The sequence below is a fragment of the Astatotilapia calliptera genome, chromosome 8 (assembly GCF_900246225.1).
Source record: "Astatotilapia calliptera chromosome 8, fAstCal1.2, whole genome shotgun sequence".
NCBI lineage: Eukaryota > Metazoa > Chordata > Actinopteri > Cichliformes > Cichlidae > Astatotilapia > Astatotilapia calliptera.
This window is the reverse complement of record NC_039309.1, coordinates 1,136,843-1,248,576: the sequence shown is the minus strand read 5'-3', so window position 1 is coordinate 1,248,576 and position 111,734 is coordinate 1,136,843. Positions and strand designations below refer to the sequence as shown.

Here is a 111,734-nt window from a genome sequence, read left to right as displayed (position 1 = left end):
CCAACTGCCATGGTCCTCAAATCATTGGCCTGAGCAATGCGGTCAAGGAGCTTAATCATCCGCTCCATCTCAGCGTTGAATCCAAAAGCTGAAGAGTCTGCAGGGTCCATGTTCTGGTCGTGATCTTCTGTCAGGTTAAGGCTGTGTGCAGGTAGGAGTGGAAGTAGATGGACCCAAAGTGCAGACACTCGGAGGCGGAAAATGGCTCAAAACTCAGCTTTTATTGCTGGATGGCAAAAAGTAACAGAAATCCAAAATCCAAAATCCAAAAATCCAAATAAACTTACATGACCAGGCAAACAGAACACACAGCATAAATGAGAGCAGATCACGACACAGACACAAAGAAACACGGGGCTTAAATACACAGAGAGAGCAATCAGGGAATGGGTAACAGGAGGGAAACACAGCTGGGGCAAATCAGGCCTAACGAGACAAAGGAAGCAAAACCAGACACATTAACATCAGACATGGACTTTCAAAGTAAAACAGGAAACATAACACAGACTCACAGGCAGGCACTATAACAAAGGGAACAAAGACGTGGGACCAGGGCAGACACAGACACTGACTGGATGTGGGGATACAGCAGACAGGGGAGACAGCAACTATGGAACACAGACAGAAAACCAGAACACTAAAACTCTAACCAAACCCCACCAAGAGAACCTAAACTAAGAATGATCCTAAAACCCATAAAGCAAAGCTAGAAAATAATGAAATAACAAAATCAAAGAACCAAAAACACAAAACACTGGGTCAACGACCCAGGGACCCTAACAAATACATACATTTGTGGTGTCATTAAAGTAACAGACAGAAAAAAAGAAGAAATACTTTTCTATTTTTGCATTTAGTTTGAATAGAAAAAAAAGTTGAATCTCATCTTTAACCCGTGTGTTTGGGTTTAGGAGCCATAGCCTCAGGTATCATGGAAGCGGCTGCTCTGGGTTGACCTTTCACCTTAGGGATGCTCTATGATGCCCGGAGAGACAAACTGATCCCAGGCAAATGTCCAAACTTACCAAACAACTCTTTGTTTTTCTGACAGATTCAGATTATATTCAGATTTCATAGAAACCTTAACTTCCCACATAATTATTCTTTTATATATTGTTTGTACAGCTATTATTATGAGTTATTATTAGTTATTGCTGACAGTAACCCAAACTAAAATCTTGAAAGAATAAACAGGAAATGTCTTGCTTTCATTCCTTCACTGTCACTAAGCCACTTTTAGCTTGGTATATTTCTCCTTTAACAAGGCGAGCAGTTAACCAGGATTAAACCAAAGATTAATTAGTGAAACGATTCAAAACTAATGTAAAAATAAATGTTTTCATACATGATAAACTGCAACGAGAGGAGCAACACAAAACTATTCATAAAGGGGAACAAACAGCCTCTACATGTACTTTTACAACAATTTATAAAAAATTAATTTAATAATAATAACAATAATAACTATAATATCACACCAGTACAAACAGGTCAAAGCAGCCCCACTCCATTTTGACCCAGAGTTACATGAATGTACGGACTCCCACTGTCAAGCTCTCTAAGTTTGTGCAGCTTCCCCGCTTGAAAGGGATTGATGCATCTACCACAGGTGTTTAACTGGGTTTCACTCAATGACCAGGCAGATCTTTTGTTTTCCTTTTCTTTAATCTTCTTTTCGGCCACAGTCAGCCATAGGTGAAAAACCTTTAAATACAAACCAAAAAACCAAAATACAAATTATGTTTGTTATCACACATCTGCAAATATTGTAAACAATCCCAAACACATTTTCTTTTTTAAACACATCAATGCAGTGCGCAAGCTTTGTAGTACAATATTTACTTGAGTATTTTTAAATGCTCAAATTATGTAATTCACTAGCAATTGTACATACACCTTGAGAAATACTGCTTTCTATTAAAGTGCTAAATTAAATAATCAATCTGCATTAGAACTTGAGCAATAACAATAGTATTTATAATCAGCTTCTCTTAACCATATGCAAGCATTAACAGTCTTCCATATGCAGACCAACAATAAACAATGGTGCCGCTCGTAAACAGGCAACCAACTCACGGCACAGTGCTAATGCTACGTAAGCTAGCGGCAGCCGCGATTCTTTAGCAACTCGCTTCAAAGTCTTTTACCATAGTCAGCAACCATTCCCTTACCGGCTGCCTCCCTGGCTTTGTAGATACTTCAGTTCCACACAATATTCATGTTGGCAACAACTTATTGAAAGAATTATGCTGGGCTTTTCCCGAAAGTGGCAACTTCCTGTTGCTCCCCAGTTCGCCTTCTTTTTCCTTCCCGACAGAAACCCAGACACAAGATTAGTTCCGCCCTCCAGTCTGTCACGTTTACTTTTTTTCCTCAGGGCTCTCCACCTCCTACTCGGTTTGACTTGACACCTCCCACTCGATCTTCCCTTGGAACACAGGAGATCGCCAAGTTCACAAGCAAACCGCAGTTTAACTCATCCCATTTAAGCATGACACTGACGACTTGGTCCCATTTTGCTCCTCCACAGGTAACAGAACAACTAGACGTCTGACGTCTCTATGAAGGATGGTAGCTTGAGCCACTGGAGTCGCTCCTCTTGAACTAGAGCTTAAGTCCTCCGCCCTCAAGGACTTAGCCACAGAACCACTGTAACTTGGGCATACCCGGACATTGACGTCCCTCACGATACCCTTTTTGTCTGGATTAGTGCTGACAACTATGCCCATTTTGAAGTGCCCTCTCAGCGCATTCTGATCACTTAACCAGACGACATCTCCAACAGTGACATTTCTGTGTGCAGTGTGCCACTTGCTCCTTACAAACAAATTAGGGCCAGCAAGTTGGCTCCAGGACCTCCAAAACTTACTCACTTCTGCCTGGATTGCTTGAAGTCTCTTATAGGGGTAAACGGAAAAGTCAAACATCTTGAAGTCCCCACTTTGAGATGCTCGACCAAGCAAAAGACTGTTGGGTGTGACGTAATGAATGCAACCTTCCCGACTCTGTACTCTGGCATCAATCGGGCGCTCATTTGCAAGGTTAGCTGCCACATGAAGAGCTGTCTGGAACTCACTGTAACTTAGCCCAGACTCCCTTCTAAGACTCTGGAGTGCTCTCTTCACAATGCGCACAGCAGCCTCAGCAGCTCCATTTCTATGTGGGGAATCAGCCGGATTTACTTTCCACATCCACTCTGTTCCATTCTTTGCTGCAGTCTCCTCCAAGACAAACTTATTCTGACTTTCCAAGAATCCGGTAAGTTCCTTCAAGACAGACTTTGCTCCTACGAAATTAGTACCTGGGTCTGACCAGATCTTTCTTGGATGTCCTCTAATTGCTGTAAATCTCTGGTAAGCCATTAAGAAGCCTTCAGTCGACAAGGAATTTACTAACTCCGTGTGAATCGCTCTGCTGGCCATACAACAGAATACAACCCCCCAAACCTTTATCATGACTCTTTTCTTGATGTCATCCTTCACTTGGTAGGGTCCAAAGAGATCCACTGTTGTGAACTCAAAAGGTAAAGCAGGTTGAGTTCTTTCCGGAGGTAAGTCGTCCATTATTTGCCGGCAACTCTGTGCTTTTGCTTTCCGGCAAACCACACAACCATCCACAACTTTTTGAGCAATCCTTCTCCCTCTTATGACCCACGCTTTCTTCCTCATTCTGAGCAGGGTCCCAGCAACTCCCTCATGACTCTCATTGTGGGCCTCCCGAGCCAACAGTGTAGAGATCCAAGCATCATAAGCCAAGATGGGAACACTAACCTGGTCTTTCTTAAAAGCTTGCACTCGGCCGCCACAAACAAAGAGCCCAGAGCTTGGGTCTTTGTATACAACCAGTCTATCTGTAGTAGTGCTTGGGAAGACAGCGCCGTCTTGTGCTGCAAGGAAGATGTCTCTTAGGGCATCTTCACGTTCCTTCACCGAAATTACTCCTACCAACGGGACTGCCTCCCACTTTGGGTCATTAGCAGCTGGATGTCCCCCAAGAAACTTTCTAGCTGCTCTCCAAGTCCAAGCAACTGATCTAACTAATCGAGTTAGGTCCCTAAACCGCTTGACATCTACAAGGTTCTTGATGACTGACCCCGCAGGTGGCCTTCGCTGCTCTCCCTGGGCCTCAGCAGCCCGACTTCGCTTTTCTTCTTGCCCTTTTATCTCGGCCCTTGTCAAGGCAGCGACAAACGCCTTTCTTTGCAGCTTATTGACGTTTTCTTTGGCAGTGGCGGCTAACTCTTTAGCTGACCTGACTGGCCACTCGCACACCGGCAAACTCAAGAACTTTGGACCATTTTGCCATTCTGAGTCTTCATCTAGATCCCTGGGACTAGCTCCTCTTGTAACTACATCCGCAATGTTCTGAGGGCCAGGAACCCACCACCAATCTTGAATCCTTGTGCTGCTCTGTATTTCTCCAATCCTATTGCAAAAAAGGTCTGGTACCCATAGCTCTCCCGCTGTATTGCCCCAATGACGGTTTGGCTATCGACAAAGTGATACCACCTCTCAACCTGAATCCGGCTTTGCGCCTCAAAGTATTTCTTTAGGCGTGAGCCAAACACTGCCCCACACAGCTCTGCTTTGACAACATCCCCTTTGTGGTCCAATGGTGTTAACTTAGCTTTGGACTCCACCAACCTGATGATTGGGCCCTGATCTGAATTCCACCTTAAGTACAACACTGCCCCATAGGCTTGCTCACTTCCATCGGAGAAAGTAATTGCCCAGGGTTCTTCGGTGAAGCACGGGGGAGTTAGCGCCCTTGCAAATGTGACTTTGCTGAGCTGGGCATACTCCTCAAAAAGCCTAATGGCGTCCTCCCTCAGGGCATCTGAGAGCGCCATATCCCAAGTGTCCTTGACCAAGCAGCTTTCTACTTTTGTCTCTTGGAATGCCCTGCGAACTAAGATTGCTCCTTTTTGCTTTGCAGGAGTGACCAAACCGACTGGGTCATACAACCCTGACACTTGGCTGAGAAGCTCTCTTCGCGTCAGTGGGTTTGGCGTGTGGGTCTTAATCTGCTCCTGGGCAAGGTCTTGGCCAACTCGCATCTTTTTCTTCCTCTTGGAGAAGTTGATTGCTACCATGACATGAAGCTTGTCTTCTTCCACTATGTAACCCAGACCAAGAGCTTTGTTTTCTTCGTCACGCATTTGGTTTGGTAGGACAATGGTTTTCATTCTTGTTTTCTCACCCTCGTCATTGCGCTTCCTCCTCCCACTTTGACCAGACAAGACCCAAGGTTTCAGCTCAAATCCTCCAGCCTTTAGGATCTGCTCAATGTTCTCCGTAATGACTTTTAGTTGGTTCATGTCATTGTGAGAGGTAAGGATGTCGTCGACATAGCTGTCTTGCTGGAGTACACGACGTTCCTCCTTGAGGTGGGAAAAGGTAGAAAGGCTGGCAGTTTCACGCATTGCCAGCTGTGCAATGCATCCTGCCGGTTTATCTCCAATGTTCACCCTTGTGATGGCATATTCCTCTAGCTCGTCATCCTCAGAGTCCCGCCAGAGGAACCTATGCAGATGCATCTCTTTGTCTTCTAACCAAACTGAATTGTACATCTTTTTTATGTCACCAAGGGCTCCGTACACTCCGCCCCTGAATCTGAGGAGAACTGCTCGAATCTGGTTGAGGACATCTGGACCCTTTATTAGCAGGTCGTTCAAGCTCACACCTCTAAACCTCTGGCTGCTATTCCACACAAGCCTCACTGGAGTTGTAACAGAGTGGGGATTCGGAGCAATGAGGTGGCTCACGTACCACACTGGCCCATCCCAGTTACTGATCATGTCCTTGGACAACTTGACTGCAGCTCCACGCTCCACCATGTCATGCACCTGAGCGGCATAAGCAGCTTTCCATTCAGGCTCCTTGGCCAATTGTTTCTCTGTCCGGAGGAATGTGCTCTCAACTCCTTTTTTGTTATCTGGTAAGGATACTGGATCTTCAGCCCAAGGGTATCTGGTATGCCAGTGTGGCTCGTCGCTGTGGCCATCACCCGTGACATAGGTGAGTCCTTCTCTTATTATTTCAAGCTCTCTCTCCTCGGCCAGTGTCATTTCTTTCCCACCTGGCTGGCAATTTCCGCAACGACAACCCCCACACTTTGGCTCACATGCAGCACCAATACTATCCCACTTCCACCACTCTAAGAATCCTCGACTGGTGGTTGAGGTACTTGACCTCTGAAGCTTAGCAGGAACATGCTTCCTTGTTGAAGACTGGTCCGAGGCCTCGCCAATGAGCTCCTCATACTTGACAGCTGCTGCTCTCATTGACCTGGCAAAGTGTGTCTTGGACATGTGGGCAGAGACAGTAAGCTCCTCGAAGAGCTCAGGGTGAGTTCCCCCAACTGTCTTTCCAAGTGGCCCATCCCATAACACAAGGTCACCGATGACTCTGCTCCTCTGAGGCGCTAGCCGACCTTCTTTATGACTTATAAGCAGATGAATGTCTTTCGGTCTTACAAGATCGTTGAGTGGTATATCCGGAAAGAACCTTTGTAGCTGACTCGGTGTGACATGTTTGTGGACTTCTGCTATGCTGTCGAGTCCATAGCAGACCAGTTGGTGTGACCTAAGGGTGCCTCTAGGCGTTCTGACTCGGATCTTTAAAAGATACCGCCTTGTTCTCACGTGCGTTTTCATTGCCCCTACTCCATGAACAACCAGAGTGATTTCTTCACTTCTTAGGTTAAGACTGCTTGCAGCCCTGTGGGTTATATAGTTGGTGTCAGAAGCCAGGTCAATTAATGTCCCAATCTTTTGCCCAGCATTAGCTGTGACCTCAAGGAGCATCATGATTACTGGCAGCTCTCGAAGCCCACCTTCAAATAGGAGGCTTGGCTGCTCCTTGGTGGTGCTGCATGTCCTAGATGCAGTGTTTGAAAACGCATCCCTGCATTCTCTTGCCAGTTCAGGTGACAGTTTTCTGAGGAACTCCTCCTGATCCTCTGTACATTTCCTGCTGACCTTTCCTCCCTCTGGATCAGATCTATTTTGCTTCCCTGCTGCACTTCCCTTCCTCACCTCAGCATTAGGGCATAGGTAGTAATGGTGCTCCGCAGCGTGTGCTTCTTTGCAGCCTGGGTTTTTGCACAGATAAGTGGGTTTGCAGTATGACCCTTTGTCATGAACGTCGAGACAACTCCAGCATGCGCCTAGTTTCTTAATTGCGGCCTTCTTTTCTGCAAGCTTTAATGTCTTAAATTGCCTGCAGAAGTAGAGTTTCTTTTTATGCTTTCCATCACCGCAGACCACACACCCTTCATCACTACCTGATTTGGTGAATTTGGTTCTGGAATGTTTCAGCTCCACTCTTTCTCGCCTACTTGGCTCTTCCTCTCTCAGATGATCAAGCTGTTCATATATGGTTTCTTGCTCTTTGAGGAATTCCAGAAGACTATCAAATCGTTTTTCTGGGGTGACCGTGTTTCTACTGTCAGCAACATAAATAAGCCACTCCTTTTTGAGTGTTTCCGGAAGTTTACTTTCGATTGACTTTGTCACCAGTGGGTTTTTTTATGGCCCCCGTGTCACCAAGGTCAACCAGGTCTTGAAGTGCCTTCTCCACAGCTTGAATTAATTCCACTATTTTTCTTGGCTGGTGGCTCTTGACAGCTGGCATTCTCTGTAACTCCTCCACTATTTCAATAGCAATTGATGTTTGATTGCCGAACCGATTCTCCAAAACACGAAAGATGTCGTCTGCAGTGTTGTAAGTGGTGAGTCGAAGTTCTCTCGTTATTTTCTCATCCACACTATCAAGTAGCTGAAACTTTTTGATCTCTTTCGAACCAGATGGCTCCGCCTGCCCCTGAAGAACCTCCCATTCCTTCTTCCATCTGTGGAAGTCTCGTTTATTTCCAAGAAACTTAGGAAGTGCTGTTGGTTTCAGCTTGATGATTGGCATGGGGCAGCTGGAGGTAACTGGCAATGATGACAGGTGATCAGCATCCTCCTTTATTCTCATCTCCAGAAAGTCAGCTTTTCTGGAAACCAGCCTGGGGACGCAGAGTTCCAGCTTCTGTATATTGCTTTGAAGATCTCTCCGAATACCTGATGGGATCCAATGCTTCCACTTGCTATACCTCTCCTTTGCCACTCCCACCAGTTCTTTCAGGTGGCCAAGAACGAAATCATACCCTTCATAATTACCGTCAGGCGTAATGGCAGCAACATGTTCACACTCAGCCTCTGCTGCCTGTAGTGCTGTGGACAATTCTGCACTTCCAAAGTTGGCCCAGAGAGCCTCTCTGACTAGGGTTTTTATTTCCTTCGGTTTTAACTCACATTCACTTGCAGTCTTTGCTAAGTCGGCTCTCTGCTGTTCTGTCAGCACAGCTGCTTCACTTGTGTCAGGCTTTGCCTCTAGCTCTGTAATGAAACCGGCCTCTAGATCATCATTGGCCTCCATGACTTTCTCTGCTTCCATCGTCAGTCTATTGAAACTGTCTTTGAGTTCTTCTTCAGTCATATCCTCATGCGTCCTCGTAATGCTATTAACCAGACGAGAGAATGATCTCTTGGCTGTTGCCCTCACTCCTTTGAGTTGTTCAACTGACTTTCCAGCAGCTTGGTCTGCCATTTTTGTGTGCTCAGGCTTGAACTGGGGTTTATTTACTAATGGGAATGGCACATGCAACTTGAGGGATTCTCCGAATTTCCTCTTTGCACTAATTATTCCCTTATCCCAGGACTCCAGGTCATTTTTCCCAGATTTGATTTCCCGGTTTTTCACTGTGAAGCTCTCTAAGTTTGTGCAGCTTCCCCGCTTGAAAGGGATTGATGCATCTACCACAGGTGTTTAACTGGGTTTCACTCAATGACCAGGCAGATCTTTTGTTTTCCTTTTCTTTAATCTTCTTTTCGGCCACAGTCAGCCATAGGTGAAAAACCTTTAAATACAAACCAAAAAAACCAAAATACAAATTATGTTTGTTATCACACATCTGCAAATATTGTAAACAATCCCAAACACATTTTCTTTTTTAAACACATCAATGCAGTGCGCAAGCTTTGTAGTACAATATTTACTTGAGTATTTTTAAATGCTCAAATTATGTAATTCACTAGCAATTGTACATACACCTTGAGAAATACTGCTTTCTATTAAAGTGCTAAATTAAATAATCAATCTGCATTAGAACTTGAGCAATAACAATAGTATTTATAACCAGCTTCTCTTAACCATATGCAAGCATTAACAGTCTTCCATATGCAGACCAACAATAAACAATGGTGCCGCTCGTAAACAGGCAACCAACTCACGGCACAGTGCTAATGCTACGTAAGCTAGCGGCAGCCGCGATTCTTTAGCAACTCGCTTCAAAGTCTTTTACCATAGTCAGCAACCATTCCCTTACCGGCTGCCTCCCTGGCTTTGTAGATACTTCAGTTCCACACAATATTCATGTTGGCAACAACTTATTGAAAGAATTATGCTGGGCTTTTCCCGAAAGTGGCAACTTCCTGTTGCTCCCCAGTTCGCCTTCTTTTTCCTTCCCGACAGAAACCCAGACACAAGATTAGTTCCGCCCTCCAGTCTGTCACGTTTACTTTTTTTCCTCAGGGCTCTCCACCTCCTACTCGGTTTGACTTGACACCCACTTTGAAACTGGACCTTGACAAATCAGAAGATCCAGAAAACTCTTGTGGTTGTTGTTAGGTTTTGTATTGTTGGTTGTCATTTATGCTTAGAAATATTTAACCATATATGCTTAGAGGTGTATAATCAATTGTGTAGTGATAGGATGTGTGATCTTTAACAGGCTGCAAAGGCTTGGTGTGTATTCCACACTGGAATGCACACCTACATCCTGGGAGCATGAGAAGAGGTCGTACCTTGTTTTATTGTTTTATGGCAGGATAAACTTGGCTGTGTTTGTTTTAGGCTAGGTGCCTTTTGTTTAGATGAACGGTTGGATTTTCCAGACCAGCAAGTTTAGGGAAGTCATTTATGGGGTCACACTCTGACCCCCCCCCCCCCCCCCACACACACACACACACACACACACACACACACACACGGTACTCTTTGTTTGTATGTAGACGTCCGTCGTATGTTAATGACCCTATGCATATTCATGTAACCACAATAAAAGGAGTGCTATGGGGAACCTGGCTGGGAGTCTGACGGAGGTCAAGTGGTGGAACGACACTTGGCTCCAGGCAGGTCTCCCTCATGCATGAGTAACACGAAGAACTTTGCCTACTTGGTGTTCAATGCTTTTGCTGTGTAATTATATTGTCTTCAACGTTCCAGCGAATAGGTTCAAGCTACAAACCTATCAGTTGTAGTTTGTAATGTGTGTTCTGGTTCAGCCATCCGGGCACAATAGTAAGAAAACTCTGGTATTCTAAGGAGCTTGGAAAGAAAAGCGTCTGGACTTCTTTAAGTTGCTTGAAGATGTTTCACCTCTCATCCGAGAAGCTTCTTCAGTTCAAGAATGGGTGTAGGTCACAATCAGCCAAGGTCTCAGGGGAGCTTCAGATGAGCTCATGTGATCATCATAGCAAAAAGGAAAGTTGAAGCCTAATTTTAAAATCAGAGATCATGTCTGTGTCACGGACTGGCTGTGCGCAGCAGTAGGATAGGAACCAAAAGCAGACTCACCGGCAGGACATACACTCAAAAAACACAGCTTTGCTGCTGACCCAAGTAAAAGACAAAAAGTAAAAGACAAAAAGACCGCCTGACCCAAGGTGTGAAACTGGGTGTGGGTCCCAATCAGCCAGGGTTTCGGGTGAGTTCATTGTGAAACCTGGCCCCACCTTATCATGCGAATTCCTGAGATCAGATGGCCCAGGATGTGAGTGGGCGTTAAGGCGTCTGGGAGGGATCTCAAAACTGGGTTATAGATGGCAGAGAGTTGGTGTCGTAAACCCCGCCTCTGTTCAAATCTGATCTCAGGAATTCACATGATAAGGTGGGGCCAGGTTTCACAATGAACTCACCCGAAACTCTGGCTGATTGGGACCCACACCCAGTTTCACACCTTGGCTCAGGCGATTAGAGGATCATCAGGGGGTCCTTTTGTCCCTCTGTGGGGGGATACTCCCACTAGGTTTATATCTGGGACTCTCCACCATTTGACCTTAGAGCTGAAGAAGCTTCTCGGATGAGAGGCGAAACGTTTTCAAGCAACTCAAAGAAGTCCAGACGCTTTTCTTTGCAAGCTCCTTAGACTACGATGACTACGATGACCTGGATGACTGAGAACCTTCACAGACAATGTAGAAGGTAGTCATACACAGTGAGGATGGCACACTATTCATACAATACAATTTTATTTATATAGCACATTTAAACACCAGAGGTATGCCCAAGTGCTTCACAGAACCAAATAAGAGCAATAACAATTCATGAGATAATCAACCTCTGTGTGAGTAGCGTCTCAGTAGCTGCACTGTGTTGGCGCATGACTATGAAGGAAACAGCAGTAAAGGATTTATATCCTTAAACTTAGCTACATCACTTTGAGAAGAAATCCCGTATGAAATTAATTTCCCACTGTTTTGTAACCAGTGTTGTAAATAGAAATGTTCTTAAGAAATAATCAGACAAAAGTAGGTTTTCTGGGAATTCTGTTAAATGTTCAGTTTATGCCATATGAAAGAAAAACATCCAGAGTGTGATTAAAATCATCGGTGGGCTCTTTTACATTTTGAGAGAAGCCAATGGCATCTAATAATAGATTAAATGCAGTGTTGAGATTGTTATTTTCAGCAACTAAATGGATGTTAAAATCAACCACTACAATGAAATGAGCACCAAATCAGATAAAAAGTCTGAGAAACTCTGCACAGCAAAATCTCCAGTGTTAAATTAACACTGGAGAGTGTCTATATGGGTCCACACCTCTGAGTGTTAAATACAACACTGTTGAGTGTTAAATTAACACTTTTGACAGTGTTATATGTTTAAAAGTAACCTAGTCAGTTTTGAAGATTAACAATGGCTAACACTGAGCAGTGCTGATTTTGTAACACTGTAAAATAACTCAAAATGTTAGAAATATTACAGTGTTAGAAAATCAGCACTGCTCAGTGTTAGCCGTTGTTAATCTTCAAAACTATGTTACTTTTAAACATATAACACTGTCAAAAGTGTTAATTTAACACTCAACAGTGTTGTATTTAACACTCAGAGGTGTGGACCCATATAGACACTCTCCAGTGTTAATTTAACACTGGAGATTTTGCTGTGTGAGACGTAGAGAATGTACCTACTCTGAGACGTTTTTTTCAAATTTTTATTTGTCACGTACACAGTCATACACAGTACGATATGTAGTGAAATGCTTGGACAACTGCTCGTGACCTAAAGAAAACAAAAAAGGAAAAGGCTATGAATAAGAAAGGAAATAAATATGAAAAATTAAAAAGGGTAAATTTAACTAGGAAGGAATAAAATATAAATTAAGGTTAAAAATGAAATAACTGTACATAGGTGTATGACACATTACAAGAACTAAAACAATTGTTTGAGCTTTAATTGTATACCTCAGACTGTTAAATGAATTAAAACTCCTCCTCCTCGGCATGCGCTTTGAGGATTTGCACAGTTAGTATGACCCAGGGGTGTTAATTCATTTAGACTAAGGTATTCATCCTGCTGTAACTTAGAAGAGATCTGCAATGGACAGACAGAGGTGTCAGTGGTACTATCGTGAATTGCGAATTGTGATTCAGCCTCATTCTCTCCTTCAGATGCCCGTGATCTCACCCTGGATCCAAACACAGCAAAGAACCAACTCATATTGTCTGAAGGAAACAAGAAGGCAACACGAGGAGAGATGCAGTCGTATCCCGACCTTCCTGAGAGGTTCCTCGGGTTTTGTGCAGAGAGGCTCTAACTGGGCGTTGTTACTGGGAGGTAGAGTGGAGTACCAGCTCTGGCATGGTTGATGTAGGTGTTAGCTACAAGTGCCTTGAGAGGAAAGGAAGTGGTGCAACATGCATGCTTGGATGTTATGATTTGTCCTGGAGTCTTCACTGTTTACACCTTCCTTTAAGACTGCCTCTGACTTTCTGTGCAAAACATAATATGATGACCATTGAATACCCTGGTCCTACTGGTTGCCCAAAACTGGGAGTGTTTCTTGATTGGCCTGCAGGTACTCTTTCCTACTATAAAGTCTCATCTCACAAACTGAGTCACACCTTCAGAACCAAATTCTCTGAGCCTGTTTATCCAGGCTTCATCTTTGAGGCCTGATAAACGATTACTTGTCCCTGTGTCTGTGAAGCTGGTGATACATGACTCAACTTAAGTTCATTTGATGTCCAAGTATGTGAGTTAGAGAGAGTTAAAGGGAATTTCTGTCATTTTCAGTTTACACAGTGTGTAATACCTTTTATCCCTCTTTTCAACATTCATACTTTCATTGATCCTGCAATTTAATTCTGTTCACAATCTCAGCTGTTTCCTTGTGATGATTTGATAAGATTGAAGTTTTTCCTCATTTTCTGATGTTTTGTTTTGCTGCATTTGATCAGCTGATTGATTAGAAAACACTTTAAAAATATATTTTTTTACATTCACTCCCGCACTCACACCTATGGGCAATTTGGATTAATCAATTAACCTATCCGTGATTTGTACAGCCCAGTGCGTGCTCCTAACCCAGGGGAAACAAATTCTGTTGGGGAGACCTACCTCGGCACTAGGGCTGGGTCTCCTCACTGATTTATAAAATAGACTGGATTCCGATTCGATTCAGTTTTGCCTCAGACAGTCTGAAATATTATGATTATGATCATTTATCAGTACTGACACTTGTGAGACTTTATCAGAGGTGCGAGCAACAGAGGCCTTTGTGTCAAAGTAACTGAGGATAAAACACAGAAAAACATGAAGGAGATTTTCCTGGCCTGGCTTTTTAAAACAGATAACGTTAAAAATATTCTGCAGTAGTTCAAAAACTGAAGAAAACCATGAATCAACATCTGAACATTATGCTGCTGAAGTGAAGCAAGCTTACAGTTACAGAGGCTTTATTAGAGACACAGCTAAGAGTTTTGTAACTTGGCATCATTTTAAAAAGTTTACATTTCTTTGGTATTGAACAGCGGAAAAGAGGCTTTATTGTCAGAAGTCATTTTTGAGAAAATTTATTTATTTTGAATTTTGGTTCAGTGGTGGTGACTTCCTGTTTTATTTTGACAGTCCCTCATCGTGTGTGTAATGTTTAGTTTTGTTTCCCCTGTCTCGTCAGTTAGATTCTGCCAAGGTGTGTTTCCAGGTGAGTAAGTAAAGTTTACTTATTAAGCGCCTTTCATAGACAGGCAATCACAAAGCGCTGTACACAAAGGTTAAAATAAACTTAATACACAGTTAAGTAACAAAACAGACAATATCCATTTCTTTCATTTCTGAATGATGGCTTGAACAGTGCTCCGTGGGATGTTCAAGGCTTGGGAAATTGTAGCCTAAGCCTGCTTTAAATGTCTCAATAACTTTATCCCTGACCTGTCTGGTGAGTTCTTTGGACTTCATGGTGTTGTTGCTCCCAATATTCTCTTAGACAACCTCTGAGGCCGTCACAGAGCAGCCGTATTTGTACTGACATTAGATTACACACAGGTGCACTCTGTTTAGTCATTAGCACTCATCAGGCAACGTCTATGGACAACTGACTGCACTCAGACCAGAGGGGGCTGAATAATTACGCACACCCCACTTTGCAGTTATTTATTTGTAAGAAATCTTTCGAATCATGAATGATTTTCGTTCCACTTTTCACATGTGCACCACTTTGTGTTGGTCTTTCACGTGGAATTCCAATAAAGCTGATTCATGTATGTGGCTGTAATGTGACAAAATGTGGGAAAGTTCAAGGGGGCCCAATACTTTTGCATCCACTGTACCTGCCAAAAACTTCAACCTGTTGAGTACGATTTTATGGTCAATGGTGTCGAAGGCTGCGCTGAGACAAAATGATCACAGAACAATTTCCTGCATCAGAAGACGTTAATAGATTATTATAGACCCTTAAGAGAGCCGTCTCAGTGGAGTCCTGCTTTTTAAAGCCATATTGAAAAGGGTCAAAAATCTGTAATCTGCACAGTAAGGACCTGAACTGATTTTCAACAAGTTTTTGACACCCCCTTTATAATTGCTTATAAATGGCAATTTTGAAATAGGCCGATTATTACCAGCAGAGCTAGTTTTTTCAATAGAGGAGTTACCTCAGCATGTTTAAAATAAGATGGACCACAGCCTTGTATCAGTGAACTGTTGATGATGGATAGCAATGTGGGGCCAATACTGGTCAGAGTCCCAGACAGGACAGAGGGAGGTAATATATCTAAGGAGCATGATGAGGATTTCATTTGACCTGTTACTGTAGTTAAGTCATTGAGTGTGATTGGAGAAAAAGAAATAAATGACCCAAGAAACACGGGGACATCTTCATAAGGGGAAGCACTTGAGGAGATTTTGGATCACACATTCATCACCATATTTACAAACAGCATATTGAAATGTTGGAGAAACAATGCTGTTGATAGTTTCAATTAGTGTCGTGGTTCTGAGTCGGATAATTCATTGTTTATGCTTTGATTATTAATATATCTTGTTTTGGTTAAATTCCTGTTGTATCTTGTGGAGTTGTTTAGTTCTTTAGCACTGCTTTTATGCCTCCCCTGTCAGCTGTGTCCCCTTGTCTAGTCTCGTCTTTGTGAATTGTGGTGCTTCCTGTTGTACTTTGAAGGTCCGTGTCTTATGTCACCGTATTCTGTTTTGCTTCCTCCCTGTCTCTTTAATGAGGTTCAGCTGTGTCCCCCTCCTGTGTGCCATTCCCTTGTTTCCCTCTGTGTGTTTATAGAGTGTGCTTCTCTCTGTCCCTTTTCGGCCATCTGCTTGTCATCCCCTGTGTTACCTCTACGTTTCTCCTGCCTACTTTCCCGTGTCACCTCTGCTCGCCGCCTTCAGGTTATTTTTTTTATTCCTAGTTTTACCCAGTTTAGGTTCTGTTAGCTCCATGTCAGTCGTTCTTGGTTTTGTTTGTATTTCACCACCTACTGTAAATAAAGATCTCACTTGTAAGTTAGTCGCCTCACTTGGGTCCTTTGTCTCACCACTACACGTCTGCCGTCGCAGCCATGAAAACAATATGATTGTTATGAGGATTTATAAGATTATTGAAGTAAGAGGATCTTGCCTGTTTCACTGAGTTATTGTATAAGTGAAGAAGTTCTCTGAAGTGTTCATGATGGACACCCAGACCAGTGGACTTCCACAGACACTCTGCTTTCTGACAGGAACGTCGAAGTCCACGAGTTTAATTATTTAACAAGGGTGTGCGGGAGCTAATCAGAATCAGAATCAGAATCAGAATACTTTATTCATCCCGAGGGAAATTAGGGTTACAGCAGGCAGCACGCTAATGGCGCATGTGCACTTACAAAGGAACCTTCTGACCAACTTTACACAAACATCACATTGGGCAGACATGTCAGAAAGGTAGGCTGATAGGAAAAAACAACGAAAATACACTACATGAGGTAAGAGGAGGAGAAAAAAAACTCCACTCAGACTGAGCTCCTAGTGGGAGAACAGTTTGATAACAGAAAAAACACCTCAGCACAAAAAGCACATGACTATCAATACACCATAGAAACACAAGACAAGCAACAGGGGCGGGTAAAGGTGAGAGAGAGCCGATGTAGACAGCGCATCCGGTCCTGCAGCATCTGTGCTGGTCCAGTTGACTGCTATCATCCCCGGTAGGGCACAAGCATCGAAGGCGTTGGAAAGGGAGGGGGGATGAGTGAGTGCTTGTCAGTGTAAGTGTGTGTGTGTGCGTGTCCATAGTTTAGCTGAGACAGTGTCCTTCGGCCTATCAGGCTAAGTAAACAGTCCTCCAGCCAATCCAGGTGTCCTTGCATGGGATGGGAAGAATAGCCGTAACACAGTCATTATCAGGGAGTGATTGTTCGGCCTGCAGCTGGCGCCGTGATGGGGATCCGCAATGTTTATGTTGGTTTTGTTCATTTCCATGCGAGCAGCCCAGGAGAATTTTTCAGGCTGCTCTTTAACACACTGGCCTCTCGATCTCCCGTTGGAGAGCCGCGAGCCTCCCCATGATGGTATCAAACTTCTGTTCCATGGTGTTATCGTTCTTTTGATTCTGAGACCTCACAGCTGCAGTGAGCCGTTCCGCGATGTTTTCCAACTGTCGCTCAAGGGTCTCATTTTGAGCAGGCCTCTCTCTGATGTTTCCCCTCATACGCTCAATGGTGTTGTTTTGAGCCTTCACAGCAGCTGCAAGCGTCTCCAAGGTGTTGACCATATTACGTTCATTGTGAGAGGTTGCGCCTCGTTTCCATTTCGGCAGCCTTGGGGGGGTTTGAACAGCCGGTTCCACTCTCTTATTTCTCCGATAAGCCAGGGCTAAGCCAACTCCAATCAGCAAGAACCCTGTTATCATGGTTCCGAATAGATAGATATCTTCAGCGTCCTCGATTGACAGTCCCGCCAGGCACATGATCCTCCAGTTCTGCCACCCGTCCATCGTGTATCCGGCAGGGAAAGTCCCTCCAGGGCACTCCAGATTTCTCGTTGAGAAAAGGGTGTCAATAGCATTCAGAGACCAGTTGATCAAATCCATAATTCTCTTTTAGGTTTTAGAGAACGACAGTGGGAGGCTATTCCAGGGAAAGTAATGCACACAAGACAAGACAAGGACATAGAGGCTAAGCAGGGAAGATAAGGGTGAGGAGGAGAGGAGAAAAGTGTGACCGCCTTCGCTGAGAGCTAAAGAAAGACAGAGCTAAAGAAAGACAGAGCAATGCCTAGTTTTGAAAGGAGCAACCTGATTGAGAATGGCAAGACAATGTTCATTAAAAGAGTTAATAAGGAGGTCAACATCGTCAGAAGAAGTTTTAAAATTAAACAGGAAAGAAAACTTAGAAATATTAAGTGGGAAGAGACCCTGAGTTGATGGACACATGTAAAGAGAATGGCCTATGGTCGCTAAAAACAACGTAATTTAAGGTCAAAAGTGAAGAACAAGTCCAGAGTATGCCCAGCAGTGTGAGTAGTACCGTGTAAGACCCAACCTATCAAAGAATAGCCAGAAAATTCAGATTTTCTTGGAACCAAGCTGTTCATTAACCCTTATAACAAAATCCAATTGTTTTTTTTTTTTTTGCTATATCATGTTGTGTATGATATATTTTTATTATATATTTTTTATATCGCATTTGATACATTGGAAATTTTTGGCAACATTTTGTTAATTTTAGACAAAAAAAAGACTTTTGTCCATAACATTTTGAAATTATGGCAAGTATTGATCATGTTGATGAGATAGAGGTCTCAGAAACTCATGTATCAAATGTGATACAAAGGGCATTATAAGGTTAACAGAGTCCATGATGCTCAGGAACTCAACTCAAAAACACAACATGTAAAGTAAACAAACACACGAACAAAGGCAGAGGTACAGTCAAACACAAGCGCCATCTTGCCTGCAATTTATGCCAAGATTCCTAACAGAGGATTTTGCCAAAGAACCAAGAGGTCCAAGTGTCTCCTTAATCCCAGACATGCATTTTTCTGATGCAATGATCATTATTTCAGTTTTGTCTTGATTTAATTGAAGGAAACTGCCTCCCAACCACCATTTAACACTGTCTAGTCACTTTAACAAACTGTGGAGTTTAGACATTTCATTTAAATGAAATGACGTGTACAACTGAATATTATGTGACATAAAAGAGTCACATTATTCAATCTTTGAGTCACAGGCTGTCCTCCCTCTTCACCACAGCCATTTCAATGAAAAAATTCACTAGCATGCGTCCTTCTGCATTTCTCTCCTTAACACCAGACCTACCCAACACCACCTCATCAGCTCTGTTCCTTCAAGTATATGTCCATTGAAGTCTGTGTCAGTCACCACTCTCTCCCGTCTGAGGACTGTCTCTACCACTTCATCCAAGTTACTTCATAATTCCTCCCAGTTTCTTTTGGCACCTTGTTCACAAACAGCACTGGAGGCAGTCGTTGATAATCCAGGCCCCAACCACGCTAGTATGGAGATCTCATTTGTGCTGATCTGCATGTTTACACTGGACGCCCTTTCTGACCCAATCCCAATCCTCATTTATCGAGGCTTGGGACTAGGACTACACTAGGACTACACTATCTTGTGGCTGGGTTAAATAAGTAATCAGGTGTGATCAATTAATATTTTAACATGTGAAGAGAATGGAATATACTTACTTTTGTAATCTAGTAATGCGACTGTGATTACATTAAACACGTTACTATCCAGTTCTGTGCTCATTACATTCGAATTCAGTTTGTTTTTACTTTCAGCTTAGCCCCTTTTCCACTAGCACTTACTCCGACTGACTCGTCATAGCACGATGATATACCTGCCGTGGCTTTTAATCAGACTCGGGGACCATGACTTTGTTTTTTCTAGTGATTTCCCACGATTTTGATTTCCATGAACGAGGCACTCTCATGACTCATCATTGACGCCACTGACCAGCCAATCTCGGAACATTTGGAGCGATCACTTGGATTGCTGGTACCAGGTACTATGACCTAATGGAAAACCTTGTAACCGTCGCAAGATGATTCGAGTAGGTACTAATGGACTTGTATGTCACTGAGTCACACCAGTGGGAATGAGAATGGCCTGCAAAACAAACCTCTGTAAGACTGCAGTTTTAATTCATTGTCATCAGTGTTTATGACCTTCATTTCTTGGTGTAATAACAGTCAGATTGAACGTTTGTACTTGAAAATAATCTTGTAGCTCTGAACAAATTTTTTTGGTGTATGATGACAAGGTGTCTTAACCACAATATAGTTTCATGTTAGATTGAAATTATACAAACTGCTTTCATATTTGGTTAAACTGCCCTACGTGGAATTGCCAGAAGAAACTCCAGAAATTCAAGGAAACACAATCCAGGGAATTTTACAAACATGAATCCTTTCCTTATTTGCCACAAATGAATGAGCTCCATCAGTCAAGCACAACACTGCATTTATTATTTAAGTATAGTTGTTGAGAAAAGTTATGTAAAGCACGTTTTAAAATGATAACTTTCACAGTTTCTGTTTTGTCTGTTCAGCCAGTGCCTTATAAAACAACATTAATTAATGTGGTTTAGGACTGAAGAAGCTTCTTGGATGAGAGGTGAAACGTCTTCAAGAAACTCAACGAAGTCCAGTCGCTTTCTTGCAAAGCTCCTTAGACAACATTGGTTAATATACAAAAATTAGACATCAGTTAAAACATTAACTGAAACATTTAAAGGTTATCTTTGATATTTAGAGTTCATATTTAATGTGGCTATAAAAACGGCTTACAGGGAGTGCAGAATTATTAGGCAAGTTGTATTTTTGAGGAATAATTTTATTATTGAACAACAACCATGTTCTCAATGAACCCAAAAAACTCATTAATATCAAAGCTGAATGTTTTTGGAAGTAGTTTTTAGTTTGTTTTTAGTTTTAGCTATTTTAGGGGGATATCTGTGTGTGCAGGTGACTATTACTGTGCATAATTATTAGGCAACTTAACAAAAAACAAATATATACCCATTTTAATTATTTATTTTTACCAGTGAAACCAATATAACATCTCCACATTCACAAATATACATTTCTGACATTCAAAAACAAAACAAAAACAAATCAGCGACCAATATAGCCACCTTTCTTTGCAAGGACACTCAAAAGCCTGCCATCCATGGATTCTGTCAGTGTTTTGATCTGTTCACCATCAACATTGCGTGCAGCAGCAACCACAGCCTCCCAGACACTGTTCAGAGAGGTGTACTGTTTTCCCTCCTTGTAAATCTCACATTTGATGATGGACCACAGGTTCTCAATGGGGTTCAGATCAGGTGAACAAGGAGGCCATGTCATTCGTTTTTCTTCTTTTATACCCTTTCTTGCAGCCACGCTGTGGAGTACTTGGACGCGTGTGATGGAGCATTGTCCTGCATGGAAATCATGTTTTTCTTGAAGGATGCAGACTTCTTCCTGTACCACTGCTTGAAGAAGGTGTCTTCCAGAAACTGGCAGTAGGACTGGGAGTTGAGCTTGACTCCATCCTCAACCCGAAAAGGCCCCACAAGCTCATCTTTGATGATACCAGCCCAAACCAGTACTCCACCTCCACCTTGCTGGCGTCTGAGTCGGACTGGAGCTCTCGGCCCTTTATCCAATCCAGCCACGGGCCCATCCATCTGGCCCATCAAGACTCACTCTCATTTCATCAGTCCATAAAACCTTAGAAAAACCAGTCTTGAGATATTTCTTGGCCCAGTCTTGACGTTTAAGCTTGTGTGTCTTGTTCAGTGGTGGTCGTCTTTCAGCCTTTCTTACCTTGGCCATGTCTCTCTGAGTATTGCACACCTTGTGCTTTTGGGCACTCCAGTGATGTTGCAGCTCTGAAATATGGCCAAACTGGTGGCAAGTGGCATCTTGGCAGCTGCACGCTTGACTTTTCTCAGTTCGTGGGCAGTTATTTTGCGCCTTGGTTTTTCCACACGCTTCTTGCGACCCTGTTGACTATTTTGAATGAAACGCTCGATTGTTCGATGATCACGCTTCAGAAGCTTTGCAATTTTGAGACTGCTGCATCCCTCTGCAAGATATCTCACTATTTTTGACTTTTCTGAGCCTGTCAAGTCCTTCTTTTGACCCATTTTGCCAAAGGAAAGGACGTTGCCTAATAATTATGCACTCCCTGATATAGGGTGTTGATGTCATTAGACCACACCCCTTCTCATTACAGAGATGCACATCACCTAATATGCTTAATTGGTAGTAGGCTTTCGAGCCTATACAGCTTGGAGTAAGACAACATGCATGAAGAGGATGATGTGGACAAAATACTCATTTGCCTAATAATTCTGCACTCCCTGTATAAAAATGGTAGAGGGGATCGCAAATTCAAAAAACTCTATTCTGAAGTCTATTCTGAAGTACACGTTTGGACAGAACCAACTGCTGACATGACTGAGTTTTTCACAACATGAACCACGATTTTTAGGTTCCCAGTTCCTTTCAGGTTTTAAATCATACGTATTGCACGTCTTGCATCTTTTTGCCCAAGTTTATAGATCCGTGTTACATGTTGAGTAGGGTTAGGGTTACTCTGTTGTCTTACTTCCTCTTTTAGTTGGTAAAATGACCAACTGTCAGCTGACTGCAGCAAAATAAAATAAAAACGCATACCATGATGTTAGAGGAATGAGAGCAACACGAAACTGTGGTGACTTTGAGTAAAACAGTGAAATGAACAGAGCTAATCACAGAATTCAGTTTGTTTATACATGGTGTGCTGTAGTTACGAATTCAATCTAATGTTGTTTACACTGAGGACTCAAGCACAGGACACAATGGAAAAGAATGGTGAGATTACACAACTAGATACTTCAACCACTCTTAACCTAAGATTAGCTGTTCATAACACTTCCTACGTTGGAATAGACGTCAGCACGAACTATCGCATGTACGCCATTACCTGCCAGAAACCGGAAGTAACGCCATTTTCACGGAAAATGTATTTTTTTCAGGCCTTATAAGCCTATACTGGCGTTTTTAAAAGTCATGTTTGACTTTAGGCTTTTCTGTACAGATTCTGAGATGCTTAGAACTCAAATTGCACTGCTGGAAATAGTTTATTTTGATCCACATGCTGTTTTTGTTTTTTGTTTTTTTTGCAAATTTGCGTTATGATATTTATTTTTGTTTTTCCTGAAGTATATAAAAATTGGTGTGTCTCAAAAATAAAACTATGCAGATACTCAAAATAAATTTCCTGTGGTGGGAAACTATTTTGTATATACAGTTTTAAGGGGTTAAACCTCTTAAATTTCTCTAACTAGAAGTATATGTATAAAAAACTACAACAATTTTCTTTTCTTTTTTTTTTGCAGTTTATTGCACTTTTTTTGCAATTTATATAGTTACTATGGACTTAATGCATACGTATTATTAAAATTTGGGCTATAACAGTTGTATTGATGGATAGCAACTTGAAATGTTCCCAAAAATGGTACTAAAGTATGTAAAAGTAGAAAGATAAGTCAGGATTCAGCCACCACTGATTCCTTGAAATCGGGAATCAGTAACTGAAAGAGGATTCAAATGTTTAAAGGCCAGTAGTCTGTTTGTCTGTTATCTGAGGATGGTAGCTATACAACAGACTCACTTCAGCTCCTAAAGCATATCAGAAAGCTTTCCATATGTGGTTTGCTGTATGACAAGCTTGGCTGTTCCTAGAGACTAGACTGGTGTTGAGGAATCAAAGCACTTTCTCATGTCTCATTCATCGAATCAAACATACATTTATACAGCACTTTAAGCCATGCTAAGCGCTTTCCAACATCCAGACTTCAATGGATGCATTAAGGGAAACTCGGGGCACAGTTTGGCATGCAGTATAGAGGAGCCAAGGATCAATTGACCAGCCTTAACCTCCTAGGACCTGGCATCCACATATGTGGACATCACATTTTGGGTTATTTAGACCAAAATACTCAATTTTGCTTTACAAGGGCCTGATATCCACTTACGAGGATGTTATACTGCTACTGTTCTATCTAAATTTAAACAAATATCCTCATATGTGGAGCTCATTTTTCTTAGAAACAAAAATTAGGTAAAAAAAAAAATCTGGTAATTCTTTGTTTTTACATTCTTCAGGTCCTAATCAGCTCAAATATCAAGGAGATATAAAAATTGCATGCAGTGGAAGAGTTCGGGTCTTAGGAGGTTAAGATTGAGTGACTACTCACTCTACTACTCTTCCATTTAAAGCACAAACAGGAATAACATTGGTGGAAAAACGTGCACTTGCATCAACCATACTTTAAACTTTTTTCCTACTTTTTTGTCTTTTACTTAGTATTGTAGAGTGTTAGTTTGCTTAAATAGTTTTCTCTCAAAGATCCGAGTTGAGAGAGTTTTTGTTCTCCTTATATACCGTATTTTTTGGACCATAAGGAGCACCGGATTACAAGGCGTATTATGCCAAACAAAACAGTCAGATAAGTCAAACTTTACTCAACTCATTCTTCTTGCTTCCTCCACTTCTGTACCATTGATTCATTAATGTTGAAAGCGTCTTGTAGCTGCTCTATTCCCATGTTGTTGCAGTATATTAATGACTAAGTTTGGTCCGTTTACAGCATCCTGCCATGCGATTGCATTTGTCTCTAACCATCAGGAACCCTCACGTTAACTTTTATCGAGTGGAAAAAAGTTAGCGTTCATCCTCCAGCTTCACTGTGTTTATGCTATGCTATGCTAACATAACCCAACTACAGTAACCCTACAAACGTCACTGCTGTTTAGTTTTCTGTCTTCATTTATGTTGGAAGTGATTGCAGAGCTGTACGTTTTAATTTTTTCAGAAACCTCTCAGTCAGAACATGCTATATTATATATGTATATATATATATATATATATATATATATATATATATATATGTATATATATATATATGGTATATTATCTTTAGGTAGAAACTAGCGAGCTAACTTCCTGCTAACTTGTAACTCCCTTAAATGTAATAAATTGTGTTTTCATGGATGCCTGGATGTTACTTAATTAACTTAATTGTTACACCTGGTAAAGCAGCATTGCTGATCACTTTTTTAGTGTGACAAGTCCACCTGAAAAATCATCTGAAATTGTGGGCTGGCCAAAAAACTGCTCAAACTCTTTGACAAAACAAGCATGGGTTACGGCTTAATTTTTTGCCAGAACTGCCAGCCCAATTTAAAGTAAATTTTCTCAGCAAACTCACTACTTTAACAAAGCTAGAGTACTCTGAAGCGTAGTATTAAGAGAGCTGACCAAAAATTAAACCATACTACATAATAATTTCTGTCTTTCATCAATTGGATCCCATTCCTATAAGACTGTTAAAAACGTTGTACCATTAAGTAATGCTTCAGTTTTAAATTGGAACAATTAATCTGTTAACAGGATATGTGCAACAACCTTTCACAGTGGCTGGCAAACAGGGAAATGAATCATGTCTGTGTTTTCCTGAATTTCAGTTTCTACCACGTTGGCAGCTTACTCAAAAGTGGAAGCCAGTTTGCACCATTTCAATTCAACATGAAACTTTAATGTGGTTTAGACCTCCAGTCACCACAGTCCAAAATGACTTGTTCAAGGCTACAAAGTTTTTCAAGTACAAGTGTTTCAGCTACAGTTGTGATTACACAAAGAAATGAATGGCTCATGCACTGCAGTAATGAGCTAAGGCTTTAGAGCAGGCCATTATTATTCCCATTGGGGAGGCTCGGTAACAGAAGATGTGATTTAGGGGAAGGTTATTTGTTGTTGGGGAGATGAGTCAGCCATTCCCAACTTTTACATTGTACAGGGTTACTCAGAACCCTTTTTTGTACGTAAACAAAACCAGTAAGTGAAAGAAAAAGTAACAAGCGAGAGGTTCAAATGGGACCCAAACCAGGATCTCCATCTCAGGATCTCTGTCAGACATGGGTGAGACACAGAATCCAAGCAGAGGAAAAGGTGAGTCTAAAACGTAATAATTTAAATTATATTAAAAATTTACTTTACAATATAAAGTGCTTTTTGATATTTGTGACTGAGTCCTAAATAAATAAAAACTGTAGCTGAAACTGAATTTAAATGTAGGCCTGGTTGATTGTAATATATTTAATGTAACCAAGACATGCATAATTGGATTACAAAAAAGTGAATATATTCCACTCTCATTACATTTAAATATTACTTACATTGTCTCTTTAACATATGACAGATGACAAATATTAAAATATTATTTATGATATATATACACGACACTGATGTTTTATGTGATAAATTGCCCTGTAAGTGCCAATTGTGGAAGATGAAATTCTCCCAAGGTGCCGAAAGTAAAGACATTTAAAAAATATTATGTTAAAAGTTTCAGTACTGATTTATCATTTTTTACTCAAGTAATGGTAAAAGACATACAGACTCTGAAATGTACTCAAAGTTAAAATAAGTTTTTTCAGGGACATTTCCACCAGCTATTTTTTTAAAGCTAACTAAACCTCATGTTTTATTTATAATAAAATAATAATACAATGAAATATAAACATCATTTTTAAAAACTGAATGAACTGACAAAACTTAAACATCCTTTTTGTAAAACACAAGCAGAGAAAAAAAACACTTCTTCTTTTTTAAAGAAAAAAGGTCATTGCGTTGTAGGCCACTGACTGCCTCCAAACCTAATTATCTTTGGCTGTCATGGTTCATTTCCATGTCTGATACCCTTTATGTAACCTAACACTGACCATGAGCCCCACAGCTGCTCTGCACCAGTCCAGTACTCCATACGTACTGGTGCAACATGCCATAAGCTCCCTTTCTATACAACATTTGAAGAACATGCAAGTTAATATAGTTCAATCTCTGATGTATCACAATATGAAAAAAATAACTTCACGTCTTGTACAGATCCAGTGTCTGACAAACTCTAAAAAGAATGAGGACCTAATATTTAAGCTTTAAATTTGGGGTTTATCAAATGTCACTGAGCAGTCCTTAACTTTAAAATATAACATTTCTCTGTTCTGTCTTTCTTATCTTTCTCTTTGTGAAGTTCTCTCCCATTCTTTTTTCTCCCTGTGAAACACACTAGCTGTTCGTTTAGCTAGCAGACACACAGTGCAGCAATCTGAACACAAATTGTTTTGTTTTGAACAGATTGTTTGCTGATATTTGTTGAGAAATGTTTTGAAATGTTTGTTGAATTTAAAATTATCTGTAACTTTGAAATAAGTTACTTCCTTTATGCTTGCTTCTCTTCTGTAGCACTAGCTTTATGCTGAAATATTGTACAAGTTATGGGCATCTGCTCAAAAATTACAGTTTTTGCCCATTTAATCCCTGATTATTGCACTATAAATGCTGTATAAATTGTTTTTTTGTTTTTTGTTGTTATGTTTTGTTTTTTGCTTCTTAAATCTCATTGTGTGTTATAAACCCTGGAAATGGATAGACAATCAGGATTTTGTTTTATGTGTTACTTTTCCTGCCATTTAGGTTTAAATTGATTTGATGTCTAGAATTTGAATATGAATATGAATATGTTGAGTGACTAACAATTTCCCTCAAATGCATTAAACCAAAAGTAATGAGCCTGTTGTGAAAATTCAGAATGGAGATATGTATCAGCCACCCGGACAGCTGCAGCAACAATCGGTTTGCATAACCAAAGAATTTCTGCACAAACTGTCAGAAACCATCTCAGGGAAGCTCATCTGCATGCTCGTCGTCCTCATCAGGGTCGTCATCGTAACCGACTTGAGTGGGCAAACACTCACATCGATTTGGCACGTTGGAGAGGCATTCTGTTCACAGATGAGTCCCGGTTTTCACTGTTTAGGGCAGATAGCAGACAGCGTGTGTGGCGTCGTGTGCGTGAGTGGTTTGCTGATGTCAGCGTTGTGGATCGAGTGGCCCATGGTGGCGGTGGGATTCTGGCATGAGCAGGCGTATGCTATGGACAACGAACACAGGTGTATTTTCTTGATGGCATTTTACCGTACCGTGACAAGATCCTGAGGCCCATTGTTAAGCCATTCATGCACGACCATCACCTCATGTTGCAGCATGATAACGCACGGCTCCATATTGCAAGGATCTGTAGGCAATTCCTGGAAGCTGAAAACATCCCAGTTCTTGCATGGCCAGCATACTCACCAGACATATCACCCAATGAGCATGTTTGGGATGCTCTGGATGGGTGTTCCAGTTCCTGCCAATATTCAGCAACTTCACACAACTATTGAAGAGGAGTGGACCAACATTCCACAGGCCACGGTCAACAACCTGATCAACTCTATGCGACGGAGATTTGTTGCCCTGCGTGAGGCAAACTGACTGCTTTTCTGTCCCTCTTTGTTGTTGCATGCTGGAAAGTGGTTCTGACACTCACTAGTCCTCAACCTCCTTTCTATCACTTAGCGTACATTCTCAGCTTACTCCTCGCCCTTTCACTCCTTGCATTCAGTGCAATCCTCATCCATGTAGTGGAGGTGGCTGATGTTAGGTTCATTCTTTAGTCAGTATTAGTTGCCAGTCTTGTTGATGATCTGGCTTAAATGATTCACACCTATGCAAAACAGCAGTGAGGACAGAGCGTCTCCTGGATAATTTCCACTTGTGATGGCAGCTTGCAGAATTGGCTTGAAGTTGTCCTCTAGTGTTGTTCACCACATCCCCACTGAGTTCCTGATGAAGGCTCTTAGGGTCCCATTGAGCTTGTACAGTCTGAGGCATTCCAGGATCCATGTGTGAGGCATTGATCATAGGCTTTCTTGTAGTCAGTCCAGATGGTGAACAGGTTAGTCAGCCTGGTCTTACAATCTCAAGTGTCCAACTGTTCATGTTTGATTCCCTTTCTTGGATGTCTGCCACTGTGACAGTTAGTGGATCCTGTTCAGGGAGGTTATTATGGTCTGCTCTTAGATCCACTAGCCACTGTTGTTGTGTGTTGCATACCTCTCCCATATGGTCTTCCAGTATTGTTCCATCTCCAGCCTTGTTGGGGCTTTTCTGTTATTGTTCTCCAATCACAGAGTACACCTTCGATGGTTGAATGGAAAACAGCTGATCTATTTTCCTGCCTTCTGTCTCTCTGGTATACCACTTCAAGTGGCTGAGCAAGGGTGTAACTTTGTTTGGTCAGGTACACGCAACTTGTAGTAGTGTAGGCACCCTTTTTTCATCACACCTTTCTGCAGTTCCAATAGTTCTCCAGAAACTTTCCTGCTGCCTTGGTCTTTGCCTCTAGTCTCCTTTTTTATGGAGGGCACTGCTCCTTGTAGATCAATTGGTTGGTTTCTTGATGACTGGAGTAGGGATTGTCCATGATGGTGCAAACACCTTTTCTAGTAGACTCCCAGAGGGTACTTCACGTAGTCTTGATAGTCGGTCATGGAGGGTGTATGTTTCTTTAATGTACGACCTGTTTCTGGGGTTTGATACTTAATCTTGGAGGGTGGGGATGAAGACAGCTTTCCCCCGACCTGACGTCCTGTTATGTATTTTATATACAGTTAAAGGAACAATTATTCCTCAGAGTATAGCCTCAATTCAGTTAAACGTTTGGGATACTGATCTGGTCAGTTAGGAGCTGAATCAGTTCCAGCTTCTCTGTGTATATATAGTATATATTATTAGTATATATTATTCTCAGCGCTGTCAATAGATAAAATTTAAAAAAAATTTATCTCAAAATTTTCTGTAATTAATCGTGATTAATAGAAATTACTTGATCAATAGCCTGGTTACAATAACAATGATTTTTTTCAACTTCATATTTAAGCTTCTAACAGACATTTATGCAATATAATGAACTAAATGCAGAACAAACACAAAGAATTTATGCTTAAATTCAAAGATAATTTGAATAGTTTTCTTCAATCTTCTAACACAGGTTCTCTCCTGTGAAATACAACTTTTTAAAAAACCTATACACTAATAGGTAAGTATACACTAATATATAATATATTATTAGTGCTGTCAAACAATTAAAATGTTTAATCAGATTTGTCACAGGGTTACAGTGGATTAATTTTGATTCATCACAATTAAATATCATTCATTTTTATTCTATATTAATCACATTTCATTTTGCATGAGCAAACAGACTAGGGAAAAAAAGGGGAAATATAAGCACTTACTTCCAGTGCTCCCCGTGCGTGGCAGCCTGTTACAGCAGCTCAGCTCATTCTGAGCTTCTTTCTTATCTCCTCTTTATTTTTCTCATAATTTTTTGTAACTAAAGTTTTAGCAATTAGATTCTGCAATCATGGAGTACCGTTTTGTGCTAGTCTTGGTTGTCTTTCTCCATTTTTTTCCACCTTTTTCACCCATGTCTGGGAACCCAGCACATGGATCCTTTGTTTACAGTAGGGATCAGCTGTTAGCGCTGCGTCCCGCAGCGGAGCTGCCGGCGGACAGGCACGACATTCCCAGCGAGCTGAGGAGGAAAAGACGTGGGTGTCGTGCTGGGAGGGAGCACCTTCGCCCAAGAAGGAGACATTATAGACCATCTCTCCCTTCTTTAATCACTGGAAGTGTAAGATCGCTGACCAATAAGATGGATGAGCTCACGTTGCTAACCTGGTCACAGAGGGAATACCGGTAATGTAGCATCATGCTAACGGAGTCCTGGCTAACATCGCTAACTATGGACACAAGCGTGATTGTACCTGGATTTCAGCTGCTACGGGCGGACAGGACGAGAGAAAGCAGGAAGAGGAAAGGAGGGGGATTGGCAGTGTTTGTGAATGACAGAGGGTGTAACCCCAGACACATCACTGTGAAAGAGAAACTCTGTAGCAGAGACATTGAACTGTTAGCTGTTAGCATGTGTCCGTACTACCTCCCCCGGCGTACTTCCCCCCCCCCTCAGCCAACGCGGATTCAGCCTGTTACTCTCTCCACTCTGTGGTCAGCAGACTGCAAACGCAATCTCCGAGAGCCCTTCTCCTAACATCATGGGACTTTAATCATGTCTCACTGGACTCCACACTGCTCACCTTCACCCAGTATGTGACCTGCCCAACCACAGACAATAAAACACTGGATTTACTGTACACCAATGCAGAAGAGGCATACAGCTCATCACTTCTCCCTCCGCTGCGGAGATCTGATCACAACCTGGTGCACCTTGTCCCTGGTTATGAGCCCTTAGTGCGCAGGGAGCCACCAGCCGACCGCACAGTACAGAGATGGTCAGAGGAGAGCGAGGAGGCTCTTAAGGATTGTTTTGAGTCGACTGTGTGGGAGGTGATCTGTGTTGACCACGGACAGGACATCGACAGCCTTGTGACCTGCAATACGGACTATATTAACTTCTGTGTGGATAACACTGCACCCACCAGGACTGTGCAGAGTTTCTCCAACAACAAACTGTGGATTACCCCAGAAATTAAAGCATCCTCAAGCAGAAGAGGGGGGCCTTCAAATCCAGAGACAAGGAGGAGTTGAAAAGGGTGCAGAGAGAGCTGAGGGGACTGATAAGGAAAGGGAAGGACAGCTACAGGCAGAAGATGGAGAACCAGCTTCAACAAAACAACGTTGGTGAAGTCTGGAGAGGCCTCAGAACCATCTCAGGCCACAAACATCAGAACTCTCTGCCTGGGAGGGATGTGAGGTGGGCAAATGAACTGAATCATTTCTTCAACAGATTTGATTCATATATGAGACAGTCTCCAATATGGGCTGCAGACTCACCCACCCCCACTGCTGCTGCTCCACCTCTGACACCTCAGACCCTTCACACCTCCTCTACCCACCCTGCTCACTCCTCCCCACCCCCAACAACAGCATCCAATACACACTCAACACAAGGCTCCAGCCTGACTCTCTCAAACACACAGGTTAGGAGGGAACTGAGGAGGATTAAAGCCAAGAAGGCAGCGGGTCCAGATGGCATCAGCACAAGGGTCTTCAGGTTCTGTGCAGACCAACTGTGTGGGGTGATGGAGCACCTCTTCAACCTGAGCCTGAGGCTGGAGAGAGTCCCACAGCTCTGGAAAACCTCCTGTGTTGTACCAGTGCCAAAGACTTCACCCCCTAAGGACTTCAACAGCTACAGGCCAGTGGCTCTGACATCCCACCTGATGAAAACCCTGGAGCGGCTGGTCCTGGCTAAGTTTCGGACCTGGTGAGCTCATCACTGGACCCACTTCAGTTGGCCTACCAGCCTGTAATTGGAGCGGATGATGCCGTCATTCACCTCCTACTTCATTCCCTCGCTCACCTGGAGACCGCTGGGAGCACTGTGAGGATCATGTTCTTTGATTTCTCCAGTGCCTTTAACACCATTCTTCCCTCAGTTCTGAAGGACAAGCTGGAGAACTCAGGAGTGGACCATCACCTCACTACCTGGATTCTGGACTACCTCACTGACCAACCACAGTGTGTGAGAATTCAGGGCTGTGTGTTGGACAGGGTTGTCTGCAAAAGGGAATGGTTCTGGCACCGTTCCTCTTCACCATCTACACGGCAGACTTCTCCCACAGCTCCACCCAGTGCTTCCTGCAGGAGTTCTCTGACCACTTGCCAATAGTCGGCCTCATCACTGATGGGGACGACAGGGAGTACAGAGAACTGACCCATGGTTTCACCACGTGGTGATCAGTTGACAGCTTAGCCCATCTCTTTACCCGAGTGTCCAAAACATATGGCCTTGGGTCTGGTGATACGATTACAAAATTGATCATCAAGCTGCAGCCTAGTGTGTCCTGGGGCCACGTGCACTTATGGACACTCTTATGTTCGAACATGGTGTTCTTTATGGTCAAACTGTGGTTTGCACAGAAGTTTAATGACAAAACATTGCTCGGTTCAGATCCAGGAGGCTGTTCCTCCCCATCATACCCATCCAGGTCTCACTGCCATTGCCCACTTGAGCACTGAAGTCTCCCAGTAGGACAACAGAGTCCCTCAGGCGGGGCACCCAGCGAACATCACAAAACAGACATTAGTGATAGGTTAGGCTTTAGAGGGTTAAAGGCCTACAAACAAAAGCCTACAAACAACATAATTTCACATCCACATTTTATATACAGACTGTATAGTGGGGTTGATCACATGTTTGATCACATGAAAGAAGCTGAGTGGTCACATTGTATTTATGACCACATGTTTTTATTCATGTAGGAGCATCATCTGTTTTGGAGGTGGCTGCTCTGGGTCAACCTTTCAGTTTAGGGATGCTCTATGATGCACGGAGAGGGAAACTCATCCCAGGTAAAATGTGATTTGTTGTTCAAGCAATCAGCCGTATGGCCAGCAAAAACCCACACTAATTTGTTTCTTAAATGACCTATCTACTTATAGGGTAAGTAGATGCATCAAAGAAATATTTATCATAGCAGCAATGAAATATTAATGACCATTTAATGAAAATACTGTATGAAGAAAATAATAGTTTAAATGAAAAGGGTGAGTAACAAAAGGAGCAAAAAAAACCCTTTAAAGAACAGACAACCTTAAGATTAATTCATTTGGAAATCTCTGAAAGAACAGAATAGATTCTGTCTCAAAAAAAACATTAACAGAATAAAAACTTTGAAGCATGTTTTTTGCAGAGTAAAAACCATGAGATTTCTAACTCTCTAGAGCTTTATGAGTGTTACAGTTTCACTAAAACTGTTTTGAAATTAAGTTTTACATTTTTTAGTACATTTCAAATACAATTTTAATCTATTTCGTTTCTAAACTTTCTAAAGAATTTTTTTTTCCATTTTGTGGATTTCGTGTCTTAAAGGTGTCACACTGTGGAATAGTAAAACTCTGCAGAAGAAGCCAGTGGAGCATAATCAGCACAGCAGTGAATTTCACATCAATGCAACGGATTCCATTGAAAAAAAGTCGGCACTGCTGGATGTTAATGGTTCTCTGAAGGCCAGTTTCCTGGGTGGGCTCATTGAAGTTGAAGGATCAGCCAAGTATCTGAATGATAGGAAGAAATCACATCATCAGTGTCGAGTCACACTTCATTACAAAGCTACCACTAAATTCAAACAGCTGATGTTGACTCCTGATGAAACCAAAAACTCTCAAGAAGCAAAAAATGTGAAACGTTTGGCGACACATGTAGTCACAGGAATCCTTTATGGAGCAAATGCTTTCTTTGTGTTTGACAGTGAGAAGCTAGATGATAGCAGCATTCAGGTAATCCAGGATAGCATACAAGCTATCCTAATAAAAAAGATCACCTCATTTAATGTTGAGGGGAAAGTTGACATCAAGCTGAGTGATGAAGAAAAAGCTGTGACTGATAAATTCACCTGCAAGTTCTATGGAGACTTCATCCTTGAAAGCAACCCTGCAACATTTGAAGATGCAGTGAAGACCTACATCCAACTTCCAAAACTACTGGGAGAAAACAGAGAAAACTGTGTTCCACTGAAGGTCACACTGATGCCTCTGAAGAAATTCCATCCAAAAGCTGCTTACATGATAAGCAATGGATTTATTAGTAAGGCTGAAGATACCTTACAGGAGCTTCATAACCTTGACATAAGATGCAATGATCTGCTGGAGGACAGAGTGGTGAGAAGCTTTCCACAGATACAAGAAAAGTTGAGCAGATTCAAGAAGCTCTGTGAGTATTTCAGATCTTCACTCCAGGAAACAATGGCTGAGAAACTTCCCTCCATCAGGGCAGGTGAGGAAGATGAGCAGGAATTAGTGAAAGTGTTTTATGACAGAGACAAGTCACCGTTCAGTCAGGAGAGATTAACCAAGTGGATCAAGGATGAAGAGAGAGAAGTCACCATCATCAGGTACTTTGTAGACATGATGGAGGGAACAAAGATCATCTCAGATCAGTCTGAGCTGGACAGAGAGGTGTTTAAACCAGGAGTAGAGGAAGTTCTCTGCTTTGTTTTCACCTCCCTGAAATCCACTGACCCATATCTGCAGAACATGTCTGACTACTTGGAGAAAAAGAAACTGGAAGGTACTGATGGTAACACTCCACCTACCCAGGACCAATGGTACCGCTCAGATGAAGTGATAAAGCAGATGACAGAAAAGGCCGAAGCAGTGAAAAACTGCAGCAGACTGTTTATAACAGCCATTCAAAATGACCAATACAAAGGAGGAAGTATCTACCACTACAGGAACACAAACCTGGTCACTGATGATTTCTCAGGACCTGATGTCACTGATGTGGAAAAGGTGACGAACAGGAGAGATCTGACCTGTTGTAAGTACTAACAAAATAACACTCTTTCATCTTAAAATTATCTGAACTGTTTAAAGTGAAATTATTCCCATTGATCCATCCATCCATCCATCTTCTTCTGCTTATCTGGGGTCGGGTCGTGGGGGCAGCAGCCCAAGCAGAGAAGCCCAGACCTCCCTCCCCCCAGTCACCTCCTCCAGCTTGTCTGGGGGAACACCAAGGCATTCACAGGCCAGCTGAGTGATATATTCTCTCCAGCGTGTCCTGGGTTTGCCCCACGGCCTCCTCCTGGTGGGAAAACACCTCACGCAGGAGGCGCCCAGGAGGCATCCTTGTCAGATGCCCAAACCGCCTCAACTGGCTCCTTTCGATGTGGGGGAGCAGCCACTCTACTGGCCAAACTTCTCACCCTATCTCTAATGGAGAGGCCAGCCACCCTTCAGAGGAAGCCCATTTCTGCCGCTTGTATCCTCAATCTCATTCTTTCGGTCACTACCCACAGCTTGGGATCATAGGTGTGGATGGGGACGTAGATCAACCGGTAAATTGAGAGCTTCGCTTTTACACTCAGCTCACTCTTCACCACAACTGACCAGTACAGTGTCTGCATCACTGCAACCGCAGCAACAATCTGTCTGTCGATCTGTTGAGCTCCCTTCTCCTGTTACTCATGAACAAGACCCCGGGATACTTAAACTCCTCAACTTCGGTAAGAACTTGTCCCTGACCCAGAGTGGGCACTCCACCTTTTTCCGGCTGTGAACCAATCCAAGCTGAGCTGGAGGTCATCACCTGATGAAGCCAACAGAACCACATCATCCACGAAAAGCAGAGATGAGATCCTGAGACTACCCAAGTGAAAGCCTTCTGCCACTTGGCTGCACCTAGAAATTCTGTCCATAAAAATTATGAACAGAATCTGTGAGAAAGGGCAGCCCTGGCGGAGCCCATCACCCACCAGGAACGAGTCCGACTTATTGCTATGTGGCCCAAGCTCTTGCAACAGTTGTATAAGGACTGAATGGCCCATAGCAATGGGCAAGACACCCCATACTCCCGGAGCACCCCCAACAGGACACCCAAAGGGACACAGTTGAATGCTTTCTCCAAGTCCACAAAACCCATGTAGTCTGGTTGGGCAAACTTCCATCCACCCTCAAGTATCCTTGAAAGGATAAAGAGCTGGTCCAGTGTTCCATGACCAGGATGAAAACCTCATTGTTCCTGCTGTATCTGAGGTCCGACTAGCAGAGGGACTCTCCTTTCCAGCACCCTGGCATAGACTTTCCCAGGGAGGCTGAAGATTGTGGGTCACCTGTAGTAGAATCACACCCTCTGGCTCCCTTCCCCTTTGGTGTGCACCATTGTGCTCAGAGGTTACCACCATGACAGGCACCAACCACCTTGTGTCCACAGCTCAGGGCAGCGGCTTCGATAATGGAGAAGTTGAACATGGTCCATTCGAACTAAATGTCCCCAGTCTCCCTTAGAATGCTAATGAAGCTCTGCTGGAGAAGTGCATTGAAGATCTACTGTGATGCTACTGTGAACCGAGGAGCTATTGTCTTGATGTGAGCTTCTACTCAGGGTTTTTTCTTCCAGTTCAGAGCAGGAATGTTTTTGTTAAGAAACTGGCTTTTGTTGTCCCCCCCCCCCACAATTTTAATTATAAGCTAGATATATTTCTACTAATGGAATTAGTTTGCTAACAGCAACAGGGATGAGTCAGTGAGTCAGTTGCGCTTGTGAATCATGATTCACGAGTCAGTAAAGTGATTCTCGAGTATTGAACAATTCGTTCACGAATCGAACATCACCAGAGGACATTTGTTTAAAACTTCGATAGAACAGTGGCACTATAATGTCCTTGTAAGTGGATATCAGGCCCTTGTAGAGCCATATATAGTATTCTGGTCTAGACAACCCAAAATGTGATGTCCACATATGTGGATGCCAGGTTGTAGGAGATTAAGGCCTCACCTGCAGATTTCCATGGTTTCCTGCATGAAGCAGCTTTTGTGTTGTGTTGTTTGACCCTCAGATTGATTGAAGTGATCCTTTTCTCTTTTAGTCATTTATTCTTTCAGTGATCCTGCAGTTTAATCCTGATTAAAGCCTTTAAATAGTTCATGATTTAATTCAAGCTTTTTTTTTTCTTGGTGATGGTTTGATGGGATTCAGATTTTTATTTGCATTTTTTCCTCCCTGAGATTAGAATAAGTGGAAGTTAAAATAATTTGTCTGATGTTTTCTTTTTAACTTGTTGCGTTTGATCAGCTGATGAATTAGAAGACATTTATTCCATTGTTGTATATTTGAAGAAGTTTTTATTGTTGTGGCTGACTTTTCATATATCATTCTAAAATAAATGGTCTTTGTTGATAGTTTGATTGATATTCAGATATTTGACTTGCACCACTAATTTTTCATGTAAATTTGTTTAATTTCAATAAAGTTAAGAAAAAACTAAACAAATAATTTGAATGCATTTATTTCATGTACCCTCATTTTTTTAGATCTCTTAGATCAAGTGATCTTTTGCTTTTAGCCATACCTAGGTCGAGGCTGGTTCATAGAGGTGATCGAGCATTTGCAGTCGTAGCGCCTAAGCTGTGGAATAATTTACCCCTATACATCAGACTGGCTCCCACTGTCAATCTTTTTAAATCTTATCTTAAAATGCATTTTTATTTACTGGCTTTTAATACAGCATAAGAGTTATTTGTTATTAGAGATGGCACGATACCACTATTTTTATTTCCGAAACCGATACCGATATCATAAATTTGGATATCTGCCAATATCCGATATAGTGTAATTTTTAAAATACCTAAAAGAAATTTACTGAATATACCTTTAATTCAATTTAAACTGGTAAATTATAGAAACATTTTAAGCTGACTTATGCACAGAGACCAAAACAGTTTCAGTATCACGCTGTAAACATATTTTCTTCTGCTGCAGTTTAGCATGGTACTCTATGGGGACTGGCTCACTGCTGGAGCCTCTGCTGGATGTCAGAGGAACTGCAGGTTTTGAGATCTCAGCGATGGTTTTTTATTTCTGTTTTTAAAATAAATTTTTTAATCAAAATAAAAAAATATAAAAAACAAAAGACAAGGCTTAAAAATTACATTTAAAGAGTTCAACAGGAAAAATATTTCAAACTTGACTGAATATATGTTTACATGGTTATGCGACAGATTTTCAGATTCATCATAAAACAAGCCAAAGATATAACTTTATGCAAAATTATACAAAAATAAAGGAAATCAGAGCAGGGAAAAGGTTTCACTTCTTTGATTAGTCTTTATTAGCAAGGAGCAGTTTACTATTTCGCCTCGCTTCCTCTATCAGTCCTCATGGATTTCATCTCCTCCTGGGTGGTCGACTGAGTTCCCGAAGAAGACGTCTTGTTGTCCTCGGCGTCCTGCCCACAGCGCAGTGCACAGGGCAGCGCACCCACCAGGGCCTTCCTGAACATGGAGCTGGAGAAGATGTAGATGATGGGATCCAGGGCCGAGTTCAGGAAGTTCAAACCCAGAGACACGATGCTGAGCTGGGTGAATCTGTAGAAGCTGGTGCAGTCCCACGGGCGGTACGAGCGGATGATCCACACTCCGATGGTTGTCACCGTGGTGGGCAGAAAGCATACCATGAATACTGCGACGATGGCGATGCACACTCGCATCGCCTTGCGCACTTTGTCGGGTTTGCCCATACGTCGTTCCTTCAGGAAGCTGGAGATCCGGATGGAGCAGAACAGCAGCATGGCCATCGGGAAGATGAACTCCAGCACAGTGAGGATGCGATGCATGGCCACCAGGATGATGATGGCTCGCGACGCCTCTTTGTAAGACGTGAAGAAGAAGCACTGGGTTGTGTTGCCGCTGCCCTTGATGTGGTTGTAAGCCAGCATAGGAACCCGGGGCGTGATGACCAGCAGCCAGACAAACAGCGACACGAACACCGCCTGTCGCTTGGTCATGCGGTTGAAGCGGTGGTGAGGATGGACCACCTGGAAGAAAACAGCACTGATGATACTGGTTCTGAAACTTCCACTGAATACAATTATCTGGATAAACAAGTAGGAACTGTTGTTTCTGTTCTACATCATCTAGTTTGGGGTCTCCTCCAGTAGACACACAAAAAAATCAGATTTGGGATTAAATTACAAACTAGCTCAACATTTCTCTCGCCAGTTGGTAGACCCACACCTGAAGTTATTTTGGCACACCCTGCACCGTCACCTGATGGGTTTTTCCTGGGTTTTAGGGGCAGAAGAACATCAAAACATGTTCCTGTTTTCGGTATGTCGGGATAGTGCCAAAACTAAAGCAGCAGTATCTGTTTAAATCATCTTTTGAATCTTGAAAATGTTTGATGGTGAAATTAATTGTGCGCCTGGCACTGATTGGCCAATCATCATTGTTCCTGCATTTGTAAACAGAAAACCAGTTTCATGTCACAGTGTCAGGTGATGGATGGATGGATTCAAAGATCTCAGTCAGGTAAAGTTCCTAACTTCCTAAAACAGTTTCAGTCTTCCTTCCTTCAGCTTCATTTATAAATGACAATATAGAATATGATTACAGCTATTTACCAGCTGTTTACCCATGTTGGGTTAACTTTAGTTTTACCCAGTTATGTCATCAAGCTATTTACATCAAGCTATTACTACCAACTTTTCCCTGTTTGGAGCCCCATGAATAAAAACAACCTGTATCACTTTAACAGACCTGCAGCACACGAGTTTCCCGTGTTGGAGTGATTCAAAAATATTAGAAATGCAGTCAGAGGTTTGTTCTCTTTACCAGGAATGTGGCCCAACGAGGTGCAACAAAAAACTTTGTTAAGCATTTTTACAACTCCATCACCACGAGGACTCTCTCACCTTAAAGTAGCGATAAATTGCCACCACGGTCATGAGTGCGATGCTCGCCGAGCGGTTGGAAAACATCAGGAAGAGGTTGATCCGACACATGCCGTCTCCAAACACCCAGTGACTCCTGAGCAAGGCGTCGATCCTCAGAGGTAGACTCACTAGAGCGAGGAAGTCTGCGATAACCAGGTTGAAGAGGAAGAGGCTGTTGGGGTTCCACGCCTTCAGTTTGAAGCAGAAGATCCACAGAGCGACCAGGTTTCCCAGCAGCCCCAGAATGACGTCGATGATGAGGACGGGTGGCATGATCTTACCTTCCAGCCCAATACCGACAGGTGGGCAGCCACCATCGGCAGTGGGGGTGGTGAGGTTTGAGGCGGTGGTGAAGTTTGGCTCTGAGGTCATTTTGGTGACTCGGGCAGAAAGTCCTTGAAGTTTATTGAGGATTATTCTTAAGTTTGACTGTTAAAAATATCTGTGGGTTTGGTGGTTAAATCTGAGCGAGGGGGAAAGTCTGTGTGACCACACCTTGGAAAGTTTCCAAACTCTTGAAATTTGAAGCTTCCTCTTGTTCTTCCTTTTTTTCTGTTTTAAAACAGCAGAATTTAGATTTTTATCAAAGATGACATGAATCACTTCCACTCTTTCACAAGTCCTGGACATGCTGGGATCCAAAATATTAAACAAACAGAAGAAAGACCTAAAAAATGTTTAATTAAGTCAAAATACTTTCTTTTACAGTGAAATAACAAATGACAAAGTTCACAAGTTAGAGTCAAATGTCAATCAAATACATTCTCACGTCTGTGATATTCTTTTCAATATTCTTGATATTTATAATTGACTGATTTGTTTATTTTAGTGCAATTTCTTAAATTTGTAAACAATGTAACATATTATTAAAATAGCTGAGTCTGTTACTGTCTTGGAGCAACTGTAACCCACACAGTTTCCTTAAGGATTAATAAAGTATTCTGATTATGATTTAACAAAGAAGTGTGCCATTACGGTGTTATTGTGCCATATAATATTCAATCAACATGAAGTTTTAATGGCCTGAAGTTCCCAGCTACAGGATTCAGTTATTAAATTACAATAAACACAGATAGCTCTATCATAGCATCACAGCTGTTCCAGGAAAAATAAACATTTTTAAAAATATGCATGGAAGGTTATTTATTTTTAGTTTATATGTGGCACTTTTAAGGAGTTTACACTGAGAATATATGTCAGCACACGCGGATTAAACAGGCCTGTGTATGTTTCCACATCTGATCCAGAGAATCAGAGGATGAATCCAGTACTCACCAGTCCCGACGCGAGACGTTCATTCATAAAGTGTCCGAGGAGGAATGATCTTTGTCGGGTATTTATGTCTCCCACGAGAGGATCTTCCTCGTCAGCCCGTTGCCCCACAGAGGCTGGTACAGAGTGTGAACGAAGTCAGAGTCAAAAACATTTCACAACACATTTCACAAACTGAGGGGCCGAGGAAAACTACTCAGCCAAGAGTGCTACCAGTAACATGACATACTTTAGCACCAGCATTTAACTGGTTATACAAATATTTAGATTTTACAGGGAATCCTTTCCAGGCGTCCAAGTTACTGAAAACTTTACAGCCTATTCTGCTTTTCACTGCTTTACTGCTCTTTATTATTCTCTGAGACTCCACCAGAGCTGCTTTCCATGATTCCGACCTCATGATGTTGTTATAAAGTTAGATATATATTAAAAAGCTTTGTTTATACGTGACCACGAGCACTTCCTTGACCCGTGAATCTGCGCTCATAAACAGTCCAGGTTTGTTAATAGTTTGCTTGGTTACCATGGAACCAGGTGACGAACAGACCTCTGTGGTTTTAGCTCGCGTGTTTCTGGGTTAGAGGTCATCACATTTACTGATATTCTCGCCGGCCAATGTCTTTGATGCGTCATTGCTGACGACCTGAGGGTGAAACTTGTTTCCTTCTGTGGGGACAAACACGATGAAGAATGAGGAAGTGTTGAAATCTCGGTGTTTCTGTTGAGCTGTGGGTTGGCCTGATCCACAGAGGTGTAGGGTTTCTAAGACTGTTTTCTCCTGCTTTACACTTCCTGTGACTCACACAGATGAGTGTTTGATTGTATAAATATCAGCTAAACTTTAGAATTGAACCCTGACAGCTCAGAACTGGAAATATTTCATATTACATTAAAGAACTAACTAAAAACTGCTCAGTTACTCACCAGCACCAGAGGTTAATAGTAATAATAAGATTCAGAGTTTAGCAGAAAATAAAAGACGACTCAGCTGCTGCTCAAACAGAAACTGATAATAAAGCTGTAAAATCATAAAGGAAAGATGGTGAAGCTCTAAAACACTCGTGTCTTTTTCTGTTGTCTCAATGAACTCACCTGTAAAGAGCAGCATTAAAAATGACTCCAAGCTTTCAGTCTCAGTGAAAACAAAGACGCTGGACATTAAAGAGTTCATAACAAATCTGAAATTTAAGCACGTCATAATTAATTATTAATTCTTTATTTAACCAGGAAAGACCCACTGAGATTTAAAATCTTATTTACAAGGTGACCTGAACAAAACTAAATTTACAAATTATGAAACATCATTGATCACAAAAATCTAAATAAAAAGTTCAACAGTGTCACCAAATAATTCAACAAACAACACATTTGCATGCAGATCTTTGAGTGTTTAAAATATTAAGCATTTGTTTTAACAGACTCAGAGAAACAAGATCCTTGTAAAGGATCCTTATAAATTTATATCTGGAAGATCTGCTGCAGATCATTTATAAATGAGAATATCCTAATAGTTTAATGTTCCCACTGATAAGACTTCACTCAAAAGACAAATCTGAATTTCGGTTTCAGTTTTTTTTTTCCATCTTGTCATGGTCCAGGGTCCCAGCGCTCTCAGTTCTCTGGTGTTTTTGTTGTTTCGTTCACTTTATTAGTCTAAGGTTATTCTGTAGTACCTAGGTTGTTCTGTTTAGCTTTTCCTCCTTGTGTCTTTGCCCTCTGAGTGTCTGTTTGTGCTTATGTGAGTTCTTGTGCCTTGTTTCCCCTCCTTGTGTTTTACCTCGCCATGTTTATCTGTTTCCCAGCCCGTCATGTCTGCTCTCTCTCTCCCTCGTGTTCCTCGCTTCCTCTCGTCTGCCTCTCCTCCTGTCCGGCATCATGTTCCTCTGTTTCCTGTTTTATTGTGAAGGGCTCATGTTTCCATGTTCATCACGTTCATGACACCAACGGTTTGATATGAGACTTGGAGGGAGGAGAGAGAATCACCAGTCAAGAGTTAGATACCAAATCAGTCTTCCAACCACGAAGAGCTGTGATAGATGGAAAAGTCAAAGAATTTAATTTAGTGTTGGAAACAACATGTATTTATTTTTTTGCATTGAAAAGTAATTTTGAACAGCACAAAGTTTGCTGAACAGTATTAAATGATTGTTGGAGCTGAGGTGTGGAATACATCACAGTGTCGTCGGCATAAAAATGGAAATTAGTGTTCAATACTCCTTGATCAACATTATAATATCAGGTGAATAATAATGGCCCCAGGACTGAACCCTGGGAATCACATCAAGGAAGCAAGATCAAAAAATGATCAGACCTCAAAAAGATGTAGATAATGGGCAGTTACAATGTAATAATCATTTAGGGCTTGGTTTTAAAAAAAATTATATATTTGTAGCAATGACACAGTGTGTTACATACATAATGTCCATCCATCCATCTTCTTCTGCTTATCCGAGGCCGGGTCGCGGGGGCAGCAGCCTAAGCAGAGAGGCCCAGACCTGGAGTGGGCACTCCACCCTTTTCCGGCTGAGAACCATGGCCTCAGATTTGGAGGTGCTGATCCTCATTTCCGCCGCTTCACACTCGGCTGCGAACCATTCCAGTGCCAGCTGGAGGCCCTCACCCGATGAAGCCAACAGAACCACATCATCCGCGCAAAGCAGAGATGAGATTCTGAGACCACCCAAGTGAAAGCCCTCCGCCAGTTGGCTGCGCCTAGAAATCCTGTCCATAAAACTTATGAACAGAATCAGTGACAAAGGGCAGCCCTGGCTTCAATGCTAAGTTGTTTGTCAGTGATAAATGTGTTGAGTCATGGATTATACCCAAATATGAAAAAAGTCCATCTTGGGCAACAAACTACATACATTTAAAAGGAGAAGTCCAGTCTTTGCTCTAAAGTCATGATGTGAGTATCAGGCTCAGCAGAGTCGTGTTCATCAGCTGGGAATGGGACAGTAAGCACGCCTGACACTTTGGTTTGATGTAAGCAGCTCGCACTGCTGATATTACAGCTGAAGGAAGCTAACGAGTACTGGGCCTAGATTTCAGCTGCAGTGGTGTAAAGAGTTCAAACTTTGTGATGATGTATGAACCAGGAGACCATCCCAACCAGTCTCCAAATGTGAGCCTGAACTGAACTTCCTGCCTCTGCTTACAGGTGATCTTCACCCACAGAGGCTACATTTCAACACATTTAATCTCCTGTTTAATGCTCTCATCCTGCAGCTGAAGGAAACTTTAAAGTTTGGTGTGTGTGTGTGTGTGTGTGTGTGTGTGTGTGTGTGTGTGTGTGTGTGTGTGTGTGTGTGTGTGTGTGTGTGTGTGTGTGTGTGTGTGCGTGTGTGTGTGTGTGTGTGTGTGTGTGTGAGGGACGGGTATCAGCACGGATTAGTGAGTAAAGGTAAGCGTGTCTCTCCCTGTCTAGGCGGATTTCCATTCCTTTCCTCTCTGTGCGGTCACACACACCGTCCCGGTTTGAACCGCCGCTGCCGCCTCTTCTCATCTCATCGTCTCCTCCTCTCGGCCGCCCGTCTCGCTCCTGTTTTTTTTCTTTGTGTGTGCGTTTGTGTGAGAGCTCTTTATTTGTTTGTCTGAGGCCATCGTGCGATGCCATTCCTCCCCCAGGACGCTGAGCGATTCGATGGGCTGTCTCTACTCTACTGGTAAGCTAATTCTTCCTCTGCTCCTCCTCCATCCTCTCTCTCTCTTTGTTTCAATGGAGAAACTTGTCTCCTGTACATGCTTCAGTGCTTTTGTTTTTCTGCCTCGCTCTCTGCTCATGTGGGTCGCAGACTTCAGAGGTGAAGCAGGTTTACAGGCTGTTTGGGGCCAGATGCCGCGGAGTTTAAGTCCACATGCTTGTACGCAGTTCTGGGTCAGAGACGCTTTAAAGGACAGTGCAGCGCTCGCTGCTCCGCGCGGATTTCCATTCTTATTCTATTGTTTTGCCTTCCACCAGATTTTAGTGGCACATACTTTTTTTACTCCAGTGCTCTGATTTACTCATGTTGCACCTGAAGGTCACACATTTCAGATAAAACAGTGCTGCTGTCGTCGGGTGAAAGAGCAGAATGAACTCTTAGCTTATGAGAACCAAAGTTTGGCTGCAAGTACAGATTATTTAATCCAGTAATTTAATTTAAATTTTTTTATTCCTGTGAATTTTCTCTGTTGTTGTTACTCGTCTTTGCATCGCTTTGCATGCATGAAAGCTTTCGATAGGCCAAGTTAGAACTGCACAGTTTAACCAAACCTGCACAGCCGAGATGCTCAAACCAGAGAATTTATTGTAAAATGAACAAACTAATAGCTGCACGGACTCTGAGATTATGGGCTGCTACTATAAAATAGTCTATCTCTGACCACCATCTCTCAGGTCACAGACCTACAACTTAACACGTCATCAGCCCTCCAAAAAGACAGCTGCTTGATTGTAGGAAAACAATCATATCATCTGTAGTTGTGGAAGGATAATTTAAATTAAAGGCATTAAAAGTTGACATAGGGTCAGGAATTAGTCCGGACCTCCTGCCGGTTTACCTCCGCAGTGGGGTGAAGAGAGGTACAGGGATCAGCACACTCACGTGCCTCAGGATCAGTCCTTATGTAATGTTTTTCTACTCTAACTGATCCTTACTACTTCTCTCACGCACATTTGGCACATTTGAATCGATGTTTTGTCTAAAACATGCAGGCACACATTCAGAGTCACAGTGCGATGAGTCCATCAGGGTTCAGTGTCTGGCCCAAGGGCACTTTGGCATGCTGACTGGAGCATTGAGGGATCAAACCACCAAACCCTGAGTGACCCTGATGAAAAGGCATCCAGTGACAGTCGTTCCATGGTTTCACCTCCAGAACGCTTTGGTTTTGCCTCCTCTGCGTGAATGTTATGAACCTCCGTTATTTTAGCTGGAACTGAAGTAAACAACAACCACGTTCTGAGTTTAGAAAGAGATAAAAATCCACGGCTGCAAAGGGACCTGCTGCTGATGGACAGACGAGCCAGGTTAGGCGTAAACACATGCGTGGATATCACCTAGATATCAACATCAGATTGACTGATGGTTTATTGCAGGAATGTACTCAACAGCAACACGTTGCAGTGGTAGTTTCTGTGTCATCTCATCAGTCTATCAGGGGGTTGTGGAGGAGTTTTGCTCCACTCTTCTTTGCGGCGTTGCTTCGTTTCATTCAGGTTTGCAGCATTCATTCATGCACAGCTCTCTGAGCTCTGCAGCAGCTCCATTCTTTTCTTTTTCAGTTGTTCTGTTGGAGATCTGCTGCGGTCCTGTTGATGACCCAGTTTGGTCCAAGTTTCAGCTGGGGACATCTAAAATTTAAAATTTAAAACAAATATCCTCATATGTGGCTCTCATTTTTCTTAGAAACAAAAATTGGTTTAAAAAAAAAATTTGGTGATTCTTTGTTTTTACATTCATCAGGTCCCAATATGCCCAAATATCAAAGAGAAATTAAGAATGCTGCCATGGAAGAGTTCAGGTCTTAGGAGGTTAAGCAGCTCTAATGTAGACTCACCATTATTATACACGCCATGTTAGGACCAGTGTTAGGGCTACAGAACTGCATTAACTCTCCATGGCACAGATTCAACAAGGTGCTGGAAACATATTGAAGTGTTGAATGTTGGAGAAATCAAAACAGGAGTGTTTTATGAGTGTTATGAAGTATTCAGCTCAACTGTATTAAACAGCATGACTCCTGGCAATCAAACAAACACACTCCATGATAAGCATCCCTTACTTCTTTTTATGTACTGGCTATGAATGAGACATGAAAGTGAAACGTGAGCCAGCAGTTCGGGTTTCCTGCACAGCTTCCTGTGTCTGGTAATAATCTGTCAGCGTGTGGATCCATCCCCATCACTCAAGCTGGGGAAAACATCTGCTGCGCCTCCCCGCAGGGAGTCTCCTCTTTGTGTTCCCCCTCTCGTGCTTTTATTTGACACTTAAACATACAGAGAAAGACGGCAAACAGACAGGAGCAGATTAAATATGCAAACACCAAACAGTAATCCTCACGCGCTGCAGCTCTCTGCACATTTGCATAGCTCACGGATCAGCGTGCATTTTCATCAGTTTAGACTGAAGAAAATAAGTTATCTGTTCATTTGGCTGCACAGATATTTAACACAACACTGGAAGCAAACATTCAAACCTGAACTCACTTCCTTCTCTTCCTTCATTTTCATGTGATCCTCTCTTTGCTGGAACATTTGAATGAAATTAAATCCTGGCTTTCACAGCTCTTGGGGGAGGTGGGGTGACGCTCAAGCAGCAACTTCAACGGCTGAAAAATGAAGTGAGTGGCATGAGACAGAAACTGCAGTTCTTTTAATGTCCACATAAAGGATGTTCAGCTTTAAATGTCCAGCTTAACAGCAGAAGTTACGTCTGAACGTAAACTTTATTGTCCAGCTGAGTTTATTTCCCCAAACTTTAGAGGAGACTTCACTAAGTGGAATTAGTATGTGTGATGAAATCATACAGTGCAAGGATGCAGCTAATCAAGAAGAAGACAAATAAGAATTCGGCTGTTTTTACCTTTCAGTTCTCAGTCCTCATTGGTTTTTGGATTAAAAGAAGCATTTTGCTAATGTGACATCTCAGATACAAGTTGGTGTAACTCTCCAGCTGGTTGCTGCAGAGAGGTGCATGGTGCTGCTTTGGTCTCTAGCAGAATCAGCATCACCTGTTGTTCACATGGAAGAATGATTCACCAAGTGCTAGTGACACTGTGAAAATGCTGACTGGAGACCTTTCACCTTCAAAGTAAAAGTTCCACCTTTGCTGGTTTGCACTGCATGTTTTAAAGCTACACTTTTGCTCAGAGTGTAAATGTTAATATTTTGCAGAAAGGTCTGCATCTTTCATTAAAAACTTCAGCTGATCGCAGCCGTCTGCCTGTGATCAAAGCAGTTGCAAGGAGGTTTTTGGTGCAGCAACCTCTTTGCAACCGATCTCACCCAGCAAGCCTCCTGAAACCATCCACAACCACTGCGGGAACACACGTTTTTCCCAAGTGACCGGAGGTTCCAGGGGTGTAGTCTACTCCTCTGTAGGCCTTAACAGGTGGACAAAGAGCTGATGATGACTGTGAAGGAAGAGCTAGAAGACTTTAACCTACTGTCAGGTAAAACACTCAGTCATCTGTGTTTGTGGACAAAGACCCTGAGGTGGGCTCAGTTAATGTTAAAACTTTGTCAGATGTTGGAACATCTGAAATATGTGCCTCACTTTAGAAGTGAGGGTAAAAGACGTTTTCAGGTGGAGAATATGTGACCAGGCTTCTCTTTAGATATAATTTTATTGTACATGGAATCGATCGCTTTAAACCAGCAACATTAAACTGGTGAATGTTCCATTATTTCATTAATGACCAGTTACTAAAAATAGAAAAAAGTCAGTTAAAACTGTGACACATGGATCTGTTTAATATCTACATAACAGCACAAAACCTCAGGGACATCTCTTTCAGTTTCATTGATGCAGCCAGTAAACTATACTGCAGGTTTAAGTGGAAGGTTTGTTTCTTCTGCAGGTAAAGCTACAGATGAGGTGCGTAGGTGTAGGTGATGGTGGTCTGGAGGCTCTGCAGCGGTGTTAGCGTGTCCTCGCTGGCGCCCGGCCTCTGTGGGATGTTAATCATTTGCGACAGGTCGTGCAGATTATCAGGTATTAAGTGATCAGTTTAATTGCTCCCTTGTGTCCCAGCAGTTGGCTTCGCTGCACATTGTCAGCTGCTGTCGTCTGTTTGTGGGCCTGGGGGAGCTGCTGCTGTCAGGTTACCGATGTGGAAAGGTACGTTTGTTTTACGTGTAGTAGACAAACTCACGATAATGACTCTTCATCGCTGAGCCGGGTGCAGGCGGAAGCCAAAGGTTATGCAGAGTGATCAGATCTGGCAGCGTCTTGCTGTACTGATCCAGGCTTACAGTGAATGCATCAAATACCCAAGTGAGTCTGAGCATTTAGATCTGATTTCATGCGTGCACTGATGTGTTTGACAGGAGAGATTCTCATTGGCCAAAAGAAAAATCCAACTATAAATTAACTATAATGGAAATCTATAAATGGAATAAAACGAGACTCCACACCATCTTTAGGACACAGAATTTCACTGTGCACCAAAACTGGAGCTGTTAGCCGTAAAGCAGCCATATGATTGGACATTTTAACATTGAGTGGCCTTTTTTTTTTTTTTTTTTCCTTTTTTGCCTGTCCCATTTGGCTCTTTTGCATCAGAATTATTGTCTAAAGGCAAAGGAAGATGCCCAACGGATTTACTTTACCGAATGGATCATCCCAGTCTTGCCGTAATGGTCCATTTGATTCACCTTTTATTGTTTATTTTATTTTATTTTTACTTGTTAAATACGGGACCGACTGGGGAAAAGAAAGAGGGAAACAAAAACAGGGGGGAAGAGGGACGGGGATAAAGGGCAAAAAACAAAAAAAAAAACAAAATAAGCAGACAAAAAAATCCATCTATCAATCACCTGGATCACCTGTTGAGAAAGAAAAAAGAGAAAACAAACAGAAGAAAGAAAAAAAAGAGCAACATAATAAACAACATCACGATAATCTATGTGAATATAACTGTCATGGTCCAGGGCCATGTTGGCCCAGTATTCTTAGTTTTTTTGTATGTTTGTATTTTGTTCCCTGAGTGCTTTCCCTTTATGACTCTCACCCCCTGTGTGCCCCTCTGTGTATTCATGAGCCCTCGTCCCCTTTCGTGTTTATTCCGTGTCTCCCCTGCCCGTTATGTTGGTGTTCTACTCGTGCTCGCTCTCCTCCTGTCTGAACCTCTGTACTTCCTGTTTCGCCTCGCCCGTCTCCCCGCCAGTGTTGTGTTCACTCCTGCCATGTCTCGTGATTATTATCAGTGTCACCTGTGTTCCCCATGTGCTCCCACTCCGCTCGTTAACCCTTGGTGTATTTATGTCTGCGTCTCCCTCAGTGCTGTGTCGCGTTCTCCCTCATGTTGTGTGGATCTTCCTGTGTCTACCTGCGAGTGTTAGTTTACTTTTCCCAGTTTAGTTTTGTATTTCCTGTGTTCTGCCGTGCCAGCATTAAAGCTGTGTTTCTCGAGTTCATCCCCGTGTCTGTGAGTTTTGCATTTGGGTCCTCCTCCTGCTTGCCACACAGCGATCCATGACAATAACAGTAAATACTAAATATTAAACATTATTGTGCAGCACGTAAGATCGACAGCGCACAGTGTGCTTTGAGGTAGGAGCCAAAAAGGGTGTAGTTTGTGGGTGTGATCACCCGTGTGTACACCTGTGAGCATGGACGCGCTTGTTTTTAAAAGGTTCCTTCATGTAATGATCTGCTAGAGGGTGTGGGGGGGGGGCACAGCCCCGTCCTCCAGGGCATGAAGCAGGTATGGAGGAGATCAAAACTCCAGACATCCAGAGGCCCCCAGAACACAAGAGACCAAGGAAGACCAACAGAGGGGCAGCCGCGCCACTGTCCCGGAAAGAGCTGAGGAGAGTCCCAGATGAGGGCTCACTCAGCAGCCGCGGAGCAGAAGCCAGGGGGGGTTGCAGTGACGTGCCTGTGAGCTCCGCCGGCAGCCAGCTGTGCCTGAGTGACCGAGACCCAGGCCGAGAGGCCGGGGGCACACCACCCCCTGAAGTGGCCCAAGCGAGCCCCAGGCTCCAGGCCCCGACAGGCAGCCACCAAGGAGTGAGCCGGTGTGTACCTGGACGCCCATCCCCGGACACAAAGAACCACCAACGCACCGATGTCTGAGGGAGTCCGCCACCAGCAGGGGAAGTGGTGGTGGGTGGAGATAGGCCTCCAAACCTTGGAGGGCCTGAGATGTCCCCAGAGAGGTGGCGCCTGACACCCAACCTGACATATAGACACAGACATACAGGCACACACAGACACAAACATCCATTCCCACCCTCAGGCTCTCATATGCACTCACTCCACACTCAACCAACGTGGAGACAGACATAAAGAGACGTTGTACACACGATCACACTCCCCAAGCGTACTCTACAAACCGGGTCTAGGTACCCTTGCCCCTGGAGGGGGAAACTGCACCCAGACCCAGGTGGTGTTACCCTTTTCCCTGTGGTGGGGAGAAACAGACCGCCCCGACTCCGCAGCAGCAGGGAGGCCCCACACTCCAGACCCCAGTCGGACGGCCAACTCCTCCTCCTAGCCCCTCCGCTCCAGCAGGTCGCAGAGAATGGGTGTGTGAAGACTCCAAACCTCCCTCCACCCGCTCATTGTAGTGTTGATGCATGTGTGTTCTAAGGTGCATTTAAAACCCAGGAGGGCATGGAGCTACCTGCCAGAGAGCAGGAGGTAAGCGCATGGTCCCTCCTGCTAGCCCTCAATGTCTACGTGTATTTAACATTGAGAGGTGGGCAACGACGCCAGGGGTGGGGTGTACACCCTGATGGTCTTTTGGAGTCCGTGTATCGTGCCCACCCCCAAGATCCTATATGTACAGTGGGGCAAAAAAGTATTTAGTCAGCCAACAATTGTGCAAGTTCCCCCACCTAAAATGATGACAGAGGTCAGTAATTTCCACCAGAGGTACACTTCAACTGTGAGAGACAGAATGTGAAACAAAAATCCATGAATTCACATGGTAGGATTTGTAAAGAATTTATTGGTAAATCAGGGTGGAAAATAAGTATTTGGTCAATAACAAAAATACAACTCAATACTTTGTAACATAACCTTTGTTGGCAATAACAGAGGTCCAACATTTACTATAGGTCTTTACCAGGTTTGCACACACAGTAGCTGGTATTTTGGCCCATTCCTCCATGCAGATCTTCTCGAGAGCAGTGATGTTTTGGGGCAACACGGACTTTCAACTCCCGCCACAGATTTTCTATGGGGTTGAGGTCTGGAGACTGGCTAGGCCACTCCAGGACTTTCAAATGCTTCTTACGGAGCCACTCCTTTGTTGCCCGGGCGGTGTGTTTTGGATCATTGTCATGTTGGAAGACCCAGCCTCGTTTCATCTTCAAAGTTCTCACTGATGGAAGGAGGTTTTGGCTCAAAATCTCACGATACATGGCCCCATTCATTCTGTCCTTAACACGGATCAGTCGTCCTGTCCCCTTGGCAGAAAAACAGCCCCACAGCATGATGTTTCCACCCCCATGCTTCACAGTAGGTATGGTGTTCTTGGGATGCAACTCAGTATTCTTCTTCCTCCAAACACGACGAGTTGAGTTTATACCAAAAAGTTCTACTTTGGTTTCATCTGACCACATGACATTCTCCCAATCCTCTGCTGTATCATCCATGTGCTCTCTGGCAAACTTCAGACGGGCCTGGACATGCACTGGCTTCAGCAGCGGAACACGTCTGGCACTGCGGGATTTGATTCCCTGCCGTTGTAGTGTGTTACTGATGGTGACCTTTGTTACTTTGGTCCCAGCTCTCTGCAGGTCATTCACCAGGTCCCCCCGTGTGGTTCTGGGATCTTTACTCACCGTTCTCATGATCATTTTGACCCCACGGGATGAGATCTTGCATGGAGCCCCAGATCGAGGGAGATTATCAGTGGTCTTGTATGTCTTCCATTTTCTGATGATTGCTCCCACAGTTGATTTTTTCACACCAAGCTGCTTGCCTATTGTAGATTCACTCTTCCCAGTCTGGTGCAGGTCTACAATACTTTTCCTGTGGTCCTTCGAAAGCTCTTTGGTCTTGGCCATGGCGGAGTTTGGAGTCTGACTGTTTGAGGCTGTGGACAGGTGTCTTTTATACAGATGATGAGTTCAAACAGGTGCCATTCATACAGGTAACGAGTGGGGGACAGAAAAGCTTCTTACAGAAGACGTTACAGGTCTGTGAGAGCCAGAGATTTTCCTTGTTTGAGGTGACCAAATACTTATTTTCCACCCTGATTTACCAATAAATTCTTTACAAATCCTACCATGTGGCTTCATGGATTTTTTTTCACATTCTGTCTCTCACAGTTGAAGTGTACCTCTGGTGCAAATTACTGACCTCTGTCATCATTTTAAGTGGGGGAACTTGCACAATCGGTGGCTGACTAAATACTTTTTTGCCTCACTGTATGTGTAATGAGAGTGTGAGTAATGTGAATGTCTAAGTTGTGGGATAAAATTGAGGCAGAGGCAGCCAGAAGGGGACGGGGGGGACGGGGGGGGGGGGGGGGGGTAGCCTCCCCTGCACCCTGGTGACACACCTTTACCCCAAGGTCCTGCATGTGTGGGTGATTGTGGTGGAGCAGGAAGAGGGAGGCAGCTGGAGATGGGGAGGGAAGGAAGGGAGGGGCAAGTGACCCCTCCCTGGGGCCAGCTCCCCCGCTGACCCCAGTAGGCACCCCCATACTCTGCAACCCACCAGGGAAAGGGGGGCCCAGGCCCATCTGGACTGGGGCCCAGTGCAGCCTCGCCGCCTGGCCCCACAGAGCCCAGGACAGCCCACCCGCCCACAACCCCGGCAACACACCAACCGGGACCCAAGCCCCCAAGGCCCAGCCAGGGCCCCAGCCCAGAGATGGAGCACCCCCAGAACCCCACGCCCATCCTGGACCCACCCAGGGGCACCCAGGTTACCAGGTCAGTACACGCAGCCACGAGGAAACCGTCACTGATGAGCCAACAGAGCCCTTAATAGGCCATGACCGCAACCCCGGGTTGAGCCCTCCAAGGAAGATGCTCCTGGGGAACCCCCGATGCCCTAAGCCTGTCCCTACCCCCACACCAATCACAACAGCTGTTACGTCCCCACATAAAAGTCTAGGCGATGAGGGTGGGGGACAGTAACAGTTAGATCCAGGTGGAATGAAAAGAACGCCAGGCAGAGGTATTTAACATAAAATAGATCTTTATTGTAGGCAAACACCTCAATAATCATATAAATGGCAACAACAAAAGGAGACAGCACCGCTGCTATAATAAGAAATCAGGGAGGTCAACCCAAAGTGGTAATGACCACTCAACAAAGAAAGCAACAATAAGGTTTCAACAGAAAGAGACAGCAACGCTGCTAACAAACAATATCCAGGCAGGCCACACAAACTAATGAAGGCCGCCGTCACTCATGGGCAATCACTGCTCAGATAAACACTACTCACAAAGAGCCACACACCAGAAGGCTGGTCATACGCAGCAGGCTGTTCCACACCTAAGCCAGTAGCACGCTCTGACCAGCACAGAGGAAATCCACCAGAAACCTCTCCCTCCTCCTCCACACTGCTCTTCTCCAGCTTATATCACCCCTGAGGGTAATTGGTTGTAACGAGAGCAGATGAGCAGCAGGTGTGGCCTATAGGAGAGGGCAGGGGCAGAGAGAGACAAGGGGAGGGGCCAGAATGAAGGAGGAGGAGAGGGAGAAGACAACACCACGCCCACACACTCCCACAGCCTCCCAGGATGTAACAACAGCAAAGGTGGGACCAAACTATGACCCCCCACCCCCACTAGGTGATGGAGCTGATCAAAGGAGCCCAGAGCAATTGATCTGAAGTGGTGGCAGAGGCTGTATCAAGACTAATGTAATCTAATAGATAATTTCTATATTGGTTAGAATTAAGATTATTTTTATTTTTCCAGTTCATGAGGACTGTTTTCTTGGCTATGCATAGGGCAGTGAAAACCATATGGGCTATATTCTTTTCTGTAGTGACATTATCTAAGCTGCCCAACAAACACACTAAGGGGGAAGTTGGAATGTGACATTTCAGACACTTCGATAAGTCTTCACATATCTCGCGCCAAAACTTATGAACTGGTGGACAGAACCAAAGAGCGTGGATATAATTGTCCGGTGAATTGGTTTGGCAGTGTGAGCAGTTGTTGGTAGACGTATAACCCATCTTGAACATCCGATGACCTGTATAGTGCACTCTATGTAGTATTTTGTATTGAATTAATTGAAGACTGGGATTTCTAATTAGATGAAAGGTTTTTAAGCAAATCTGAGACCAGAAGTTTAGGTCTAAGTTAACTGATAAATCCGCTTCCCATTTTGCAATAGGAAGTGATATTGATTCATCTGTTTTAGAAAGCATTCTGTATATTTTGGATAGTAATCTGGGGGTTTTAAGAGTAAGAAATTGAACCACACTTGGTGGTGTTTGTAGTTCAACTTGACCCGGTTTAAATTTCTTTTTTACTATGGATTTAATTTGTTGATATTCTAAAAATCTTTTCTTGTTGATCCCATATTGTGTAACTAGTCCGTCAAATGAAATAAATTCTGTTCCTTCTAGTATATGTTCTAAATATTTGATTCCTTTATCACTCCAATCTGAAAAGTTTATCATATTATTGTTTTGTAATATGTCAGGGTTGTTCCAGATAGGTGTACGTTTGCATGGGATTAATGAAGACGCCGTCAATTTTAGAAACTCCCACCATGCTGTCAGAGAAGAGCTGATGTTGATGCTTTTAAAGCATTCATGTCGTTGGATGTTTGAGCTGATAAATGGTAGGTCTGAGATCTCTAGATTATTGCAGAGTGCTTGTTCTACATCTAGCCAAGGTTCATCTAAGAGGGTGTGTTTTAGCCATCCTGAGATAAACTGAAGCCTGTTGGCTAAGAAGTAGTGCTGAAAGTTAGGCAGTTCTAGTCCTCCTTTATCCTTGGTCTTTTGTAGTGTTTTTAAGCTTATACGTGGGGGTTTATTTTTCCAAAGGAATTTGGACATACATGAATCTAGAGATCTGAACCAATCTTGTGGCGGTTTAGTTGGGATCATTGAGAATAAATAATTTATTTTTGGTAAGACCATCATTTTTATAGCGGCAACCCTTCCCATGAGTGATATGGGTAGACATTTCCACCTAGCCAGATCATCTTCTACCTTCTTTAAAAGTGGGATATGGTTTAATTTAGTTAGATCTGCAAGCTTGGGAGAAACATTAATACCTAAATATTTTATATCTCCAGATTGCAGTGGTGTAGAAGAGGAATTATGGAAGGAGCAATTAATCTGAAGGACTGTCAATTTTGACCAATTAATTGAGTAATCTGATATTCTTGCAAAAGAGTTTATCAATTCAATCACCCCAGAGATATTGGTTTGTGAGTTTTGGAGAAAAAGTAACGCATCATCTGCATAAAGGCTGATTTTATGTTCCACGTTCTTGCATTTTATGCCCTTAATTACTGAATTCTGTCTAATTGCTGCTGCTAGTGGTTCAATAAAAATTGCAAACAGTGAAGGGGAGAGTGGGCATCCCTGCCTGGTGCCCCTCAAGAGACAGAAGCTGGAGGATGTCTGGTCATTTGTTCTGACACAAGCTGTTGGGGAATTATATAATATTTTTAACCAGTTTATGAAAGAGGATCCAAAACCAAATTTGTGTAAAGTTGCAAATAGAAATTTACAGTTAACTCTGTCAAATGCTTTTTCTGCATCTAAAGAAAATATTGTAGTTTCAAGGTTTTTACTGTATGAGTAGTCTATCAAATTAAGTAATCTACGTGTATTTGTTGATGAGTGCCTATCTTTTATGAAACCAGTTTGGTCAGGATGAATTAAGAGGGGGTTATTTTCTCTAGTCTCTTTGAGAGAGCTTTGCAGATTATTTTAAGGTCTACATTTATAAGGGATATTGGACGATAGCTTGAGGGATATACAGGGTCTTTGCCTGGTTTTAGCAGGAGATTAATGTTGGCAGAATTCATATTTGATGGAAGTCTGCCCTTTTCTTTGATTTCCAACAATGTTCACTGAGTGGCCTTTAAAGGAGCTGCAGGCTTGGGCACGTTCACGCTGGCTTAATCTTTTAACGAAACCTGCTGGTCACCTGATTTAAGCACTGATTGGAAAAACGTGCTCAACTCACACTTCATCGAGTGCCGGGTCTACACACCAAGTTTATTTCAGTTTATGAAACAGCTGCTGAGAACCTATGTTTCTTTTAGCTGTCATGAAGAGGCTTCCATGTTTTTTGTGGTTTTGTGCTAATTTTTCTGAAGTCTGGAAAAAAGAAAAAGATGACCTTTGAGAAAGGTGGAGACTCTAATATGGCCCTTAGGTAACATCTAACAGTTACAATACAATAAACAAAAAAACAGACTCATCTGGGATGGTGGGAAAGAGTCTGTGGTCCCAATGTGTTGGTCAGTTTCTGTTCAAGCCGAGTAACTCAACAAACGTAGACTCTCATTTATCAGCATCAACTGAGTCCATTTGGTTTCTGGGTGACTTTATTTTGCTAATTATTGATCTACTTTGTTGATGAATCATCTCGAAATAGTAGGTTAACGTATGTAGAAGTGATTTTTAGTAGCTGGTTGCTCGACTGACGTTTGCTGCTTGGAAAACTGTCCAGCTGTATGATGTGCAAGCATCGGGTCTCCTTACAATATATTTGGTTCCTTAAGATGGATTATGATTTCAAACTAATCCTCTTCACAGTGTGACCTTGACTTCACTGTACATTATCCCTTACATAACACAGTATATGTAGGGTCGCCCTGAAAGCTGCGCTGCTCAAAGCTTCTGAAGAACTGAGATAATATCGCAGCTTTAAAACCGCCCTCCCGCGACGTCTCACTACCTGGTAGATATCCTCAAATGCTTCTCAGCACACAGAGTGGAGGAAATAACTATTTATTATTTATATTCCCGACTGAGTTGCTTACTTACAGAAAAATGAACAGTCTCCGATTTTTATGGTAGTCTAGGAGCTTGGAAAGACTACGATGACCTGGATGACTGAGAACCTTCACAGACAGATTTTTATGCTAGTTTTTGATGGAGGAAAGGCATTCGATAAAAATTATACAATAATTTACAAATCAGTGTGTGAAATAAACCAGTCAGACTTCACGTTCCTACAGACTGGCTTTTAACCCATGTGGCACACAGACTTCAGTCAATCAGTCACTTACAGATCCTCCTGATCCCAAATCGCTATTGGTGTGTATAACACACACCTGTCCACAGAATCAGTTTCATCCATTCTAACCTCTTCACACCTCAGAGAAGACCAAAGAGCTGTCTTAGGACGTCAGCATCAAATGAGCATCATAGTCTGGAGCTCCATGCAAGATCTCATCTTATGAGTGGTGGATCTCCCCAAAACTACATCTGATCTGATCTGAAGGCCAAGAACATCATTGGTAGCACATTGCACCATAATGGACTAAAGTGTTGCAGTACCCACAATACCCCCTCCCCGCCACCCCCTACAAGAAACATCACACTGCTGTGCAGAAGCAGCTGTTCCTCCACCAAGTACTAAGTCATGTTTTGCTTGGAGATCAAATGCATTAAAAGCAATTTATAACTTCTATGTTATGTGTTTTTTTTTTCTGGATTTTTGGTTATGGTAAATGGTAAATGGCCTGCATTTGTATAGCGCTTTTCTAGTCCATAGGACCCCAAAGCGCTTTACACTACATTCAGTCATTCACCCATTCACACACACATTCACACACTGGCAATGGCAAGCTACATTGTAGCCACAGCTGCCCTGGGGCGCACTGACAGAGGCGAGGCTGCCGGACATAGGCGCCACCAGGCCCTCTGACCACCACCAGTAGGCAAACATGGGGTTAGTATCTTGCCCAAGGATATTTGACATGCAGCCAGGATGCAGCCTGGGATCGAATCACCGACCTTCTGATTAGTGGCTGACCTGCTCTGCCACCTGAGCTACAGCCACCCAGGTTGTATCGCTCTTAAAATACAACTTCCATAAAAATTAGAGAAACAAACAGATTCAGCAGGAGATGAAATCATTATTCCCCGCGCTGTATCAGGGCAGCTATGTTCCAACGTAGTCTGAATGAACTAAACAGCAGTGACTCAGTGTCATTGGAATGATTTTCTGTAACTCTGATCATGAGCCACTCAAAACCTTAAAGTTGTTTTGCTTTATTCTATTTATTCTGCTGGATGGTTTTACTTTCATCTGTCAAACTGTGGGACACTCTTCTTTCTGGAAGTCTTTTATTTAAAGTAGACTAGGATAATGGTATGTCTACTTCCTGGAGAGTGGGCTTCACTTGGTTGGGTCTTGCTTCTGTGGCCTGTTTCCATCGATGATATTACCCATGTGTTCTTTAGTTCCAAGATGTAGGAACTTCATTCTGGTTGCGCAGTTTCAGTTTGGCCTGTTTCTCTTGCTCTGGGAGCTTCTTTACCTGCAGCTTGTAGGTTTACAGCAACAGCTTCCAAAAGCAAATGCTGCTTTGGATCTTTGCTGTTTGTCTGTGAAGGTTCTCAGTCATCCAGGTCATCGTAGTCAAAGGAGCTTGCAAAGAAAAGCGTCTGGACTTCTTTAAGTTACTTGAAGACGTTTCACCTCTCATCTGAGAAGCTTCTTCAGTTCTAAGGTCAAATGGTGGAGAGTCCCAGATATAAACCTAGTGGGAGTTTCCCCCCACAGAGGGACAAAAGGACCCCCTGATGATCCTCTAATCGCCTGAGCCAAGGTGTGAAACTGGGTGTGGGTCCCAATCAGCCAGAGTTTCGGGTGAGTTCATTGTGAAACCTGGCCCCACCTTATCATGCGAATTCCTGAGATCAGATGGCCCAGGATGTGAGTGGGCGTTAAGGCGTCTGGGAAGGGATCTCAAAACTGGATTATAGATGGCAGAGAGTTGGTGTCGTAAACCCCCGCCTCTGTTCAAAGATGGTCGCTCACAGTGGACATCTTTGCTGTTTGTTTTATTTCCAACCATTCATCCATCCATTCATCCATCCAACCATGCAACTATCCAACCAACCATCCACCTAATCATCCAACTATCCAACCAACCATCCACCTAACCACCCAACCATCCACCTAACCATCCAACCATCCAACTATCCAACCAATCATCCAACTAACCATCCAACCATGGAACTATCCAACCAACCATCCAACTAACCACCTAACCATCCACCTAACCATCCAACCATCCATCTAGCCAACCAGCCATCCAACTAATCATCCAACTATCCAACCAATCATCCAACTAACCAACCAACCATCCACCTAACCACCCAACCAACCATCCACCTAACCATCCAACCATGGAACTATCCAACCAACCATCCAACTAACCACCTAACCATCCACCTAACCATCCAACCATGCAACTATCCAACCAACCATCCACCTAATCATCCAACTATCCAACCAATCATCCAACTATCCAACCAACCATCCACCTAACCACCCAACTATCCAACCAACCATCCACCTAACCACCCAACCATCTACCTAACCACCCAACCATTCACCTAACCATCCAACCATGCAACTATCCAACCAACCATCCAACTAACCACCTAACCATCCAACCATCCATCTAGCCAACCAGCCATCCAACTAACCATCCAACCATCCAACCATGCAACTATCCAACCAACCATCCACCTAACCATCCAACCTTCCATCCAACTAACCAACCATCTAAACATCCATCTAACCATCTAAACTGCAAACATGACTGTTAAATCAACATATGTATGAAAAGCTTTCTCTTTGCAGCTCCAACTATCCAACCAACCATCCAATCATCCACCTTAGCATCCAACCATGCAACTATCCAACCAACCATCCACCTAATCATCCAACTATCCAACCAACCATCCACCTAACCACCCAACCATCCATCCAACCATCCACTTAACCATCCAACCATGACACTAACCAACCAACCATCCACCTAATCATTCAACTATCCAACCAACCATCCAACTAACCATCCAACCATCCATCCAACCATGGAACTATCCAACCAACCATCCAACTAACCACCTAACCATCCACCTAACCATCCATCTAGCCAACCAGCCATCCAACTAACCATCCATCCATCCAACCATGTAACTATCCAACCAACCATCCACCTAACCACCCAACCATCCATTCAACCATCCACCTAACCATCCAACCATCCACCTAACCATCCAACCATGCAACTAACCATCCAACCATCCACCTAATCATCCAACTATCCAACCAACCATCCACCTAACCATCTAAACTGCAAACATGACTGTTAAATCAACATGTGTATGAAAAGCTTTCTCTTTGCAGCTGGTTGGTAAATTAAGTTTAAATGAAACAGAGAAGCACAGTACCCTTAACCTCTCCTAACCTAAAAAAAAGACCTTCCAGGTAAAGTTGCAGAATTTATTTGGTGCTTGGTTTTAATCCAGTAGACCTCTGAAGACTTTTAGGTGGAAGTGATTATTGTCAGTCCTCAAGGGGGCAATATAATACACAAAGAACTAACTGGATCCTTTGCATGACCACTGTATGAAAAAACGTGTCATCTGCAGAGATGTGTGTCACTAAAGAGAGAGAGAGAGAGCAAAACAGCAGATGCACCATGTGACCGTTCATTTGCTATTTTTGGAAGTGGTCAGCATGATTATTTTGAGTGTAAGTGAACCCAAATTAAAGGATCAGCTCTCTCTTGTTGCTACTCCCATAAAACTGACACAGCATCTGTTTCGATGTCTTTAGTCGGTGTTTGAGGGAGGCATCAAACTGAGCTTAGAGCCCAAAGATTTAAAAAAGCCTCTGGGCCCAGCCTCGAGTATTCATGTCAGTCTGTCCGTGACAGGCTTTGCTGCCTCTACACGAACCTTTGAAACGCTCAGACACCAGCATGTGACTCAAACTGCCGCTCAAACTGACTCTGTGCTGACTCTGAGCTGAGACTTGAGAACGACCAGCAGACAGCAGGATCATGTTCACCACGTCGGAGTCTCTTCAGCTTTAATCTGAAACCTTCTCACCCACAAATCTCTCAGCAGAAGCACAAAACAACTGCTCCGTAATGTTCCTTTGATTATTTCTAATCACTGTTTGTGTTCGCCCGAGCCTCCAAACATCCAGGTCGCCACATGGTTCAACCGCCTCGTCGTTTAGGAGGCGACAGATTTTATTGGTTGGACGTAGCTGGGTGGAGGTGGGAGGGAGAGAGGGAGACAATGCCAAAATCCTGTGATGATTTGATTATTTTGTGCAGCGGCGCTCTGAGGAAACAGAGTGAGAGGGGCTTTGGCTGAGGGAGGATGTTGATATGTGTTTAAATCTGTTGTGTTTTTGCTTGTTGCCAGGACGATCATGGGCCCACACGGCATCAGCCGAGCCGTACAGAGGCTGGAGTTCTGCGACTGCAAGAAGGGACTCGGTGAGCATCTTTCCCTCGACCTTACTGACCTCTGAGTCCTTATTAACCGCTCCTCCTTCAGCCGCAGCTCAGCATCTGAAAATGCTGCGATCGCCTGTCACAACTAGATGAAGAGCCAGTACAGCCTGAAAGCCAGGCTCTTTTTTAACTGGAGCTCATCTGTGTGTGTTCACAGGTGTTAAAATAATTGGGGGCTACAGAGAGCTGACAGGAGAGGAGTTTGGTATCTACATAAAGCGAGTGATCGCTGGTGGGCTGGCCGCTCTGGATGGTAGCTATTCTTCTGGTATTTTTTGTGGATCGGTTACTACAGACACTGTTATCGTCCCTCACTTTGCCTTCTCTCCGTCCGTCTGTCTGTCACTCTCTGTTCCAGGTCGGCTTAAGTCAGGTGACCTGATTTTGGATGTCAATAACATCAGCCTGATAGGGGTGACCAATGAGAGGTGAGTCTCACTGTTGAGGTATTTTAGAAAATGCAGCATGGCGGTCTCGCATCACTTGTTTATTTGCACTGTTTGAATTGTGAAGCTGCATGGACTGCAGAGTGTTGGTGTCCATCACACTTTATGTGAATGCTGCACGTGAAATTTTGCAGCCTCAACATCTGCTTTAAGGTCATCAACATGTTGGCATTTTTGAGTAAAAATGACCATATTTGGACAAGAGGGTGGAGTATTATCAGCTACTTTATCTAATTCAATTCAGTTTTATTCATATAGCAACAAATCACAACAACAGTCGCCTCAATGCTCTTTAGTTTATAAATTAAGAAATTAAGACTATAAAATAAGACTTATTAAGACAATAATACAGAGAAAGCAACACCAACAATCACATGACCTCCTATTAGCAAGAACTTGGAGACAGTGGGAAGGAAAAACTCCCTTTTGAACCTGAGTTAGTGTATGGGAGCATAGACACAGATACTTGCTAATCTTGCTAACATCAAAATAAACATGTACTGCACCAAAGCTGTTAATACAGTGACCTCACAGCAGCCCCATTATTGGTCATATGATGTCATTAAAAAGGCTCCGACAGCACAAACACGGTCCAGAGGTCCAGTTCAGGTGAAGCTAGCAGACAGCTACCAGCTACAGCCGCCTGTGTCACCATCCACCCTTCACTCAAAGAGGCCACACCCCTAATGATGCAACTACAAGCCTTAGTGCAATTTAAACAGGTGACCTATAGAAACACTCCCTGCTGTTTTTTAAGGGAGAAACTGCAGTTAATGTGCAGGAAATAAGGAAAACAGGAAGTTTTCTATTTCGGGTTTTTTATGTCATGTTTAGCACGACCGCTAAACGCAGCAGTTTCCTGTTCCTGATTTTTGTCTATGACAGACAATAGCCTCACCTTCACATGTAAACACTGCAGATAATTTAAACTGCAGCCCGAGTGTTCATTCTGAGAGCAAACTTTGATTATAGCTGACTAAATCTAAAGTTGATTCAGGCGACTGAAGTCTAAATGCAGGTCTAACCTCGTCGCACCAGGAGATTACTTCTCATTGGATAACTTCCAAACTCGTCCCGCCTTTCTGCTCAGCTGAATCAGTTTTGATTGGATCTTGTCTCTCCAGAATATTTTCATCTCATATTTATTCGTTGACAGACTGTTGATTCATCACAGTTTGTGTCCTTGTGATTAGATTTTATTTTGTTATCATCTTGTTTTCATCAGAAAAAATGATGATGAAACTTACTGGTCAAAACTGACACTGGATGGTACTACCTGCTGAAGTATGGTTTTTATTAGCTGGAGACACCAACGTCATAAACACTGATGATAACCAAGTATCACAGTTCCAGTTAAACTTAAAAATCAGTTTCATTCTTTAAACAGAGGCTCGAAAGTCGTAGATGGAACGACAATCACAGCTATCGATCATCGGCCACACGACGGATACTAAAGTTCTTTTGAACTTTTAAGTAGGAGCAAAGACTTTTGGGCTCGAGTCAGTTGCTGTCAGCATCTAGTGGCTGTCGGTGGTACTGCAGTCTATTTGTCCAATAGGTCCACAGAGGACGTTTCCACCAGGCAGAGATGTCCTTGAGTTTCACACATGGACTCTTTATCTTCCATCACACGCTGGTAATGTTTACTGCTCGATTCTGCTCCCTGATAGGGCGGTGGAGATCTTAAGGACGGCCTCGGTCTCCAATCACATGTCCCTGCTGATCGCCAGAGATGAGGAATCCAGGTAAGGGGGTGCTTTTATTCTGACATTATCCCTCTGATTTTACTGCTTTTTCTCAGTCTGGCTGAGCTGAGCATGTTTTCTGAGGTTATCTGAGGACGAACTCGGTTTGTCTGATGGTGATGATCTGTGATCAGCAGAGCAGCTGATTGAAAGTCATCTTAGAACAGAACATCTGAGCTGAGCTGCAGGGGTGACTGCCAGGCCAGGGGGTTGATGCTGACAGTTGGGGTTATGTTCCTGCAGTGGGTGGACAGACAAGTGAGCCTGAAAGTGTTCAGGGTCACAAGTTCAGGTGTGCAGACACTTCTCCAGTCACATTTTAATGACTGAATGGAGCATTTAAGCTTCTTACGCTCCCTCGTTCAGTGTGAGTGGAGGAAAAGTCGGGTTTTAAGCTTTTTCTAAAGAGGCTCTTCATAAAGATGGAATCTGCTTTTATTCCCACTGAGACGACGCTGACGTTCTGCAGCTCTGAGGATGGGATTTCAGCTTTCCGTGCTCCTGGAAACGAGGCTCGTCAGTGGTTTGATTCGTCCTTGGAGCGAGCTGTGAGGTGATGTGTGAGGTAAACTGACCTGGCACTCTGCTGGCCCCTGTGCTTTTTCACGTCAGCTCAAACACAGCTTGACACAATAGGGACACGGGGCTGTCTGTCCACAGGGTCTCTGCTCTGGGAAAGAGCTGCAGCTGCTCAGCACAGAGACATGACCGGGGATCAGACCGCCTCGGTGACATCCTGCTGTCTCTGTGGGGAGACAGTTGCGTCATGAAACTGTACTGTCAGTCTGTGAAAGCACGATATAGGTTTTATTTGTTTTCATGAACTGGATTCACTTCAAGGGTCAAACATGAAAAATGTCACTAACACTGCAGTTCCTCTGACGTCCAGCAGAGGCTCCAGCAGCGAGTTAGACCTCATAGACTGTTAACCTTTACAGAAGAAATAAACATGGTTATAACCTGTTTTAATAGCTCGACTGTTTATAGGTTTAAAGTTTGCATCATTAGGGGCGTGGCCTATTTGAGTGACAGGTGCTGTTGCTTTGTGGAGAAGTAGTTCAGTGTATTACACATTTTTCCAGCCAAGCCTGCTAGTGTTAGCTGCAGGAGCAATTTATATAAAAATTAGTGCTGTCAGCGTTAATCTGACGTGCACAGTATCAATGAGTTTGCCCACGTTAGCACGTTGATGCCGTCCAGCCCCACGCACAGGGCGATCCGCGGCAGCTCATTAATGGAGGTTTGCCGCGTTAATACAGTTATGGCGTTAATGTCATTTTAACGAGATTAACGCTGACAGCACTAATTAAAATGAACCAAAATAGAAAATGCTAATAGCAGGACTCTGAAAAGGAGCCTTGTAAATCCAGTAGGTGATGGTAAGGTGGCTCTTTGATGTGCTGATGGCTTTTTTTAACAATGCAACTTAATTAGAGCTGGAGAATTAGCTAACTAGCTAGTTTAGTTATAAAGTTGTATCCGCAGTTCACAGTCATAGTAAAGGGATGCTAATTTTGGCTAACAGAGGAATGTTATGTACCCCACTTTGCAGTTATTTATTTGTAAAAAATGTTTGGAATCGTGAATGATTTTTGTTCCACTTCTCACATGTACACCACTTTGTGTTGGTCTTTCACGTGGAATTCCAATGAAATTGATTCATGTTTGTGGCTGTAATGTGACAATGGAAAAGTTGTCACATTACACACACATGTACCTCCTTACATTCTGAGTCCAGCCAGAAGCACGCAGGTTTGAAACAACAATTCAAAGGTCAAACAGAAATAGTGACATGGTGCTGCAGGATTTAACTGGAACACTTTAACAGGAGCTGCACCTTACAACCAGAACACAGGTGAGCTGCGTCTCCTGTTGCAGACTGACTCAGATTGGTTGCAGGTATTTGCAGACATTTGCTGATTTGTCTGAGATTGCAGTCACTCTGGACGTCCTGCGCAGTCGCTTTAAAATCATCAGTGTTGAGGTCGAGCTCAGAGGTCGACAATGTTGCAGGCTCCGCCTCCTCACAGCCAGTTGGACACCTCTGCTGTGTACGATTGGCTGAATGCAGCTAATCTATGGGGACAGATCGGTGTTAAAATAAAACTATAAATGATTTGTGTTTAGTATTTCACAGATTAACAGCAACATCTATAAATGACAAATATGCACTGCTAATAACTCTGCAAGCTGCTTTTACATAAAGCTGACCTCAGTCTCGGGTCACCACACGTTCATTTTAAATGAGCACAGAGACCACGGGGGCGGGTCAGAGTCCGCAGAGGAACAGAAGCTGATTTAAAGAACAACAAAGAGATCAGCAGCTTACAGCAGCTGACAGGAAGTGACGTGTTGTTGTGACTGCAGACGAAAGGTCGTCCCATCTCTGGCACATTCTCATCCCTATTGTTACGAAACCTGTGTGTGTGTGTATACTCGCCTCACAGCTCCAATGTTGCCGACGTTTGTTTCACACCTAAGACTAATGATGATGATTATCTGCAGCCACACGGTTCCTGCTGAGGACGCCGTGATGCAATCAGGCGGGGGCAGGGAAGGGGGGTGGATGGAGAAAACCAGAAAAACAAGCATGGAGTTTAAGCTCATTGATGGAGGCTTGAATTGGAGGGAATATTGTGGAAGATTATTTTTAAGCTGCTGCAGACGGTTGGGGGGCGGATCCTCGGGTGGTTCGAGGACACGTTTAAAAATCGATCACTGATCTGATGAGTTTTTCTCTTTCTTTCATGTTTTGAGTGAGTGGTGAATGGACTGATTCTTATATAGTGCTTTTCTACTTTCCCAGAGTACTCAAAGTGCTCTAAACCACATGCACCCAATCGCAGCCATTCTCACAAGCACTTTCTGGGCACTTATTGCTTTCTAACTACATTCACACTCTGATGGATGCATCGAAGAGCATCTTGGGGTCAGTATCTTGCCCAAGGATACTTGGCATTCAGACTGGAGGAGCCTGGGATCGAACGACCGACCTTCCAATCAGTATGTGACCTGCTCTACCTCCTGAGCTACAGCCATTTAGGTCTCTGTTTTTGCAGTCCATGCCCACCCCATCGTCCAACCCCCCCACCCCCACAGAAGAATCTAAACGCTAGCTCAGAGTCGTTCACTTCACTTCCTGGTCGAGGTCTTTAAGCTGTCCCACTGCAGGCTGGCTGTTCACGAGCTGGTCCTGGAGCTGGTTCCAATCCTGATGGGAACTTGCGGCTTCTGGGTTTCACGTTTCCGTTGTTCCTCGACCTCCTCATTTTCTTAGTTTTCCTCCACACACACGTGACTATTTCCTGTCACTGTTTCTTCTCATGTTTCATTCCAGCGTCGGTATTTCTGCTTCATCTCCGCCTTTACACTCAAAATAAAACTGCCCAAAAACGCGGACTTTGACTACCTTACAATTATATTTTCCATATTATAATAATTACACAGTAAACTGTTACATTTAATGGAGTCTGCTCAAATGAAATTTGATTTGCATACATTAAGTTTATTCCGAGCACATTTTTCTTATTTTAATGAATAAATGTCTTTCCTACATTTCAGTTGATTTTCACTCTGAATCATTGATTTGTGTTTATTGAGGGTGAGGAAGCGTTTTTATGATCTTCAGGTCTTCACGACGGCGTCCTGGTCTCTGACCTTTACGTGATACTTCCTGGTTGCTTTGCCTGACACTCTACGTTTGACCTCATCCTTCAAATACATTTAATTTAGAGCTTGATCCTGGTCTCCACTGAAGCTCTCACAGATACAAACGCTGTTCTGTGCTCCGTCGTCACGTCAGGGTGAAGCGTCGACCTGCTGATTCATGAAATGCTTTCTGTCTTTTGATTCCAGGTTTGCCTCCAGGTGATCTCTGATGTGATTGGTTAGTGGTGTAAAAGGAAACGGTGGACGGCTGCAGTTTAGACTTCTGGCTTTACGTTTTCTGTTGGGGGGTTAAGATAATTCAAGAATTCCAGTTTTTCCAGCAGCTGTTTGAATGTAAGCTGAGGGTGGATGGAACCACAGACATCTGATCTCTGAATGGTTTTTCTCAATGATCGTGCAGATCCCATTTAAAAGGCATTAACAGCTGATCGGATCAGACCGTGATGGCTGATGGTTTGAGTGAGACTGACGTCCGGTTTCCTCGGTGTCCATGTGAGGGAGACAAACTCTCACAGATCTCACAGCTCGCTCTCCTCAAACGCCTCAGTGCTGAACGCCGTCCAGCGCAGGCCGCCATGTTTCCAAAGTGCTTTCCCTTTGGAAACGATGTCTTTGAACTGCAGCTCATTGAGCACGCAGCAGGAACATCATTTAAATGAAGCACATCTTTAATGTATGTCGGCTCACAGCCTCCAACAATCATCATTGAGTGCTTTTCTTCAGATTTCCAGGAAAGTCCGACGCTGTCCGAGTTCTCGCTTATCGTCCAATCAAGACATTCATTTTTCTTCCTGGAATCTGCAGCTTAAGAAAAACTGTTCATGAACTAATGACAGACGGATCCAGGCCTGTGAAATAAACTGCATAGACATCCATACTGGTTTAGCAGTTATTAGCAGTTCTTTTATGTTTTTTACATGTGAATTAAAGTCTTGGACAGAAATGTCCTTAATTCCTTCAGTTTCACCACAAGGACTGGGTTTGAGGTTATGACGAGGGTCTTTGAGAAGTGAATCTGAAACAGGGCGCTGTGATGTGTTCATGTGTCCTTCAGGAGGGAGTTCGCTGAGCTGATGGAGAAGTACAGCTCCAACCACATCACGGCTTCAGGACGAATCTCTCCCACGCAGCTGTCCACAGGTAAAACCCACCATCACGTTCAACATGAACATTCGATCCAGGACAAACCGAACCCTCAGACAGCCCTCTGAAGACATGACGACGATAGACACGACGGTACTCCAACAGCTCAAATGCCTGGAAATTCACAGCATGTTACAAAATCGCTTTGTGGTCACTTTCCAAAACTAACAGTCCTTTTAAAAGAGTCCATTACAAGTTTAATTTTTCATTTCCATGTCTGCGTGTCGCAGAACTGCGGACAAAACATCCTCACTAAATATGTTCTGACCCAAAAATGTCCCCAAGTTCTCGAAAAAGTAAAAATAATAGTTTTACAAAGGTGTTGCGACTTTCCAAAAACATCACCACTTCTCAAAAATGTCCACATTTTCCAAAAATATCTTCACACTCTAAAAATCCTGTTACTTTCTAAAATAAAGTCCTCTCATGTTAGTCTGGTCCTCACAAAGTACAAAGTTTCAGTCCTGAGTCACTAAATTGATCCTGTGTTCCAGTTTTTCTCCATCCCGCCGCGTCCCATCGTCCTCCGCCTCCCTCCGCCATTACATTTCTTCTCTCTCTCCCACGTCTTCCTGCTCACCTCTCTTCATTCTTCTTCTCGTTTCTTTAAAGGGAAGCTGACGGACACGGCCTCCTCCTCCTCCTCCTCCCGGTCAGAGAGCCCCCAGCTCCTCAGTCCTAAAGAGGGGGTCACGGCCTACACCCACACCGCCCCTTATCCCGCTAACCCCGCCTACGCCATGCACACACCTGTGCACGCCTTCAGGTAGGATCTAAAGAACAGAAATAACTCCCTCTCACGGTGATGCCTTCACTTCCCTGTAAACCAGAAAACATTCGACACAGATTCTGATTGGCTGTTTTATATTTATTATTAAAATACAAATAGTCTCAGAGACATAAAAACGCATAGAGAGCTAAACCCGTCCTGCAGTGAGTCTTCATGAGTAATTTCAACTTTCCAGCTGATTTATTCAGAGTTTTTAATGAAACCAACACAGCTGTTAAGCTGTGAAGTCCTTTCTTTGCCACTTTACACGCCACCTTCTTTACACACTGCCCCTGTGTCACATCTGTCATGTAGCGCTGCGTGGCAGCAGGACGAGGACTCAGGCGAAAGCTAAACTGATAGCGGAGCTTTAATCACTGGAGAAAAAGGTTGAATACAAAAACAAAACTAGAAAAACGCTAAGAAACTAGGAACAAGAAAACCTGGAACCACGAGGAGACATGCACAGCACACAGAGAGGGAACATGATGGTTAACGAGGAAACACAAGCAGGACAACGAGAGGACATGAACAGGTGGGACAAATGAGACCTAACGACACAGGGGGAAGCAAAACTAGATACACTGCACACAGGAAAGGGACTATCAAAATAAAACAGGAAGCACGACACTCATAAAGACAGAAATAAAAAAGTGTTAAAGTAGAAACAGCGACATGCTGTCAGACCAGAGCAAAACTCATCCAAACTAAGTAACAGGACAGCAGAGTCAGCATCCAGATCTATTCAAGTACTCGTGATGATGGAGCCTGGATCATATTATGGACTCATGATGGTATATATCAGTTTAATGTTCCAGCCTGAGCATTACAGGCTGGTTAGCTGTAGTTATAACATGCAGTGTTGGGAAGGTTACTTTTAAAATGTATTCCATTACAGAATACATGCCCCAAAATGTATTCTGTAACGTATTCCGTTACGTTACTCAATGACAGTAACGTATTCTGAATACTTTGGATTACTTAATATATTATCATGCTTTTTACAACAACGTGAATGTACTATTGCTGTGTGATTTATTACTGTTACTGAAGGTCCGCGACTCCGAACTGTAGGAAAGGGACCTCTGACTAATACGGCGGGGTCCCTGTCGGCTCGTAGCCGAAAAATAGCTTTACTTTGTTGTCTGGGTCAACTTTTCTTGCGAGAGACAGAGAGAGGCGTTGAAAGGCTGCTCCAACGGAGCTTATTGTTTCGGAGGAAAACACGAACGCGGTGCACAGTCGAGTCTTAATTGTCAGGGCTCTGTGTGCGGGCAGGCAGAGATGAGGATCCAAATGCAGGACTCGGAAAACGGAATGTAACTCAAAAAACCTCAGCTTTATTGCTGGCAGGAAAACAAACATGAAGTGAGGATGGACCACTGAGCCCAAGGACACACAGGCATAATCTGTGGGTACGACGCGACACTGGGCATGGGAAAACACAGGGCTTAAATACACAGGGTAGTAATGAGGAAATGGGCCACAGAAGGGAGACACAGCTGGGAGAGATCAGGGCTAACGAGACATGGGGAACAAAGCTGCACACACTAACATAAGACAAAGACTTTCACAATAAAACAGGAAACATGAATCACAACTCAGAGACATGGACTCAACACAGAGACAGAAAATGAAACATGGAACTGAACTATACATGAAACCACCATTCCTAAAACATGGATAATAGAAACATGAAACTCTAATAATGATAATAATAATAATAAACATCACAACAAGAGAATGAGAAACAATCCAAAACACCAAGATAACTGAAACACAAAGTACCAGAGAAACAAAGAATAATCCATGATGCAAAAGTGAACCAAAACATAATAAACTCAAAATACTGGGTCCAACGGACCCAGAACCGTGACATTAATAGCTTACTTGCAACTGGGCTCGTCAGGCACTCTTCTTGGCTGCAGTGGTTATTATTATATTTACATGCTTCCAGCTCCCGTTTTTCCTCGATGACTGCTCGTACCTTTCCACTCCCCTTTTTCTCCCTCCTCGCGCTCACAGACCCATAACGAGTATGGCAGTCCATTCTCCCTGCAGCACGGACTACACTGCCCATGATGCTACATTCTTTAGAGCTATGCTTGTAGCATTCTGCCTGTTAGCTTAGCACAACAACAACAACGAAAAGGCGCTCTCTCACTACATATCGTACTGTGTATGACTGTGTACGTGACAAATAAAATTTGAATTTGAATTTGAATTTGAATTTGAAACACACAGTCGCAGAGAGAGAGAGAGAGCGTCGCCCTGTAACCATGGCAACCGTAACGCTGCCGCCTGGAACAACAGCACGTAGCTGTCAAACCAAACCCAAACAGTCCTGACCCGCGACAAAATGAAACAGGAAAGTACCACAGTGTAATCCATTTATTTCAACAAAGTAACTGTATTCTGAATACCACCTTTTTAAACGGTAACTGTAACGGAATACAGTTACTCATATTTTGTATTTTAATATGTAACGGCGGCACATGTATTCCGTTACTCCCCAACACTGTTAACATGTTAGTAGAGCGCAGTACTGACATCCATAATCAATCTGCAGTACTGCAGTACTTTAACTACGAGTACATTGAGTGGAGTCCAGGCAGTTTGTTATTGGACGGCGGTTACATAATAAACTATGATTCAGCTGCATGGAAACACCAGCAGCCACTAAAAATAGTGAAAAGCCTCTTCAGCAGTTTGAAGCTGGAGGAGGGTTAGAGATTATGACAGCGTGCTTTTTAATCTCTCTGTCATGCCGCCTCTCTCTCTGTGTCCTCAGTGACAGTGTCATTCAGTTGATATGTGTCGCCAAGGGAACAGGCCTGGGGCTCATCATCAAGGGCGGAGCCAACCGCCCCGAAGGACCAATGGTGTTCATTCAGGAAATCGCGCCTGGAGGAGACTGCCAGAAGGTCAGCATCTTTGTGGTCCGGTGGTTTGATTCCGATCATTCTGGATTCAGTGAGAACCCCGCTGGGCAGCCCGCTGTGTCTACAGCGGACACTAAAAATGCATCTGATATGATCCACTGGAGATTCACTGGGTTGATAACAGATAAGGTGACATGTCAGTCCTCAGCAGACTCAACTTCATGCCAGCAAAAGGCCAGACTACAGCACTCGCGTTATGCTCATCTATAATAATCATACCAACTTATACTGATAGTGTTTATGTGAGCATGCTGCTGAACACGCGGTCTCACTGCTCCTGTCTGACTGTGCTGCTTCAGGACGGCAGGCTGCAGGTTGGGGACCAGCTGGTGTCCATTAACAAAGAGTCGCTGATCGGAGTGACATACGAGGAGGCCAGGGGCATCCTGACACGCACCAAACTCAGGTACGGCACACCTGATACCGAACAGACATTGTGCAAATGACAGGATAGCACACAGCAAGGACATAGAGACACAGCTGTTCGTGTGCTGCTGTTGTTTCAGGTGCTTTTCAAAGATACAGCATCGTTTACTATTCAGAAACCATAAGATAGAAAATATTAGTAAATAATAAAAACTGAATAGAAACATAAACTGAAGGTCGTCTCTGATCACTTAACACTTAGAGTCCCCCGAGAGCAGCCATTTGGCTTTTCTACCTTTAAAACCCGCCTTGGCTGGAAGGCGGGTTTTAAAGGTAGAAAGGTAGAAGGCTGGGCACTGCTGCTCTCGGGGGACTCTAAGTGTTAAATCCAGACGTTTAACTCAGACTCATCTTGTGTTCTAGACCCGACCCGACCGTGGAGATTGCCTTCATCAGGCGGAGGTCGTCCTCCAGCTCCAGCAGCGGGCCCCACAGCCCCATCTCCCTGCAGGGGTCTGGTGGTGGGGGTGGACCCCAGATAAGGGGCCCGGTCCTGGGCACCGTGCCTCAGCAGCCGGCCGTGGTTACCAAGATCACCTCCAGCCGAAACCCTGCCAGCGAGACTCTGCCATCAGTCAACGTCACCCAGGTCAGGGCGTGGACTCTGAGAGCCTCATAAAAGTTTGTACAAACACAGGACACAGATTTGAGCTCTCCTTCTTTAAAGTTAGATTAGAGAGGAAGCAGGACGTCTCAGCACCGCTTTAACAAAAGAACCGCCTGGTGGTGGCGCTGAGTGTAAAGTCAGCACTAACAAGAGTCTGTTAGACAGTTTTTGATAGCCTGTCTGTGCAGGTACTTCAGCGCGGCCTGGAGAAACGTGTCGTCTCCACAGCTGAGAGCACAGATTTACAGACAACGTGTTAGTTGTCACTTCATTTATTTAAACTGTCAGTTTAATGTGAGAACAGAGTCACACGTGAGCATATCTGACACACACACACACACACACACAGTCATTAACATGCTATGTTAATGTGTGAAAGCAGGTGCGAGTGTCTCCGAGCAGAGCAGAGCAGACACGTGTGTCCTCGCCTCCGGAGAGTCACAGCCTGCCTGAGACGAACCCCGGTACGTATCCACCGCTCAGGAAACGTCTGTGGTTTATTCACTTTGTTCACCTGCAGCTTTGTGACAGCATTTAACACCATGCAGGACGGAAACCACAGCTTTTCAGTAGTTTTAGGAACTTGGAAGAGTTTGTCTGTGAAGGTTCTCAGTCATCCAGGTCATCGTAGTCAAAGGAGTTTGCAAAGAAAAGCGTCTGGACTTCTTTAAGTTGCTTGAAGACGTTTCACCTCTCATCCGAGAAGCTTCTTCAGTTCTAAGGTCAAATGGTGGAGAGTCCCAGATTTAAACCTAGTGGGAGTAACCCCCCTAGTGGAAGAGTTTCCAGATACTCGACAGCTCTGATTTGCATAAAGTAGCTTAGACCTGAATTTCACGCAGTACTTAAATCTGCAACATCAGGAAATGGTACAGCAGAATCAGGAGAATGTGAACATATGCAGGCAAATGTGTGTTCACAGACGAGCCACCGTGAGCTGTTAATAAATGTCTGGAAGGCGGGTTGGGGGGCAGATGATGCGTCCTCCTGTCACAGGAGGAAGTGAGGTAAGTGGAGGTCTGGCCTGTGACTGGCTGAAGAGGTGCGGAGCATCACTGGGATCATGAGGAGGCCTGAGGTCTTTGTCCATGTGGGAAATGTTCTGTCTGATGGACGACCTGAGGCTGTCCCAGCAAACCAGTCCGACCTGTCTCCATGGTGATGTCTGAGGCTGAAGAAGACGCTGCTAGGGTCACAGAGCTAACACACCTGTAACAACACCTGCAGAGACACAGGAGGGTTGTGTTCTGGCATAAAGGAGGCATAACTCCTCTGCAATGAACAGAATTCAAATGTATTTGATTTACAATTACAATTTCATTATATTTACCTACAAATGTTTAAAGGTTTATACAGGAAATAATTCATGATAAAAATAATGAAACTGTAACAAATGTAAGTCGTGAGTAAGACTAAAAGAAAAGGACAACAGAACATAAAACCTGCTCCATCAAACAGCCGCAGCACAGAGAGAACAAGATGCAGGAAGATGGTTTTCTGCAAAATTACCATGAAACTGCACAGTGAATAAAAAGTGATTTAAATTCGTGTCTGTTTTCCTGTAAAATACACAGAATTTAGGCAGAACTTGCATTTACTTACTATCTCATTAATTCTTTCAATATTTAAAGTGACTTCATGATTTCTTTGAGATTGTTACCTCCTCGTTTAAGTGCACCGACCTTTAAATTTGTATCGATGAATGGTGTTACACGATCGTTTCAAATTCAAATTTCCTGGTTTTGTGGTTATGTGGTGGTAAACGTGATTCTTATACTCGTTGGCTCCTCATGGTTCATTCATGTTGTTTATTTAAATATTTTTTGTAATTATTTTTGAACATTTTGTGATTGTTGCATCTCTCTGTCACAATTTCTGGTCATTTTGCATCATTTTGTAGTTGATTTGTGGATATTTTGTGTATTTTTATTCCGTTTTTGAGTTTTCTTTTGTGTCTTTGTGGACTGTTACGTGTTTCGTGTCATTCTCTCCCTGTTTTCTGTGTGTGTGTTTCATCAGCATTTGTTGTTTGTAGTTGTTTTGTGTCTTTGCATTAACCGTGTGTGTTCCTCTGCTTCCAGAGTCTCCGAGCAGTCAGCCTCCTCAGAGGAAGAGCTCCCTCAGCGACAGCTGCCGCCTCAAGATAGAAAGGTTGGAGCAGGTGAGTGTTTGTGAGTCGCACCTTTGAACGCTTCACGCTGATGTTGAAACAGCAGAGTCAGCAGGATGAACCAACCAGGAGGCAAGAAAAAAACCAAACACGTAAATCTGCACAGAAACTATCGAGTCCTCAGTGCAACAGCATGAGGTGATGATTTCCCTGCACGCTGACGGGAACGCCACGAACATCATTCAGCTTCATGGGAACCGAGGAAAAACCTTTTTGTTCCCAAATCCAAACAAAACACAAAATGTGTTTGTGTACTTCATCACGACACAACAGTGTCAGCTGAACCAATTCATGAGCCGATACTCTCTTCTCATTGGTCAGCGGCTGTTTGTCAGTGTGTGTTTGCACCATGTGAGCTGTGTATCGATCTGTGTGTGTGGTTGTGTCCAGGCTCTGGAGCTGATTGGCCTGAAGCCCTCCGACACTCAGCGGCAGACGCTCCGGTCCAGACTGCGAGCTGATCCGGCTGGGACGGTGGCCTTCACAGGTAAGACATCATCGCTCAGCTCACCTGTGGCTGTCCTCCTGCAGGTGTCCCTCATCCTCACACCTGTGCAGGACATCATGTACTTTTATTTGTATTTAGCTCTTGTTTCTTTTCATGATTGAAGGTTTTAAGCGCAGCTCTGAGGTAAACTGATGACTGTGCTGCTGTGTTTGGACCATGTTGGTCTCCAGCAGTCAGGAGGTTTCCTGCTGTGTCCTTGTTGGATGTTTTTAGCTGGAGTTTTGTTTCTCCTGCGTTCGGCTTTACTCGCCTCCTTCCCTCCTTTGTGCCCTCGGCGGTTTCACCTGGGAAACTGGGACTCGATTCTTCTGACGTCGCAGCGACTCGAGCTTTGCACACTTTCTGCTCACTTGCGTTAACTCAGAGCTTTTATTCTGCTTTGTGGGTTTTACTGCACTGTTTGAAAAAGTGAAGGAAAAGCAGAGAGCTTCAGTAGAAAGAATAAAATGTCTTTGTCTGCTGCTGGACATCAGAGTTGAAACGTAGAAACTGTTGCTGCTGTTGGAGCAGCTGTTTGAACTGAATTCTTCTGAGCAGCCGCCAGGTCGTCACCATCACACACAGAGGGGATCCATTAATCTGACTGTTCGTAGAATAAAAACAGAAGGTGTGGTCACATGGCTGACTGTGCTCAGAGATGATCCATATTGTGTTTTCATTCACCATTTGCACAGTTTAAAGGAGGCTTGGTGATGTGGCGCGGCAGCGTTGAAGATGAAAGTCAAGTGCAGGACGCAGATCTGCAGGTTTCGTCGCTGCTTCGGCCTCAGAGAGGCTCGGGTTGGCGTTCTGCCTCCTGCTGAGCGCTCGTGTCTGTTTTCTGTTCCCAGACTTCGAGAGCCTGATCAAGGAGCTGTTCAAGCCTCAGCTGGAGGAGCTGGGCGTCACGCAGCCCGGGTCTCGCTTCACGTCCGACGACCTGTTCAGCTTGCTGGAGTCGCCCAGCGACCCGAGGGTAGGAGCGTGCAGCACAGCGCACACGCCTGATGTCACACAGTTACTGAACTATATAAACAACTTTTAACTGTAATTTACTTTAAACTCATAGAAAAGATGCTGAGTGACTCATCCTGTATGTATGCACGTATATGCAGCCTTCAGGAAAAGCACAACAGAGTACTAACACAGTTTTCAGTTTTGCAGTGCAGACAGTGTTTGTAGAATATTACAGTATGTTAAAGTATGTGGGGGGTGTGGGGGGGTCATCAGTGTCAGTCACAGCACGGAGATGGTGGAGGCGGTCACAGCAACAGAGCAGGGAACACCTGGAGAAGGTGTAGGTGGGAATGATGCTGCCTGTGCGGCGTTTCTAACGGGATCGATTCTGCTTCTTTATTTTTATCTTTTCATTTTATTGTTTATTAGAATAAAAAAGTGACCTTTAAGCTCCAGTTTTACTTTGCTGGTTATAAGCAAAATAAAAACGTGGACATGGTGAGCAGTCGCTTTATTTATACGTCTGTTAGTACAGTATGAGTGATGATGTCATCAGATGATGTCATTAACAATGCTCCCAAAGTCTCCAACAGAACAAACACTGCTGTAAAGTTTTAATATGGGAGTCAATGGGGACTCACTGCTGCCTCCGGTGGTTTTCTGAGATCACCTGGATTCATCAGACTGAGGATCATCCAGGTTTAAGTGAACAGGAGCACGTGATGACTCCACGTCCACTCCACTGTGGACGCTGCCATTGAACAGGAGGGTCCTATCAGCAGAGCTGTGCTGGGGTCACACAGGGTCACACAGGTCACACAGGTTCGGTGGACTTGAGAGCAGCAGCAGCTGCACCTGTGAGAGGATACAGGTGTGATTAATGTTCAGGTCATCGTCACACAAGCCTCAATGTGCTGCTTTCACTCGCTCTTCATCATTTACGGCACTTTCAGCCTGACACTCACGCTAACGAGATGCTAACGAATCGTTCTCTGTCGCAGATGTTTCTGATGTGTTTGTGTGTTTGTGCAGCCGTCACTGTCGGACTCAGAGGACCTGGAGGAGATGGAGCGGCTCAGGAAGGAGCACATCGAGGCTCTGAGGGAGATCAAGAGGCTGCAGGTAGACTCACGCCTGAGTCATTTTGTAGAATTCAATCATATCCAAAGAAAAGTGGGCTTCAGTAAATATTCTAAAGTGTCGGTTCTGATCTGCAGGAGCAGCTGGTCGAGTCTCAGAGAGTCCACCATCAGATGGAGGAGGAGCTCAGCAAGGTCAAACAGGTGAGTCACGCCTGCTGCACTCATCCGACCTGCGCACGTGTGTGAAAACAGGAAGTCATACACAGGTCATGTGTTGGTCAGTGGCTGTGGTGGATGCTGGAGTCAGGAGTGTGTGTGAGACGAGGTGTGATCAGCAGGTGGAGCCCTTCATACACACACACACACACACACACACACACAAACCGACCTGCAGGTGTGATGATAAAGAGCTTGTGTGTGTGTGTGTGTGTGTGTGTGTGTGTGTGTGTGTGTGTGTGTGTGTGTGTGTGTGTGTGGGAGGACTGTGAGCCCCGTGGTGAATCTGTTTTTATTTTGGGCTCTAGAATAGCTCCTCCTCCTCCTCCTCCTCCTCCTCCCCACATTGTGTTTGTTGTGATTCAGAGCTGAAGGGTCTCGGCCTCTCTCGCTCCCGCTCGGTTGCATAAATCAATCAATATCTACATTTAGCCGACAAGTGCACCATAACAACAAAGGCCGGTGGGGCGTTTCCTTACCTGAGTTTCAGACCCAAGGAGCAGAAATGAGGAGGATGCAGAGCTGAGCGTTCACTTCCTGCTCTGCAGTCGCGCCTTTAGCTTCTCGCCGAGTGTTGGCAGGTTTGCAGACATTGGACTTTTTCTATTCTTTGCTTTTTCATAGTGAAACCTTTTTCTTCTTGGACTCTGCCAGAGCAGCTTTGCATGACACACAGTTCATAATAATCATTCCTTATGTGATTCTGGGCCTTGGTGCAGGCCCTCAGTTCATCCTCTGTCTGAAACTGGTTATTTTAGCCCCGCCCATTGTGAACAAAACGCTAATGGGTGGGTCCTGGGATATCTCCCATCTATGACATCATACAGTTAAAAGAGTAAAAACACTGTGTGGAACTGAGTGTCAGAGCAGTCTGTTCATCCAGTGGCTTCATTATTAGAAACTTTGACCATGCTAATGAACATCCAGGGGAAACGCCCCCTGCTGACCATCAGAAGGAATGCAGTACCACTTCAGTGTGCACCTGAGGTGCAGAGGCACTGCATCAACTCACAAACTCTAAGAACACTTTAAAATATTCTGAAGTCTACTTTGCGTCTCTGTCATCTGTCCTGGTATAAAAGCAGGTTTTAAGCAACGTTAGCTGCTCAGACATGTCCTGGCTGCCTGCAGTCACATCAGGGCGCAGATCACGACTGTCAGCTTCAGCGCTGCCTGCATATTTAACAAACCTGCACAGCTGAATTAAGCTGACAGCCTTTAATCGTCTGAGGGAGGATTTGATCAGGTTTCCAGGCTGGAGTCACTTAGCCTTCCACACTCACACTGTGTTTGCATGCAGATAAATCACCTGGACATCATTATTGTTATTATTATAATCTGATCCAGGTTCCGCCTGTTTCGGAAACTGTGTTTGCTTGTCAGTAAAAGTCGTTGGAGGTGTGAGTCGTTGGTGCTCCTGAATAAGCTGAAGTGCTTTTAATATCCTTTGTCTGAGCGTGGCATTTTAACGGCTCTGCCACAGCTTTCAGCGCAGCCTCCAGCTTCGAGATGGAGAAGTTATGTTATTATTACATAACAGTCAAACAAAGCAGGAAGCAGCCGTCGGTGCAAATGTGAGTGTTGTTTCTCAGGGAGCACAAAAACCTTTGGTCTGGGTAGAAGCGGGACCGGCCGCTGCTCTTTTGTTCCGCCGCGCGCTGCCAGGCTGTACAGCTTGTGCACAGCGAGGGATTTTTCTTCCATTATGCTGCCTTTTCTGGGGAGCGAGCAGGCGGGCGGAGGAGAGCGGGCTGACATGCTCTCTAATGAAGGATCATTAGAGATGGAAGTCAGCCTTTAAGACGGGGGGGGGGGCTCTCAGAGCCCCTCGGGCCCCCCTGAAGCCACAGCTGGAGGGAAGAGAGCTCACGCTGGGATCCATTAGTTACCAAACCATACACCACACACACACAGACACACACACAGACACACTCACACCTCATCTCCACACTTAGTGGACACTCTACACTGGAAACCATCCAGGAGTCTAATTTTACCAGCCAGTGTGTCCCAGTTCTGAGCCACTCTGCTCTGATGGTTACACTTGTGCTGTGTTGTTGGACAGCGTGTCGCGCTACTGTGCAGCACAAATTACAGTAAATGATGTCCTCCAGAGGCACAAAGTAAAGAAAAGACTTGCATTCCTGTTGGACTCCATTATTAAACGAGGACATTCATGCACAGCGATGTTGTCACCCTGCCCGTGGACCGTGGTTTCATGTAAAGAAAACCCAGTAATTATGTTCTTTATGATGAGGGCAGCGAGTGAAGCATGGCCTGTATATAAAAGATGGATGTAGTCACCATGACATCACCCACTGGTTTTGGTCTCGTTAGCCTTTTGGCAGTAATAATGTTGTTATTTGGACCATATATAAAAGTGAGCGTGGACCGACACTTGCTCTCTGGGTTGTTGGAGACTCAAGTGGCCATCAGAGGAACTGCAGTTTTTTTGAGTAATTCCACGTTGGGTTTATATTTCAGTCCTGGAAGCTCCTGTGTGAAGGTAATGTGCTGAATTAAGTCGATGTACGTGACCTTTGCAGTTGTGACAAAGTTTAAAGTTATCACTGTTGTTTCATTTTAGGTAACTATTCATATACTGAAGGAGTGGCAGGTAAAGAAGTGTGTGATCCCCCTATAGATGGAACACACCCTCCAGTCCCACTTCTTAAAGATCACCACCCCAGCCTGCCAATCCAGAGGTACCACTCCTGATCTCCACACAATATTGTAGAGGCGTGTCAACCATTACAGCCCTAAAACGTCCACAGCCATGCTGGCACCTATTGGCTGCCTCCAAAGTCCCACAGTGCTTCTTCTTCAGCCGTTCCCCTCACCTGTGAGGGGGTTACCACCATGACAGGCACCAACCTCCTTGTAGCCGTAGCGCAGTGCAGCAGCTTCAGTAGTGTAGGTGCTGACCACGGTCCATTCAGACTCAATGTCCCCATGTCTCCCCTACTCGGACTGACTTTCCTCGGTTTACCACAGTTTTCACTCAATAAGTCATGAGAGCATCTCGTTCATGAAAATCAAAACTGCCATTTTTGAAACCCGGCAATGAGGGAAATGGCTCCAAGAAACGACGCTATGGTCCCCAAGTCTGGCGAAAAGCCACAGACCGAGCAGCAGGTATATTCTTGCCTCAATGTCCACCTTTGTTGTAGCGTTCGTGTCGTATGCAATGTAAAATCACTCGATCTGAGTTGAGCTGTGGTGAGTCGATCCGAGTAGGTGTTTTTGGGAAAGGTGCTCACATGTTCAGGCACCTTCCATCGCAATCAGATATGATGATACGATCTCAAAATTGACCTGCTGCCTAGGGTGTCCTGGTGCCACGAGCACTTATGGACACCTTTATGTTTGAACATGGTGTTTTTATGGACAAACTGTGGTTTGCACGGGAATCCAGTACCAGAACACCACTGGGGTTCAGACCTGGGAGGCCATTCCTCCCAGTCACGCCCCTCCATGTCTCACTGTTGTTGATCAGATAAGCGTTGAAGTCTCCCAGTAAGACATTTTTTCAAAGTTTCCAAAAAACTTTCCCCATTCAACAAAAAAAAAAACAATTCATTACTTTTGCTTGATGTCCCTACTTTCCATTAATGTCCTCGCTCCAAAGGTTAAAACCTTAGATTGGTCCCCACAGAGCTGGAGTGGTGGACATGAACATAAACCTCATTCTTGAAACGGCAGTTTGCAGATTTTTTAATTACTAGAGAAAATTGGAGGTAACAGATGGATGACACACACTATGTGTGTGCGCGCGCACGTGTGTGTGTGTGTGTGTGTGTGTGTGTGTCCAGCATTTCAGAATCTTGTTCATAAATCATTGCATTTACTTCATGTGTGTTCTGTTAGCTTCCACTGCATATGATGTCGCAGCAGGAGGATGAGAGCTGCCAAATTCTCCCCAGTCTGCTTCCTCTTTGCCTCGAGTGTGTGTGTGTGTGTGTGTGTGTGTGTGTGTGTGTGTGTGTGTGTGTGTGTGTGTGTGTGTGTGTGTGATCTCAGGCACTCAGAGCTCAGTAAACCCTCAGTTTCAGACAATTTGTTCTCATTATAGCAGATAAATATATTTCTTTTTTGCCTGCATGAGTATCTTTACATGAGGGGGAGTTTTGGGCCCCCGTGGTGTTTTGCATGCTCCTCTGTGAAATCTTGCAGTGTTTCTTTCCTGGTTCGTGTTGCACTGAGTGTTGTGACAAAACTCAGTGTTCACTCTGATCTGTTAGTGCCACCAAAGATCAGTTTACCGTGCGATGTTTATTTCAGCGCTGCAGGGTTACAGGTTATTGGCTGCCAGTGTGCCAACTGTACTGGGAGTGGTTGCTTCCAGTTATGAGTGTCTAATTATTGCTGGTGTCTGTTTCACTGCCCTGAGAGTTACATAACCTCCACGCTACAGACTGGCTCTCCCTCTGCATCAAAGATCACATGGGGTCAAAGCCCAGCTGGGCCCGTATGCCAGCACATATTTCCCTCTGGCCTGTAGTGCTTTTATTCATCTGCATAGCTTGAGTTGTGACGTGCTCCTGTTTTCTTTATCGAACATGGAGCTCCAAATTTCTCATGGTTTTCATCCAAGTCTGAGGCCACGGTGGTCAGCATGAAGAGGTGGAGCGCCCACTCTGGCAATGGTTAAGTGTCTCGGGGTTTCCCGGGCGAGTGTTGGGGTGATGCCTGCGCACTCTGCACCTATAGCAACAAGCTGAGAGCAGTGACATACAAGCTTCCTCTGAAGGGTGTAGCTTGGATTTCTGGGACTTCAGTCAGTGGAGGTGGTTTGGGTGTCTGACCAGGGTTCCTCCCGGGTGCCTCGTTGGTGTGGTGGTTGTCCAACTGGCCTTGGGGCAGGAAATGATGTGCTTTAGCTGGTCTGTGAGCTCTTACTCGTATCTCGCTCTTAGAGCTGCAGGCAGGGCTGGACTGGGACAAAAAATCGGCCCGGGCATTTTGACTAGAGACCAGCCCACCAGGTATTACAGGAAAAACCATAAAGCCTTTGAATGAAAGCAAACGCTGTGGTGACGGTGATGTACAGTCTTGTTGGTATATGTATGATTTCTATATGTTGTACATCAGATAAAAACTTTGGTTGTAAGATTCAGATAATTATTTAATAAAAGCGAGACATTTTAAATGAGAATAAGAAAGTATTTCTTTGTGCCCCCCTCTCCCTGTTAATGCCCTACCTGCCCCCTGGCAACACTTTGCTAGACCCGCCCCTGCACAGTTACCAGCTGTCAGTTACACAGAAAAGGATGCTGGTGTTATTTGTCTCCCAGAAACAGTTCATAACTTCAACTCATCCATGTCACCTAAAAGGTAAACCTGTTTCTCCATCACAGCTCTGATGGTTCAGTAAGGACATCTCCTGGTTTCATCTTCATGTTTCCCTCTCACCACATATCCAAACCAACATCATGACCAGCAGCTTTACAGCTGTGGCTCCAGCAAACATCAGCTGATACTAGAAATTAATATTAAATAAATTCTGACAACAGCTGATCAAGCTTAAACGTGCTGCTGTTGTTTAGCGCGACATCCGCTGGTTTCTTCTTTCTGGCGCAAAGTGGACGATAAACAAGCAAGAGAGCCGATCAGCTGATCATTGATCAGTTTCATGATTGAAGTAGAAACAGGAGAGGGAGGGGAGAGAATGAGAGAAGAAGAGGCAGCTGCAGCGTAAAGACACAGAATAAATCCAGCTTTGTGTCTTTTTCATTGTAGCTGAAGTCTGGGACAAACTGTGTTCCTTTTCACCTCAAAACGAAATGTGTAATATTTTCTCTGAATACCAGACGATTCCGTCTTTTTACGGGACGGTTGGCAGCTACTAACTTATGAATAAAATAAAGTTCACTATCAGTAACATCATAGCACCACCCAGCTGTATAGAAACTCCGTCATGCTAGCTAGTAGCAGTACGAGTTATTGTAACTGACTGTAAAAAGTCAGCACAACGAAAATAAACTAAACTTGGTTCATATCTGACCCACATAGACTGCAGCTCATAACTTCTTACCTGGAGTTCAGTTCACCGCCTCGGGTCTCTGCTCCTCCTGCCTCCCCTTCCCCTCATCCACCTGCTGGCCTCTGTGGAAGCTCCGCCACAGCCACCACCAAACAACTGAGTTGTTTTTACACATCTGCCAGCATCTGGCCAATACACCACCTTTCACTGTTTATACCGTTATAAAAAAATAAAATAAAATAAAAAATCATCGGCCCATAAAAACAAAAAATCAAATCACCGAGCAAATGCCCGGTGGGCCGATGGCCAGTCCAGCTATGGCTGCAGGAGGTGGATAAGTGGGCGAAGAGTTTGGGCTTCACTGTGAATGAAAAGCTGCCAGCTGCAACTGAAATATGACTAAAATTGAGACAGCATTTGTTGTGCTTTGATTCTGTAGAGAAACTAACAAGTTTAGACACATCGGTGACTCATTGTTACACGGCTGTCGTTCACACTCTGTTTGACACAGGAGTAAAAATGTTTGTTTGCAGAGCAGCATGTCAGCGTCACTCTGAGCTGGTGAAAGGTGTGTGTTTAAAATGCTGCTGGTCCACAGAGCCCAGCCTTGTTCACTTTGACCTGACTGAATGTGGCTTTGTGGTTTTTGCAGAGTTCAGATCGGGCACAGTGCTGACGTTTTGAAAAATAATGAGCCAGGAGTGAGACGAGGACATGAAGTAAGCTCTGTGTCTTGTTTTTGTTCCAGCATTGTTACGTAAGAGAGCGCCAGCCAGTCAGTCGGGCCCGGCCGCGCTCTTAAATCACACAATCAAACAATAAGAGCTCATTCCGAGAAAAACTCCACCAACAACAACAACCTGCCAAAAAGCGACGATGACCTGTCGTTTTATTTTTAGCTCAAGCATTACTCATGCTGACGGTGTGACTGCACAGAGACGTCTGAGTCTTAACAGCGACTGCAGTGCTCACTGAAATATCACCTGGTCAATGCACCGTCATGAAATGTTATAATGGCATTCATGGTCCTCAGAGGATGACGTCTACTGATGCTGACGGCTGGTAGATTCTGCTCACTCTGGAGGGCATGGTCATCGGCCTCTGGTAACACTGTGAGGGACCTTGATCAGGAAACGTTCTTCAGTGCAGTTCATGCACAAATATGTAGGACTGCTTTCCTGCCTGGTTCTGCAGGAGGTTTCTTCCTGTTCAAAGGGAGTTTTTCCTTCCCACTGTCACCAAAGTGCTTGCTCACAGGGGTTGTCTGATTATCTGTGTTACTATAGGGGTTTTAGCTTACAATAAAGTGCGCCCTGAGCCGACTGTTGATGTGAAATAAATAAAATGAATTAGCATCTCATAAACTGCATTTGTGGAACGTTTATAAGTGTCAGTGTTGTTTTAAATGATTAGAGGTTTATTTTAACCTAGTTTTATAAAAATGAGTGCACATTAAAGTCAGTTTAAAGACACTGAAAACCATTTTTCTGCTCCTCATTTTGTCTCGACTTCATCTGGTCCTTTAGTCTGACTTTCTAAGGAGTCTTTCCTGTTTTGGAGTTTCTATCAGAATCAGAATCAGAATCAGAATACTTTATTGATCCCTGGGGGAAATTATTTTTTGTTACAGTGCTCCATTTTAAACCAACATTAAGACAAGACAGACAATACGCTAACTAAGAATAGTACAATATATACATATATATACATACATACATACATAAGTCACTTATAAATAAATATTTGGAAAAGAAACATGTGTAGTTGTAGCAGCAAACAGTGTGTTAAGTGGATGCGTTGTACAGGGAGCCACAGGCAGGAATGATTTCCTGTGTCGTTCAGTGGTGCTTTTCGGTAATCTCAGTCTCTCACTGAACGAGCTCCTGTGACTGACCAGCATGTCATGGAGTGGGTGGGAGGTGTTATCCAACATTGTCTTTATCTTGGACAGCATCCGCCTCTCCGACACCACCTTGAGGGAGTCCAGCTCCATCCCCACAACATTGCTGGCCTTACGGATCAGTTTATTAAGTCTGTTGGCATCTGCGACCCTCAGCCTGCTCCCCCAGCATGCAACAGCATAGAGGATCGCACTGGCCACCACAGACTCATAGAAAATCCTCAGCATTTTCTGGCAGATGTTGAAGGACCTCAGTCGCCTCAAAAAATAGAGACGACTCTGGCCCTTCCTGTAAAGTGCTGTGGTGTTTTTAGCCCAGTCCAGTTTATTGTCAATGTGTATCGTTCTCCTGTTCACTGCTAGTTTACTTGGATTTCATGGCTTTTGGATCTTGGCTGTAGCCTACAGATCTCAAAGTGAAGCCGATGATTACGTGCTTCAAACCTGCATTATTTCTAACGATGGGGTTAATGTCAGTGAGAAATTCCTTGCTCACCTCTTTCACATTTTCCTGATCAATTCATGGTGTCAGCTGCTGGTAAAAATCAAGATAAAGGTTTAGTGCCGTGAGCGTTCATCAACAGTTTGATCGATCTTTGTCACCAGACGGAGGTTTGTTTTATTGTTTTGATGATAACGCTGCTCTCCAACCGTAGGTAACCTTATCACAGACAGAGGTATGCTGAGCGCTGACAGGCCTGCTGGGACTCGACTGCACAGCCTGCTGATTCAGAGAAACGTCCCCGAGGCCACAGCAAAGAGCCTCATCACACTAACTCATCCTGACACCACGAATCCCAAATCATGGCACGACCACCTGGGAGGCCTCTCAAAAGCACTGAGCAGGGCCTGAAAGCACCACTGAAAGTCTACTGAGTAATCCCTCAGGTTCTTCTTCTACCCCATCCTCCCCCTCTCCTCTTCCTCCACTCTTTCTGACAGGAAGTGAAACACAGCGCGGAGGAGAGCCGAGCTCTGAGGACTCGAATCCAGCTGGCTGAGGCAGCCCAGAAGCAGGCCAGAGGGATGGAGATGGACTACGAGGAGGTGATCCACCTGCTGGAGGCTGAGATCGCAGAGCTGAAGACTCAGAGGATGGAGCACCAGGCACCAGCCAACAAGGTGACTCACACCACATGGATCAGTTCACGGTAGGCACCGAGCAGAGCTGCTCTCTGACGATTACCGCAGAGTCCCGGTCAGCTAAGTACTTTTATTTCTCTAGATTATGTGTGAAACCATTTTCAGCTTCAGTTATGTGGCACATTTATAAAACTGGAAGGATGAGGAAGCAGGAAGGCAGCTGACTGCACCGTCCAACCAGCCACCAAGCAAACCCATTGACCCAAGACCACAAAGATCGTCGCTGAGTCATCGTAAAATCAAACATTTCTATGATGATAGTGAAAAAACAGCAACCTTTCTGTCATGTAATGGTTTTTCTATTACTTTAGTGCAGCATGTTTGCAGCCTGGGCTTCTGTCTCTCAACACGGGAACAATGAAAGGGGAATATTAAAAATACAGGCTTTTTGGTGCCGGGTTATTGCTGCTCCAGGTCCTGGTTTCGTCTTCAGGCCTGAATGTGGGTCAGGTGTATTTGGTGACAGAGCCGCTTCCCTCTCTGACATAGGCTTTGCAGAAATCCGCTCAGCGTTGTTTCTCTGAGCCATCGGCACAAAACAAAAGTCTGCAGAAAGAAACAAAAGTGCTCACACTGGAAACAAAGAGCTTTTGTCCAAACGCCAGAGCACGACTGCATGCAAACACTCCTCCTTTTCATTAACAGCTTTTACTGGTCACGCACCAAAGACAAGCACAGGAAATGAGACTTTTGTAAGATGTTTGGCCTCTTTGGCTCCTGTCTGTGTTTGTGGTGTCTGCTTTAGTCTCCGTGAACCAGTTCATCGAACACTAATTTACAGTTAAATGACCTGTTTCAGGGTCGCCGGCTCCACTGCTTTTAATTTAACATATTTATGATCGTTTTAAAAAGCGCTGAGAAAGGGAACTGAAAAGGTTGGACGTGTAACAGCCAGTTACAGTTAAAGCAGAAACAGGAGCCAAAAATGAGCTTTTTGTTTTACTGAAGAGAAGCTTGATGCAAAAGTATTTAAACAGACAGGGAGGAAGCGGTGACACCCGAGGGGGGTAGCTCAGCAGGTAATCACAGTGGGAAAAACTGTGGGCAGGAAGTAAGGACTACTTTCTTTAAAGGACGAGATGTGAAACAGGAAGTGCACAGGAGACGAAGATCATAAATGTCCAGAACCTGAATGTTTTTGATCTCAGGAGGAGACGGACGAGCTGAAGAAGAGAGCGGCCGTCCTGGAGTGTCAGCTGCGGAAGAGCGAGGCGGCCAAAAAGGGTTTCGAGATGTCAACGGGAAAACTGCTGAGCTTCGTGGAGGTAAAACTTTTCAGCTTTCAGACATCACGATACAGCAACACTTTCAAAAATAGTTTCATTCACAGTCATTGTTTGTAGGGGAAAGACTCCCATTGACCCAAATGGCAAAGGTCATCTTTAAAAGCAGATGAGGTTTGAGTGGAGATCACAGAGTGAGAAGTAAGAGATGTGCTCGCTGCTGCTGTGGGTTTGAAATCAGATCCTTTCATCAGTGTTGACTGTCGACAGAGAAAATAATGGCCTTCAGATAACTCTCATACCGAGGAGACGTTTTACATGAAAAGATGTTTTCAGCAGGATTATTTCTGTTTATGAAATAAGTTTTTGGTGCAGCTGGAAAACAAAATAAAAGACAAAGAAGAAAACAAACAACCTTCTTTTTTGTTTGTTTGTTTCTGCAGAATGTTCAGGAGTTCCTACTCGAAAGTCACGGCCCCCCAAAGAGCTACAGGTAGAGTGTGTGTGTGTGTGTGTTCTTGTAAATATATTCTTGTGAGAACCATTGTAAATGTTTCACCTTGTGAGGTCCTCAGTGTGATAAAGGACTTCACTGTTAGTATTCAGTAAATTTACTATAGCAAAAGTACTGCAGTAAACTCTATGGGTAAAAGAGTAGTGTATGTTAATGTACTGCAGTATGTGCAGTACTGACTGTAATGCTGTAAATGTGCAGCAGGTTTGCAGTGACGTGCTGACCAGAGCACAGAGAGTCAGTGACAACGAGTCAATGGCAATGTGAAGTTAACAGGTGGCGAGCGATTAAGAAGCTGTTGACAGACATATGAGGAGATGTTAAATAGGTTAGAGGGTTACCTTGGCAACCACATCCTGGAAAGTCCATTAAGGACAAACCATCAGCCACGACCAGCAACCAGCTGATCACTTCCTCTGCTCACCTGGTTTCTCTCATCGGTTATTTTGACATTAAAGTTGCTGAATCTTATTGACTTTCTGCTGTCATTGCTTGAGATGGGCTTATACAGAGCCTGAGAGTGCATCATCATCATTATTATTATCATTATTATTATTATTATTATGGTCCTCAGGGTGCCCACAAAGACAGCTGAATCACAAACCTGTGTGTTCGATGATAATTGAGAGCCTGCTGTTCGTTAGCGACGCGGTGGCCGTCCTAACGAGTCAATCTGCTCAGTGTGAGCTGGTAAAGCGGTCGCTATAGAAACAAGCAGCCTTCATCTGTATGTTTCATTACTGTGTGTGTGAATTTACATCAGTGTGTGTGTGTGTGTGTGTGTGTGTGTGTGTGTGTGTCCCTACCTGAACAGGGTGGTACAGTGGAAAGAGAAACTTGAGTTCACCAAGTTTCAAACACACGGCTCAGTTTGACCCGTCAGGACAGCTCACGTGTGTGTGCACAGTATATGTAATAATGTGTGTTTACAGGTTACTGTGTGCGTGTGTGTGTGTGTGTCTGTGTGTGAATAGACTGTGACTGCGACCCCGACACCTCAGTCTGTCACGTAATGATCCAGCTGAGAGCAGAGCCCATTAGCCCAGGTTACACACACACACACACACTCTCTCTCACACACTCTCACACTCAGCGGTCCAGCTTGACCCACTTCAGTGCAGGTAGGACAGCAGTTACTTCCTGTTAATGGTCGCCCGCAGTGAGCGGCGGTGAGATGGCGGCGTTATGAAATGAGGAGCGTGTGTGAGGTCACTCTGTGCTCGTTATCAACAATCATCTGATCAACTTCCACAAAGACACCAACAAAGAAGAGTAGGTCACACGTTACAGCACTTCCTGATCTAATTTCCTCGTTTTTCTAACTCTCATCCTTGTTTCCTCTCTCCTTCCTCATATTATCCTTTCCATTCTTTTATCCTTCCTTTTCCTCTATTTTTTTTGTTCTTTCCTTTTTCATCTTGTACGTGTCTTTTCTATTTTAACTCTCCTTCCTCACAACCTTTCTTTCTGCAGATTTCTCCTCCTCTCACTCCTTATTTCCATCCATCAGTCTCCATCTTTCCTTCCTTTCCATTTTCCTTATTTCTGACTTTCCTTAAGTCTTTGTCTTTCTAATTTTTTTTGTTCCATTTCTCTTTCTATCTTTCCTTCTTTGCTGTCTTTCATCTTACCTTGTGCCCTTTATTACTGTCATCTTTCCTTTTCTTATCCTCTCAGCGTTAATTTAACCCCCCAGCTCTTCTTCTTCTTCTTCTTCTTCTTCTTCTTCTTCTTCTTCTTCTTCTTCTTCAGTGTTTATTCGATTTCTCCTGCCTCCTCTCTCTGTTTTCCTCTTATCACCTCCTCATCGTGGTTTCCTCAGCTCCTTCTGGCTGCTTGTGTAACTCTGATTCAGTGAATCGGGTCACTCGGTCAGGTTATCAGCTCGGACACCTCCTGCCTGCTTCCTTTTATTTCAGTCCAGGTCAGTGGGACACCTCCACTCGTCTTTCATAACCGTGGGACCCCCCCACCGGGCCCTGCCTTTCCTTTTATTCACCTGTCTGGTTGTTTCTGGGCCACCAGGCAGCTAAAATGTCAGCCAGCGCCTCTGTGAGTGCGTTCAGAGACGCAGGCGTGAGGCTTGAGTCAGAAATAAAGGCTCATTGATGCCGACTCAGTGGCTTTCTGAATCATGAATATCAGTCTTATTAAGGTCGTTAGTCATCAGCGCCACAGTACTGACAGAAAGAAATGTCCCTGAGGACGGAGGAGCAGGTTCATACTGGGGGGAGGATAGTAGAGCGCTGTGAGACGGCAGGAAGTGACCTGACGGTTTGGTCCACACAGCGTCTGCAGGGTTTGAAGAGTGCACCGATCAACCGACCGGGACCAGAATCTGTCCTGATTGGTCACCACTCGGTCAGCCTCACGTACGTCTGATATTGAGCACACACACAGCAGTGCAGGTAAAAAGTCACACACTTACAACTACATGCTAACACGCTGTTAGCGTGGAAGCTCCTCGCTGTCAGTAAAGAGAACATTCGCTAAACGGGAGGAAACACCATGGAAACGTCCGTAACAACAAACCAGATGAGGCGCTTGAATCACCTTCACACAGCTGCCATGGACGTTCAAAAGAAGCTAATGCTAAAGTAGGGCTGAGAGCCACCTACAAGCTAGTAGCCTCGGTATGAGCAACGAAACAGTTGGGATGGATGTCCTGCTTTCAGCTGAAATCCTAAATGTGCCAGAAAATAATGAAAATACCTGAAATGTATTTAATACAAAGCCTGTGCAGCTTCTTTTGTCTGGTCAGATCTGTCAGTTCCTCATGATCAGCGATCTCAGGGAGAAAACAACCTGCAGCTTGTGAAGTTTAATCTTTTCTTTTACAATCAAAACTTTTTGCATTGAAGGAAAACTGAGTTTGTTTTTTTATCTGCTGTCAGTGAGTTTTCTTAGAAAATCAGAGTAAATATCAGAATAAAACCTGAAATAAGCCGGAGAAAAAGAAGAAGGTAGCAGCTTGTTTGTGTTTTAGTCTATGCTGGGACTCTGATCAGCCAATCACACAACCAATCATTTCACCCTCGACTCAACGAACCAAGTATTTGAAGCCTGAAGCAACACAGTGCTCTCAGCGAGGACGACCTGCCGAGGCTTCGTCGTTTGTTTGGGACATTCTCTGGGCTTTCTGTCCTGAGATTTTGTTATGAAAGGACCTCTGTGAGCTCCGCAGCTGCAGACGACCTCCACCAAGGTCCTCTCAGACCGAGTTAGTGATCGTTGTGTTACTTCACCTCTGACTCATCCTTGTCTCTGTTTGCAGCTCCGGAGATGTCAAAGTCGGGGCGTCGTCTCAAGGTCTCGCTGCCCGCTACAAGAAAAGCCCGTGGACGGCGGCCACACTCGCCCAGGAGGCGCAGGAGCTCACTCGGACTGTCAGAGCCATCCTGGATGTCGACTGTAAGTGATCTCAGCTCCACGCACGCCGGTCTGCATGTCCTCCTCCTCCTGCTCTTCCTGTCTGTGTGTGCCGCCCCGCATGAAGCCGAAACAAACAATCCCGCCGACCCGCCGCTGTGAGCGACTGTCCTCCGTTTCAGTGCTGAGCTTCTAGACGACCCGACTGTTGGAGAACAAAGTCGTCGAGATGTCGGCCGAACTTCAGCATCCAGCCGTGATCCCCACCGCTCTCTCCCCAACACCTCCTCAGCTCCTGCTGAAGGACTCGCCATGTCAGAACTCTGCATGAAAGCATCTGCACACAGAACAGCAGCTTTATTCCAGCGTTTTAACCTGCGTTCGCTGCAGGACGGGTCAGGTGTTTCACCTGGAAACACGACAGGAGAGAGTTTGGTGCAGGTTAACTCACTCGATGAAGGCGTCTGTGAAGCTGAGCGCCTACCTGAATGTTTTCAAGTTTGGCCATCGATGAGAGAAACGGCACCAAAACCCGCAGCTCCACATTCACAATCAATTGTTGTTAATTGCCTGAAGAGAAAGTTTTCATATTGTTCATATTCGTAATAGAACTCAGCTTTATTTAAATATCATTACTTTTCTTTGTCAAAGTGCTAATTTATGTTTGTAACCATTTCCAGCCCTCAGTGTTAGCATTATCAGCTAATTAGTGCTGAGGAACATCCGAATAAAAGCCCAGAATTTCAAAAACCAACATTTAAAGGTCGGCTCTGCGGCGCTTTTTCAGATTCTTCACAAAATTTTAACGCATAAAAGAAACGTGAACGTTAATAAACAGCCGATGCAGGTTCAACGTGACGTCACATTTTCAGGTGGACGAATACGAAAATCCACAGAATTAAAATGTATAATAAATGTTTTTTTAAACATATAGATGTTAATAATCACTGTATGATGATGATGATGATGCAAAGTTCATATTGGTCTATCCATTAAATACAGGCGGCATGCAGACACACAGCAGCTTTGTTATTGGTCAGTTAGACGTTATTTCTTATCTTTCCATCATTTCCTGTTATAATGGCACCAGAACTCACGATTAACCTGGTGGGTGGATAAAACATTCATGTAGTCCTTTGACTCCTGCCCTGCCTCTGTCTCAATAAATATCTTCATTTAACAAACAGTATAAACAATGTAAACTTACACATTACAGTATCATAAGGTTGCCATGTGCAGTAGCTGCCGCTCCGCCACGAGCGAGCTCACACAGCTTAGATAACTTACTGTAGTTTCTGTCTCATAGCTCAGTGTTTAGTGTCTGAGTGGCTGAACGCTCGTGTTTGTGCAGTAGATTAGCCAGCGACGCATCATCGAACAGTACAGGAGGAGAAACCTGCACGCCGCCCCGCACGCGAACGCCATGTCAGGAAGGACGATGGTCGCGTTAAAACGGGAACTCTGGGATTAAAGAGGCCTTCAGGGGCTTCGATGGCGTTTGGAGGTTTTGCTGTTTGTGTTTTCGGAACAAGCTGCAGATCCCGCGGCGTTCTCTGGGGAAAAGGATCAGCCGCTCTCAACCGTACGGTCGTGACTTTTCTCTGAACAGCTGGGCTGCGACTGAGATTTTTAAAAAGGAATAATTTTTCATGTGAAATTGTCTGAGACGTAAAGACTGACAGAAGTTTTAGATTAAGGGTAAAAGATGTTTAAAAAATCCCACATTAAAATCTCTGAAAACGACCGAACTGTTGTTGAATATTTTGTGCTTCCATTATCTCAAATATTTCCAACAACATTTGAATTCTTCTTCATCTTGGATGCATTTCAATAGCATCACATCATCTTCACTCAGGCCGGCCACCACGCTGACGCAGTAAACCACAGAGGGACAGAAAGACCAGAGGAGACTCAAAATGATTACAAATACATAAAAATCAAAGACTAAGAGACTCAAATGACACGAGGGCTTTGATTCAGTGAGTCTATTTGGAGGAAACGAACACAGAACACACTCTGTCAGGTAACTCTCCAAGCGTCCTTGAATGCACCACCAGGAAGTGTTTGTCAGGGGAACAAGGATGTAGTTCCCAAAGGTGTTTCCAGGTGATACTCGCAGAGAACTAAGGAGAAGCCTCAGGTACGCTGTGCTGCCCAGGAGAATGACAGGTATTCAGGAAATACACAGAGGTGAGAAACTGAAGTGGGTGGAGTGTGTGCGTTTTTAAAGTGTTTCCAGCAAACACACCGAGCTGGGAGATTCACACAGCTCTGTAACAAACAAACTAACAGTTCAGGAAAGCGCTGATGTATTTCCAGAAAATACACAAGCCTTTGTTTAGTTGTATAGTTCTTAACCCCAGCAAATACACAGAGCCAGGACACAGCTCAGTAGGAAGATTAAATTCTGGTAGTTCAGAGAAAAGCAAGGTGTGAATACCGTTTCCAGCAAATACACAGAGGCTGTGTCCCAATTCAGGGTCTGCACGCTTGAAGTACACATTTCAAGTGCGGTTACATCACCGCCACGTGACGACGGCTGTCCCAATTCGAAGTGTACTTCAAATGCATACTCCAAATGCGCCGTCGATTTCCCCAAATACCAAGCGTGGTCCGGTGCACGCTTCGTGGTCCCATGTATCCCACAATTCATAGCGCGGCGGTGGGTGTGGATAATTTTGCTGCAAAATACGGCAGAAGGGAGCGGCGAAGAGGTTTTTTTTTTCCAAACTTTATTGAACTTATAAAGCGAACAGTCAGTCATTCCAGTTCAGTTTGTACAGTAGACATGCAAGGCAAATAAGAGTAACAATATACAGCACAATGAAATAAGAAGGAGAAATAAATAAAGGATAAGAAAAGAAAAAAAGAAAAAAATGGGGGGGGGCATGTGACAGACTTCATAACTTTGTACTTGAAAGTTGTGACAGCTCATTCGTTAAACATTTCTGAATGAATTTCAATCAATGATAAACTTTTTTTATTGGAAGTTAATTTAAGAGAGTTTAAGTAATAATCACTTTCAATCAAAAACACATTAAATGATGGGGTTGAGTTTTGAAATTGACATTTATGTATGTGGAAGTTCCTTAATAAGATGGAGCGGCCGAAGAGTGAACTGTCAAAAGTACTGAATATGACGTCACTTATTTATGTGCGAATGTTTAATAAGTAAAGTCAGTCATATATCCACAAACACAACAAGCTGAAAGTCAGTGATATATGTATATGTGTGTATATATACAGTGGGTGCTGGACTTGGGGTGAAACCCTCCATGCATGGTAAGGAGCTTTCTTGTCTTTATGTCAGTGGCTTCTATCTCCTCCTTTAGCCAGCCTATTACCCCAGCAGGGTACCTGATCACAGGCACCCCCCCGACACTAACAAGCTGATCTACTATATATATATATATATTAGGGGTGCAACGATATTCGTATCGATATTGAACCGTTCGATACAGTGCTTTCGGTTCGGTACGCATATGTATCGAACAATACAACATTTGTAATTTATTTTATCAACTTTCCTTCTGACGATGCTGTCTGTGTTGAGCGCTCAGTGAATCTGCGTTCGACTACTCCGCCTAGGCTGCACTGTCGAGCGCAGATCCACTGAGCGCTCAACACAGACAGCATAGTCAGAAGGAAGAGCGCAGGGCAAGCTAGCGAGACAGAAGTTAAGCTCTCCTTGCAACAGGCAAATTGAACCTCATTCAGATCTGGCGTTTGGAATTATTTTGGTTTTCATGTGACGTATGACCCTGAAGGTAAGTGAGTCATGGACTAAAGTAAAACAGTATGTTGGATGTGCCATGCAATGCTCAATTACATTGGTGTGAACTAGTGTGTTAGCGCAGTTAGCTCGTTAACGTGTTGGCCGTCTAGCCCCATGCACGGAGCGATCGGCGGTAGCTCGTTAACTGAGATTTGCCGTGTTGTGGCGTTAAGGTCATTTCAACGAGATTAACCTGAAAGCACTAGTGGGAACACAACAAATATGACTGCACATTTACGCCGACATCATCCTAGTGCAAAGACAAGTGGAAGCAGACAAAAAAAAGCAAGCATGCTACTAACTTTAGCCGAGTCATTTAGACAGCTGTTAGCACATGATTCTCCTTATGCTGCTGAGAATATAGCCCAGAAGAAGCGGATAGTATAGCTTTTATTTTGGAAAGAGCCATTTCTCTGTAATAAACTCTCTTTTCCAAAGATGAGTGATTCCTCAATCAGATACAGGGCTTGCAATATCGCTAGCCCGACGTCCTGGAGCTAGCGATTTTTTTCAGTCGGGCTACCAAAATCTTTCTCTTCCCTGCCCGTCGGGCTATTGTAGGAAAAATATATGTCAATGCTTTTGCATTCTTTCAGAAATGTAGCTGGGTAATTATGTCATTGGCATCGGTGAGCCACTGTCAATATGTGACATATTGAAATCGCGTTTGAATTTGCGCTTGTTTTTTTGCTTTCACTTTGCAATCGTGCGAACTGTGTATAGAGAGCGACAGCACTGATCTGTGAGTGATGATAATTTGTGCACCAATTCCTCTGACATCGTCTTATTAATCGTTAGCTTACTATGCAAACATGACAAGTGAAATCTCCCGCAGCAAGCTTAAACATGTGAGAGGTTGATCGCGGGTGAAGGGTGACAGCCAAAGAAAAGCTTACCACAAAACGGAGAAGTTATGACAAATCAGACTATAAGGCAAAAAGAAAGTGCAGCTTTATGGTTTCATGGACAAAATAATTTCTGTGGCTGCAATATGATGAGCTAAATAACCAGGGCTGCACATAAGTGGTCCGCAGGTGCGCATTCGCTGTCAAAATAAAAAAACACGCACAAGGGTTAGGGTTAAATTTAAAAACTGTACTTTTGAGTTAAAATATATATTTATAATTTTAATAAATGACAACTTAAAAATGCATGAACATTTTTTGTATCGAAAAAATATCGAACCGTGACACCAAAGTATCGAACCGAACCGAACCGTGAATTTTGTGTATCGTTGCACCCCTAATATATATATATATATATATATATATATATATATATATATATATATATATATATATATATATATATATATATATATATATATCATAATAATCTGACAATACTATAATATGGTAAATGGCCTGTATTTACCTCAGGCAGCAGGAATTCTGTGTCAATTCACAGAAAATATCATATCTTTAAATGTGGAGCTGCTGAAAAAAACAGAAAAACCCCAAAACTTTATTTTTACTTTGTGCTGGTCTCAGAGGCGGTGGCAGCTACAACCGTTAACTGGAACTTATTTCTTGCTGCTTTGACTGAGATTTATATATGTGATGGAGTCCTTCTTTGGGCTCTGTGTATTTGCTGGAGAAAGCTGTTTGGTTTGCATTCAGCAGGTTTGTGAGACAGTCACCTAATTTCCCTCCATCAGCGCGTGGGCGCTGTTACCTAATTAACAGCCACGGCTCGGGACACAGGCGTCCTGTTAGAGATAATCAGCAGAGAAAGTAGGTCAGTCTGATCCGGAGCTTCATCACGCTCACCTGTAGCTCATCTTCATCACACCACTGGTTGCCTGGAAACCTGCTCGGCTTTAAAATCAGACCGCTGGCTCTCGTTCAGTTTTATCGCTCCAGAGGATCTGACCACCGGAGACAAACCGCAGACCTTCAGGATCAGATCTCACACACACACACTTGTTTTCATGCATTTGTGGGGACATAACGCTTTCCCTAGCCGCTTACGCTAACCCTCGCCCTAACCCTCACCATAACCCAACTGCAACCCTGCCACTAAAACCACACTGTGAGTCTCAAACATGCCTGCATTTGGTCCCTATAAGTGTAGCGGCGTCCTCACAAAGCTGTGTAAACCTGGCACACACACACACACGCTCCCTGCCTGAGAAACAATCAGCAGGCTCGTCGGCTTCATTCATTCCTCGTTTGTGACGACTCAGACCCTGTTACCATGACAACAACGCCTCCTATGGCTTACTCTCGTGTTCATTCAGCTCGCTTCCCAAAATGCATCTGTGTGAAGTTACTCTGTGTGTCTGAACAAGTCTCGGCCTGCACCGCCTCAGCTTCCTGTCTGTGTGACGTCATCCTCACAGGCGCTCACACAGGTGGGATCAGGAGGACACGGGATATTCAATAAATCCCAGATCGGGGTTCTCTGAACCTAATACGCCACGAAGGTACACAGGAAGCTTTTTATAGACGTTACTCCTGAACTGGAGCAGGAGAGATCTGCAGGGAAGCTGGTCATTCCTTACTTCATCTTCGGCTCGTGTGATTGGTCAGCTGCAGAAGTTGTTGGCGTGTTTGAAATGGATCTGTCCAAAGCTTCAGAAGTGTAGCGTTAGAGATCGATCGTGCACTCAGAAGGCAATGCGCTGTAGCTTTAAACCTCGTCATCATTAAAGACTGGATGGTTAACCGTGGCGATGGTATCCACCGCCACATGGACCCAGCGTAGTCTGAATGACCCTGCTGAACTTTGCTGTGGACGTTAAAAATGAATAACCTCACCAGCAGCATGGCTCAGTGAAAGGGAACTGTTCCCACGGAGTGTGTAATGAATGATCATTTTCACTTGCAGGGTTCCTGCAGGTCTTCCTGTGGTGTATATTCTCTTTTCGGGCCTTAACAGACACCAAAGTTTTAACTGTTTGAGGATAAAATGGTTAAAAGACATCAATCTTCAAGTCACCCAAAGTTCAAGAAACATAAGGCTAAAACAGCTTCCACACACGTCTGTCTCCTGCTTCTTGTGGTCAGACTTTCCACGTTGACTTTGTCTCAGAGTTCAGCGGGACTTTGATCCCGTCAGACTTTCCAAACCGGGTTCTCGAGCCAGCTCCAGGAACCCTCGATGCTTCAAATTGGCAGAGGAAGGGCGTGATGGAGCAGCAGCAGAGCAGAGACAGAACCCAACTGCAGACACAAAGATGTGGGAGCGGATCCTCCATCCATCCCAAAATGCTTTAGACGGGAATTCTGTGTTTTCAGTGGACGAGTCAGGAGCGTGCTCCCAGTTTTTAAAAATCGTTTTAGTTTTTATTCTTAAACGTAGGGCTTTAGCTTTGACGAACTTCATGATTGTACCGAGTTCCCACCGCAACCCACATGGATGCGCACGCTCTGAGTCAGCTGCACACACACACACTCGGCTGCATGATAAAAACATGATTATCTCCTCCTGCAGCAGTCATGCGCTCTCACTTCCTGTCTGCGGGTTTTTACTGAGGTCGTGTGGAGGTCGAGCATAAAAACATGGAACTGCGACTGCAGAGCGTTTGTTTCCAGGAGCTGCTCAGTCCCTCGTCGATGTTGCCCTTCCTGCCTCCCGTCTCACGGGCCTCCCTGCAGCGCTCAGGCCGCCGGGGTGAAACCGCAGGTCAGGTGTTTGTTCCGGCGCTGAGCCGTCTCCGTGCACACGCATGCAGGTTATTGTGATTATGTGATGGCCTGCAGAGGAAGCACAGAGGCAGAAACAGGCTGACACAGCTCTGTGGGAACGTTTTATTACATCCAGTAACGACACCTGTGTCCTCTAATTCGTGTCTGTGAGACCGACGAGGGAAAATGTGCGTTTGTTTTATATGAAACAATAACACGGACATTCTGTTTATTATGGGATGCTGCTGCCCGACGTTTGTGGTGACTGCAGGCTGTAAGACAAGTGTTTCCCCATCAGCATTTTCAAGCTCGTCCTCTGGGGTTGGGAGGATTATCCTGCAAATGTCGTCTTTCAGCGCATTCCTGTGTAGTCGTAAGAGTGCTCGTTCATACCTGACGGCGTCATACAGACGAGACACCACACTCGTTTGTACACACGTCGCACACACGGGACTAATCGATGGTGGTTAAGGTTAGAGTTTGGGCCTTTTTAGAGAACTGTAGCCTGTTTGCACATGGTGATGTGGACAGGGGCAAGCACTGCCTGCTAGCTGCAGTGTGTACAGGAACATTGTTCTGAAAGGAGGAAAACTGTCTTCCATCTGAAGGCCACCAGATGACGCTAGCTATGGTTGCAAAAAGATTTCTGGTCCTCTTGAGGATTACGTGATGTTAACATATCTGCCGTTCTGGATGTGTGACAATCCTGTAAGATCGAGTGAGTGAAGCCTCAGTCACACAGGTCTAGAGACCGGTCTGCAACCGTCTGGTGACCTCCGGTCGTGGGTGAAAAATCTGTATTTCCTGGCTGATTGCAAGTGGTTGCTGGAGGTTGATGGCAGTTGGTGGGAAAATTATTGCTCAAGTCTCACAGGTCTACAGATTGATCAGGGAGCTCCTGGCAACCACTGATATTCCCCAGTATTCCCCAACTGATTGGCAACAACTTCCATGTGATTGCACTGATTGCTAGCATGCTGCTCCAGTCACAGCTTGAATGGAAGAGATGAACTTAAACACCAATCAGCTGCAGTGAAGCTGTGAAAAGTTCTAATTGGTAAGTAATTAAACAGTGAGAAACATCTTCGTGGTCACGTCCGGGTTTTAGGAACCAAGGTGACGACGATTGTGGAAATGTTCATCTCAGAACAGACTCCGGGACATCACGAGTGTTACATCTGTCTCTGAGGACTGACTCATGTTTGGAGCCTCCAGTGGACATTAGAGGAACTGCAGCTTTTGGCATTTCTACATTGTCATCATTTATTTATTTATTGAGAGGTCACTGCTGAATCAATAACCAGCGCTTGTGCACATTAGTGAGGATGAGAAGATAGATGGAGTAATAATATATCTGCAAAGGTACGATTACAGTCACTTTATCCTCCAGCTGGCTGAACAGAATATTGCAAATGTAGCAAATAGTGAAAAAGTGAGACACGTGTTGAGGACGGATAGCCGGATATGGACAGAAGGAGGACAGGGGAATGTCGGTAAGCCAGCCAAACACATCAGTAATACGTGAATCACCACAGACCCTCCACTCTGAACGAGACGTTTGGTGTCAGTTTCTGCTCTGATGTCCTCTGGGCAGCATTTGAAACCTGTTTTGTTCTCTGAGAGCAGAGATTAGTGTGGAGTCTCGGGGTGATGGTTTTATGGAGCAGTGGAGCTTCTCAGGCTGAATAGAAACTTGATATTTGTGTGTTTGTGAGCTGCTGGCCTCATTACGTCGGGATAAAGTGGAACTACACACGATCTCACCCACGTCCAGAAAGAACAAACATTAAACATGACGAGCTCTAAATAAGATTTAATTTTCCCCCGCAGGCCTTCCCTACGGCTGGGAGGAAGCTTACACTGCAGACGGAGTGAAATACTACATCAAGTAAGAGTGTTTTCACACCTTCATGGGCTGAATAACCTCATACAGGGATTGTGTTGTTGGGCTCGTAATTACAAGTTCAAATATTCAAATATCACATTATGTCCAAAACTATATCCAGGGCTATAATGCTGGATGATAACGATGGATCTGCTGTAAGCCTCTTTCAGATGGGATTAACAGAACGAGGCGCTGGATAAAGATTCCCCACAGTCCCTGAAAATTCAGCCGTCCAACTCTGGATTTATGGGATAATTACGGAGTACAGTCTGTAATGATCTGAACATCAGAGCACAAAGATGATACTGACGCTGATCAGTTTCAGTTAATAATACGGATCCTGGAAGTAAATGGAAATAACAATGTGACTGTATTTACCTACAAATACTTCACTGTAGATATTTTTTTGAGTTTGAGTCACTGTAAGGTTTCAGAGGAGTTACGGCGTACCTGCAGAGCTCGCTGTGAAACAGGAAGTTCACATTAGTCAAACTTTAAATCTCATTTTGCTGCCAGAAGACACTTCGTAGTTTTCACTTCACAAAACAGCTCCTGTAGGAGGATTCAGTTTCAGGCGATTGATAACGCTGAACAAGCTGCTTTTTCTCTGTTTCGACAGTCACGTGACCCAGACGACATCATGGAGCCCTCCCGGGTCGAGCGGCGGCGCCCCGGAGCTGACGCCTCCACCTCAGGAGACTTCAGAGGTGGGGGAAGGGTGTGATGGAGAGGCGGTGAAGCAGAGACAGAACCCGACCGCAGAGATGAAGATGTAGGAGCCAATTCGCCATCCATCCCCGATTCCTCTATCATTACTGCAGTCATGTGACACTTATATTTATATACATTTATAGCTGTTATAAAGCAATTCAACGTGTAAATGTATGTCTGCGAGCAAACATCATTTCAGGGTTACTAACAAGAGCCCGGCGGGCTCGTCGTTGAGCTAGTGTCAACATTTAAACAGCAAGAAAGTGAAGAGACACCCTTCATGTTAGCACTGACGACGCACAGTTTCTCCATCAGAGGGCGTTCGTCGATGTTTTAAGCTGCACTGGCATATTTTCTTAAAAAGAACTCATAAATAAAGACACATAACAAATAAGATATTTGTTTCACGCGTGTTACTCGTGCAGCAGGAGTAACGACTAGCCGTTAGCTTTAATGTGCAAACAGCGCCAGCTTTATGTTCTGGGCGGAGCTTCAGTTTACATTTCGGTGTATCGCTGGCACGTGATGTTAGCCAAGCTACAGTAAGCGCCGACTCATGACTTAAGCAACACGACTTCCTGAAAGTCAACCGCCTCCTCTGCTCACTTCCTGTTACATATTTCCTGTTCCTGTCGTGGATTTTCATAATAAACATAAAGCCTGTAATAATGAGAAGAAGGTGTACTTTATTGGTCCCCGTGGGGAAAATCCCTTTCTGCATTTAACCCATTCACTCAGTGAAGCAGTGGGCAGCCATTGGGCGCCCGGGGAGCAGTGTGTAGGGACGGTACCTTGCTCAGGGGTACCTCAGGGTAGCTGTTCAGGGGAATCGAACCCCCGACCTTCCGATCATGGGGCCACCACTCTACCTACTGAGCTATCCCTGCCCCCCTGAGGTCAGAGTCTCAGAAAAGTCAGTAAACTATGAGCGCTATAAACTATAAAACATCTGTGTGTCCTTTAAGACATGTATTAGCAAACAGGCTAACGAGATAAAAGCTCTGCATTTCATTAATGTTGCAGGTTTTTTGCACTGGTGACTCAGAAGCATTTGCCCCACAGACCTGCATTAGAAAGCTTTGTGGTCTCTGACATGAACACAAAGACATTTAGGTTGAACTTTCACGCCCTGAGTCGTGTCTGCAGGTGTCTGTTTGTTTTACTGCCGTGTAAAACGTTCTCTGAGCCTCGGCAGCGCCTCGCTCACCATGATGGAAAAACTGAAAGCACTTTAGTTTCTGTAAAGGTTGCGTCATTCTCTCCAGAAAACATCTTCATGCATTAAAAATGGAGAATTATGAAGGTCTGAGGATTCTGGGAATGTAATTTGTCTCTATTCAGTGTGAGCGCAGTTCTTTCTTGACCACTTCAGCCCGTCTCGACTCTCCTTCATTATGTTTTAAATTGCTGCAGCGCTCCTCTGCCTCCTTTTTTTGTCCCTGCTCAGTTTCCGGCCTTTTCTCTCGTCGCGGAGAGCCTCGCCGAGCGCTCGATATGCTTTTATTCCCAGCAACAGGAAGGTTTTGTCAGTGGATGCTGAGAGCTCAGCTAATCTGAGAAGGTCGACATTCCTGCTTCTGAATTGTCCTTCAGGGTCACTGTGAAGTTTGCTGCCACAAACTTGTTCAAACTAACAGGAAGTGTTTTTCTGGCTGCAGCCGCTCGCACGGCAGCCTGAAAGGGAACATCAGAGGATCAAAACAATCGATCAGATGGAGAACAGACGGACAGAAGGCGGCTCTGCACGAGTTAAACAACAGCGGCGACTCCATACATCAAACCAGCAGTTTTTATTCGCTCACTGCTGTCTGACAGCAACAAAAAGTTTATATGAAGTACTTAGTTTCACTCTGATAGCGACGACGTTGACCAGCTGGCTTAGCTAGGCTACATTATCAGTTTGGAATATTAAAGTGATTTAAATGAACTCTTCTGCATGACTAAAAGGATGGTGGCTGCTGAACACCAGAGTCACGTTTGGCATCACTGCAGTCGTCTTTCTTTTGGTCATGCGATAACGACAGCCTAGCTGCAGGACACCAGCCCTCGAGGCCTGGACTTCCCCTCTCCAGGTCTAAAGTAACCACCAGTCAGGTCAGGGTCCCCAATAGGTGGACCTTGGTCCAGATCTGGGTCTGGACGCGGCTCTATATGGACTCGGAGCTATAACTAGATTGTTTTTCTAGATTTTTGTTTTGCTCAAGTTCGCTCGTACACGTGTTTCTGTTGTTTCTACAATGGTCACACACCAGTGACGTGCGTTCTAACTCATCCCACATGACATCTTTTAGCCAATCAAATCATTTCCTCAGTTTCGTCTGTGAGGAGAGCGGGGGGCTCACAGCTGACGGTGTTTTCATGTACATGTAGTTAAACTACACCTTAATCTGCAGACAGCTTTTCCTAATATAAAAGAAGATTATTTCAATATGACGCTGTTATGATGAAAACCTCCGGGTCACTGTGAAAATAAATAATAAACATAGTTGAGATGTTATTGAATTGTACGTCTTTCTCTTCATGACTTCAGGTTATAGTGAATTAAAACACACGCAGGTGTTTGTTGACATTTTGTTTAAAGTTGAATTAAATTTCCACCAAAGCCGTGAGTCAAGAAGACGAGAATTCAGGCAGCCAAGAGACGGGACAACAACAAAAACGGAAGAAAAGTAACCAAGAAAAATCATCCATCATTTTTCATCAGGAGTTGGTAATAAAAAGGGAGAAACACATAAAAACAGATTTACTGTAACTTCCTGTGAAAGTGAAGACTCGTCATGTTCGTGTGGTGGGATGTGAGACAATCACAAAGCATGACTGAAACGCCGGAATGATTTCACCGCTGTGCCGTCCCACATGCTGCTTTATTATTGGACTGCGGAGCATTATGTCATCGCTGTGGATCGATACTCGCGCGCTGTCTTTCCATTTCACGCTGGACTCTATGCTTTGATTTGTCTGCAGGATAATGAGTTTAATCAGAGTGAAGACGTGATTGGGCGAGTCGTGTTTTGCATACAGATGTGTGTGTTCGTCGCCCGTGGAGTGCACGAATGTGCCGCCATGTGAGCTGAATGGCAGTATTTATAGTGCATGCGAGGCCCGAGCCAATAATCTTCCTGCCTCGGGCTCAAGCTTCGATTCCAGCTCAGTGCAGCTCTGAATATGTGCTGCTGCTGCAAACAGTAATAATGTGAAACATGCACATAACAGTAGCTAAACACGGCCTGATGCTCGACAGCCCTGCTGCTCGGGTTCAGACTCGTTTCTGGACTCGGGCAGGTTTAGGGTCTCATCTACTTCCTGCTTCCTTCCATCAAAGTTCTCCGTCTCTGCTCCATCACATATTTCTCTTCCTCTTCTGTCTTTGTCTCAGCTTTCTTACACTGCACTCCTGAAATGGATCAGCCATTTGTTCAGTCTGTGCATCCTCCCTCTGAGGCCCGGAGCTCGCCTCCACTGCAGGCCTTGTTTGTGGCTCAGTTTTAATAGTTCTCTGTAAACAACAGCACGCTCATATAATCCTGCTGCACGGCTGAAATTCTGCTTTACATAACCAAAGCTGGCCTGAATGGAGCGCTGACCTGCTGGTACCTTGTAAGACTCATCATCACTGATGTTATTAAGCAGGCCAATCTAACTGATCTGTTTGGGCCCGGCTTTCTAATCCATGCCTGACTGAGAGGTTGATGCAATCTGTGACCTCTCAGCATCCAGGTTGAGGCTTTGCAGGTTGTGTAACGTCAAATTTGGTTGTAAACTGTTGGGACAAAAGCAAAGAGGAGACCTGCGCATGCACACGTACACTGCAGCGTAGCTGATGTGGGAACAAAACAAGGCGATCACAATTAGCAGCTCCTGGGAATCCTGGAGACAAAATCAGTACCTGACCCACCATCAAACCTGCAGTTCCTCTGACGTCCAGCGGGGGTCAATCCGCTCACACTACAGCAGTAATAAACATGTTTACTGTATAAAGAAAAAGTTTGCATTATTGGGGGCGTGTCCTGATTGACTGACAGGTGGATGGTGACACAGGCAGCTGTAACGGCCATCTTCACCTGAACATTTTTAATGACTGTAGTAACAGAGCTGAAGGCTGTTATTTAGCATTAAATACCAATTTATAGATACGGTTGTGTCTGTTTGCCTCCAAGCAGGGTTTTCAGCCTACGCACACACGCTGTAATGCAGTCTCTAGAATCACAGCTGCTCTCACTTCTGTACAATCAGACTCAGAGGAGTCGCCCCCTGCTGGACACCAGAGAGCGCACAGGGTTAGCTTTGTCGAATTTTCATAAATCACTCCGTGTGGGCTCTAACACTTTGTTATGAAGATGTTAGTGTTGATCAGTGCAGCTTTAGGCTGTTTGAAAACGCATCGTTTTCTCTCCGTTTGGCCTCCCGTCCTCACTGAGGCTGCGTTTCCCCAAGGAAAACGCAGCGTTTTGAAAATGCTCAGAAAACGAATACATCTGAAGACAGTGCTTTCCTGTCGCAGTGTGGACAGTGAAAACGGAGACTTTCTAAAACGATGACGCATGTTTGTCATGTGATGCAGTCATGTGATGCAGTCATGTGACCAATTAAACTAAGATAGTGGAGGGTATTACACAGCAGTTGTTTTGTTTGACAGCCGTATTAAAGATTAATATAGAATAGAATAGAATAGAATAGAATAGAATAGAATAGAATAGAATAGCCTTTATTGTCATTGTACAGAGTACAACGAAATTGGAGTGGCACTCCCTTGGTGCAAGATAAATAATAAATATAAATGTAAAATATAAAAAGTACAATAAAATAATCGCAAGTACTCAAACAATAGTAAGTACGATATATACAGGATAGCAGCATTAATATAATGACAGTATGAATAGCAGCATGATATAATGACAGTGACGGTATGGAATAGGTTCAATTGTTTTTGTGCTTATTTACTACGGTGATAGCTCTGGGAAAGAAGCTATCCCTGAATCTGTTTGTCCTGGTTTTATGTGACCTGTACCGTCGGCCTGACGGTAATAGTTCAAACAGTTGGTTGCTGGGGTGAGAGTGGTCCTTGATGATATTGCCAGCTCTGCTGAGGTACCGAGAGTTTGCAGTGACCTCCAGGCTGGGCAGAGAGCAGCCAGTGATCTTCTGGGCTGTGTTGATGACCCTCTGCAGTACTGTCCTGTACATGCTCCAGAGAGCTTTTCTTCAAATTATTTAATTCTCACTCACGTTTGCAACTTTGTACTTTTGTGTTACTTGCAACAAAAACTCCACCTCATTGTTAGTCCATTTAAAAAACTCGCTGCTTTTCCTCGACATTTTGCCGGAAAGTAAATAACGCATGCGGAGAACTGGAACGTAAGCGTTTTCAGACGTTTCAATGTGGACGCACAACTAGTGTGGACGCGGAGCGTTTTCAGACGAAAACGCCGTTTTCAAATCTATCCGGGCCAGTGTGAACGTAGTCATTGGCTGTATCCCAACTCAGGGTCTGCAGCCTTAAAGGCCGCATTTTAAGGCCGATTACGTCACAGCGACGCGACGAAGGCTGTCCCAATTCGAAGGCTGCTCGAAATGCGGCCCTCAAATGCGTCCTTCATTTCCCTGAATTTTAAGGACATGGCGGTGTAGACTTCGTGGCCCAATATATCCCAGAATGCATAGCGCGGCGGTGGGTGTGGATAATTTTGCCGAAAAAAAACGGCAGATGAGGGGCGCCCGAAGAGTAAACTTTAAGTACTGAATATTATGTCACTTATTTATGTGCAAATGTTTAATAACGAAGAACATTAAACATTACTGTTGGCCACATGTCAGCAAAGTCATGTGACATTAGTGACGTTTGTACTAACTTGGTTTTAAAGCCTTTACTTTAAAATATACGCCGTTCAATAGCTGAGCTTCATCTCACAGAGAATGACCAAAGCTCATGTAGAAACAAACAAATGAACAAAATATGTTCTCCTTCATTTCTGTCAAACACAGCTGTATGACACGTTTCCAGCTGTTAGTATCATGGTTGCTAGGCAACCTGGGCAGCGCGACGGAGGCTACACCGTCCCATTTCACAAGCCTCGCACTTCCGGCCTTAGCGGTCTTTGAGTACGCGGCCCTTGAGGATGGTTAAGACTGCGTACTTTAAGGCTGCAGACCCTGAATTGGGATACAGCCTTAATATGCAGCCTGAAGGTGTCCTCAGCAGGTGTGTTAGCGAGGCGCTCACAGGTGCAGCGTGCGTGTTAACGGGATGAGTCAGAACCGTGTTTGGCCCAGTCCCCGCTCTGAAGCAGGCGTGTCTCGCCGCTGCCCTACTTTCCTCTCAAAAAGGTCATCACAACATCCCCATCCTTTAACAAACGCTGTTGCTAGGAGCTTTTAATGAGAGCGAGGCTGAGAGGGGTTTGTTGTTTGTTTCTGTCCACCGTCACATATGGCTGCATGTTAGACGAGCTTCACATCAGATCAGGCCTCACGAGGCTCCAAAGTCCAGGACACAAGAAATCACTTTCTGATGCTGTTCATGGTGGTCAGAGAGAAACCACAACACTGACTCCCTATGGGCACCAGCTGGCAACAGTGGGGAGGAAGAACAGTCCTTTGTCTGTGAAGGTTCTCAGTCATCCAGGTCATCGTAGTCTAAGGAGCTTGCAAAGAAAAGCGTCTGGACTTCTTTAAGTTGCTTGAAGACGTTTCACCTCTCATCCGAGAAGCTTCTTCAGTTCTAAGGTCAAATGGTGGGGAGTCCCAGATTTAAACCTAGTGGGAGCGTCCCCCCACAGAGGGACAAAAGGACCCCCTGATGATCCTCTAATCATCTGGGCCAAGGTGTGAAACTGTGTCTTCAAGCAACTTAAAGAAGTCCAGACGCTTTTCTTTGCAAGCTCCTTTGACGACAAGAACAGTCCTACTCTTTCGAGATGTCCCTACATGTGCCACGACTGTCCTCTTTTGCTCGTCTCATCTCTTTTTTCATCTCCTCTGAAGAAGAATCTGCTCTCCTCTTTTCCTTCCCTCCCTCCATTCTTCCTTTCTCACTTCCTTCCTTCGTTCCACCCACACCTAACCATCCACAGACAGACATGAAGCTGTGTTAAAGCTGCGTGAATAAAGTGACAGAAGGGTGTTCAGGGTTTAGGTCTGGGCTCTGAAGCTGCAGCCTGGTTGGAGCAGGGACCTGTGTGAGGGGTCTGCAGGTCTGAGCGGAGCAATCGTGTTCTTCAAACCTGAACCAATCAGTGCGGAGCCCTGAGCGACCCTGCTTCTCCAAACACCTCACCGTCACATATATCACTGAAGCTCATTACGTGTTTGCAGGTTTGAGTCCGGAGACGTTTCCCTCACTGAAACGTTTCATCTGACATTTTTAATGTCTTAAACTCTCTCTGCTTCCTCATTTCCTTCCTCCCTCCCTCATCTTGTCTCCTCCTTGGGTTGCGTTTGTTTTTCCCTGTCTGAAGCACGCCAGGTTCCACGTGACTGAGCCACAGAGGGGCGGGGAGGAGGGGGAGAAGAGCGGGACACGGCGGGCTCTCATTGGACAAAAGTAGGTCAAGCCGGCCCACTCACGTGACCCAGCATACCTCTGCAGGCTGTGTGTGTGTGTGTGTGTGTGTGTGTGAATTTTAAAGGAAGCAGATTTCACAAGAATAAAAAGGCCTGAATGAAGGTTTCAGAGATAAAATGTCAGCACGTCTGCAGATCACGAAGGTTTAACTGCTGAGAGCAGAGAGATGTTTAAACTCCACGAGAGACAAAAACACTTTCAGGGTTTGGTTGTTCCTGGAAGTTTCTGGATGTTTAGTCTGCAGATCAGAAACAACCAGACGCAGCTTGCTCAGAATGAGCGTTAATGGAAAGAAACAGACAGAAATGCTGCCCACATGAGCGCGACTCAGGGATGATACGGAACAGGAAGTAAAATGAAGCAGGAAACACTGAACAAAACAAGAACTGAACCGATAAACATCCAAGAACCAACACTGATCGCACACACACTACACACTGGAATATTCTCCCATGTTGCTTGTCTGTGTTGTATTCTGTTACGTGTGATGATATCTGTGCATTCCTGGATTATCCTTTGTGTTACACTTTTTGATGGGTTTTTTCCTCGCTACCTAGCCTGACCTGTCTCCCCAATGTGATGTTTGTGTATTGTATGTACGGTTGGCAAGGTCTGTCATCTCGGGTGTGGGCAACTGCAACTGACAAATAAAAGCTCTCTCTCATCTCATCTTCGCCATTCGGCGTCGTTGCGGGCTGCATCCACCTGACCCGTAGCTACGATGTGAATTTCATGTGACGTGGAAGCGTTAGGAGCGGTTTGTGGTTAGGTCAGAAGTTTAAACGTAGATTTCCCGCTGAGGCATAACTCAGGCGGTCGGCTGGATGTCGCCGTGCTGTCGGCGACCGCAAAATAAGAGGAAAACTATTACATCAGCAGCATTACAGGTTTCACCTCTCTTAAACCTACAGGGCGCCTTGTAGTTCACTGAGGGTGAACTCACTGTAGGACAGTGAGCTGCTTTCAGCCTAAGTCCTCAGGTGAACCTCAGCTCCGACCACGCCCTCTTTTTTCACCTTCAGAGCAAAAACTTTCCACAGGTTTCAGAAAATCACAGAGATTTTTCACTTCACTTCCAACAGGGAAAACACTCTCACCATGAAGCTGTCGCTGCGCAGGAAGCATGCGCAGTACGCTCAGCAAAGGTGTGTGTGTGAGAGAGAGAGAGAGCGGGGCGGGGTTATGGCTCCAGCTCTGACGTCAGCAGTCCTCCGTTCTCACACATGGACTCGGTGCTCGGTCCGCAGCCCGGTCAGGCACCGCCGCACGCGCACGCAGCAGGTCGTGTGTGCTGAGAGCAGCAACTTTTATTCT

At 44.2% G+C, this 111,734-nt stretch overlaps 5 protein-coding genes across 9 annotated transcripts in view; 3 read left to right on the top strand and 2 right to left on the bottom strand.

Annotated features, from left to right (window-relative positions):
• Positions 1-1,651: 1,651 nt before the first annotated feature.
• Positions 1,652-9,605, bottom strand: LOC113027968 (uncharacterized). Of its 2 annotated transcripts, none has more exons than XR_003273175.1 (2): positions 2,172-7,518; positions 1,652-1,704 (listed from the first exon to the last, which is right to left on the bottom strand). XR_003273175.1 is itself a non-coding variant. In XM_026177838.1 (2 exons), the coding sequence occupies exon 2, from the start codon at positions 6,806-6,808 to the stop codon at positions 4,349-4,351; it is 2,460 nt and encodes an 819-aa protein (XP_026033623.1). In that variant the 5' UTR covers positions 6,809-8,904; positions 9,373-9,605; the 3' UTR covers positions 4,344-4,348. The 2 variants fall into 2 exon arrangements, 1 of the variants encoding a protein (XP_026033623.1); XM_026177838.1 differs by lacking the exon at positions 1,652-1,704 and adding an exon at positions 9,373-9,605 and having other exon boundaries at positions 4,344-8,904.
• An 18,142-nt stretch (positions 9,606-27,747) lies between these two features.
• Positions 27,748-34,841, top strand: LOC113028357 (neoverrucotoxin subunit alpha-like). The gene is made up of 5 exons (XM_026178561.1): positions 27,748-27,892; positions 31,594-31,702; positions 32,061-32,158; positions 32,701-32,790; positions 33,311-34,841. Exons 1-5 carry the CDS (start codon positions 27,748-27,750, stop codon positions 34,765-34,767), a joined length of 1,899 nt encoding a protein of 632 aa, XP_026034346.1. The 3' UTR covers positions 34,768-34,841.
• Positions 34,842-37,887: 3,046 nt separating this feature from the next.
• LOC113027879 (hydroxycarboxylic acid receptor 2-like) lies at positions 37,888-42,755 on the bottom strand. Its single transcript, XM_026177699.1, has 4 exons — positions 42,700-42,755; positions 40,926-41,038; positions 39,630-40,202; positions 37,888-38,753 (listed from the first exon to the last, which is right to left on the bottom strand). The coding sequence occupies exons 3-4, from the start codon at positions 40,020-40,022 to the stop codon at positions 38,067-38,069; spliced, it is 1,080 nt and encodes a 359-aa protein (XP_026033484.1). The 5' UTR covers positions 40,023-40,202; positions 40,926-41,038; positions 42,700-42,755; the 3' UTR covers positions 37,888-38,066.
• A 1,567-nt stretch (positions 42,756-44,322) lies between these two features.
• Positions 44,323-103,528, top strand: stxbp4 (syntaxin binding protein 4). Of its 3 annotated transcripts, none has more exons than XM_026177788.1 (22): positions 44,323-44,584; positions 61,977-62,050; positions 62,226-62,321; positions 62,427-62,496; positions 64,185-64,259; positions 68,983-69,068; positions 69,684-69,837; positions 72,632-72,764; positions 73,082-73,188; positions 73,572-73,797; positions 74,198-74,279; positions 75,897-75,976; positions 76,376-76,472; positions 77,324-77,448; positions 78,462-78,551; positions 78,647-78,712; positions 87,553-87,732; positions 88,902-89,018; positions 89,420-89,469; positions 92,765-92,901; positions 102,094-102,151; positions 102,768-103,528. In XM_026177788.1, the coding sequence occupies exons 1-22, from the start codon at positions 44,529-44,531 to the stop codon at positions 102,922-102,924; spliced, it is 2,316 nt and encodes a 771-aa protein (XP_026033573.1). In that variant the 5' UTR covers positions 44,323-44,528; the 3' UTR covers positions 102,925-103,528. The 3 variants fall into 3 exon arrangements, with proteins under 3 accessions (XP_026033573.1, XP_026033574.1, XP_026033575.1); XM_026177790.1 differs by lacking the exon at positions 44,323-44,584 and adding an exon at positions 48,670-48,742; XM_026177789.1 differs by lacking the exons at positions 102,094-102,151; positions 102,768-103,528 and adding an exon at positions 93,042-94,602.
• Positions 103,529-111,590: 8,062 nt separating this feature from the next.
• hlfb (HLF transcription factor, PAR bZIP family member b) overlaps positions 111,591-111,734 on the top strand; it is a 14,885-nt gene continuing 14,741 nt past the window's right edge. The window contains exon 1 of one of the 2 annotated variants that reach the window (XM_026177786.1): positions 111,591-111,734. This exon is cut by the window's right edge and continues 251 nt beyond it. The gene's annotated coding sequence lies outside the window, so the exon portion shown is untranslated. The other variant, XM_026177787.1, reaches the window with a different exon arrangement.

Bases quoted from the DNA above. Each gene is read 5' to 3' on its own strand.
- LOC113027968 (XM_026177838.1), bottom strand. From the start codon at position 6,808: ATGATGCTCCTTGAGGTCACAGCTAATGCTGGGCAAAAGATTGGGACA.
- LOC113027879 (XM_026177699.1), bottom strand. From the start codon at position 40,022: ATGACCTCAGAGCCAAACTTCACCACCGCCTCAAACCTCACCACCCCC. The intron at 38,754-39,629 runs GTGAGAGAGTCC...GTTTTCTTCCAG, and splicing joins CAATTTATCGCTACTTTAAG to GTGGTCCATCCTCACCACCG.
- stxbp4 (XM_026177788.1), top strand. From the start codon at position 44,529: ATGCCATTCCTCCCCCAGGACGCTGAGCGATTCGATGGGCTGTCTCTA. The intron at 73,189-73,571 runs GTACGGCACACC...CTTGTGTTCTAG, and splicing joins CTGACACGCACCAAACTCAG to ACCCGACCCGACCGTGGAGA. The intron at 75,977-76,375 runs GTGAGTGTTTGT...GGTTGTGTCCAG, and splicing joins AGATAGAAAGGTTGGAGCAG to GCTCTGGAGCTGATTGGCCT.
- LOC113028357 (XM_026178561.1), top strand. From the start codon at position 27,748: ATGTTTGGGATGCTCTGGATGGGTGTTCCAGTTCCTGCCAATATTCAG. The intron at 27,893-31,593 runs GTGAGGCAAACT...GTGTTGTACCAG, and splicing joins ACGGAGATTTGTTGCCCTGC to TGCCAAAGACTTCACCCCCT. The intron at 32,159-32,700 runs GTTTCACCACGT...TTATTCATGTAG, and splicing joins GTACAGAGAACTGACCCATG to GAGCATCATCTGTTTTGGAG.